The sequence below is a fragment of the Panthera onca genome, chromosome B2 (assembly GCF_046562875.1).
Source record: "Panthera onca isolate mPanOnc1 chromosome B2, mPanOnc1 haplotype 2, whole genome shotgun sequence".
Classification (NCBI taxonomy): Eukaryota; Metazoa; Chordata; class Mammalia; order Carnivora; family Felidae; genus Panthera; species Panthera onca.
In genome coordinates, this window is record NC_138343.1 from 21767160 (window position 1) to 21911338 (window position 144179).

Here is a 144179-nt window from a genome sequence, read left to right on the forward strand (position 1 = left end):
TCCAGCCTCCCCACTCAGCCCCACCTCCCATCACTGCCCCAGCCAAATTCAACTTGCCTCCTTTCCCACTTACAAGATTAAGGCCATCTGTCTGTGCTGTGCTCCCCTCCTTCCACCCTCAGGCTCCACATTTCCTATTCTTTCTTTTCTCTTCTCTCTCACCTCTTAGGGAAGAGACACCTTCCTGTGGCTGATTTCTCCTTCTGAGTCTGGATGCCTCCTTGTCTGTGTCCTCTGGGACATGGCCCTTCATCACCCCCTTTCCAGTACATTCAGCTTGGCCCTTGCCAAAGGAAAGTTTTGGTTGTTTCGAATGGGACTTTTGTCTTCTCCTTAAAACACAAAACATCTCCTGGTATTAGTAACTTCACTTATTCTTCAAGCTCATCCCCCGGTTTCCTCCCACTGCTGGTGCTCAGCTCCCATGTGACAGTTCCCTCATCTCTTTCCTCTCTGGCCTCACCGGGCACCTGCATAGGGTGGGCAGGACCTTCATGGTACACTGGACTTAAAGCCGGAGTAGTGGCCCACTGCACCTTGGAAGGTGGAGGTTATGGTTAAAAAGCCCAGCACTCTTGGGGTGCCTGGGTGGTTCAGTTGGTTGAGCATTCAACTCTTGGTTTTGGCTCAGGTCATGATCTCAGGGTTTGTGATGTCAAGTCCTGCCTTGGGCTGTGTGCCGACAGCATGGCACCTGCTTGGGATTCTCTCTCTCCCTCTCTCTGCCCCTCCCCTGCTCTCTGTCTCTCTAAATAAATAAATAAATAAACTAAAAAAAAAGATTAGGAAAAAAAAAAAAAAAGAAAAGAAAACCAAGGATCCCTGGCTTGCCTTTAGACTGAATAGCCACATGGATTTATGATAATGCATCCTCTGATCATGAAATGCATTATCTTGAATTTTACAGTATGGGGGGGGGGGGTCCAAAGGAACAAATCTGCAGTTTTAAAATGAATAAGTCATGGGGATGTAATGTACAGCATGGTGACTATAGATAATCATACGGTATTACATATTGGAAAGTAGCAAGAAAGTAGATTTTGAAAATTGTCATCACAAGTAAGACAATTTTTGTAACTCCGTATGGTGAAAAAGTATATATATTCAAAAATAAAAAATAAAAAAAGTGAATTTTACAGTAAAAGGGTATAACACAGCTTCCAACCATGTCTTCTCTGACCTCTTTGTATTATCATCCTACATTCTTAGAGTGTGTTCTCTTTCTATGTTGATTCCATCCCTGCCTTACACATACCTCCACCAATGGAGAGGGTAGACCAGGGGCTCTGGGTGTAGTAACCAGAGGGTCCCATTCATCAAGGAATGTCCATCCCTCCTCCAGCACAGCTCGAGCCCCTAGAGAGCATGATGTCATCATATTGACTGGAATCAAGAGTGGGCCTGGATTGGAAGGGCCCATTGGCAAGGCAGAGTGTTAGCTAGAAAGCCCTGAGAGGCATTTTCAGAGCTGTGTTGGGGGGGGCGGGGAGGGGACTGCCTGACATGAACATGGGGGAGGGAAAGCCGTTGTGTGGGCCACCAGTGCTACACCAGCCAAGGGTTTGTGATACATGGGTGTTTGCCCAGAGCACTGAACTCATCTTATATCTGATGTGACTGAGAATCATCCAAAATCAGCATCTGAGAACTACCCTGATGGGTTAATCTCATGCAATCCAGAAGAAATACCATGGAGGCCAGCTGGAGCCATCGACTCAGGCAATTCCCCTCCTGTAACTGGGGCCTGAGATGGGGGTGCCTGGGACAACCCCCAAAACACAAGCCTAAGAGGTCTTCAGAACATCTGCTCTAACCCAGGCACAGGCTGGGGGTTGGGGAACATTTCTGAGAGGGAGGTGGAGACTGACATACATACAGATCTCATTCAGGCCCAGGAACCTCATCAGAGTGGTGCCCTCAGCCTGGCTAGTTCCAGGCACCAGATGGGGGCTTGGAAAGTTTGGGGAAGGCTCTCCAAAGCACAAGGCTCCTGAGGAATAGGGCCCGGGGCCCAGGACCCTGCTTGCTTAGATGTAAGGAGCATTGGGGGTGACCCAGGTTCTCCATGAAGCAGATATCAAGATGAGATTAGATGTAGGAGAAACACATGCCTGTGGGGGAAATGGGAAGTATGTAGGCTGAATAATGCCACAAAGATGTCTGTGCCCTACTCCCTAGAACTTGTAACTATGTTACCACACGTGACAAAAAGGACTTTGGAGATGTGATTAGGTTAAGGATCTAGAGATGGGGAGATTATCCTGGATTGTCAGAGTGGGCCCACTAAGATTACAAAATGCTATATTATAAGAGGGAGACAGGGAGACAGGAGGGCAGGGTCAGAAGAATCGTGATGATGGAAGCAGGGGTCTGAGTGACCTCAGAAAGGGGCCAGGAGCCATGGACTGTGAGCAGCTTCTAGAAGCTACAAAAGGCAAGGGGTAGATTCCGTCTCACAGCATTCAGAATGAATGCAGCCCTGAGGGGCTATTTCAGACTTCTGACCTCCAGGGCTGTAAGATAATACATTTGTGTTGTTTTGAACCCCTAGGCTAGTGGTGATTTGGTACAGCAGCCACAGGAAGCTAAGATCAGGAGGAAGCCACAGGGGGCTGGGGAGTTATAGGGATGTGGGTCTGGCCCTTCTGAGGAGAGAAGGAAGTCTGGAGGGCTAGGAGGAAACAGCTGAGTGTAGCAGAGTTTTAAGGAAGCTTTGGCAGGATGATGGCAGGTCCTTGAGCCCAAGTTGCCTGAAAGAGGAGCCCCAACTGCTGTCACTGCCATGCTGTCCCTGGCTGGGAGGGGTGGATTTCAGAGTGCCAGGCTTGGCCCATGGCGGTCTGTTTACTCTGTGCAGGTTCTGGGGACAGTGCCTCAGTATATCCCATGGCCTCTTCTCCAGAGGGGACACTTAGAGGAGGGAAGCTAGTGGCAGAGGGGCCACAACTCCTATTCATTCTTTCCTTCCTCCACTCTCCATATGATTGCCCCTCATTATTTCTCATCTTGGTACACAGTGGTGGCTTACCTGGTGTAAGACCCAGACCTCACTCCTGGAGGTACCTGATCCTTTTCTCAGTGTGGGGTTGCTAGGAGTGTCTATTCACAGTTACTATGAGGGAGAGGGTGCCAAGAGACACCTAAGGGGATTCCACACAAATTTCTCCTGCCCCATTGTGTAAAAAGAGCCCTTCCTCTTCCTGCTGGTCAGGGTCACTAGCTCCTGCCAAGATGGCAGGGCCCTGAAACCTCATAGAGACCTTCTTTACTTCCCATCTTCCCTAGTGCATGTATCTTACCAAGTTCTCCAGTGAAGTGTCCACCTATTATTTCTTCTCTCCAATAACCATGATGTCATTATGTTCTGTAGGATGTTCAGATGGTCCACTTATCTTCAGACAATTTATGACAGAAGGCAGGAAAATTCATATAGCTCTGAGGCAAAGCTCTAATGGAATATTGTTTGCCACCTCACATCAATACAGACTGTTTCTAATCCTCTTTCTTGATTGGAATTGAAAAGAAGTCACCTGCCAAGTCAATGACTGCATGCCATGGACCATGTCCAGCACAGCACCTATGATCAGGGTTACTATTTGTCTAATTTGTTGTAGATTATCTCATTCCCTGAGATCTATTTCATTTATGCAGGGGCCAGACTGAATTAAATGGACATATGGTTCATACCACCACTTTATATACTTAAGGTCTTTAATGGTGATACAAATTTCTACCATATTTTTCAGAATACAATATTGTTTTTGATTTATTACCTTGGCTGATGGAAGTATTTTCAGATGTGGTGTTTTGCATTGTGATAGGTTTTATCCCAAGAGCCAGTTTTGAAGCTAATCCAACTACCAAGCTTTCCAATTACAATTTGCACTTAGGAAACAAGAAAATGACCACAGGCATGTCAGTGGAGCCAGCAGGGCCACTGTGAGCTGGACATTAGCCAGGACTCCACTTACTATTTGACCTTGTAGGTCTCCACTCTAACAGGGGGCCATGATGACACTTTGGGTATCCAAGTGTCACTTGGTCAGACCCCATGTCCAGTAGTCCTTGAACAGTTCATGTCTTCCCTTTTCCCCAGTGATTAGTCACCTAGTACATGACCTTTGGGGGAGGACTGTTGTTATGAATTGAGTTGTGTTCCCCAAAAGAAGATATGTTGAAGTCCTATCCCTCATATCTGTGAATGGGAGCTTACTTGGAAATAGGATCTTTGCAGATCTAACCATGTCAGGATGAGTTTAGTTCATTAGGGTGGGCCTTAATCCAACATGACTGAAGTCTTTATAAAAAGGGGAAATTTGAACATAGAGACAGACAGGCACAGAAGAAAGATGATATGAAGACACTGGGAGAAGACAGTCATGTGAAGCCAACATTGGAGTGATGTATCTACAAGCCAAGAAATATCAAAGATGGCAACGACCACCAGACTCTAGGAAGAGGCAAGGGAGGATTACCTTCCAGGTTTTAGAGAGAACATGGCTCTCCCAACACATTGATTTCAGACTTTTGGATTCCAGAACTAAGAGAGATGAAAGTTCTGTTGTTGTAAGCCACCTACTTGTTACACTTTGTTACAGCAGCCCCAAGAAGCTAATACAACCATCTTCACAGTACAGCCTGACACAGCATTGCAGGATTCTGCCTCCTTAGTGAATGGATTCAAAATCTGAAAATTGGCTCAGATCTAGAAGCTAAATAAGGGATCAGCCTCCCCCTCTATTCGTGCCTTTGTTGTTGAAGGTATTAAGCAGAGCCCTTTTTAGCTGCCTGTTTATTTTGCCCTTGAGACACCACATTGTGCTAACCACTCCTTGATGGACATGCCTCTTTGGCTGCCTCTCTGACCTTACCAGTCAATAGAGTGGGTTGTGGCCTCATGGCTTCTGGTGGTTAAGCATAGACTCTTGGTTGTTAGTGCTTCTAGATCCTCCCTCATTCTAACCATAGATGTTCAAAAACCCAGTTCTGCACCTACCCCATCAGTGGCCAGCCCTTGCCAGCAGAGCAGAGCCACCATTGAACATCTTGGTGATGCTGGTGCCCCTCACCAGCACATCTCTGATGGCCTTGTGAAAGGTGTGTCATCTGGGCTTTCTGTGGAGCATCATCCTCTGGTGGGTCTTCTGCCTTCACCTAACATACCCTTTCAACATGCCCACTGCTTCTTCATCCCTTCCTTGTTCACCTGTAGGGCAGCTTAGGCATTTCTACTTCACCCAGAATTGCCCGTTAGTTTCTCCAGCAGAAAACTTGTCCATCCTCTGAGGTCCTTGCCAGGATATTAAATCCTGACTCTGGAGAAATAGCCTTTGAAGTCAATGAATGCTGCTTTATCCAGGCTTACACTCTGATCCCTGTGATGGAGGCCCAGGGGTGTGCCCCTAGCTCCTGCCAGTAAATGCAGCTAATTCTCGCAGCAACTTTGGTGTGTAATTTCTTTTTTTCCTTATCAGGCCTAGCAGATCCCCAACCAGGTTATGCTGACTTAACTGTAGTTATCACCTAGGAGGGAAGGGGAGAGGTGGGGAGTTCCTAAAGGGGCACCAGATACCTGCAAGGCAGAGGAGGAGAACCTTTGGATGATATGCAGGTATAACCCCAGTGAAAGGCAGAAGGAAGGAAAGTACTTGTGGTTCAGGTCTAATAAAGTTCCATCTGGGCCAATGTGAAGTCTCAAGGTCAAAGTCATTCATTGGAGATTAGAGGAATCCATGTCTCCCAGAAACAAGGCATCCTCCCCCCTTCTGAGTGTGAGCCACTCAGATGCCTTGTTTATGAAATGACATCGACATTTATGGTACAGGAAGCTGTGAGGGTTGAGTCAAACAATGCCTGACATGATGGTAAATATGTGCCACTCCCCTTTCCACACCCAATGCAGATGTCACAAATTCATGTTAGCACTTTTCCCCAGGGCAGCCTGATTCAGCCCCTGAATCATTCCTAATATGATGTAGCAAGTGGTCTCTGAAATGAAATCTTGTTCCCAAGCTAGATGTAGGCACTGGCCTGATTCTCTGTCCCCAGAGAACTCTTTGTTGGGAGTCCCAAGACTCTTCTAGGGCTTATTAATTGGTAGCTCTGTTTAAAGAGTATACTCTGTAACTTCCAGGTATTCTGTTAGAATACTATTATCCAAACAGTGCATCGCAAAACTCTGGCTCATTGGGAGGACATTCATTTCCTTGAGTTCTTTGCCAATTTTCGATTTAGGGAAGTTGAGGGCGGAGACTCCTGTAACCATGGTGAAGAGAGCAGGGAGGACAGCTGGATGTGTGTGTATGCGGAAATACAGTGGGTGGGGGTTGGGGGCGGGTTGTGAAGGGCCTACTTCTCTATGGGGTGAGGGTGAAGGTGTGTGCTTCTCCAAGAGCCCCCACAGGGTCACAGGTCTGTGTCAACTGAATGACAGCTAAGAAATATTGCAATTGGTGTTCAACTCCAAAGTTGCCTGTATTCAGGAGCAGAGGGAAGAAAGACAACGGGTCTACTCCTTTCTCTTTCTCTCTCACAACTAATCAGACTTGCCTTGGGCAGCTCTGGGTGGAATGGAAATGGATTCTCCTCAAAGCAGCCTGTGTTGGGTTCTGTGAGCAAAAGCTCACACACACGCACACCACCAATGCTTTCAGTGGTGTGGTGTTCATTCAAGAGGCTACAAGGAGGTGGTACATATTTCCATGGTCAGCAAAGCTCCAGGCCGTGCAGTGTGCTAGTAGCTTACCAGCCAACACGCATGCGCAACATCGTGTAATGACACCATCTTCTCAGTGTTCTATTCTATTTTTTTATCTTTGACTGAGGCAGGAAATGAGCCAGGTTTTCTTCACTTCTTCCTTTCCTCTAGATTGCTATCTACATGTACATGTTTTCTCTTTAACTCGTTGGTGTCAAGGAAAGAGAATTTTCATGTTTTTAAAGCATATATACTTCTGTCTCTAGGCCTGTTGACCTTGAAAAAGAACCCTACTTGCCTTTGGCTAGCCTCAGGAAAGTCTTTTGCTGGCCCTGATTCATCCTTCTGGGAATAAATTTTTATGGATGTCTCTGTTACTGCAGACTATAAGAGGTCAGGATGGTTACTGGTTAAACTTCGAGATTTCTGTATTTTCCTTGTGCTTCTTTTTTTCCCCCTTGCTCCTTGTACAACATTTGCATTGTCCTTGATTTTTGATGATTATTTCAGTTAAGGGTCCTCCTGTATTTAAAGAGCTAATTCTTTTGCATGTGTGTGTAGTGCATGTGTGCGTATGTGTGTTGGGGAGGGAAAGGAAGGAAGAAGGGAGGAAGAGGAGAGCAAATATAGAGGAAGAAATATGGGACAATCCCTGCTGGGCTGGCAACTTCTGCTACTATTATCAATGAAGAAATCTGGGAACTGCAATAATGCAATGCTTTGTCAGAATAGGTGGGTATGACTGTTTGGCTATGTGAAGACTAGAGTTTTCCAGTCAGTCGACTCCGAATATCCAATAGAGGAGTCTGAATGGCAGGATGAGAGGCCTCCATTTAATGGATAGTGAAGAGCAATGAAAGCTTTGCGTGCCAGAGAGTGTGCCATGTGCAGGCTGGACGAGAGCAGAGGGAGCACGGGAGTGGGAGGTGCATGGGCGGCTGTTGGAATTCCTCACTCAAAGGAAGACAGGCTTGCACTGTGGTGGAGGCAGCAGGAATGCAGCAGAGCAGATAGACAGGAAAGCACAGCCACTGAGTGAATCAGGAGTCAAGGAAGAGGGAAGAGACAGAGATGGTCCCTCTAGAGTCAAGAGGGTGAGCTCTGGAAGGTGGCAGGGCCTTGCGGAAGCAGGAAGGTCATGGGAAGAAGAGATTTTATGCAAATGGGGATGAGTTTTGTTTTGGACATGCACAGCCTGCGGAATGCCTGGGAGGAAATGTCTAGTCTGTCATGGCGAATGTGGGTCAGACCTTCAGCAGGCAGATGTAGATGCACATACATGCATCATCCACTTAGAGGTGAAAACTGCAATTGTAAGAGGAAACAAGACACTTAAGGGATCATGATTAATTACAAAATTTATATGTCTGAAATCCATGTTGACATTTTCATTTTGTGGGACATATGTCTGTATCCCAGGCTATAGATTTCATGTGTAGGATATCTATCATCTATCTATCTATCTATCATCTATCTACCATCTATTGCCTATCTGCATCTGTTATGGGTTGTATTGTGTCCCCCACCAAATTCACATGTTGAACTTCTAACCCCCACCACCTCAGAATGTGACTATATTTAGAGATAGGGTCCTACAGACGTGCTTAAATTAACAGGAAGCTGTTATAATGTCCCTGCTCCCAATCCAGATTACTTATGTCTTTACAAGAAAGGGAACTTTGGATGCACAAACGGACACCAGGGGCATATGTTCACAGAAGGAAGACTGTGTGTGGACACAGGAAGAAGGTGGTATCCATAAGCCAAGGAGAGAGGACTCAGGAGATACCACCCCTAGATCCCCCTAGATACCACCTTGATCTTGGACTCCCAGCCTCCAGCACAGTGAGGAAATAAGTGTCTATTGTTTAGGTCACTCAGTCTTGGTGTTTGTTATGATTACCTGAGAAGATGAATACAATATCTGTATCCATATATATCCATATACAAATGTGTACGTACGTACATAGACAGAAAATCTTTATGCCTATAGCAAAATAAAAACCATCTAGTAGTATAGTTGGGGAGGACACTAAAAAGCACATGCTGAAGGGACAGCCTGGAAGCAAGTGATCTAAAAAGGACACATCATATTAGCACTGATGATTTTCTGAATATGAAGTAAATTTAGATGACTCATTGATAGTTTTCATGCCCAAGGAGTTCCCTAAGGCTCAATGAACAAATTAGAAAGCATAGTAGATCTATCTTCTCCAGCAACAATTCACTCCCTGAATGTGCTCTCATGAAATTAGATAAACAGGGAAGGATACGAATTACACCAACCTAATGTTCACATTAGAAAACCCGGATGCTTGCATCTGATGTGATGATGAAGAAGCAGTGGTTGACCCAAAGATCTGCCATCTTCCCTCCTCATCCTGATGGGGATGGCTGTGTCAAGTGCCCATTTGAACTGCCCCAAGTTGTGTCTCCCATTCCTCGTAGGGCTATGCTTTGGGGGCCCGTAAGTGTAGAAAGGAAACACAGGTGCTGTGCTACAGGCCAGGCCTATCTTGACACACGAGCCCATGGCACTGGGCATGTGCAGACACTGATCTCAAAAGGGTGATATCTCCATGGTCCCCAAGGCCTCACTGATCCTCCTTCTCTTCTGAGCCATCATAGCTAATCTCAGGTTCTTGGAAATTTCCACCTGTGCTGAGGTGAGTAGGAGGCACTGTAAGAAAGGGACTGAGCACTGTGCCCAGATACAAAGAGCAGTCAGTCAATGTTAGCATTAACTATTATTGTTAGGTCCTTACCACCACTTCTTACTCAGCCGCAAGTTATGTGTAACCTTGGTATTTGGGTCCCTTACACAACTTTGTCATGGTAGGTTCAGTAACATTTGTCAATTGATGATGAGTAGGACCCATGAATTTTCTTCTTAACATCAGAGCTTTACATGTAGTCTTTGCTTTGCACAGTAGAGTGGGACTGTGGAAATGACCAAGCAAGCTGAAACTGTACTATGCAATCTCAATAATCAATGAGAATAATCCATTAGATTGTTTCACGACCTTCAAAATCTTTGTCAAAACATTAAGGACTTTCTTACTGTTGGTTATAAATGTATAAGAAAAATTTAAGCATGGCAAAACTAATATTTAGCATACTGTAACTTAAAACCTTAGAAATATTGAGATATAATGTTTGATTTCTTTATACATATTTTTTTGAGAGCTTTCAATAGTAAGAAATGGGCCAAGCACCTTTCTAAGCCTCGGTGAATTATTCTCCTTTCTAAATTTGGCTCAGCTTCCAACATTCTGTCTTTTACCTTCAATGTTATGAAATATCCCCAAGAGTTCCCTTAGATGACTTTTTTTTTTTTGCCAGCATTTTTATCTTTTTTTCTCCCCACAATTGCTTTCCTCATTTATTTCAACACATTTTCTAGGTTCCACTGGCTGAAGATCTAGAAGCTCTTGAACAAGGACCCTTCCATCCTTCCCACCTGACACCCCAAAGGTGTTTCTTCTAGAACTATGCTTATGTCTCATTAAACTTTGACTTCCAGCATCACGACTTTCTGTGTCTTTGTCACACCTTCATCTTTGTTGGCTAATTCTGTCTTAGGAGTCAGTAAAATGTCATGTGGGTTTATCACAGTGAGACCAGGAGACCACACAACTGCAAGTTTTGCTGTCTGTACGTGAACTGATAACAGGTGCACAGTGACCAGTCACTGGCAGGCTCTGAATGGAGTTATGTGGTGGTTGGTCCCCAATCAGGACGCACAACTTACGTTGTGTAACTTAGTGATCTGCAAACTGAAGCACAAGCAGCAGAGATTGTGCCAGACGTAATTACTCACCATTAATATAGTGTGGTGAGTGAAATTGGGACTGTGTTGTTGGGGGGTTTGTATTAGTTAACTTCTGTTGCAATAGGGTAACTGGCAATTGTGCATAAGGGAAATGTGCGAAGGGAGTCTTGCCTGCATAAACCAGAATGTGATGGCTGCCTGAGAATACAATGCATAATTGTCGCTGAGGGTTTTTCATCATTCTTGACCATCAATTTCAAGAAGTCCTTGTTGAAGGTATCAGGTCGCTCATGCGTGAAAGAGCATTCCTCCTCCAAGAAATGGCATTTCTAGTTTTCCTCATTGAATCCATTGCTCCACACGTATTTGGGGGAATTCGCTTGATGCTTTCTTTAGTGGCTTCCAAGCTGTGGTACTCAGAGTGTACCTGCATGGTGATTAAGCACTGGAAATAAGAGTTAGCTTTAAAGAAGTTGCAGACTTTTTCAGAGCATTTAATATGTTCATGCACATTGTGACTCTCTAGATATATCATGTTTGGATTTGGAGCTGCTGCTATTTAAAAAGTATCATCGGGTTAATAACAGCTTTATAGAAAGTGTCTTGGGGAGCCTGGGTGGCTCAGTTGGTTAAGCGTCTGACTCTTGATTTAGGTTCAGGTCATGATCTCACATTTTGTGAGATTGAGTCCTAAGTTAGGCTCTGCACTGTCAGAGTGGAGCCTACTTGGTATCCTATCTCACTCTCTCTCTCTCAAAATAAATAAATTAAAAAAAAAACAAAACAAAACAGTGTCTTGGCCTGCCAAGGCTGTCATAGCAAAGTTCCATGGACTGGGCAAGTTAAACAGCAGAAGTTTATTTTTGACCATACTGGAGGCTGAAAGTCCAAGATCTGGGTGTCAATAAGATTGGTTCCTACCAAGGCTTCTGACCTTGGCTTGAAGATGGTGACTTCTTCCTGTGTGCTCTCATGGTCTTCCCTTCATGCAAGCACATTTCTTTGTGTGTTCAAATGTCTTATTCTTATAAGGACATGAAGCTGATTGTATTAGACCCACACAAACAGACTAATTTTAACTTAATCAGTTCTTTAAAGGTCCCATGTCCAAACTGAGCCACATTCTGATACACTGAGAATTAGGGCTTCAACATATGAATTTCACTGAATGAAACTGAGTGTGAGAATCCAGAAAATGCGGTAGTATACAGTATCTGTCTAGTTTATCTGACACCAGCACACTTCTTTCATACATCATCTCACTGAGGTGGTATTCTACAGATCACACTTAATACAAAATGTTGAAGTTGGCTGGTAAAGAGACAGTAGGAAATAATGCATGGATTTTGTACAATGCAGAGAAATATATCTGCTAAAAGATTTTGTTTGGGATTGTCCTGTCTAAATATATTTATAGAAAATTTACTATAATCATCAGAGATTTAAACTCTCTGCCTCCAAGTACAAGTTTAAGAGATGTTGTCAACTGCAAAATGGTCCTTTCTGATGGGGTGAGCCCTTCCTTTTGTGATGTTCCTTAGTCTGCAGAGCTTCTTGGTGCTAAATCTATACTCCATCAGTCAGGATTCTTCAGTTGCACATGTGCCTCATCTCAACTTTGGATGCTTCTAGCTTCCTGTCACTGTTCTAAACCCTAGTAAGGGACGTCTGTGGGAACTTGCTCAACACTCTCATATGCTCAACCTGGAAAGAGGGGCCAATGGAGCTGGGGGCAGAGGCCAACAGATGAATGCTCTTGTCTCTCATCCCTTAGGCAGAGAATCTTGAGATGTACTATATAGGTTTCTCCAAAAGCCCTAGCAAGATCTTTCTCCAGGCATCCATCTTGGGGGTTAACTTGATAATACATCCTTGCATTGACATTTCCTCTTTCCTTAATTCCTGGTCCCTAGACCTTCTTCCCAAATAAACTATTGCATGTAATGCTCTGCTTTCTGGAAAATCCAAGCTAAGGCAGATGGGGTCATATAATTAGCCAGACCTGAGTCCTGGGTCTTTGCCTGGGGCCCCAAATAGCTGTGGGATGGGCTGGGATGTGGTATTCAGGTGGAGAAAGTGCAGATACTCAATGGAAAGGAGTGTTGTTTCCAGAATCAGGGAGGAAATAAATTGCAAAGACCAAAAACAGGTAAAATAGAGAATGAGAGAGAGGATTATCCACTACCTACACAATAGCCTTGAGTAGTAGTAGAAACTAGACTTTTAGAAGTATGGTTTACTAAATGGTCAGGCTGGAAGTTTACTCACAAGTGTCTCATAGTAGTAGTTAGCATTCCTTCTATGTTTTCCCCATTAGAAGATACGAAACAGCCACGTTTCCCAAATTCTTAGTTATCAGAACATACTTGTAGAGGAGATAAGACTATTATTACACAGATGGGAAACCAAGGCAAAGTGATTAATTATCACCCAAAGCCATAAAAGAAAGTCACTGCTGAGTTTGGGATTATGTTTTGGGTTTCCTGCCCTTTGCAGTTGAGCCCCACCTTTTACTGGAACCAACCCCAGGGAAGAAGGTTTGCCGGGTTTCCTGGAAGGCAGAGGTTTGCAGTTGCATGCCCTGTGCTGAGGCTTTTGACTGGGCACAGCCAGGAGAATGTTGCAGTTGGTGTGCCTAAGGAAAGGGAGTGGAGAAAAAGGATTCTGAGCAAGCCAACCTTGGGATTGGGCTATGTCATCACTAACAATCTGCTCAAGACTGGACTTGCCAGAGCCGGAGAAGAGTCTCTCTGACTCCATCCATGGTCACCAAAGGACAGAACAGAACTCATTTCTCTACAGACTTGACTCATGCCAACAGGTATTCTTTGAAAGATCACCATTTTTAGTTGAATGCAAAAAAAAAAAAATGCCTCCAATGTTTAGTTATTTTTATGCACCAGTGAAAATCTGTGATTTTCAGGAGAAGTTCTCTCTACTGTATTTCTCAGTTGAAATACAGACAAAAACATATTTCAACTTCATTTAAAAATTTCTTTAAAAAAAGTTTACTTGTTTATTTTGGGGGTGGGGTGGTGAAAGGCAGAGAGAGAGAGGAAGAGAGAGAATCCCAAGCAGGCTCCAAGCTGTCAGCACAGAGCCCTACTATGGGGCTCTATCTGACAAACCGTGAGATTATGACCTGAGCTGAAATCAAGAGTCAGACGCTTAACCAACTGAGCCACCCAGGTGCCTCTCAACTTTGTTTTTTTAAATGGTGGTTCTGATTTATTTTCAGCTTTTGGGGTGATTCCTGGATCTGTTTATTAGGGAAGGGATACATGAGGGGGAGCAAAACATATTTGGCATTTATTAATGACATTCACTTAAGTTACTCTATTTATTTCTTATGACAGCCCTGCAAGAAATATACTATTATTATCCTTTTTTTTTTTACAGATGAGTAACCTGGAATTTAGAGGGGCCCCATGCCATGAGCATCACTGGGCAGGTTTAGTGAGAAAACTGACATCCAAGCCCAGCTGTGCCTGACCCCAAAGCCTGTGCTATGTGTACCTTACACAGCCTAGCTTCCTGCACTGTGGATTCGCACTGTGGATGAGCTGGAGGCATTCTGGGGAGTCCACTGCCATGACCCAAACCATGGGTTTGCCATGTTTTTCTCAACTGTGGTTTTTTTCTGCTCTTTATTATGGATGTCACATCTTCCTCCTTCCCTAAAAGTTATCTTTACACACACACACACACACACACACACACACACACACACACCCTGTATCTGGGTGGGGGGGGGTCGATGGGAGACAGCAAAAGTACACATTAACTTTGAGTGAGTATGTCTTAGTCAGTTAGGGCTTCCACAACAAAGTACCACAAACTGGGTGGCTTATAAACATCAGATATTTCTTTCTCGCAGTTCTGGAAACTGGTCAAGGGATCAAGGCACCAGCAGATTTGGTGTCTGGTGAGAGTCCACTTCCTGACCAGGCTTATCCAGCCATCTTATTGCTGAGTCCTCAGCTAGTGAGAGGGGTGAGGGTACTTTCTGGGGTCCTTATTATAAGGGCACTGATCCGATTCATAGGGCTCTGCCCTCGTAACCTAGTTACCTCCCAAAGGCCCACCTCCTAATACCATCCCCTTGGAGATTAGATTTCACATATGAATTGTGGGGGGAACATAGCCACCCCATTTCATTGATTTTAAGAGGAGCACCTTCGCCTGCTTCAGCCACTCTGAAAGCTCCGTGCCTAGTAGTCACTGTCGGGGAGGCAGTGTGTGGCATACTTGTCATCACCACCATCTGACCATCAAAGCTCAGACAGCAGGTGTCAGAGTCTTGGAGGAAAATCCTGGACAATCATGGGGCACTTTTAGAAGAAATACAGCCTTACCAGACCTCTCCTGAAAGCTCTGGATGGCTCATAAGACAACCATGTATGGGAAAACAGGGATATCAAAGGACCTGCATCAAAACGTGATTCCAAAGAGGTAGATTCTGCTTGTCACAAAGTTTTAGGCATAACTTAACCAGTTTATTGAGCTTATATTTCCCTTTTTGCATTTGCAGGAGAGTGATACATGATTTAAAAAATTCTATGTTCAAAGAGGTCTAAAAATGTTTTTAAAAATTCGTTTGAAATAAAAACTGAGCGCTAAGAAAGCACTGTGACACGTTATAGTTAGATATGAGCATTTCTTCTTTAGTGCTTCATTTAATAAGTGTGTCTTATACCAATGGAGTTTTAGATTCCATATTATACAGTATTTATGTTTTATATTTCAATACTCATCAATCTGTTTCTAATGTATCTGTGGAGAAATATGTGAGCCATATTGCCATTAAACTATTTTCGAAATCTTGTGGAAACCTGCCAATGTTTTTTTAACTTAGCTAAGAAACTCTTTTGCTTTTGGAAGGGAAAGGGCCAATAGTGTAGGGCTATGTTTCTAGGTATATTTTTGGTTAGGTTTTTTGTCAATCCTGGCATTTTTCTTTCTTTTTTAAAAAAATGTTTATTTATTTATTTTGAGAGAGAGAAAGCCCACAAGCAGGAGAGGGGCAGAGAGAGGGGGAGAGAGAATCCAAGCAAGACTCCACACTGTCAATGTAGAGCCTGACATGGGGTTTGATCCCACGAACCATGAGATCATTACCTGAGCCAAAATCAAGAGTCACACATTTAACTGACTGAGCCACCCAGACGCCCCAATCCTGACATTTTTCTAAAGAATAAAAAACAACCCCCCCAAAAAACAACAGTAATAATAAATGAATATGAGCAAAAATAAAAATGCTTTCGTTAGGAAAAATGTGCCATCTGGAGAACACAAAGTCAGTCATGCAAAGTTGCTGCAGATTGTATAAACATTTCAGTCTGAAAGTCTTGCTTATTTGCTCCTGCCTTGGTTCACTATGATTAGGGATATGTGTGTCCTTGAGCTTTCTTGGTTGTGGCCCATGAATTTATTTATTGGTGTATTTAAATAGAAAAAATTCACCTTATCATTGGTGTTGCAGGTGTATTTATTTATATTATCTTGCTTTTAGAAAAACGCTATTATATAGTAAAATATTTTAACCTTAAATTACTTCCCACCTGTCTCAGGTTTCATGCGGTTCCTATCAGGGCATGAAAAGAAATCAATACACTCTGGCCCAAAGGGCAGTGGACTTTGGTACTTGTCACACTTTCAGATAAAAAATGCTTCACATAAAGTAGGCCCAGTCTTCCCAATTTGTACCATTCTTTCAGTTCTGGTGCTGCCGTGCAGTCATGTCTGGGCTAATAGCAGTTTCCATGCTCGGAGGAAATTGCATTTCCAAGAAAGTAGAACACAGACATCCTGTGGTTTATGTACATCTGCATTAAACAGAGCCCCCACCTAAAATGAGGCCCCTGGTTTGGGATTTGGTGCCCTGTTGGCCTTTCAAATAAACGGTCCTTCTCCATCTCCCAGTCCCTCAACACTGAAGCCAAGCTCTTCAGTGTCCCCCTGCTTACCCCCCGATGTGAGGGCCCAAGTTGTTCCTTCCACATATGCTCTCCTCCCTGTGGTCCCGGAGCCTCTGCAGCTCCAGCTCTGGGGTCAGAGTTTGCTCCCACGTTCCCAATATCCTGAGGGGGAAATGGGTTTCATCTGTTCTGATCAGGTGGATCCCCACTTAACAACATTTGATGGTGCCCCATTGCCTTCAGGATAAAATCTAAACTCCTAAAGTGGCTTCCCAAATCCTTGATCATCTCCTGGGCTTCAGGGCACCTTTCACTGTGTTGCTTTCCATTCCTGGCCCTCCAACCCAAACTCCCCAGCTTGCCATACTTTTGCTCCCCATACAGTTTTCTCCCCAACTCCGACCTTCGTCTAGCCCCCACCCTCCCAGCTTGCCATACTTTCCCTGGCTCCCTGGTCTCTTCACAAGGCCTACAGTGGGTTTGGCTGGTTTTAGGGAGTCCTGTAAATGCACTGCCATGAACCTCCCTGTTTTAGTGGGAAAACATATTTCAAACCAACTTTCAAACCCAGGGCTGCACAGGTTTTGTTAACCAATCATATTACACTGCAAGAGTGAGGTCTGGGGGGCTAACTCCTTCATCCAGTAAGAAGCCCTTTTAAGAGCTTTGGAAGCTTCTACTCAGAAGGCTGACCCATTCCATGCCTGCCCTGTGTGGCACGTAAGGGCATTTGGAATACAACTGGCTAGGACAGAATGCTGACCACCAAGGCAGCCCTGGTAAATACTCCAGGTTCTCAGGGGACTGCTGGGCTAGTACATCCAACATCCATTGGCCTCACCACAACGGGAAGTGGCATTCCTAGTGGCAAACATACTTGCAAAAACTACCTACGCTGTTGCAAGCTCATTCTCAGGGGTTAATAGGTGCGAAATCGGTATTTATTGCAGTGGTGTTTTACTGTGTGGCTTCTGTGAGTACTCATCTTCTTTCTAACCTCAGAAGGGATGCTTTTCCTTCCCTATAGTTCAAATATGTGTTAGAGCTTTGTCTTGGTGTCAAGGTTTCTGACGCCACATAAGCAAACATTTCTGTTACTCTTATCAAAATCAGCAGGTGACTTTTCTCTGGAGACATTGGAAACAGAGGGCTGCTCAGGTAAGCCCTGTACAGTGGGCCAGAGCCAGGGCCACTGCAGGGATGCAGAATCTGTGGGGGCTGAGCTGCAGAAAGGACCCTCTGGAAACATTTTCATGCAGCTGGAGGAAGGAAAACCTTCCTTCAAGATGTGGGATCTTGGCTGAAGAAAGCAATGACTCTAAGCAGGCCTGGTGTGTGTGTGCATGTGCGCGTGCATGTGTGCAAGGATCCTAATAGATTGTGGGGTATGGTGAACCTCAGACCTTGCTGGCATCTGCTGGTCAGCAGGCTTGCTCTATTTGATGACCATGCCCCAGGTCAAGTCTGTCCATGATGACTACTGTTTATCGAGAATTTACTACAGCTCAAGCCCTGTCCTAAGGATTTGCATATATGATCTTATTCAATCCTCATAATGATACTGGCAGTATCATTATCCCTATGTGACACATGAGGAAACAAGCTGGAGACCCTACAACCATTCTTCCGAATCCTGAAGCTGGGTCCCTCTGATGCCACGGCTGATGAGATATTCTGCCATCTTTTGTCTCCTTGGGGACTGAATATATGGAAATGGGGACTGCTTGGCCCCCAAGGATGCAGCAGAGATAGGACAGTATGAGCACATTGCCAGACTTTTCCTCAACATTCTTCAAAATATATCATCAGAAATACAATAAAAATGGCTGGATGCTGAGATTCAAGGGCAGAAAACCTCTTTACCTTGAGACCTTCATACTGGCTTCTTTTCATTGCTACTTCTAAATTCAGTTAGCCACCTTACTGCCCTGCTTAAGAACTTTGAAAGGCACCTGGTTTCCCTCGGGGTCAGATCTCAAGCCCTTAAGTGGCTTCCCAAATCCCCTGGAACCCATCATCGTCTGAGCAGGCATACTATGGTCTGTATCTTACAAGGTAGCAATAAGGCCATTTCAATTAAACATCTCTCAGGAAAACTATGAGATCCAGGTTTGCACAAGGAAGACACTTGGATATTGTTGGTGGGAAAACCCTCTGTGTGAGTGACTCAGAACTTGGGAATGGCACTCTTACCTCAACAGAATAGTTATTTAGCTTCTGGTTATTTCCTGCAGAATCTTTCAGCATGCTCAGCCTTCCTGGAGCTGGGATAAGTCTGGCTGCTTGGCTGGGTCCTCCTCTTTATACACCTTCCCACCACCCTGAGGGACCGATCTGGTAAGGGCTGGGGCTTCAGTGCTACCAGCCTCCCATCCTGCTTCCTAAAATGCACAGCTAACTTTTGCTGCTGGGAAAATATTTATTGAGGATCTGGCTGTAGCTGAGAGAGTTTGACAACTTATAAGGCACAAACATTCTTTATCTGCAGGATGAGGTTAGTTTCTTTTGGGCCTGGTGTTTTGTAAGAAGGAAATCGCTTTCAAAAGCATCAGATTAGATCCAGGAAGCATCCACGGGACAATGAAAAGCTGACAGAGGGCCAGCGTCAAGATTTTCTCATTGGCCACTACTGCCACCTTCTGGTTGATCTTGTAAACGACACAGTAGGCTCTTAGGGAAACAGTATTAGGAAAGCTTACTTAACTATCCCCATTTTTATAATCTCTTTGTGGTGCAAAAAGGAAATAGAAGAATTATTCTTTAAATAGAGTATTTATTGGTATATTTCACATTAGCAACAATGCTAAAGCAGAGAGATTAATTATATAAAAATAAAAATATAGTGGACAGTTTGCATTTGAGGCAATAGGGAAAAGATTCCCTAGTGACTCAGCATTCATTAGCTTTGCCCAAAATAGGTGTTTGTTCATTATCTGAGTTTCTAAGACCTCCTTCCCACTCTTTAAAGCTGATTTCTTAGCAAATTTAGGTTAATCTATCAATCATTTTGGAAAATCAGTACAAAATTAGAGACTTAAGTGAAAACTGTTACCTAAAAAAAATTATTGGGTGTAAGACACGTCTTTAAATTATGCAATAACAAACATAAAATTTTTTAAAAATTTATTTTTATTTATTATTTTTTTAATATTTATTTATTTTTTGAGAAAGAGACAGAGACAGAGACAGAGAGCAGAGGAGGTGCAGACAGAGAGGGAGACACAGAATCCGAAGCAGGCTCCAGGCTCTGAGCTGTCAGCACAGAGCCCAACGCGGGGCTTGAACTCACCGACCACGAGATCATGATCTGAGCCAAAGTCAGATGCTTAACTGACTGAGCCACCCCTAAAAATTTTTTATTTTAATTACCCAGTGCTCATCATGACAAGTGCACTCCTTAATCCCCATCACCTATTTAACCTATCCCCTACCCACCTTCTTTCTGTTAACTATCAGTTTGTTCTCTCTAGTTAAGAATCTGTTTCTTGGTTTGTCTCTCCGTGCACCTCCCTCCACCCCCCCCCCCCCCCCCCCGCCGCCTTGGTTATTTGTTTTGTTTCTTGAATCCACATCTGAGTGAAATCATATGGCATTTGTCTTTCTCTGACTTACTTCATTTAGCGTTTACTCTCTAGCTCCATCCATGTTATTGCAAATGTCAAGATATCATTCTTTTTTGTGGCTGAGTAATATTTTATTGAATATATATACCACCTCTTCTCTCTTCATTCATCAGGCGATGGGCACTTGGACTGCTTCCACAATTTGGCTATTGTAAATAAAGCTGCTATAAACATAGCAGTGCATGTATCCCTTTGAATTAGTGTTTATGTATTCTTTGGGTAAATACTCAGCAATGCAATTGCTGGTTCACAGGGAGGCTCTATTTTTAGCTTTTTGAAGCACCTCTGTACTGTTTTCCAGAGTGGCTGCATCAGTTTTCATTCCCACCAACAGTGCAAGAGGGCTCATTTTACTCCACATCCTCTCCAGCACCTGTTGTTTCTTGTGTTTTTGATCTTAGCTATCTTGACAGGTGTGAGATAATATCTTATTGTAGTTTTGATTTGCATTTCCCTGATGATCAGTGATGTTGAACATCTTTTGCATGTGTCTGTTAGCCATTTGTATGTCTTTAGAGAAATGTTTGTTCATTTCTTCCACCCATTTTAAAATTGGATTATTTGTTTTATGGGTGTTGATTTGTATAGGTTCTTTATCTATTTTGGATACTAACCCTTTAACAGATGTATTATTTGCAAATACCTTTTCCCATTCAGTTGTTGTCTTTTAGTTTTGTTGATTGTTTCCTTCACGGTGAAGAAGCTTTTGATGTAGTCCCAATAGTTTATTTTTGCTTTTGTTTCCCTTGCCTCAGGGGACCTATCTAGAAAGTTGCTATGGCCCATGTCAGAGAAATTACTGCCTGTGCTCTTTTTAAAAATTTTTCTGGATTCAGGTCTCGTATTTAGGTCTTTAACCCATTTTGAATTTATTTTTGTGTATGGCATTAAAAAGTGATTCAGTTTCATTATTTTGCATGTTCCTGTCCAGTTTTCCCAACACTGTTTGTTGAAGAGACTGCCTTTTTTCCCATTGGATATTCTTTCCTACCTTGTAAAAGATTAATTTACCATATAATTATGAGTGTATTTCTGGGTTTTCCATTCTGTTATATTGATATATGTGTCTTTTTTTTTTTTTTTTTTTTTTTTTTTTTTTGGTGCCAGTTCCATACTGTTTTGATTACTACAGCTTTGTAATATAACTTGAAGTCTGGAATTGTGATACCTTCAGCTTTACTTATCTTTTTCAGGATTTCTTTGGCTATTCGGGGTCTTTTTGGTTCCATACAAATTTTAGGATTGTTTGTTCTAGTTCTGTGAGAAGTGCTGTTGCTATTTTGATAGTAATTGCATTAAATGTGTAGATTGCTTTGGGTAGTATAGATATTTTAACAGTATTTGTTCTTCCAATCCATGAGCATGGAACATCTTTCCACTTCTTTGTGTCATCTTCAATATCTTTCATCTGTGTTTTATAGTTTTGAGAACAGAGGTCTTTCACCTCTTCGAGTTCATTCCAAGGTATATTATTATTATTATTATTATTTAGTGCAATTGTAAATGAGATTGTTTTCTTAATTTCTCTTTCTACTGCTTCATTATTGGCATATAGAAATGCAACATATTTCTGTACATTGATTTTATATCCTGTGACTTCACTGATTTGTTTATCAGTTCTAGCAGTTTTTGGTGGAGTCTTTTGGGTTCTCCCTATATAAAATCATGTCATCTTCAAATAATGAAAGTTTTACTTCTTTACCAGTTTGGATGCCTTTTATTTCTTTCTGTTGCCTGATTGCTGTGGCTAGGACTTCCAGTACTATGTTGAATAAAAGTGGTGAGAGTGGACATCCTTGTCTTGTTCTTGACATTGGGGGAAAGACTTTCAGGTTTTTTTTCCAATTGAAGATGATATTAGATATGAGTTTTTCATATATGGGCTTTATTATGTTGAAGTATGTTCCCTCTAAACCTACTTTGTTAAGGTGTTTTTTTTTTAAATCATGAATAGATGTTGTACTTTGTGAAATGCTTTTTTTGTGTCTATTGAAATGATCATATGGTTCTTATCCTATTTTTATTGATGTGATATATCACATTGATTGATTTATAAATATTGAACTACCTTTGAAACCCAGGAATAATTCCCACTTGAGTGTGGTGAATGATTTTTAAAAAATGTATTGTTGTGGTTTTGATATCAGGATAATGCTGGCTTCATTGAATGAATCTGGAAGTTTTCCTTCCTCTTCTATTTTTTTGGAATAGTTTGAGAAGAATAGATATTAACTCTTCTTCAAATGTTTGGTAGAATTTGCCTATGAAACCATCTTGTCCTGGACTTTTGTTTCTTGGGAGTTTTTTGATTGCTGATTCAATTTCTTTGCTGGTAATCAGCTGCCCAAATTTCATATTTCTTTCTATTTTACTTTTGTAGTTTAAATGTTTCTGGGGATTTATCCACTTCTTTCAGGTTGTCCAATTTGTTGTCATATAGTTTTCATAATATTCTCTTACAATTGTTTGTATTTCTGTGGTGTTGGTTGTTAGTTTTACTCTCTAATTTTTTATTTTATTTATTTGGGTCCTTTCTCTTTTCGTTTTGATAAATCTGGCTAGGAGTTTATCAATTTTGTTAATTTTTTCAAATACCTAGCTTCTGGTTTCATTGATATGTTCTTTTTGTTGTTGTTGTTGTTTGTTTCTATATCATTTATTTCTGCTCTAATCTTTATTATTCCTTCCTTCTTCTGGTTTTAGGATTTGTTTGTTTTCTTTTTCTAGTGTAAAGTTAAGTTGTTTATTTGAGATTTTTCTTGCTTCTTGAGGCAGAACTGTATTGCTATAAACTTCCCTGTTAGAACTGCTTTTGCTGCATCCCAAAGGTTTTGAATCATTGTGTTTTAATTTGCATTTGTTTCCATGTACTTTTTAATTTCTTCTTTTATTTCTTGGTTGACCCATTTATTGTTTAGTAGCATGTTTTTAAACCTCCATTTATTTGTGGTCTTTTCATATTTTGTTCTTGTAGCTGATTTCTAGTTTCACAGCATTGTGATAAAAAAAGAAGCATGATATGATTTTGATCTTTTTTTTTATTTTCTGAGGCTTGTTTTGTGGCCTAAAATGTGATCTATTCTGGAGAATGTTCCATGTGCACTTGAAAAGAATGTGCATTCTGCTGTTTTAGGGTAGAATGTTCTTAATATATCTGTTCAGTCCATCTGGTCCAGTGTGTCATTCACAGCCTTTGTTTCCTTGTTGATTTTATGTTTAGAAGATCTGTCCATTGCTATAAGTGGGATGTTAAAGTCCCCTACTATTATTGTATTATTATCAATTTGTTCCTTTATGTTTGTTATTAACTGTTTTATGTATTTGGGTGCTTCATGTTGGATAAATAAATATTTACAACTGTTATATCTTCTTGTTGGATTGATGTCTTTACTATTATATTTGTCTTTTGTTATAGTCTTTGTTTTAAAATGTATTCTGTCCAATATAAGTATTGCTACTCCAGCTTTCTTTTGACATTGATTTGTATGATACTTGTTTCTCCATGCCCTCATTTTCAATCTGCAGGTGATTTTAGGTCTAAAATGAATCTCTTGTAGGCAGCATCTAGATGGGTCTTGTTTTTTTATCCAGCCTGTCACCCTATGTCTTTTGAAAGGAGTATTTAGTCCATTTACATTCAAAGTAATTATCAATAGATATGTATTTACTGCCATTTCATGACCTGTTTTGTGGATGTCTCTGAGCTTTTCTTGTCATCCTCTCTTTCATGGTTTGCTGTTTTTTTAGTGATCTATTTGGAATTATTTCTCTTTTTTCTTTGCATATTTATTAGTGGTTTTTTGATTTGTGGTTATCATTAGGTTTGTATATAACCTCTTGTGCATATAACAGCTATATTAAGTTGATGGTCATTTAAGTTTGAACCCATTCTTAACTCCTCTCCTCTCCACATTTATGTATATGGTGTCATATTTTATTTACATCCCTTTTTGTGTGTGTGAGTTTCTTGACTGTTTTTTTTTACAGAAATATTCATTTTTCCTGATTTTGTGTTTCCTACTTCATACTGTCATTTTTAGTCTTCTGTTCCACTTAAAGAGTCCCCTTTAATATTTCTTGTAGGGCTGATGAATGGTCATGAAGTCGTTTAGTTTTTGTTTGTCTGGGAAACTCTTTATCTCTTCTTCTATTCTGAATGATAGCCTTGCTGTGTACAGTATTCTTGGCTACAGATATTTCCCATTTAACACTTTGAATATAACATGCCCCTCTTTTCTGGAATGGAAAGTTTCTGCTGAAAAATTCCCTGATAGCCTTATGGTTTTTCCTTTGTATGTTACTGTCTTCTTTTATTGCTTTTAATATTTTTCTTTATTACTATATTTTGCCATTTTAATTACAGTATACCTTGGTGTTGATCTCCTTTTGTTGATTTTATTGGGGGTTCTCTGTGCCTCCTGGATCTGGGTATCTGTTTCCTTCCCCTGATTAGGGAAATTTTCAGCTATTATTTCCTCAAAAAATTCTCTGCCCTTGTTTCTCTCTCTTCTCTTCTCTTCTGGGCTCCTATGATCTAAATATTATTACATTTGATGGAGTCACTGAGTTCCTTAAATCTATTCTTATTTTACATAGTTCTTTTTTCTCTCTTTTGTTAGTTTGATTACTTTCCATTACTCTGTTTTCTAGGTCATTCATTTGTTCCTCTGCTTCTTCCAGTCTGCTGTTCATTACATCAAGTGTCTTTCTCATTTTGTTTACTGAGTCTTTTATCTCTGCTATGTTATTCCTAATCTCTGTGTTAATGGTCTCATTGACATCTTCCACTCTTTTTTCAAATCCAGTGAGTATCCTTATGATCATTGCTTTAAATTCTTCATCAGACATGTTACTTAGATCTTTTTTGCTTAGGTTTCTGGCCATGGTCTTGCCCTGTTCGTCCTTTTGGGACAAATCCTCTGTCTTCTTATTTTGTCTAATTATCTGTGCCTGTTTCTCTGTGTTAGAAAAGTCAGCTACATCTCCTGTTCTCAAGGGTAACGGCTTTATGAAGAAGAGGTCCTGTAGTATCTTACTGTGTAGAGTCCCCTGTTCCCCAGGGACTGGTGACTCTGGGAGTGTATCCAATATCTGCTGTTGTGTACTGGATACTTTGTCCTTTAGGCCAGTCTTCTGTAGAGGCTCTCTTTGCCTGTTGTGGGTAGTATTTGGTCTCTGGCCCGAATGTGGCATGTTTTAACTAGATATGGTCTGATCTGCTTGTGAAATGAGATCTTGTGTCTGATTTGCTTGTGAAATGCTGCACACTGAAACTGAGGCTGGTTTGGGAGACACAGTGTTGGCAGGGGTTTGGGCAGGTCCTCTGGAGGAAGGGGCCCACCACAATGGGACTGAGGCAAACATGACTGAGAAGAGTGGTTCCACTGGAGTGTGGGAGTGCAAGGCTTCATGTTGTCAAGTTAGGTAGTGAGTGTTGGTGTTGTGCTGGTTCCCACAGGTGGCCCAGTTCTTATACTGAAGGCTGGGGGAGGGAAATGGCACCTCCCACTTCTTTTTTTGCCAGAGGGGTCTCTCTGTGAATGCTGCCTCTTTGAGCCATGCTCTGAGATGAACAACTATCTTCTCCACTGTGTGCCCCACATGCTCTTCACGTTGCTGTTTCCACATTTTATGTCTCAGGGGTGTCTCCCTGCTTTTTCTCCAAGAGCAGCTCCAATGTCCTCCAAGTTCTCCCAGAGCCAAGCATGCTGACCTTTTAAACTCTAGGCTTAAACTCTGCTAGTTGCAAGAACTCATGAAATTTAGGCATTCTCTTTTTCCAAGCCAATTGCCATGGAGATTCATTTTCTCTGTGTGCTCCCAGGTGGTAGTCTGTCTCTGACCCTTCTACACAACTGCAGCTCCCTCACTGCTATAGCAGCCATCATCCATTTCTCTCCAAGCCCTCTCTCTGCACTTCCTACCTTCTTCAGTGTGTCCTCTTCTCTACCTTTAGTTGTGGAGTTTGTTCTGCCAGTCTTCAGATTGATTTCTGGGGTCTTTAGGATAATTTGATAGTTATCTACTTATGTTCATGGGAAAGGCAAGCCTAGGGTTCTCCTACTCTGCTACCATCTTCCCCTCTCGCTATGCAATAACAAATACCAAATCTGATATCAGTCTTTATCATTATTTCATAGTGGTTTTATTATTAGGATCTTACTCTTTAGAAATTTAAGTTCTGTGTTAGGTAAAGGCTTATCATAGCACACACAATACATATATATTGTCAAAGGTAGAAATAAATTTTTCCGGTTATTTAAATTTTATTTCGGGGAGGGGGGAGGTTGTATTTTACCTTTAACATAGTATGTGCTGAGGTCCACAGGTCCATAAATACATTAAGTATGCTGGAAAAGACTTCTCATAATCTTTTCTCCCCTTCTTCCTCAACAACAGGAACAGCAGAATCCTATCTGGCTCATGGCCACTTTGTTATTCTGGGTGTTTTGAGAAGCAGATGCCAAGAGGGGATTTATTAAGGGGAATATCTGTTAAAGAAGATGGGAAGGGAGCTAGAGGAAGTCTGGAAGGACCACCGGACTGCAATGCAGGTCTGACCCGAAGTGCAGGAGAGATGGAAAGGAGGAAGGGGAAGGAAGGAAGCAGGCTGGATGGAAGCATATTAGACTACAGCGCAATTCTAAGGAAAGTTAGGCAAAGCTGTAGGGGATCCTTGTGATAGGCAGATTCCAGAAATGATTCCAGAACCCCAATGACCTCTGTCTCCTGGTACATATGCCCTTGTGAAATCCTTTCCCTTTGAGGGTGGACTGGACCTAGTGACTAGTTTCTAATGAAGAAAATATGGCAAAGTGATGGGATGTCACTTCCATGATGCTGTTACAAAAGACTTTGATTTCCATCCTACTGGACTCTCTTGCTGATTTTGATGAAGCAAACTGCCATGTTGGAAAGTCCCATGTAACAAGTAACAGCTAGGAAAGAGCTGAGGCCCTCAGTCCAACAACCGATGAGATGCTGAATTCTGACCACAACTGCTAAGTGAGTTTGGGAGCAGATCTTCTTCAGCCAGGCCTCAGATGAGACCACAGCCCTGGCTGACACTTGGACTTCATTCTTGTGAGACTTCTTGAAGCAGAGTGTCTAGCTGAACTACATTTGAATTCCTGGCTCACAGAAGCTGTGAGATAAATAGGTGTTGTTTGGATCCACTATGTTTTGGAGTAATTTGTTGTGCAGCAACAGATAATCAATACAGTTCTCAAGCCACTGTTGCCAATAGAGAATCTTAACGACTCCTACACATAAGCCTGCCTTGGTATCTCTGATGCACTCAGTCATTGGCTTGGAGCAACCTGTGGGAAGCACGGCCTCACTGCAAATGTGGTGATGGATTTCAGAGCACAGGAGCTGGGGCCCTCAGAAAATTATGCTTCCTGCCATTACAGATCCAAGAGGCACATTCTCATTGCTGATGCGGACACCCAGAGCAAAGATTACACTTCTTGTCCTCTCTTGAAATTTGGATGGTCTTGTGTTGAATTCTGGTTCATATGGTATATGTATAAGATGCATAAACAACTTTCAGAAATGGCTCTTAAATGAAGGGGACTGTGCACTCTTTCTCTGCCCTTTCTCCTCTCTTGCTGGCTGGATTATGATGAGATGACTGGCCCTAAACAGCCATTTTGGACCATGAGTCAGAAGCCCTTTGTGGAGGATATGAAGCCACACAATAAAACAAACCCAAGCACCACTGATTTTAGACAGCCTAGGTTCATGGGAGAGAAAAATAAACTTCCAACTTGTGTAACTCACTGCTTGATTTTCTGTTCTTCAAAACAGAACTTAATCCTGATTGAAAAAGATATACATTTTGTATATAAATCCTGAAGGTTAAAGAAGTAAATAATTCCCATGTAATGAATGATGGCAAAAAGAAAAGCTTAATCACCCAGGACAATTACTGGGAGATGATATTTATTCCATAGGCTGAGAGTACTAGTAGATCTCACATTCCTGTTTCTAGGACAGCGTCCCTCTTAGTTAGCAAGGGCAAGAGAAGGAAACCACTGATGTTCATCATGGAGAGGTCTTTGAAAACAGCATGTGAGAAAGCAGCTTAAACCACCCCACTGTGTACCAGGCTAAAAACATTGGCCCCAGAGGCTAACAGTTTGTTGCATGAGGGGACCAAGAAGAAAACCAGCTTGATTTTAATTGTCTGTCAAATCTGTTGAAAATTAACTTTTTCTAAACTAATTCCTTTTGAAGCTTTCAAAGCTTTAGAACATAATAAACACTACCTTTCACTGGACTTGTCATTGATTCAACTATTCTTTGACCAGGCACATGAGCTATTTTCTAGAAGTATATGACTGTTGTCTCTGATGACTTTCAAAACATGAATTTACCCATCTAAACTTTCTGGCTATGCTATCCATAGAATTTTTAACCCTTATGTGTATTTTCAATGAATGGCATCTGAGGGTTAGCAAATTCCATGTTTATTAAGTGCCCCACAGGTTAGAAGGCAGTAGAAGAGGAGTAAGTACATGAGCCTGGAGATACTCCAGTCTGGTTCTAGCTTTGGCTCTGTCACTGAACCACTTGTGTCAAGAGCTTAATTTCTGAGATCGTTCCTCATTTGTGACAGTCCCTAGCTTGTGGGATTGCTGTGGGAATTAAATTTGATAATGCATAAAAAAAGTCTTAGAGGCTCAGTATGGAGTGCTGGTCATGTTGTAAGTACACATTCTTGTGGGTAAGTAACATTAGCTATTGCTAACAATTTAATACCCAGTCTCCAGTCACAGGTTGTTCAATATAGCATCCATTGGTCACATGTAGCCTTTGAACACTTGAAATGAGGCTAGCCCAAATTGAGAAGTGTGTGAATATAAAATACAAACCGGATTTTGAAGTCTTGGTATGAACACAGGAATGTCAAATATTTCTTGGATAATTTTTAAAATATTATTTTGTTGAAATGATACATTTTGGATGTATTGTGTTAAATAAAATATATTATTAAAGGTAATTTCACCTGTTTCTTTTTCTTGCTTTAAAAATGTGACTACTAGAAAATTTTAAATTATACCTATGGCTTGCACATCGGATTTCTTTTGTACTCTGCAGGTCTAGGCAGGCAGATGGGGTGGGATGGTAAAGTGAACCCCCAAATCATATTCCATGTGATTACTATCTGGTGGTTACCAGGGGCTTGGACAAAGGTCTGGGGGAGGAAATCTTCTTCCTAGGGCATGGTGAATACTTACTTATATTATTCAATTCTACAGATAGTGACTGAGGTCAAGGGGTGGACATCTGAGGGAGCAGCACTCAGTCACCTGAGTCTAAAGATGGGACCAAAAATCTGGGGGTTCTGACAATGGAAGTTTGGAGAGGTGCAGACCAGGATCTGGGGTGGAGTCTAAGATCCAGGGTAGGGCATATTGTTGACATAGAACCAAATGGCAAGGGAGGCAGCAGCTCAAGGGTGGAAAATCAATTTCTCGGGGGCACTGTTGATATGGATACAATTCAATTCCACAGGTATTGATTAGAACATACTATTCTCCAGATCCTTTATTAGAAACTCATGAAAGCACTGTGCCTGCCTTCAAGGTGCTCACACTCTAGCACAGAGTGATGAAGTGCTATGATAAACTACAATGGGAGCTCATTATAGGGAAAACTAATCCATTTTGTAGGTAAGGAACATTTTTCTAGAGAAAGCAATTCTCAACTAAGATCTCTGAGGAAGTAGCCAAGAAAGAAAGGGTAAGCACATTCTAGGTAAGGGAGCAGCATGGGCAAAAGCTTAGGTGGTCAGGAGAGTACTGTGTACTCCAGGAGCTTCAAGTGCTCAGTGTTGCTTCAGTGTAGATTGAAAGGTGGGAGTCGCTGGAAGCTGGAGAGAGGAGGAAAACCCAGATTATAGAGTGGATGGTACCACAGATGGAGGGCTTTGAGGGAACTTTACAGAACATTCAGCACAGGAGTGACCTGGGCATATTTGTGCTTTAGAAAGATTTCTCTGACTACATTGTGATGGTTCCAGTTCTAGATAAGATGAATTAAACATAGCTCATCCAGTTTCTCCCCTTAAATCATTATAAAACTTGGACAGCTATTTAAGGACTCTGGAGGTAAATAGTAGCAAGTGAATCAGGGAAGAAGACTAGCATTTGAATTGCCACTAAGCCAGTTGTGAGTTTTTTTCCCTTCCAATGTTTCCTGGACTCAGCACAACCTGCAACCTGGAAAGTGGCACCAGCACAGAGAAAGATCTAGGAGAAGCTTTCTGGGTCTGACTTGAGGAGTGGATAAGGGATCTCCTAATGCTAATAGAAAGTGGGAAATTCCCCATATTTTCCCCCATTTCTCCATTCTCTTGCATCTCAGCCCCTAAGCAATTCTTTGGTGGCAGCAGGAATAGTGGCAGCAATGGGGGCCCCAAAACTCTGAGGGAGGAAGAACCCCAGTCAGAAGAGCTGTGGTCCAAGAAGGTGCACTGAACACTTGTTAATGTTTTTTAAACTTTTTTTCATTGCTTGGTCCCAAGCATGGACTCAGTTGCACCAAGTGTGTGTCATAGTGAGTAAATAAGCTCCAACATTCTGGCTGGAGACTGAAAAGACCAGAAAGTATTGGGGAGATCACAGAGAAAAAGGAACTCAGAAAAGCAATCTTGTAAAATTGTTTATGAATTGTTGGTCTCACCACTGGGCTGCAAATGCATGGATCTGACCCTAAACAGAACGGACTTTGAGACTTTGAGACACAGACTTTGAGCACTGACCCATTAGATAGACCACAGCCCAGCACCCAGACTGCCCACTGGGTGACACACATGGGAGACACATCTGAATAACTCTGCAAAAGCTTTGAAAATGGTATTGATATTTAAACCACACGGACAGAAGGCTGTTCACAACTTGCAGCTGAACCCAACAGAGTCTGTTAAACAAAGCAGTTTCCTTGCCTAAACAAAACCATCAGCATTCCCCATAGGTTTGAAATAAGACCTGGAGTATTATAGCATAATATCCAAAATATCCTGGAAATAATCCAAAATTACTTAGCATTCTAAGAACCAGGAAAATTTTAATTTGCATGGAAGAATAACCAACAGATGCCAAAGTCATGATGTCACAGATGTTGGAATTATCTGGCAGACTTTAAAGCAGTAATATAACAATGCTTCAAGAAGTAATGGCAAACCCTCTTGAAAACAGTGGGAGGATAGAAAGTCTCAGTGAACAAACAAAAGATACTAAATGGTGAAAAGGTGAGATGATGAGAGAAAAAAATAGTGAAAAAGAGGTAGGAGAGGTTGGTTGAAAGTGTGTTGCAATTTTCTGTTTTTATGCTGAGGAGGATTGAGAGTGTCTGAGTATCAGAAGTGTGTTGGACCTGGCTTGTACAAACTCTTAAAATTTGACATGGTGGGGATATTTGCACCATGATAATTGCAAACATTTCAAACTCTTGGAGAGTCTATTGCTAAATTATCAGCACAGTACTGGTGACAGATGGATCAAAGGGAACATGGGGAACAGAGGGTGGGATATGCTTCCCCTCTTTACCATTCGGCACCCTGAAGGACAATGCTATGCAGGGACCACACTAGCATGGTGTGATCCAGCATGGTGGTATGACATAGTTGGACAGAGAGCAAATTTGGTTAACATTCTCAACCTTACCTAGTTTCTCACATAGTGTAAATGTTGGGCTGAAAGCTATGGTCTGCTGTGGTAAGGTGGGGAACCCCATGACAGAGCCTGGTCAGGGAACTCAGACTCAGCTGTCAACCAGTAAGAGTTGAAAGAAGGCTAAGTCAGTGGGAGGATCCACCGGAAAGGAACAGGCCTCAGGGTCATGAGGCACAAATGTCATCAGCAGACTGGCAGATCCAACAGACAAAATCAGGCCATCTTAGTGCCAGATTGACCAGGACAAAATGGGGCTGAGGATAGTTCCTGGATCCCCAGACCCCTTTATTCCACCACCATGAGGTCATAGGAAGCCTCTACCCCCATATACCCAGTACATCTTGGAAGGGATGGACATGGAAGTGAGGGCACTGAGATATAATTTTTCCAAGAATGAGTATCAAAGGGATTGTTTAAGTTACTGCATCTAACTAAGGTCAGAAATCAGTCTATAATTAATTATCTTTCCTCTGCTACCTGATAGGTGGGAGATCAAGAGGAAAACAGAATCAGGTACAGGTCCAAACAAAACAGACCACATTCTTTCTTCCTATCTGGCTGGTAGTGTAAATTTGTCACCCAGCAACACTTGTAAAGTAAATGAAGAGCATAACTTGTGTTTATTTAAATGTACAATTCATAATTCATGAGTTTTTAATTTTTTTTATTTTTATTTTTAAATATAGGTTATTTTATTTTATTTTATTATTTATTTATTATTATTATATTTTAATATATTGAGACTTTATTTCAGAATACACTGTATTTCCAAAGTAATTTTCTAGGTAGTCTTTTCTTTGGTTACATTTTATTTATTTATTTATTTATTTATTTATTTATTTATTTTACATCCAAATTAGTTAGCATATAGTGCAACAATGATTTCAGGAGTAGATTCCTTAATGCCCCTTACACATTTAGCCCATCCCCCCTCCCACGAATCCTCCAGTAACCCTCAGTTCGTTCTCCATATTTAAGAGTCTCTTATGTTTTGTCCCCCACCCTGTTTTTATATTATTTTTGTTTCCCTTCCCTTATGTTCATCTGTTTTGTCTCCCAAAGTCCTCATATGAGTGAAGTCACATGATATTTGTCTTTCTCTGACTGACTAATTTTGCTTAGCATAATACCCTCCAGTTCCAGCCATGTAGTTGCAAATGGCAAGATTTCATTCTTTTTGATTGCTGAGTAATACTCCTTTGAATATATATACCACATCTTCTTTATCCATTCATCCATCGATGGACATTTGGGCTCTTTCCATACTTTGGCTATTGTTGATAGTGCTGCTATAAAAATTGGGGTGAATGTGCCCCTTTGAAACAGCACACTTGTATCCCTTGGATAAATACCTAGTAGTGCAATTGCTAGTACAATTCCTAACTAATCTTAGGGTAGTTCTATTTTTAATTTTTTGAGGAACCTCCATACTGTTTTCCAGAGTGGCTGCACCAGCTTGCATTCCTTAGAGTTTTTTTTTTTTTTTTTTAAAGCTCAATCATACTTTGCAAATCAAGGTTTGACCTCACCTTTATTTTGCAGATGGAAAAGAAGCTGGGGCTATTGCAGTGGAAGACAGAAAGACTACATCTTGGGTGCCTCTCCATGATTAAGGCTTTGCTGTCAGACTGGTAATTCCAGAAACTAAATTTTTATCATTTATCCCTGTAATAACCAGGATCAGAGGAAGTGGTTCATTTTGAACTCAGAAGAGGTGACTTGATAAAGAATACTGAGTTTATTTAGTTGCTATGACAAATATAATTGCCAGTGGACTAGAATGCTCAAAGATGTAGGATGTTAGGGCCAAAAAGATAGCTGAGATAATTTAGCCCATTGACTGAGACCTGAGGAGGCAAAAACACATACTCAAATTTAGGCAACTCATTGTACATGGCAGGATTGGAACTCAAACTCTGGGTCCACTCCCATTTTAGTGAGAACTCTAGGATTCTACCCCACTGCTACATTTGCAGAAGAGTCTATGTGAGGAACCATGTCACAGTTGGAAGGCAGCTTAACAATCATGCAGTTAGAATAAGAACTTCATTCCACTTGCCAAACACATGGGAATCTCCCATGGGCCCATTTTTCAGATACACAGTTGCTGATTCTCTGCTTCTTTTTTCTTTTTTTTCTAAATTCCATGAAGAAAGACCACTGGGTCTCTCCTGAGGCCATAAATGCTTAGGGCATATTATCTCTGAGTGACATGATAAGCCCAACACAGTTTTGATTGGATCAAAATGTGTCCCAAGTCGTGTAGTAATAGCTAGTAGTGATAGGTCCCCATATTGGGCATTTGCTGTATATATGTCAGGTATTAGTGTTGAGCATTTTACATGTATTACTTTTTTATTGACAGACTTACAAAATATCCCTAAGGGTCTACTAGTTTCTACCTCAGAATGTGTTTTTTTTCTCCACACCTGTGGGCCTCCATGGCCTGTGTGGAATAGCGTGTCTTATGGGTCACATCAGCAGCCACGTTTCGTGTAGCTTTCTCAATATGCCAACTCTTCTCTCTCACCCCACAGGGATCCCACATGCCTGTGTCTTGGAGGGCTCTGAGAGCCCTGGGAATTCTTGGGGCCAACCCAGGCTCTGTCAGGCACACACTTTCTTACATGGGTTCAAAACTCCGTGTTGGCTTATGTGCAAGGCTGGTGAGTTTCTTGAGACAGACTTGTGTTATGTTTTCAACAAGAAAGGAAGAATAAAGGTACTGAATGAAAATTGGAAACATTTAAGAGAAACGTAATCTCCCAGAGAAACAAACATAATACAGAGAAGTGCACATAAATAGTTGAGATTTATGGTCTACACCTCAAGATTTGGAGCTCTGTGGGTCCCTTTGCAAGGACAAATGGTAGGCAAATCCCCTCGTGTTCCCCTGGACTTTGAGGCAGGCAGGTGGGTGGTGTGGAAAAGCTATTACTTCTCAGGTACTTGTGGAATAGCTGACTGTCAAAGAGTTCCTGAAAAAACGGACTGAAATGGGGGATGTGGGGTGGGGGTGTGGCAAAATAAAAAAGAAGGACATCTTAGGTTGGACTCCAAGGCAGAGAACAGCATTCTGGGGACAGCCTGGCCCCTTGCCCGTCTCTACCTGGTCTGACCCTTTAGATCAATGTAAACTTTGGGAGTAGAAGGTCTGAAAAATACAAAGAATTGAGCAAAAGGCTGTATGTACACTTCATCAAAGCTCCTCTGCCTCATATTTCTTTCTTTCTCTCTCTCTTTTCTTAAGTAGGCTTCACACCCAGTGTGGAGTTGAATGCAGGGCTTGAACTCACCACCCTGAGATCAAGACCTGGGCTGAGATAAAAAGTTGGATGCTTAACTGACTGAGCCACCCAGGTTCCCCTCTGTTTGGTATTTCTATTTCATTTTTTAATGATCAAAACTCTATTAAAAATCCACAAAGACCTTTGTTTTATATTGTGGTAAAATATACATAACATAAAATTTATCATCTTAACCACTTGTTCAATGGCCTTAAGTACCTTTATACTGTTGTGCAACCATCACCACAATCTGTCCCCAAAACTTTTTCATCTTCCCAAACTGAAACTGTCCCCATTAGACACTAACTCCCCATTTCACCCACTACCAGCCCATGGCAACCCCCACTCCACTTTCTTTCTCTATGAATTTGATGACTCTAAGTACTGGATAGAAGTGGAATCATACAGTATTCATCCCTTTTATGACTGGCTTATTTCAATTAGCACACCTTCAAGGTTCATCAGTGTTGTAACTCGTGTCAGAATTTCCTTCTTTTTAAGGCTGAATAATATTCCATTGTATGTACAGACCACATTTTAAATCCATTCATCCATCAATGGACACTTAAGTTTTTTCCACCTTTTGGCTATTGTGAATACTGCTGCTATGAACATGACCATACAAGTATCTGTTCTAGTCCCTTCTTTCAATTTTTTTCCAGTTATTTAGGAAGGAAATTGCTTGATCATGTGGTAATTCTGTTTTTAATTTTTTGAGAAACTGCTCTACCATGCACAGTTTTACATTGATTCCGGCAGTTCAGACAAAACCATTATCTCTCCATAACTATGAATGATTCAAGATTATCAGGGTTTTGCTGTTACTTGGTAGCACTGGGATTGAATATAATTTAACAAGGGGTTTATTTCATTTGTTAAAAAAATGGAAAGGGTCTTTCTGAAATCATCCTCTCCTTTGGGAGCCTAGGTGTGTCCCTCAGTCTGGTTTGTTGAGGAAGACAGAATATGAGCCCCCAAAGGTGTCTCTGTCTTTTTTTTTTTAAAGTTTATTTATTTATTTTTGAATGAGAGACACAGAGAGAGAGAGCAGGGGAGGGGCAGAGAGGGAGAGAGAGAGTGAGAGAATCCCAAGCAGGCTTTGCACTGTAAGCACAGAGCCAGATGCAGGGCTCGAGCTCACAAACTGTGAGATCATGACCTGAGCCAAAAGCAAGAATCGGATGCTCAACCTACTGAGCCACCCAGGCTCTCCAAGACATCTCTGTCTCAATCCCTAGAACCTGTTATGTTATATGGAAAAAATAAAAACTTTGCAGGTGTGATTAGGGACCTTGAGATGTAGAAAGCCTCCTGGATTATCCAGGTGGGTCCAATGTAATCACAAGGGTCTCTAAGGTGGTCAGGGGAAGACACTCCAGGAAGGTGTGACTCTGGAAGAAAGACACAGAGGCAACATTTTGAAGACAGGGAAAGAGATCAGGAGTCAGGAAATGTGGGTGGCTGAAAAGCAAGGGAAAAGATTTTTCCCCAGGACCTGAAGAAGGAACACAGTCTTGTCTTCACCTTGGTATTAGACCTAGAGGCCTATTTCAGGCCTCAGACCTCCAGGCTGAAAGATAATACACTTGTGCAAACCAAGTTAGTGGTGATTTAACACAGCAATGGCAGGAGATTCACACAGGTGGGGACCGTAGGGTCCTGTGTTCACAGTTTGTACTTCCCCTGTTGCTATTGCCCATCAAATCAGAAGTGCCCTAAGAGCAAGTGCTGTGTCCACCTCGTTCACATGGTGATCTGGCCTCTATCCCAGGGCCTGGTGGGATAGACACGATGAACACTCTGTGAAGAGACATGGGTGACTAGGTTGCAAGTATGTCAGCAAAATGATGAGGAAGGGCAAGCCAGCACCAGGTAGGGCTCCGTGCTGCCCTAAAGCAGGAGGCTCTACCCTCGCATAGCTTCAAGAGTTTGGACAACAGTCCTGGTTGGGGGCTGATACTCTGCACAACTCCGTATGCTTGGTTTCCATACTTTATCAAAAATGTAGTTCTGTAAGAATAGTTCTACTTTAATTACTGACCGTACTAGTTTCAGTCATGATAATTGGATAATTGATTTTAACCTCTTTGAACCTCATTAAAAAATCTTTTAAATGGGGATATTGGTTTACAGGATAGTGGTGACTTTTAAACTACCTCACTTGCGAGAAAGTATCTAGCACAGTGCTCTTCAAAGCAAGCCCATAATAAGGACTGAAAAAAAACATTGCAGGTAAATCCAAGGTCAAAGTGCTCAAGGCAACTGATTCTGAATGAAGTTTTCTCCCTTTTTCACTCTTTCTGGGATATTTAAACAGAACTGTTTGTTTGCATCAGAGAACTTCCTTTCTTTTCTTTCCTTTGGAAAAAGGGGGGGGGGGAGCATGGGGGCGGGGGAGAAGCTTCTTGGGAATATGGAACTCAATAGGGCCAAGATCTTCCCTCTCTGCACTTCCCTGATAAGAGATATTTTCCTGTTCCATTAAGAGAGTTTGAATCTGTTCCCAGCTTCAGTTGAAGGGATTACTACCCTTACAAAGAACAAAGCATTTTAAGAAAAATCTAAACAATGCCTTTGAACACGTTTTTATTATAGCGTTAATGTCTGCCAAAATTTCAGGATCAAAGAAATCTGAAAAGATTTATACAATAGTCAACACTTTGTGAAAAATGTTAGATTAATGGGGAGGCCATGTCAAGTATTAAACACTTATGGTTCCATTTTCTTTTTCTGGCCCAGTAAGGAATAGACTCAGAATGAACTCATTTTAATTTTTTCCAAATTAAAAAAAAATTTTGGTAAACTATACATAATGTGCACTTTTAGCCATTTTTTAAGTTTGCAGTGGCATTAAGTACATTCACTTGGTTGTTTAACCATCACTGCTATCTTCAAATTTTTTCACCAAACTAACCTTTGTATTTTAAGATACAAGTTGCATCAGTAGATTTAGAGTCTATATTATCTTCCAGTCAGTATTTAGAATTGTTCTGATGTTCTATATAAATATCATGCGTTTGCATATGAGCAATTATAGATGGCTCAAAGGAGGAAGGAAAGAGAAGAGAAAATATATATTGAGTGCCCACTAAGCCCTACATATTACATTTTCCACACAAGGATCTGTGAAGCAGAAACTGTTATCCCATTTTACAGAAACCGAGGCATAGAAAAATTAAGTAGCTTGCCCAGGGTCACATAACCCGGAAGTGATGTAGCTCATGCTCACCCCTGATCTGTTTTCAATGGCACCACGCTCTCAAGTTTAGACCACATTAAGCGCAAAGAAAAGAAGGAAAGGAATTTGGGTGAGATGAAGACATTAGGACTGTTAAGCTGCTGGTTAATGAAAAAACCTTTTAGAAAAGTATAGGTTTTGCTTTGTTGGAGATTTTTAAGGACTCAGGACTCAGGACTCAGGTCTTCTCCTGCCTCCTGTATCCTTTGACTGAAAGATTCTCTGGAGGATCCCCGTGGTTGCATTAAAGTACCCCATTGTTACAAGTCATTGTGAAGTGGTGACAGTAGGGACAAAGATAAGCAAGGAGCAGATTAGAAGGCTAGTGGCACAGCAAGCTGTGTCAGAGGGGAGGATGTCTGGGCTGGGCTGCTGTTCCTGGACATTCCTGTTTTGCTCAGAATACCATATCTGAGCTGGAGGAGGAGGTGCTGGAAAGGAAACAGATGGCTTCTCCATGAATACAGGATGGGTGGACTTTGCTAGAAAAGTCTCACCCTTCACAGATGAACCGGAGACTCATGCTTCATTTCTAACTGAAATCTGGTGCTGTCTCTGAGGCTGCTTTTCCGGAAGATGCAGTTAGAGTGACATCATGATACAATATTAGCTAATTTTTTTGTCAATTTCTGTGCTAGACAATATATGGTGATTGTTTTACTTGCCCCGCATCTCCAAATGACACAAACACTTTGGTTCTATGAGTGCCTCTATTTAACAAGTGAGGACATGGAGGCCACATGGCCCAGAGGTCCAGGGGCAGAATTTCTGCTAAGGACCATCTGTACCCCAAGTCCATGCTCGTCTTCACCATGACATTCTGTCCAGTGTTAAGGCCACATACACATGGGCACAAAACCTGGCTGCACTAATTACTACCCTGTGCTCTCCCATGGAGTCTCAGTTTGCAATATTATGAATAGCGGGAATTATACTACCTACTACAGGGGATTGCTATGAGTATTAAGCAAAATTACCCACATGTTAAAGTTGGCCAAATAATAGGCACATGTTACAGATTGAATTGTATCCTCCCAAATGATATGTTGAAATCCTAACCACAGAAGCTTAGGATAACCTTATTTGGAAATAAGGTGTTTACATGGACAACCAAATTAAAATGAGATCATTAGAGGGGGCCCAAATCCAATATGATTTGTGTCCTTATAAGAAGGGGAATTTGGACATAGAGACAGACATGTATGGAGGGAAGGTGATGGAAAGATACACAGGGAGAGGGCCATGTGAAGATAGGATTGAGGAGGTGTTAATAAGCCAAAGAATGCCTGGGGCTACCAGACTACCAGAAGCTAGGAGAAGCACGGAATGGTTCTTCCTTAGCACCTTCAGAGGGAGTATGGCCCTGCTGATACCTTGATTTCAGACTTCTGGCCTCCAGAACTGTGAGACAATAAATTTCTGTTGCTCTAAGTCACTCAATTTGTGGTACTTTTGTTACAGCAAGCCTGGCAAACTAATACAGTGTGCAATCCAGATTATTTTTCTTCCTTAGACCATTCATTGATCAGACATTTTAAGCCAAGTGAGAGAGATTTGTTCAAAGGTGAATAAGTCCTTGTTTCTACTCTCAGGTTGCTTATGCCTCAGTATGGCAGACAGAAAGTAAACACGTAATTACAGGAGAATGTGGTTAGTGCAACCCCATGGTCAAGGCAAGGGGAGGGCACTACAGGAGCCCCTGTAACCCAGCCTGGGTATCAGAGATGGAAAGCTTCTTGGAGGGAGTGATACTCTAAAAATGGTGAAGTAGCAGTATTTTCGATAAGGACAAGGCTGTCATGGAACAAGGATGTTAACAACTTTTTTGTTGTTATAATAGAACAATCTCAGTTCTGAGTTGGAATGAAAAATGACAGGAACAAGCAAGATTAGAGGGAAGCCTATGTATTTGTTTCATTTAGCAGTTTTACCTCCAGAATAACTTTTTAGCTAGGGTGGCTCATTATTAAGGTTGGTTATTAGTAGTGGTGAGTGGGGACTGGGGTAGGGTAGAGTAATTGATGATATCAGGGACCTTTAATCAATAGGCACAAAATGATGTCTCTTTGAGTCAGAATATTCCCTTTATTTGGCTCTTTTTCTTGAACATGTGCTATGTGGTGGGAGACAATTCCAAAGCTAGATATGGACAACTAGGTTAGGTTGTATAGGTTGTGGACTACACAAACAGAGACAGAGGACTGAAATCCAGTGTGTGCCCACTTACAAAGCCATGTATCTGGGCATAGGCCCATGTCTGTCTACAAGACAAGTACTCTTCTGCTTGGCACAAAAGTGTCATCTTCTTGCCAAGTCATATGACACTGATTCTGGCTTCACCAGGGGTACCTTTTTATAATCACATATAATGTTTTATAATCACATATAATTGATGTTATCTATCCCAGTGGTAGTCCTAAGCATGGAATTTGATCTTGCCGCATGACAAGGCAGCTGCTCCTTTGAAACAAAGCCTATTTTACATGGTGGAAGTCTGCCCAAGGAGTCCTTGTGACACAGTTAGAGACTGGATCCACGACAACTAACTGTATTCCCTTCTCATTAGCTAAAGTAGCTGAAGTCTGAACCTTTATTATATGGATTCTGGCTCATGTTCCTGACTTTGAGACCATATCTGGTTTTTGTGGAGTCTAGAGGGGAAGGGACATAATAAAGCCCTAAGCCGTTCGCTAATAAATGTTCATTATAAATATTATCTGTGCAATTAGGACAATGTTCTCCACAAATTCCATTCTTGTCATGCACATATCTGTCTAGCACTTTGCAAATTTCCCTGACTTCGGAGTTTATTCTCCTGCAGACCCTACCACGTATTTTCTTTAGAAGTAAAGTAAATGAGTGCTGTGGGGGTTGAGGGGTGTGCTCCAGGCCAGAATATAAACAGACTATAGGTTCTGATGCTATTGTCAGGAGGATGGTGAAGAAGGAACTCTACTCACAATAGAAACAATACACCTGTCTTTCTTCCAGCAGAGGGAAAAACAATAGTATGGGGATGGTGCAAAAGTTATAAGTAGGTCCACATGCAGTTCCAGATGTAAGTGGGGAAACAGAAGGAGCTGGGGTGGGATCACACGATAAGGTAATGGGATTCCCTATTCCCATGTGGCTCTGGGGAAGGGAAATCCTGCCCACTAGTAAAATTGGAATTTCTGTGTTAGTCTGTGGATTCATATGAAGATGCTCTAACAATCACAACTTAAATAAATATCACTGACTTATCATTCCACATGCATGTTACAGAATCTTTCCAGACTCTCTTCTTATCTGAGGCTGGTTACTTCTGGGCACCTCGTGTCAGCTCAAGAGCAGCTCTTTCCTGTTTCATTCTTCACCACCCTCCCCTGGTGCTGTTGTCCAAGCTCTTAAAGCTACTGTTGTGTGTTTTGGAGAAGCATGGAGCCTGTGCCAGGCCTGATTCTCTCCTCCCCCACTTTGTGCTGGGTTCTTCCAAGTTTGTGGAACAAGCCATGCTGTGTTCTACCCACTTGCCCAGGTGCCACATGGTTATTGGACCCTACAAAATGCCACGGGATCCCTGACATTATAAAGTCAGCTTCTGGCTCAGCTTCTCTCTCCTTGAGGCTTTGCCACAAATCCAAGGGGCTGAGTGGGGAGATGGGATGCCTTTTGACTGTACCTTTGCGCTCCTGAGCTCAGCTACAACATGATGCCAACCTCATGGTTTCCACCCTGAAGATATCCAGCAGAGATGACATGGTGTCCTTTGCTAAGGTGAGAATTTATTTCTTTCCAAAGTTGTGTTGATTTTTAATTACTTTAAAAAATTTTAAATGTTTATTTATTTTTGAGAGACGGGGGGTGAGGGGCAGAGAAAGAGAGAGAGAGACCCAGAATCTGAAGTAGGCTCCAGGCTCTGAGCTGTCAGCACAGAGCCCAATGAAGGGCCCAAGCATACGAACTGCGAGATCATGACCTGAGCCGAAGCTGGACCTTTAAACAACTGAGCCACCCCGGGGCCCCACTATTATTTTATTTTATTTTATTTTATTTTATTTTATTTTATTATTTTATTTTATTTTTTTTAGAGCTGCTTCCCCAGCCTTGAAAGTCCTCTGGGAACAACTCCTCGAGGGCGAGAACAGGTGTGATGCAGCTCTCAGTGGATGACTTTAGTGGCTTGTTTCTGATTCTAAGACTCTGAGTGCACTGAACATGGCTATGAGATTATGATTATGGTGGAAGTTAAGAAGGAAGTCATCGAGAAGTATGAACAAGGTATGTGTGTGGTGGAAATTGCAAGATTTTATAAGAAGTCTACATCTGCATCTCATCTGCAGAGGAGGAGGAGGAAAAAAGCAGAGGAATCCCTCACTTTAAATGAGATTAGGAAGATATGTCAAATATGGGAAACAGTGCAAAATTTTGTAGAAAAGCACCACCCAAATAAGGCTATAGCAGTGCGAGCGATGAATATGTTTAAAGAGAATGCAGTGTTGTATTTCCATGAAATCCTCAGGAGGCAAAAGCAAGTGTCAATGGATAGGTTCCTTGTTAAAGTTGCTCAAAAAGAAAAAGATTCCATTAAGCCAATAGATAACAGTGATTCCGTTAGTGATGGTGAAAGTTGTCCTACACAATAACCCTTCCTTTCTTGACTCCTTCACACCAGCCATGAAGTTTTTCAAAAGGTAAGTGCAATTTAATTTGTCTTTCTTTATTTTTTGTATTTTCTTTGTGACTTTGTATTATATTACAGTATTATAATTATTTTTATATATATATTTTTGGGTTGTGGAACAAATCATCTAAGTTTCCATTATTTCTTATGGGAAAATTCGCTTTGATAGACAAGTGCTTTGGATTAGAAGCATGTTTCCGGAACGATTTATGCTCGCAAACCAAGGTTTTACTGTATTTCCGTTTTGTTACCAAAAATGAGATGAGGAAAGGAAAGAAGTGCTGTGGTCTGAGTGTCTGTGCCCCGCCCCCCCCCAATTCATATGTTGAAATCTACCTCCCAGGATGATGATATTTGGAGGTGGGCACTTGGGAGATAATTAGGTCATGAAGGTGTAAGTCTCAGGAGTGGGATTAGTGCCCTTAAAAAAGAGACCCCAGAGAATGCCCTCACCCGCCCCCGCCACCTCAGTGAGGATACACTGAGAAGACAGCTACCAACGATCCAGGAAGCAGGTTCTCAGCAGACACTGAATATGCCGGCACCTTGATCTTGGAATTTCCAGCCTCCAGAACTATGAGCGATACATTTCTGTTGTTTATACGCTCCTTATTCTATGGTATTTTTGTTACAGCAGTCCAAAGGGATGGGACCCAGGGGAGAACTTACAAAGACCATGATCTTGGCTCCAGTGAATATCGTGGTACATGAGTATGACTACGTGGGCTCTGGAAAACAAATGTGGGAAGAAGGTTGACGGGCACAGGGCCAGGTGCTATGGGTCTGCCCATCCAGGCCTCCTGGCTTCTGTGGGTACTATGTCTGCCCTGAATTTCCTCACACCTGCCGCTTATTACCCTCAAAACAGCTGCTCTCTGCTCCCTGCCCCCCTGCATCTCCAGTCTCTGGTCCCCTCTCACTGCATTTGTTCAGGTTACCATGCTGTTTTCCAGGTGCTTCTCAGGCTGGCATCCCCTCTCTCTCCTTCATCCATCCCATCCTCAGGGAACCTACACAGGACCCTCACTTACTGGGTCAGACCCACACCTCTCAACACTCAGGGATGAAGACAACATGAGTTAAACATGACAGGGGTGAGGGTACACTTGGTGAAGAGAATACCTTCTCACCAGGGAGGGATGGAAAGGAGTTCCTCGAGAGGGAGGCAAGGGCACCCTTTGATGGGGAGATGGGCTCAGACTGAGATGTGGGTTCACAATAAGCTTCAAGAAACGCTTGCTGATTCTTTTAGTTCTGGGGATTGTAACTAAGCATTAACAGAAAAGCCTGTGCTTGGGTGAGAGTGTTTTATTATATACTTCATTTCATCTAAAATCAAATTCATTGCCTAATGATAGCAGAAATACAGTATGTGCCAGTCACTGGGAATGAAATACCAGATTGATAGCCAGGAAGCGAGAGCTGGGACTGCTTCCATCATGGGCACCAGGCTCTCTAATGTCATCCATCCTTCAAGGGCCAGCATTAAGCCAACCCTGTACACCCTCCCCATGAAGCCAGAGTGTTCTGTTCCTCTTTCTTGCTACCTACCATGGACTACCCATCCTATAAGATTTTTGATACTTTGCTTCTTTCCTTTGCCTAAAATATAAGACAGGAATTATATATTATTCATTTCTATATTCTATGTACTATCTTTAATACAGTGGTCAGCAAGTAGGTGGTGCTGGATAAAAAATTTACTGAAGAAAAGAAGGGAAGAAAGAAAACAAGAAGGAAGGAAGGGAAGGGAGGCAGGAAGGGAGGGATGGAGGGAGGAAGGGAGAAAGTGAAAAAGCAAGGCTCTCCTGGACTATTCATCCAATTCATCCAGGCAGGTTTGACATGAATGACCAAGAGATTTTTGTTTTGTTTTGTGTGTTGGTTGTTGTTGAAGAGTGTAGCTCTTTCAAATCATGAAACTCAGTAGTTCAGTATATTCCTTAAACATTCATGGTCTTTTTTTTTTTCTTTTTTTTCTTTTCTGCTCTCATCAATGGGTTAATAGAACTCTTTATTAGCCCACCTTTGTTTATAGCCTGGTTGCTTCTTGACTTAAATTCTGCAAGCCCACAGCTAAACCCATAAAGTGCTCCCTACTATATGACCTCCAACCAAGCAACCAGGGGCAGCATCAGCCAGCAAGAGCCTGAGTTTGCAGTCAGACCAATTTAAATCCCAGCCTGCTGGGCTCATGGGAAGCGGGAGGGGGGGAGGGGGGCGGGTGGTTACCTCCCTTCTGTAACACCAGCTTTCTCTTCTACAACTTGAATTACCTTATCACCTGCGCACCGGCTGTTATTGAGATAGGAAAAATATGTGTATATGTATCAATGTCTGGCACATAGCAAATGCTCAAATAATGGTTAGCTTTCAAGCCATGGTATTATTATTTTTATTATTGTTGTTGTTCTGACTTCTCAGATGCTATCTTTCTAAGCCCACTCATTTAAAATCCTTTTAATTTCTCTTTATGCTGAAGCCTGGTCGTATCCCTTTGATCATTTCTGTAATATTCTCTGGCCCCTTCTCAAATTCTCTTCCATTTCTGAATAGAAGAAGGGAAAGCCACAATAAAATGGTACAGCCTTCTGCGGCATGGATGTTTTCTTTTTTTCTAGACCTTGCTTGGGTTTCAGGGAATCCATAAAAATATCAGCTAAGGGAAGAAATCATTGTTTTCAGCTGAAATAACATCCATGCATAAATTCTTTTCCACAGGAGTGAGGAGACCAAGATACTGGGGGAAAGAATTTGGTTTTGTCACACATTTTAAAGGAAAGCTGGGTGAGAGGAGAGCAGAAGGGGGGGTGGGAAGAAAGTTCAGTCTGGTGCATCCGAAGGTAGCTGAAGCCTTCAGTTCCAAATGGAGCCACTGAAGTTATTTACAAACTGGATGTAAACTAGCTCTTTCCCAATTCTCCTGGAGCCCCTGCCTGCCAGAGAAAATGATCAGGAAATTAGAGGAACTTGTTTTGCTGACTGACAAAAAATGCAGCTGATTCAAATCTGAACTTGAACTGCTGAGACCCTATGAACTGCCTCCCTCACAATTCGGGTTAAAATCAGGATGTGGCCCTTTCCCTTCTCTTGCTAGCTATTTTGGGTTATTTTCGCTGAAGGCAGATGTAATTGTTAAATGTGCAGATGTTACATTTAGTTCCTCCTTTTTGCATGTGTATCCTTTCTTTGCTTTTTTCCTTTTACAAGAAACAAATTTAATTAAGAATTATGCACATTTTCTTTCCTGGGCCTGTTTGGCCTGGTTAGAATGTTTCTGTTTAGGGAAGGGGCGCCTGGGTGGCTCAGTCCTTTAAGCTTCCGATTTAGATTCAGGTCACCATCTCACAATTTGTGGGTTCAAGCCCCACGTCAGGCTCTGTGCTGACAGCTTGGAGCCTGGAACCTGCTTCAGATTCTGGATTCTGTGTCTCCCTCTCTCTCTGCCCCTCCCCCACTTATGCTCTGTCTCTCTCTGTCTCTCAAAAGTAAATAAATGTAAAAAAGGAAAAAAAAAGAATGTTTTTGTTTTGGGGGAAATTTGGACCTGGATATTTCTCTTCGATCCTCTTTGGAGTTCATGGTTCCAGGATGAGGCTCAGTGGACATGCCCCATGCCAGGTCTGATAAAACTAGCTGCACTTAGAAGAAAGATATCTAGATGCCAAGGAATCATCTGAATACTTAAAAAGGAATGTGGGCTTATGGGCAAGGGCAGGGCTGGAAGACTGCCTCAATCACGTAGGAGGGACAGGAGAAGTAAATTAGGGAAAGGGGCTTTAGCTCCTTCCTACCTCTTATTAACAAATGGTTTGTGTCCTTCCTAAGTCACATGTTGAAATCCTAACTCCCAAGGAGATGGTATCTGGAGGTGGGGCCTTTGGGAGGAGATTAGGTGATGAGGGTCTAGCCCTCATGAATAGGCTTAGTGCCCTTAAGAAAGAAGTTCCAGAGAGCTGCCTTGCACTTCCTCCATGTTCAAGAACACAGCTCCTATAAACCGGGAAACAGCATCTCATCACACACTGAATCTGCCAGCACCTTGATCTTGGGCTTCCCAATCTCTAAAATTCTGTAAGAAATAAATGTCTATTGTTTACAAAACATTCGGGTTAGGGGACTCTTGTCACAGCAGCCCAAAGGGACTAGGCACCACCTTGGCATAATAATAACTCCCTTTTATTGAGTCACCTGCCAAGCTCTGTTCTAAGTGTCTGCCATGCATTCTTTCTTAAGTCTCAGTACTTCTATAAGGCAGGTGTCACCGCTGACACTTGCAGGTGAGCAAGCCAAGGTTAGAGAATTAAGTCACTCGGTTAGCAGCTAGGGGAGGGTTAGGACTGCAGTGCTGATCTAATTCCAGACATGCTAGGGCCTCCTGGCATCTTTCCCCCCTTTCTCCTTTTACCCCTGTCCAACTCCCCCAGTTTACACTTAGGGACAAGTGTGGTTCCAGCCGGGTTGAGGCTGATCCCGCACAGTACCGGGTCACATGACCTAGGTTAAGCCAATCAGTGCAGGGCCAAAGCAAAGGGCCCGGAGAGGTCATGTGACCCAAGCCTTTGCACGTAGAAGGAATGCAGGGCTTTGGGAGAAGGGTGTCTCTTTCCTTTTGTACACTGGACAAAATAGTGTGAAACTATTTGCTGTTATAGGAAAGACTGAGAGTGAAAGCAGTATTCAGAGGGCCAGAGGTGCAAGAACCATGGAGAAATAGAGGTGAAGCACCATGAGAAGTGTTAGTGTCTGCGGCAAATCAAAGCTGGTGCCAGAAACACGTGGGGGCTCAGCAATCAAGGGGCCAAGGAGGCCCCTGTATGTCTAAGACTGAGTTGAGTCTCTGTTCCTTATGCTCAAACATTCTAAGTGACCTGGTCACACTGCCCAAATGGATCTTCAGCTTTGTGCTTGAGTGCTGGCCTTGGCCCTTCCCACCAAATATATAGATACACACCCTGGAACAGCATGCATATGTGTAATTGAAAATGGAACATGGGTTTGAACTGCCAGTGCCCATGTCTTTGCTGATTTTTTTTCAATAGAGTGCAGTATTGTAAGTGTATTTTTTTTCCTTATGTTTTCTTAACATTTTCTTTTCTCTAGCTTACTCTGTTGTATGAATACAACATTTAATACATACAACATACAAAATATGTATTAACTTATTGTGTGGTAAGGCTTCTGATCAACAGTAGGCTCTTCGTAGTTGAGTTTTTGGAGAGTCAAAAGTTATATGTGGGTTTTTACTTGCATGAGGGGTTGGTGCCTCTAATCCCCATGTTGTTCAAGGGTTAACTGTATATGTAAACACAGAGATTTAAAATATAAGGAGAGGCCTGTGGGCACCAAAATGCCTAGAACTGTCTTGTTTCCACAAGAGTTCTTTGGAAACATAGCATCATCTTGAATCAAACTGATTTTTTTTTTTCAGGGAATTTTATTGAGAAGTTTATTTAGGATGTTTTATAGTGATTTTGAAACAGCAGCAAACTCTGTGAGAAGATGAGACACAACTTAAGTTCTTTGTCAGTGTACCCCCCTCCCCACACGTGGGGGGGTTACCCCAAGAGAGCTTGCCTTGGTATTGCCCAGCCCCCTCCCTGAATAACTCTTGCTTCCTGCAGGGGCAGTTCCAAACTTCATCTTAGTTATTAATTCTCTGCCAGAGTGTTTAATAGTGATAATTATTCTGGCATTTCTCTGACCAAGATGGTTTGTATTTTATTTTACTATTTTTTTAAATGTTCATTTACTTATTTATTTTTGAGAGAGAGAGGGCGGGGAGGGGCGGAGAGAGAAGGAAAGACAGAGAATCCCAAGCAGGTTCCACTCTGTCAGCACAGAGCCCGACGTGGGGCTCAAATTCACAAACTGCGAGATCATGACCTGAGCCGAAGTTGGATGCTTAACTGATTTGAGCCACCCAGGCGGCCCCAGTTTGTGTTTTAATAGGAGACGCGGAACCAGTGAAAAACTTTCTCAGCTTGCAGGAATGAAACTCATGGTGAAATTTAAGGCCCGTGACAGGACACAGAAACATTTTGGTTTCCTCTCAAGTCAATCCTTTAGTGCAGCCTCTGTGTATTCATGTGTACTCAGTCATGGCTAGGGCCAGCCCCGTACACGGAAACCCCTGTTTAACCCAAACCCAGAGATCTGAACCTCTCTCTCTTTCTCTCTCTGTCTCATGCTCACGCGCACGTGTGCGCGTGCACGTACACACGCATTGTCAATGAATTTTAAGAGGACAAAAGAATAGGAAGGGAAATTGCAGAAAAATAAGAAGTGAGATTGTTTCTACTTGTCCCTGCCTCTGGAAGGCTGTGACCACTGTCCTGAGCTGTTGGAACGTGTGAGTGCCCAGAATCTCCACACGACTTTTACTGCATGTTATGGGAAAGGAAACAGGGGCATGTCTCTCTTGAGGGAATGCCATCTGTGTACATAACAGGATCACCCCCGTGTGTGGATTCAGAGGTTTGCTCCCCAGCGGGGCATAACCACAGTATGTCTTTTCTCCCGAGCATTTATGGGTGTAGGTGAGGACACTGCTATAATTTTGTTTCTCCATAGCCAAAAAAACCTCAGATGCTGGTTTTAAAGTTTTAATTCCCCAGGCATTTACAGCCTGCTATCCTGGGTAGTTTAATTATGTGCGGATGGTAATTAATAGCAATGAACATTTTTAAACTCTGTAGTTTTCCTGTCTTAATCTCTAACATAGTGGCATTTGTGTGGATATCAAAGACCTACAAAGTCACCCAGTCACCCTATGCCAGTTCCCCAGTAGGAGCAAGAGGGCCAGATGCTGGGCTGAGGGACACTGGAAGGATTGGGGTAGGGGAGGAGGGCACAGGATGGTGTCAGGGATGTGGAGCCCACCGTGCGATTCTGCACATCCTGGGACAGAAAAACACAGGGCTGCCAAAACGGCTCTAACAGCAGACAGCAACCGGCTCCTTTGCAGAGGGCATTGAAGGAGAGGTTTCTGTGCGTGAATGGATGTGTCCACACCGATCAACATGACTTTTTAATATTTCAAGGGACCGCACACTTGACGAGGCAGGGACAGTGTCTGTTTTGCTCCCTGGAGAATCCTAAGTGCTGAGCACAGGGCCTGGTACTTAAGTGTTCAGTAGTTACACATGGAGAATGAATGAATGCATTACTGAGAGCCATGGTGTGCTGAGGCCAGGGGTAGCCAAGGCTTTTGGGGTGAAGATGTAATGAGGTTTGGTAGGTGGGACTTTGATGTCACTCTGTAGGGTTTCATCGGCTCCTCGGCCCTCGCGGCCAAAGGGCCTGGGACTTGCCTGGGAGAAGGAGGAGGAGAAGGGCATATTTTCCCAATATCCTCAGGACGTCAGCTTCCTGAATCTCAGAACTACTTACGCTGCGCCAGCACCTGGCACCCTGTCTGGAGGAAATTACATTGTAACTCAAGTAAGGCACTAAGATCCTTTGAACAGACCATCAGGAGCGACTGTGGGCCAGATTTCTTTATTCTGGGTAACTGAAGAAGTGCTCCCGAGGAGCTGAGAAGCAGGAGAGCCTGGCCGTTTGGAGGAGGGTGGACCCACGGGCTGGTGACCATCAGGAGGCTCGTTTAGAGGCACGTACACCTGTGGAGTCTGGGGACGTCTGACCCCCGGGGCTAAAATCTGCACCTGCACCTCTGGTGAGCCTCTCTGTCGTCGACTGGTGTTTCTTCCAGAGCAGGTTCAGTGTGGGCAGCCTGCAGTTCCCACGAGACAGAGCGTGCTCCGCGTCTTAGCTTCTCAGGAGCAAATGACGGTAGCATTGGCGCAGGCCACGGTGGAGCGCTTCTCATTATACAGTTCCAGCAAGACCTGGTATTCTCCCTGGAAGGGACACAGGGAAAGCATGACGTGTGTGACTCCCAGAGCAATCAGTCAATCATTCGACAGGTAGTCACTGAGCACCTTCTATGTGCAGGCAGTGTGTTAGACGCTGGGGATGAAGTAGAACCAAGGAAACCGAACTCACGTTGTAGAGCTTATGGGCCTCACCAGGACAGGCAGACAATGCATGAGATACTTCACTGTGCATGCATTGTGTGTGCTGATGCCACAGAGAGAATGCAGGCGGGGAAGGGGATGAACAGCAGGGCCGGGCCGGGTGGGGCTGGGCTTGTGCCGGTTGGCAGTTTTAAGTAGGGTAGTCAAGGCAGGCCTTGCTGCAAAGGTGACCTTTGGGCAAAGACCTGAAGTAGATGGAGAGCTACTTTGAGGGCTGGGCCCCACATTCCAGAAACTGCGAGGAAGCCCAAGGGGCTGTAGGGAGACAGAACCACAGGAAGTGGGGGAAGGACATGAATCGGGGATGGCCTCACAGGCCATGGTAGGGAGACACTGGCTTTCACTTGGAAAGGGTCGCAGGTCATGAGAGCCTCCTCCCCAGAGGAGTGGCCTGATCATGTGTACATGTTAAGAAGATCCTTCTGGCCGCCCTCTGAAAAAAGACTGTAGGGACAGAGAGTATAAGCAGTTAAGACCAGGTAGGAGACCACTCGGGCCTGTAGTGGATGGGGGAGGTGAGAAGAGAGATTGGATTCTGCATAGATTTTGAAAGAAGAGCTCATATGATTTACTGAGGAAACCCATGTGGGTGGCAGAGAAAGAGAGGAGCTGTGGGTGATTCTGAAGACTCTGGCCTGAGCAGTTGGAAGATCCAGGGAAGACAGAGAAGACCTCTAGACACAAGATTCACCCGCACGAAACCACAGTGCTCTATCAGAAAAAGTACTACCACCTTTTAGGGTTCCTTTCTGGCAACCACACTCCACAGAGGACTCCCTTCGTCTGTGGTTAGCAGCTGGGCTATATATGGAATCGCAGAAAAACCCATGTGTTTGCTCAGTGGCTAAGCCCCGCCCCAAGCCCCCAGAGGCCACACGGTGGTGGCAGGTCTGCAGACTCACCCGTCTGGAGAAGAGGCACTCTGGGTGGCACGACTTAGTGGGAAGCAGGGCAAAGGGCCCAAGAGGGAAGGATCTCAAGAGATTCCTGGCACATCTTTGAAGTGCCTGTCATCCAGAGAAGGAAAGGGGTTTAATCTGTAGAAGCCAGAGGGAAGGAAGAAATCAGAACACTGGATGGAGTTTGCATGAGAGGTAGTTTTTGTTAGAAAAGAACAACTTTTGGGGCGCCTGGGTGGCTCATTCAGTTAAACGTCTGACTTCGGCTCAGTTCATGATATCAGGGTTCGTGAGTTCCAGCTCCAAGTTAGGCTGTCAGAGCACAGCCCGCTTCAGATGCTCTTGTCTCCTTCTCTCTCTGCCCCTCCCCCACTCATTCTCTCTCTCTCTCTCTCTCTCTCTCTCTCTCTCTCTCTCAAAAATAAATAAACATTAAAAAAAAAATAAAAAGAAAAGAAAAGAAAAGAACAACTATCTAGCAATGAGCAAAGGTCCAGGAGCGAGTGGATTCCCCAACAATGAAAATTGCGTTGGGCAGAGCCAGGCTGTGCACTGGATGGTGGCTGAGGGGGGAAGGCTGCTTACAGCCCTCCCGCAGGGCACCATTCAGCTGGAGGATCCTGCGACAGCGACAGCGGGGCTCCCTGAGGCTGATCACCCAAACAGGAGCAGCTGTGATTTCAGAAGCAGTTTAGGAATTTCACCAAAGCAGTGTAAAAGTTAGAGAATTAATTCTGAGTAAAGAGCAATGGGAACCTGCATCTGTTTGTGCCACCATCATTGCCATCATTCCTGTCCACTTTTCTTTTAGAGTCCCTGTGCCTTCAGGTACACACCCTACATAATTATTGAAAACCAAATGAATTTTTCATTATTGCTTTATAAGCCTAAGAAAAGATGTAGTGTTTGCAGGAAGGTTCTAGATGATGAATTACTGCTTACATTACATACGTGCATACCTACCTCCAAGATATGCATAGTCTGGTTTAGGAGGTAAGGGTATTTAGGCAACTGTGCTCATCCTCAGGCAGGTGGAGAGACATGCTAGGAGGACAGGAGGGGCAGAGTAGGGAGGGACAAGGGACAGAGAGCAGCAGCCTCTGTGCTGTTGAGAGCACTAAATTTGCGAGTCAGGAATTTATAGTTATATCCTTAGCACTTACGCAAATTAGACCATCCCTGTAAGCTGTCCACGTACTTTGGAACCCCAAAAGGCCTCTAAATTCTAATTCAGAAAACAGCAGTCCTGGAGATGCAGGGTTCCAGGCAGGACCTCAGTCTGGGCCAAAGGACTGGCTGTGTTGAAAAGCAAATAATACCAAGACACTGCAGATTGACTGCTGAGTGGAAAAGTTTTCAGCCGAACAGGGATAGAATTAGCACAGAGGCCCATCTCTGGGGGATTTGGTGGGAGGAGGGGATCCGGGGCAGGTCTTTTAAAACCAGAAGGCTTCACACTGTCTCTGTCCCATATTAGGAAGCAAAGTCTCTGAGCCTTGCTGGCTGGCTGGCTGCCAAGGAAGCCTGGGCTGGCTGCAGCTGGTCCCCCGCCAGCGTGGGAGCTCATGTTGAGATTAAGGCCTCCAGCTGCCTCTGCTGCATACGTGACAGGTTGCATGTGTCCCACTTGGGTGATGTCCCCTGTTGATTCTGGCCAGGTGTCAGCAGGCTGGGGCACAGTCAGGGCTGGCCAGGCTTCTGCTTCCTAGGCCCCAAAGATGAGGAAGAGGTGGGAGGACCAGCCAAAGGGGACCAGTAGATGCTTAAGCAGCCATGCCCATGGCCAGGACACCTGAGCCTGGCTTTGTCCTCACACCAGGTGACATGCCTGAGCACCCCTTATTGGTTGAGGAATGCAGATCCTGAGCTCACCCAAGCGTCCTAGGGGAATGCAGTAAAGCTTTTTTACATCTCTGCCAGATTTTTCTTTCAAAAGGATTCTGTGCCTCTAGGAAGTTATTTTCCCCTCCTCCAGGTCATAGCAACTCCCAAGGGGAGCTGCTTTTTTTTTTTTTTTTTAAAGTCAATAATGCAGGTGCACCTGGGTGGCTCAGTCGATTACGTGTCCCAGTCTTGATTTCGGCTCACGTTTCGTGAGTTCAAGCCCCGCATCGGGTTTTGTGCTGACAATGCAGAGCCTGCTTGGGATTCTGTCTCTCCCTCTCTCTCTGCCCCTCCCCTGCTCATGCTCTTTCTCTCAAAATAAATAAATAAATTGAAATAATATAAAATTAAAAAGCCAGGAATGCCAGATGAAAATCAATTGTTTGCAAATTTTAAGCCAATTGCCAGGGGAAGGGGGAAGGGAGGGGTTCAGGAGGAAATCGGGGAAGAAAAAAGAATTCAAGTAGCAAAGACTTAAAGAAAAAACTAACTGGGAGAATTTTGGTTCCACATCCTAGAAGTGAAGAGAGTTTGCAAGACTCTAATATTTCAATGAAATGCCAGCAGAGAAGACTCTGGAGAACCCCAGAGGGGAAGGTGAAGCCGCAGACTTCCCATCTGTGGGAGCAACAGCTAGAGAATGTTCTAGAGACAGTACGGCTTGCACCTTAGGAACCCAGAGCCTGGGACAGAAAGGAAGCACACACAAGATAAATGAAAAGTTAAACAGATTCTTTACGCAGAAGGAAACCCTTTCCCAGAGCCATAGATGGGTTTTGGCATCTGGAAAGCAGAGAGGTTAAAGTTGAAACAAACAAACAAACAAAAAAAGAAAGTTATTACAACCTTGTGATTCCTTTTATGATGTCCCGTAAGATTCTCTCAGGAGTAGCATATTGAAAATGTATTGCTCATGTCAGAGCTGCTTGAGTTCAGCCATTTAAGAAGGTCACATTATTTTGCGGAAAGGAATTTGTGGAAATCTGGACCCTTAGCTGTGAGCCCTGCCGGTGAATGCTAAGGGCGGGGGCATTTTATTCACCTGGTGACAGCCCACTAATAATAGTGTAAGGCTGGTACCTGTGGGCCTTTACCCTTCACGCTTGTGTGTGTGTGTGTGTGTGTGTGTGTGTGTGTGTGTGTGTGTCTTCCTCTCTCTGAACAGCCAGCCTCACAGACAGCTCACGCCCCAGCAGCTCTAGCCCATGCAGTACCCTCAGATACCAACCATCCTGCAGGACAGGATGAGGGCCTCCCTCTCCGTGGGAGCTGTCTGCCCAGGGGATCCCAGAGGGTCCAACAGACATAAAATGTTATAACCAAAAAGGTAAAACCAGTGTGTTAAGCGTTTGTGAGTACCCATCATGAGGTATCAGCTTTACTGAAGAACGGTTTTCTTGGTAGGGGTCAGTGGAAAATGTTTGAACTATTGAAATTTAAACTCAAGAAACTGCTCGATACAATAATTAAGTAACAGAACAGAGCAGAAAACCAAAACCTTACCTCGAGAATTTCAAATCCAGGATTATTGATGGGGCCAGCATAATAAATCTGCTCTGAAACATATACAAAACAGACAAATGTTACTCAGTCATATTAAACAAAAATGATTTGCTCCTATTATCTGTGCTTGCTATTCAATAGGGATCTAAGATTGGGAAAGAAGGTCTCTGTTCACACAGTTGCTCATATTCTAGGAAGAACATCGACAACATGTAAATAACTAAACAAGGCAGTGTCTGGATTGTTGAAAGTGCTAGAAGGAGACATGTAGGTGGTGTAAGAGATGCAGATGGTGAGATGGTTAGGAGGCCAGGCTGGAGCTGGGCTGCCTGGAGTTAAATCCTGAGACCACCTGTGATAACTGTTTCATCTTGGACAGTCATTATCTCTGTGGGCTCAGTTTCCTTGTTTTCAGAATGGGTATAATAATGATAATAACAGTGTCCACTTCCCTGAGCTCTGAGGAACCAAAGGATTAATCAATGTAAAGCTCTAATACCGGTGTCTGGAAAGCACTCAATAAGTAATTTGCTAAAATAACAAACTAGGAGACGCCAAGTTTGGTTGGATGGCTGGTTATCTCTAAGGAGATGATATTTGAGCTAAGCCCTGGGGGAAGGGAATGAGACAACATTCAGTAGCTCTGATGCAATAATGGAGAGGGTAGATGGTTGGGTAGTTTTACCGAGCAAGAATGGTAAGGAGAGAAAGTCAAGACTGTTGGGAATAGATTGGGGAAAGCTTATAATAACAGACCATGGAATCTAAGGAAGGTAAGGAAGAAAATGGAGGTGGGGGTGGGGGTTGATAGTAGAAACAGTGGTAGAGTTCATTGAATGGAGTTTCCATCATGGCTGTCAAGGTCCTAGAATGGGTGAGCTGGAAGGACATGGTGAAGGCAGATGGCAGAAGGCTTCACAATGAGATTTCAGAAGTGGTGCATTTTCTGATGATGACAACACACAGCATTGACGTGGGAGTCAGGGGTTGAGGTGGAATGATGGAAACGGTAGTTGGAAAATGGTAGTGGAGGTGAATCAGCTGAGACATTATGGTGGTGATGGGCTGTGACTGCCTCCTCTGTGACTCCCCAGCCCCATGCACTTAACACATTATAAGCGGTGCGTAAGAGCACAGGCTCTGGGGTCAGATTGTCTGTGCTGGGTTTGAATTTCGTCTTTTCTTATTACTAATTGGCCAAGTCACCTAATCTTTCTGGGCCTCAGTGTCCTCATCAGGAAACATGGGCAGGTTATAATAATATTCACCTCAGAGTTGTTGTGAGAATCAAATGAGTTAATACAAGTAAAACTCTTTTAATAGATCTGGCGCATGGGGAGCAGTCAGTAAGTATTTGCCATTAATATACTCACTCACCAATCCACTCTACAGGGCATCGGCCCAATACAGGCCAGGCACTGTGCCAGGTGCTAGATACAACAGGAGACAAGAATATTATGTGAAACATTTGAATCATTGGCCACCCAGAATTGTAATCGTTTGTTTACAGGCTGTTTCCTGCAGTAGCCCGTGCCTTCTTGTTTGCATAGCTCCCGGTACATTGCAGAATCTAACACACAGCAGGGTGCAATATAGGGTTGTTGTAGAGGTTGTTGAATGAGCAGATACAGAGCCAGGACATGGGTTTGTCAAGCAACTTCATTCTTGCTCCTGCTATTGTAATCCTCTCCCTGCCGGAGGGCTCTGGACCTGGGCTGTTTACATGAGAGACCGGATTAGGGAATGAGCCAGCAGAGCAGCCAATATGGTGGTGAGGGTGGAGGGATGGTAGAGGAGAATGGAGGAGAAAAAAATGCTTATTAGTTTATTGATGGCACTATGTGTTTTTTAAATATATTCTTTAAAAGTTTACTTATTTATTTTGAGAGAGAGAGAGAATGTGTGGGGGACGGGAGAGAGAAAGGGGGACAGAGGATCTGAAACTGGCTCAGTGCTGACAGCAGAGAGCCCCATGCAGGGTTTGAACTCATGAACCATGAGATCATGATAGAAGTCACAGTCAAACGCTTAACTGACTGAGCCACCCAGGTGACCCTTATTGGTGGCATTAGGTATTCAGCTCTTTTAATGGCACAGTGACTTCTGTCTCATATATCCCCTGGTGCCTAACCACTGCTCAGTAAATATTTGGAGACAGAACAAAATCTCCATGAAATGAGGTTTTGGGCCAAGGGCAGCATGGTTGGTGTGTGAACAGCTGCCCACACAGAATACTATCAGGGGCATGAGGGTAATCCTTTTTTGAAAAAGGCCTCTCCAGGCAATCTGAACCTCAACTTCTACCAGGAGACCCATTCTTTGCATAGACTTTGGCTTCTGTTAAATGCTCGTGCCCCCAACACATCCATCCTTCCTTCCCTTGGTCAATTTCTTGTACCTCACAAGGAGAACGCACAAACATGGTGGATGCCAGATGGACAGCCTTCCTATTTCATTGCACTAAACGAAGTGATCCATTTACTTTTGAAAGGAAACTGATACTTGGTTGTGGATATAAGCAAAACTTTAATTGGAAACTACTTTTCCATACAAGATGATTTTGGAAATAGAGATATTGAACTTCTGGATCTTATCCTTGAGAATCTTCCGGTGCAACTGAGAAAGATACAATGACTAGCTACACTGAATGTTAACTGTGTGAGGAGTGAGTTAACTGTGTGAGGAGAGCTGAATACCTATGTGGGTGGTGTATCTCACAAGTGCAGAGAGCTCAGGCTGCCTAGGATTGGATTGTAGTGCTGGCATACTGTACAACCTGAGGGCGTACCATTCACATTATAATTTATATGAGTGGTGCCCCCTGGAGTTGTGCAATGCAGTGGCCCAACTACCAGTACACTGTTCCTTTTTAGGAAATTCTTTCTTCCCCAGGGGATGTTATTTTACCCAAGCCAGAATAATCTGAGCAAGAAGACAATGAGACCCAGGACCCATCTATTCTGTCAAAAGATGGTTGATTTCGACTCACTGGTATCTAGAGCTGTTCACTGTCTGCCTGGGGTTGCAGCCTTCTTACTGTGTCTGTGGCTCCTAGATAGCCTTTCAGAAAATCCCTTTGCTTTTGTTGTCTGCTTTTGTTTCTGCTACCCACAATTCAAGGACTGTGAATGCTGTGGGCATGAACCAGTCAAAATCATTCATGCTGGCCATCAAGGTATGGGAATGCAGTGCAGCCCAGGAGCAGAGCCCAAGAATGGAGAGAGGGAGTGTGCCTGTCTGTGTCTGGTCTGGTTGGGTTCCCCTGGAAACATTTTACCCCTGCTTTGTGCTTCTACTGATTGTTCTAAGGTGGCATAGTGCAAATTACTTGACCTTGGAAGCAGACAGACCTGGGTTTAGGACCCAGCTCTCCCATTCCTCAGCTGAACATCCATTCTGGAACTCAATTTCTGCACTTGCAAGATAGAAATGGGACTGACTCTCCTGCAGGGCATTGAGAGGACCAGAGAACTTGTGTATAAACTTGATGAGAAGAGTGGGGTCCCCAGTAAGGGCAGAATCACTAGTTATTGTTACTGTTATTAGTTGTATTATTATTCACTGGATGTGAAGAAGGGTGACGTAATGAAAACTCACTTGGATGCTGAGGAACACACCAGGCCTAGGTTTTGGAACCTTTTGGCAGAGCTAACAACCAGTAAATTCTGTGGGTGCCTTTGTTTTAAAGAAATGCATGAGGACAACTCTTTGAAGGATAACATTAGAATGACATCTAACATTCTATTATGCTTATTTAATGCTCCAAGATTTGCGCATTTATGTTTCAAATAAAGGGGTTCTTTACTGGGCCAAGGGGGTTTTCATTAAATCTGTCTCTTACACTTTACGGTTTCAGTTAGAGCTTTTTGGGGGATCCATGAAGTTCCGGAGCATGGCTGCAGGTAGCTCATGAAACTGTCTTCTTTTTTTAACCTAATGAAACAACACCTAAAATTAAATTCTCGCCCCTTCCATTCTCAGATCCTCCCTGATTCTGAGATTCCTTTAATTAACATTCTCACACTCCCGTTCTATAAAAAGAGCCCCAGTATATCTGTACCCACTCCTTCCTTTCCTCCATTTGAAATCTTTATCAGTTTTTAGTGTGCTGCGGATTAAAGAAATCCACCTCCCCGGTTCTGAGCCCATGAAGTCATTTCTGCGAATTGGCTTTGTTTTTGACCCAAATCTTTGTGTGGTTGGCACAGAGTGTCTTTTTCAGAAAGGAAATTGATTTTTAAATTGTGGAAATAAAAGTTCCCAAAGGGTTTTGGATCAGATGGATGAGGGGCTCAGGGCTGCCTCCCACTCTATAGCCTTTTGTCCTCAGCCACCAGTGCGGGTGCTGGCCTGGAAGTGCTCCCTGCAGGCGTGGGTTCTGTGGGAGAAGTCCTCCCCGTTTCCTGGCCCTTGCTAGTGCCTTCTTGCAATTGCCTCCAGTCTTCCAAATTTATTACAAAAATGTCATCAATATTTCAGCATTATTAGGGTGCTCGACAGTGTAAAACTGCTTAGAGTTATAATTTATGATAAGTCGGCCCATTAGTATATTCTGACAAAGACTTAAAAAAATGATCATTTATTTATTTGCTCAGCTTTGAGCCTTTTCTCACCTGCCAGGCCCAGTCGGGGGAATCTTTGGGGGGTTGTGTTGAACTAGGAGGGCACAGCCCTCACCCTGTCCTCCAGGAGTGGGAGCACCTCAGGACCTGGGAAGGCCCCATACAAAGGCTCCTGTGGGCAGTGGTCCCACAGTGAAGAGAACATTCCAAACAGACCAAAAGCCTCGTCTCAGGAATGAGAGGGAGCGAGTATATTACTTCATTTTGGTGAGCTCTAAATATATTGTTCTTTCCTCTCTCTGCCTCTGGGCATTTCTTTAAAGAGGCCCAAGTCTGTAGGTGGCACAGGCCCAGGCACCAGTCCTCATCTCTTCCCTGGTTTTAGCTCTGCTTTTTTCAGTCTCTGACCTTGCAGGGTGTGGAACGTGTTTCTTGGTCCCACAGGGCACTAGCTGCTGGTTAGGGCACTCATTTAAATCGATAATGAGCCTGCCTGCGTGGGGATCTGGAACAGGGTCCCCTGCCTCCAGGTTGAGTGTGGCTGCAGATAGACTCCCTGGGGGCCTGAAAGCCTGGAGGTTTCATCCAGGTTTCAAGGGATGGATTCCAGATAGTTTGGGCAGATAGCCCCAGGCTAGGCTCAGGCCCAGGCCCAATTTTTATTTACTATCATCATCATCATTATTATTATTATTAATTAATTTATTTATTTAGTGTGTGTGTGTGTGTGTGTGTGTGTGTGTGTGGTGTGGTACTTTGTCAGCTTCTCCATCTCCTGGGCCATTTCACCTATTAGTCTCTAGAGCCTCTGCAGTTCTTATGTCCCTCCTGAGGGCTTGCCACCAGGTAAGCATGCCTGTATCACCTCACAAGTGATCTCAGTCTCTGAGTATAGTTGCACAGGCAGCCCTGGCCGAGGGGGTGGGTGATTGGAAGCAGAAACACAGCTCCTACCCCACGGGGCCAGACTCTGCAGGCTGGGGCTGGGCTGGGCCCCACCTGCAGATACTTCTGGTGTCCCGGCCACATCCCCTAGCCAGTTTTGAAATCATGGCAGCCTTGGTGGCATCAGCCATGCCTCTGACATTATCCCAAGTCAAGAGCTCACACCTCTCTACACTTTCCCACTGCACAGCAGCCCATGTAGGACAACCAGGAAGTGCAGGGACGTTATCCTCTGCAGGCCTTCAACCCACAAGGACTGGAATCTGGGGATGTATTCCGCAGCCTCCTGACTTTCAGAGGGGCAATTCTGAGATGCACACCGCGGTTCCCGAAGGATCCCAGTGGGACTGAGCCCCAGTTCTCACACTGGAAATCAGCTTCCCATTTATCCCTTCCCGGCTTTTCCTCCTCTCTGGCATAACTACTCACCCCCAAGTCCTTGTCTCTGACTTTGCGGGGGGACCCCAAACTAGGAACGCTTCCTGGCAGAAGGTGAACCTTTTATTGAGGCCCCATAAAAGCTAGTCCTAGAAAGCTGGCTGCTGATATATTTGGGTCTGAGTCTAATGTTGGAGCCACCCAGCCTAGGAACAATGTGAACACCCTGAAAGCTGCTTTCTGACTGGCTTCTACGCCAAAGAGCAGGAAGAAGAATGAATGCCTTGGTTGTCCCTGAGACGGCTCGGAGCCTCGTGCTTTGGAGAGGATGGGAGTTGGGAGAAAGGGACAAGGAGGTGAAGACCTCCTTGGGTGTGTGGAGGTGAGGGAGCCGACAAGCTCAGGGAAGAGGGAGCAGAGAAGGAGAGGGAGAGGTGCACAGCTAGCCTCTTAGTTTCTGGTTTCTTCATTCAGTCACATGGACACTTCCTGTCGCTGAGCAGTGGAGCATTGTAATAAACAAAGTGTCTTCCATTCACTGATTCGAACTTTTGGGATTCCCTGGCATATCACATGACCCTTTTATTGGGAGAATTTTTTCTGTTGCTACTAGGAGCTCAGTAGTTCGAACATGTTCAATTTTATTTCCAAACGTATCTTGAGATGTCCAGCATGTCATTTGGCCCCTTTGGCCCATTATTGTCACTCTGTCTGAGACCCTATAAAGCTCTGGGCATCATAGCTGTGGTTTTTTTCAGAATTAACAGCTGTACTTTGGAGCTCATAAGTATCTGATTAGAGTTTGGATTACTACATCTTAGCTTTGCTTATGCTACTTTGATATCTTTACCTGTTCCTTCAAATGGGCTTATGAGAACTTCCGTTTGGCCTTTTCCACTAGAGAAACTTATTATTATTTACAACTTGAAAACATTCACTGTGTACTTGCAATGGATCACTTATAAAACTATGAAGTGAGAAGCCTTCCAAGGTTTACTCGTTCATGGTCCTGTGATTTACGCTTCTCTGGTGATTCAGAGATGTGCCTGTTGTTATCCCTATTCTTTTTTTTTTTTTTTTCCTAATAGCACACTGGCTTCCTCTTAATAATACATTTTTATAAATGTCTCATTGCCATCTTATCTTCTTCCTCTGCCAGAATGATTCCAGCAAATGGGTCATGGAATTGACTTCTAGCCAAATAGCTTCTGTTGTGAGTAGGGTCCTATGACAGGTGGGGGCTTTATGGGGTCTTGGATAGGGTGACAATAATGGCCCAATGAGGCAAACCTTTTCTTAGCAATGATATGGTCCCCTAACAGAAAAACTCGTTATCTCTCCTCAGGTAAATCAGTGACTGTATCATCTGTGAAGTCTCCAAACTGTTTGACTTCTGTGAGGGTATTTTCATTGAAAACATATAGAGTTTGAGTTTTCCTTGGATTATACACAATTATTTGGCTTTTTTTAAAAAATAAAAAGTAAGGTTTTTTAAAATGTTTATTTTTGAGAGAGAGAGAGAGAGAATGAGCAGGGGAGGGGCAGAGAGAGAGAGGGAGGCAGAGGATCCAAAGTAGGCTCTGTGCTGACAGCAGTGAGCCCAGTGCGGGGCTCCAACTCACAAACCGTGAGATCATAACCTGAGCCAAGCCGGACACTCAACCACCTGAGCCTCCCAGGCACCCCAATTATTTGACCTTTTCACATGGTATGCAGAGGTCAGACAGGATGGATTGGTTTTCCACTTGGAGTTGTGCAGGCTAGGAGTGCCGACTCTCAAGATGTCCCTATCCTAATCCCCAGAATATGTATGTTACCTTCCATGGCAAAAGGGACTTTCTAGATGCAATTACATTAAGGATTTTGAAATGGGGAGATTAACCTGGATTACCTGGATGAGTTCAGTGAGATCACAAAGATGGATAAATACCAAGGAATGCCAGCATCCTCTAGAAACTGAAAAAGTCAAGGAAATGGATTCTCCCCTAAAGCCTCCAGAAGAAACATGGCCCTAGTGACACTTTGAGTTTAGACTTCTGACATCCAGTAGTGTAAGAGAATAAATTTGTGTTGTAAATTACTAAATTTGTGGTCATTTGTTACAGTAGTAGGAAACTTACACAGTGGTCTTGGATAAAGAAAAGAGGCTCCAGGTGATCAACTTGAGAAGGGGTCAAGAGTGATGGCTTGTTTGGATTTGGGTCCCCGACAAAGGGCCCTTCAGAACCATGGCACCAGCATAACCCAGGATTTCAGCAAAAGAGAAGGTACTTGGTTGGGCTTATGTCTTGGGCTAGAGAGTGAAATTTCCAACACAAATTCACACACTTGAATTCAGGATAGACTGTTAAAAAAAATTAAAGCAATGTAGAAACTACTAGATCAGTGATGTCTAATGATGTTCTGCAAAGATGGGAATGTTCTACATATGCATCATCAAATATGGTGGCCTCTAGCTAAATGTGGCTAGTGTGACTGATGACCTGAATTTTTAATTTAATTTAAATGTAAATGATTTAAATACAGACATGTGACAAGTGGTGATCATATTGGATAGCTTTAGGTCAGCACCGTCTAATAGAAATATAACGTGAGCCACATACATAATTCAAAATTTTCTAGTAGCCGCATTTGACAAAAAGCAAAAAGAAGCAAATGAAACTAATTTAGTAATGTATATATATTTTAACCCACACCTTAAACATGTAATTTCAATATGTAACCAATATAAAAAGTATTAATGAGATATTTAGAATTCCTTTTTTCATACTTTTTTTTTTTTTTTACAAAGTCTTCAAATTTAGTGTGTATTCCACACATAAAACACATCTCATTCCAGGGGTGCTTTGGTGGTTCAGTTGATTAAGTGTCCGACTTTGGCTCAGGTCATGACCTCATGGTTCGTGGGTTCAAGCCCCACATTGGGCTCTGTGCTGACAGCTCAGAGCCTGAAGCCTCCTTCAGATTCTGTGTCTCCCTCTCTGTCTGCCACTCCCCTGCTCATTCTCTGTCTCTTTGTCTCTCAAAAATAAACAAAAGTTAAAAACAAAGCCCACATCTCACTCTGGACTGGCCACATTTCTGGTGTTCAATAGCCACATGTGGCTAGTGGCTACTGCAGCAAACAATGCCAATATTAAGTCACTGATGAGGAATTGGGGCCCAAAAGGTGAAATGATTTGCTTCCAAGTTTATTTCTCCTGTAAGACCTTTTGGTCTTGGCTGCTCAGCTTCCCTCCAAGAGATACATAACTTCTGACAATCAGAAAGGAAAGAAAGTTTAAGTTTTTGTCCCTACCAACTTATTTCTGAATTCCTGCAGATAAATACTTAATGTAACTCTCAAAATATAGCCTGTGAATTGGCGGGCTGATTGGATTTCCAGAAATGGAAATGAAGAAGACGGTGCTGGGGAGAAAGAGAAGAAATTGAATTGATCTCCAGGAACCTGGGGCAGACTCAGGAAACAGCAGTGTGATGGGAAATAATGAAATAGACATTACAGAGGGTGGCCTCTCTCAGACTGGGGGTCTCCGGGGTCCACACAGATTGGAGCTCTCAGGATGTTTGCTAATATGCAAATGTCAGCCACCCGTGGGATCAGAGTTTTGGAGCAGTCCGGGGAGCTGGGAGAAGGCCTTCTTAATTGGGTTCTTAAATGATTATTACATGAAAGTGTGGGAGTCATTGAGCCAGGTTTATGCAAAATCTACAACAGGCTGAGAATTTGTAAAGGAGCTTGTATTGCCTTAGAAAATTAAAAATGCTTTGGTCCTGGGTCATCATTAGTCTAAATATGCTGGGCTCAACTGAAGGGAAAATGTGATGTCATAGGAGAGTTTCAAAACATTCTTGGCTCTTACAAATGGGCTTGAATTTGTGGATAGAGGGAAATCTCCCAGGCCTATGGGATTCCTTAATAGGCCGTAGGTTTCCTTTCTTTTCTTTTTTCTTTTTTCCTTTCTTTTCTTTTTTCTTTTCTTTTCTTTTCTTTTCTTTTCTTTTCTTTTCTTTTTTTCTTTCTCTTTCTTCTTCTTCTTCTTCTTCTTCTTCTTCTTCTTCTTCTTCTTCTCCTCCTCCTTCATGAAAAAGTCCTCTTTTGCTTGGTTTTTGCTGGTGCCCTCTCCAGGGTGATCATTGTTTCCACTTTGGTTTTTGCGGTGTTAAGAGGGGGGTTTTTTGCTATCACAGTAGCACACTCCAGCTTCTGCAGACTCCCCACCAGTCTGCAGCAGTGGTGGCTGCCCAGCAAATCCACAGCTGCTTGAAGGGTGCAGATGAGGAATACAACATGAAGAGAAGAAAGGCCGAAGGCTGAGGAGATGATGCTCCAAATGTCCAGTTCCATGAGAAATGCAAATGGGTCTGTCTCCCCAGGGGCACACAGGGGCCACGGAGACTCGGCTCTGTCAGCCACCAGAGAATACACAGCTCAGTCATGTTCTTGCCACCTCAGAGAGAAAGGGTCTTAAACTTCCAACCCTCGAAAGCTCTACTGCCTCTGCCTGCCTTGCTAAAACGCAGACTTCCATTCTGAGATGGATGACCTCAGGGGCCCAGAGCCCTGGCTTGAGAAACCCCTTATCAGCTGCATGAAGTAACTTCTATTTATCACTCCAAACTCCGTTCTAAGGGCTTTGTGTGGATCACCCCATCTTATCCTTGTAAGAATCCCATGAGGTGTCTCGTATTTTCCTTATTGTACACATGAGCAGAGTGAGGATCTGAGAGGTTGTGTAATTTGCCTGAAGTTGTATACAGGCAAGTGGCAGTGGTGGTCCAACTCCGTGCAGGTTTAGCTTCAAACTCTGGGCTTATCCCTATCTAGGCTAGTGGTTCTCAAAGTGTAGTCCCTTGACCAGCATCAGCAGCCTCCCCCGGGGACTTGTAAGAAATGCAAATGTTAAACCTCCTCTCTAGATGTACTGAATCGAAAATGGGGTGGACATGTCCAATAATCTGTGGTTGAAAAGTCCTCCAGGTGATGTGATGTATGTGTTAGCTTGAGGACCACTGTCCTGGGCTATGCCCCCCTGCCCCCCTCCAAGCTGGCTCTGCAGTGAGATAAGGTAGGCAGCAGTAAATTCCTGGAGAATAATATCAGGTTTGGTAGTGTGCTCCTGCAGCGAAAGAATGACAGTAGGGACGGCAATGACAGGCTCCCCACCTGGTACTGTCCCTAGTGGCCAAGAAGTATCACCCCTCCATGGGTCTATTGATTTATCCAAGTGAAGTGGAACCAAGACACATGAGTTCCCATCTAAGCCACTTTGTCATCGAGGGAAAGAGGACAAAAACCTGGGATCATGAGAGTTTGAGAAGGAGGTACAGGGACAGCAGAGCAGAAAGCCTGAAGCAGGTGGCCTAAAATGACCCACATATCAGGGGTAAGCAAATAGGTGGGACAGATGACCTAGAGAAGACATATCTTAAAAGTGAAGCCTCAGATAAAATTGCTTGTTCCCCTTCTCTTATAGCAGAAATCAATGACCGTGCTCCTGGGGCTCACATTCATTAATCCATGTGCAGAGAACCCCAAATGCTTGAGAAGTGAGGCTCATGGTAGGGGGGCCTGGTTGGGAGCATGCTTTATAGAGATTGTCGAGACCATTGGTGTAGATTAACCATGGAAGCACTTGCCTGGAAGGTGCTTTTGCGTCTTCTGCTACAGCAATGCAAGACATAAGGCATTTTGCAGAAAGCATTTGTGGGACTTTTTCCAAATCTAGTTAATTTCCGAATTTCCTCCATTTCATAGACCTGTGAAAAGGCACACATAGAGGGCTAGGGCAATAGAAATCTGATGGATGGAATCAGAATTGCTGATCTAGATAGAATGTTCAGACCGAGTTTTGCATTGTTACAGACAGTGAGATTGAGAAGATTCTGTAATTAATATTAATGATGCTCAGAGGATGGCCAAGTGCACTCATTTGGCATAAACCAGGACAGATGAAAGACACCCCAACTAACCAAAAGGAAGGAGGGCAGGTAGCCAACTTAAGCATCCCCTATGCTTCTGGCTTTGTCTTATTCGTACAAGTAAAATCAGGGACTATTATAACAGAATCCCTTAGCTGCTGTCAGAGATAATATCTACCTTGTGGGAAATGTCATGTCAGACTTTATATACAGTACTCAGGGGACCTACTCTGTGTTTATTGAAATTCATCTAATTACAATGCATTCCTCACTTTGGACAAATACTTAAAGCAGGAACCTTCAGATTTACATAAAAGATAAACCAGGGAGCAATTATTTCCTTGACTAAAGGGTTCTTCAGCTTATAAAAGGTGTCCCTGTAATATTTGTTTTAATTACAAGCTTTCCAAATGCATTTGAAATTAATCCCACAACTACTTTTTTTTATCTGTCTGTCACATATTGCATGAAGTATATCAATATCTGTTGTGTGTATTTCTTTTTTTTAAATACAACTTATTGTCAAATTGGTTAACATACAGTGTGTAAAGTGTGCTCTTGGTTTTTGGGGTAGATTCCTTGTTGTGTGTATTTATTTAATAGATTTGCTCTTCCTGGAAGGTGCTAGCCTCCACATAGAGAGACGAGTGCACTGTGCAGATCTTCTGAAGACTGTTGAGTTCTGCCCCTCTCTGGGATTCTGACATGCATGTGACATCAAGTCCTCTCAGCTTTTCATTGTGTTTCAGCCATGTCAATCACAGCTGCCAAGGTCTCCTTCCCCTTGACCTAAGGTGTCCTACTTTATAATCATATATACCCGGTATACACACATGAGTGTGTGCACACACACATGTTGTTATTTAACTTCTTCAAGCTTTTATTTATTTATTTATTTATTTATTTATTTATCTATCTATCTACTTATCTATCTATCTTGAGAGAGAGGGAGAGAGAGAGCAAGGGAGAGGCAGAGTGAGAGAGGTAGAGAGAGAATCCTAAGCAGACTCCTCCCTGTCAGAGCAGAGCCTGACATAGGGCCCAATCTCACGAACCGTGAGATCATGACCTGAGCCAAAACTGACTGGGCCACCCAGGTGCCCCAAACCTCTATCTTAATTTCAGTTGGTTTTGGCAAGAGCTTGGGTGCAAATGATATTCACAAGTTAATCCATGAAACAATAAACAAATTAGTTTTGAAGGCCAGTTAGTACTTAGCGCTGTGAAACCAATACCCTTTACCTGGGTTGACCCACCCTGACCAGAACTCATAGAAGTTTGGCCAGAGTCAAGTCTGACAGTTGATGTGTCTTTGTCATCAAGAATGAAAATCCTGTGTTGACTCTATTTACTTTATGGTCTTAATATAAGTTTTTGCCAAAGCTCCAGGTTCATTATCAGTTGAGAATCTTGTTTCTACATAGCCCTGCACACTATATTCTGGACAGCCAAAGCACAAGCCACTCTGTTCCTTTGAGTATCCCCACCTCACATTCTGTTTGGGTGGAGTGTGTCCGGCAGGGGATCCTTCCTACTTCCCAGATTGGTATTTCAGTTTCATGTTCAACAGTAAGTCCTACAATAAGTTTTATTCTCTTCTTTTCATTTTATGCTCATCTTCCTGAGACAGGATATTACAGGAAAGTTGCTGAACAAAGTGAACCCCAGTTTGTTGAGAATGGATATCAAAGTATGTTGACCTCATGATAAATCAGAAGGGGATGAAAGGGACTGAGATGAGCTCAATTCATTTCCAAGCTAGACAAAGCTGTGGGGTCTTGTTCATTGTGGAGATCAGTGCTGACAAATCCAAATTTTGGAAAAATTTTATATGTGAGACCATTGTGGGATAGTCTTGTTGGGGCCTTGGGGACAAACCATACCTCTGTGGGTAGATGTCATGTTTCCAGGAAGGAAGCAGACATTTCCACCACCACTCATTCTGGAAAGAAGTCAAGTCAGGGGCATAAAATGAGAACTTTAGAGACTGACTTTAGACTGACACAAGAAAAAACAAAACAAGACAAAACAAAACAAAACAGAGACACAAGAAGAGACTTCTTCATTTACTCCACAGGAAGTCCTGGGATCCTGAGCAGGTGGCAGAGTGTTAGGTCAATTGCTCCCAGCTTCTGGTGAGCTGATTTGAGTCAGGATCCTTACTAGGTTCATTCCTGTGGGAAACCCTAGCCTGGGTAAACCAGCCATGGGTCCCTCAAGCTGCTCCACCCCTGCCTCGAGGTCCCTCAGGTAGAGGAGGAGGCAGAGAGACATGTCATTGCCATGTTTATTGCTTTCCAATGTGCCAGACATGTTCTTTTTTTTTAATATGCACTATTACCTGAAAAAGAATTATGGTTACTCCCATTGCATAGATGAAGTAACTGAGAACTAGAGAGATCAAATGATTCTCCAGAAAGAAGTGGCTTCTATCCCCAGCCTATAAATGGCAGCTGTGGAGAGAGGAGGAGACTATCAGTCCTACTCTATGACTTTTCTTTCCTCCTTTCCTTCCTTCCATTCTTCTTTCCTTCTTTCCTCTCTTTTTTTGTTTTAAAGATTTTATTTTTAAGTAATCTCTATACCCAATGTGGGGCTTGAGGTCACAACCCCAAGATAAAGAGTTACATGCTCCATTGACTGAGCCAGCCAGGTGCTCCTTTGGCTTTTTAAACAGTTCTCTTTCTTCTCTGCAATTGGCCTCTCTCATTTGTCTTCCTGTTATGCCCCTTTCTTTGCCCCAAATCTAATTTGTTGGCACTGGAAAAGCATAGTTTAAAGCAAAGTTGTTACATTTTCGAAAGTAACCTAATCTTAATTTATCCTGAACCTTAGGTGAGTGTTCACCACAGTGAAAGCTAGAGAATACCTGTGCTCGGCAATTCTGGCTAAGAGCCTTGAATCCTTATTTTCCTTACAGCTGTCATTCTCAAGACTTAGCATGCAACAGAACCATCTAGAGCAGGACTGGCAAGCTATAGTCTGTGGGCCAAATACCCCTAATGGCCTGTTTTTCAGCAGACATGAGCTAGGATTGTTTTTATATTTTTAAATGATAGAAAAAAAATCAAAAGAAGAATAATATTTAACAACACAGGAAAGTTACATGAAATTTACATTTCAGTGTCCATAAATAAAGTTTTATTGGCACACAGCCATGTCCACTCATTTCCATATTGTCAATACTTTTATCCTGCAGAAGCCAGACGAACATATAGCCTGCAAAACCTAAAATATTACCCTTTACAGAAAGGGTAATTACTACCTCACCCTTGACAGAAAAACTTTGCTGACCTGTGACCCAAAGGGATTTTTAAAATACAGAGTGCTAAGCCCCGACCCTGGAGTTTCTAATTCAATAAGTCTGGGTGAGGCCAAAAATGTGTGTTTCTGATAATTTCCTACCTGATGCTGATGTTTCTGGTCTAGGGACCACACTTTGGGAACCACCACTGTATATAATGACTGGTTATGCCCAAAATGATTATTTGATTCCTATAATTTTGTTGTGCCTTTTAAATCTTGTTTCCAATTCTAGTGGAGGGCTGAAATGAGTCATACTTCTCTAGCAGAGTTTTCTTGATGTTCAAAAAGACTATGTAGCAGACAGGTTTAGAGCGAGTCCCTGGAGCCCAGCTTCTTGGAGAGAAGCCCAGCTCTACCACTTTCTGGCTTTGTGACCTTGGGTAAGTTTCTTAACCTCTCTGGGACTCAGTTTCCTTTTCTCTTAATATGAAGATAATAACAATAATAGCTTCTATACCTCACAAGGTTGATACAAACAGTAAATTGGTTAATATACATAACACATCTGCAAAGGTCCCTGGCATGTATTAAATGCTGTGATAATGCCAGATGTTATGGAGTCATCCCTGCCTGGGGCTAAGGTAGTACTCCTCAACCTTGGCAGGGTGTTGAAACCACCTGCTTTGGGTTGTACCTCTAGAGATTCTGATTTAACTAGTCTGTGGTGTGGGGTGTTGGGATCTTCAAAATTGTAAAGGTAAATTAAAATGGAGCACTGCCCAATAAAAATATAATGGCAGTTGCATGTGTAATTTTACATTTTTTAGTAGTCATGTTTAAGAAGGTGAAATTAATTTTAATAATGTCAATAACAATGTTTTATTGTTGATAAATAATAAATAAAATAGTAATTATATATTTTATTTAACGTAGTATGTCTCAAATATTATTATTTCAACACATAACCAATATCACAATGATTGAGATATTTCACTTTCTTTGTTTTCGTATTATGTCTTTGAAATTAAGTGTGTACTTTACATTTATAGCACATCTCAATTAGCCTGGCTACATTTCCGTGGCTGGGTAGCCACGGCTTGTGGCTTGTGGCCACTGCATAGAACAGCGTGGGTGTAGCTAATGTACAACCAAGATTGAGATCCACTGGGGTAAGGGCCCTTGCGGACCAGCCCAAAGCCATGGAGCTTCTTCTGACATTACTGTTCTTAACTTGAGTATAAAGTTTACTGCAGCTTCTCTCTCTATGGTTAGTAATCAGGTGTGGCCATTAGGACATTCAATTTAATCCAAGTTTAGTCTTAAAAACTGATGTCAATTTGAAAGCAGCAAGATCAAGTAAAGCAAATGAATCTATATGACCTGATGCCACCAGAGGCGAGAAAGACACTATGGGAACATTAACAGAGGACAAAGTAAAACAGTGATCTGTTTTGGTTCCTTCTCAATGAACCCATAGCTGGGTAAAGGGGGAAGGGGTGTTGAGTATCCCAGAAAAAAAAATACGAAGCAGATATTAAGCAATCCCTTGACATTCTATGCCACATTTTGACTCAGAACTTTCTGACTCCAAATATCACTGAATATTAAGTAGGTCAAGATGCTTTTGAAAAGAGGAAGAGGAAGAAGAAGAGAATTCACCCTCTCCGTTCTTTCCTACAGTGCTCAACTAAACTTCAAAAAGAATAACCTTGTAAATTTATTGTAAAAGCAAAAGAGATTTCCAAAAAGATAAGAACAAAGATCTGTAGTTCTACCACTTAGAGATAACCACTATTAGCACCCAAGTGTGTACTATTTCAGAGCTTTTTGGTGCATCCACTTACACATATTTTAATAAAAACAGTGTCCAAGAGTTAGCACTCTTTTATAGCAAGATTCTTTGTCACTTAACAACATTTTTATATTTTCAAGTAATTTAATAATCTCCTGCAACAGCATATTGAACCTGTGTTTGGCTGAACAACGATCTACTTAATCAATCCCCTATAACTGTATATATAGGCTGTTTCCCTCAAACTGCTAATCACACCACAAATGCTAATGCCAAAAGAAGAACATCCCTTGGTATTTATTTATTTATTTATTTATTTATTGTAAATGTTTATTTATTTATATTTGAGAGAAAAAGCATGCACAAGCAGGGGAGGGACAGAGAGAGAGAGAGACAGAATCAGAAGCACACTCCAGGCTCCGAGCTGTTTCCAGGTGCATAGCCTGTTGTGGGGCTCGAACCCATGAACTGTGAGATCATGACCTGAGCTGAAGTCTGATACCACCCGAAGACTGAGCCACCCAGGCACCCATCCCTTGGTCTTTAAATCTGACATCCTCTTGCCTTAGAGCTAGCTGGGCAGATGCAGAAGAAAAGGACACACTGTTTTATCCACACTGTCTCACTAAGCCTAACACATTAAGAAACACTTTTTTTCAGTTTATTTATTTTTTGCAAGAAAGGAAGGGTGTGGGGAGGGCAGAGAGAGAGAGAGAGGGAGAGAGAGAATCCTAAGCAGGCTCTAGCATTGTCAGTGCAGAGCCCGATGTGGGTCTCAAACTCACCAACTGAGCCAACATCAAGAGTTGTACACTTAACTGACTGAGCCACCCAAGTGCCCCAAAATCCCAAGCAGGCTCTGCACTATTAGCATGGAGCCTGATGCCGGGCTCGAACTCAGGAACTGCAAGATCGTGACCTGAGCTAAAGTCAGACACTTAACCAACTGAGCCACCCAGGCGCCCCTCCCCCATTTTGTAGTTTTTCTGGCTCAGAGAACAGCCAGCAGGGTGCAGGGTGCAGAGGAATGCATAGTAATGCCGTGGAAATAAATGACATCAAATGATACTGAACACCATTGTGCCACCTTCAGCAGACACCAAGTTTTCTCACTGCTCTGCTCAGAAGGACCTGCAAACCCCAGAGGGACTCTGCTGCCTCTTAATATGTCAACAGCAGCTTGTGCTTGGATTTGAATTGGCTTCTCTCTGGTCTTAGAATTAATCACTTCTTTCAATAGAATCATTCCTGCAATAGGTTTGTGGGCGGGTTGAAAAAAAAAGTAATAACCCAAGAAGCCTCAAAATTTAAGGTGTTAGTTTTTCTGGCTTATATAATTTACATAATTATTTGTTCATGCCGCATTTGTATATCACTTCTCTGATTGCTTTATATGATGTGAAATTTCCTGGCAATTCCCCAAATGCCAGCTTCTCAGACTGAGTATGCAGGTTTCAGCCCATGGCAATAAAGCAAATAAATGACTGCAGGACTGCCCGGCATTCAGATAAGGTAAACACCAGCCTTTTGAGCTCTTATACTGAATTGGACACCTCAGTTTGGGAGAACAATATCTTTTCTATTTTATTAATTCTATTAAAACTATTCATAGGAGGAAAAACCAGGTTTTATTAAACTTGGAGGATCAAGATAATTCACCCTTAGCTAGGATATGGTGCACCTGTATCTTTGTGGCACATATAAGCATTATTAGAGAGTCACTTTTAAGGGGAGCTGGTAAACTTACATTCAATCTGTCATATAAAAATTCAATAAAACAAGTATTTATCGCATCTTTATTCTGTGCCAGGCTCTCTTTGCCAAATCTCCAGAGAGAGGAGCAAGAAATATTCCTGCCTTCAAGGAGTTCATGGTTTAAGGAGGGAGATACACACACACATGCTATGGGATACGATTCTAGCTGAGGTAAGTAGAGTGTGATGCTCCAGGAACATCCAGAGGGAGTAATTCATCCGGCTGGTTCTAGCCTGCCTCTCAAGCCCCATCAGACCTTCTATTTGAGAAAAGACTGCCCTGGCTGCAGTAGGGACGAGGGAAACCAGGTAGGACACCATTTCCATCATTCAGGAGGGAGTGAGGGAGTCTTGGTTCAGGGAATAGAAAGAAGTACGAGTGAAGGTTGGCCCAGTATGTGCTCTTTCTTACTAAGCTCATAGTGCTTCCGAGTGTACTTGTTTCCACATGTGAGTTCAAGAACACTTATTTTGGGGAAAAATTGGGAAAATAAGCAAAATACAGGCAATAAAATTGTAGATGCTGCCTATGGAAAAGGTTAAATAGGTATCAGCTAGTGAAGAAGAAGTACACGAATGCATCCGATCAATCAGAAATATTTCCAGCAAGTTCAGAGAGGAAAGCTGACTGGCCAGTCTATGGTAAGTTAGCCAGGAGGGAAAAAAAAATGTCCCCATTTAAAACAAAGTCAGATCACTGGCCAGAATGAGTTCTTAAATGATGATTTTAAATAAACTCCTGGCCAAAAGGCACAATTCCTTGTTTCTTCTTTTGTTTATTCACTAAGATTATGGGTCTCAGAGCCAGCTCACCTGGATTTGAGCCATGGCTCTCACACCGGCTCTGTGACTTGGCACAAGTTGCTGAAACTCTCTGTGCATTGGCGTATTAATAGTACTAAGGTTGTGCTCAAAAGGTTGGGGTAGTAAGTACATGTCTTACTGGATGTGAAGCTCCTAGAACAGTGCCCAGCACAGAATGCTTAACTGATGTGGGTTCCTTCTATCTGCACGCACGCTGTACTGAGCACTCCCATTGTAGCAGGTGCATTTGAAGTCCTGGCTTTAGAGACTAAGACGCTCCTACTCCAACCTCAAGAAGCCCATAGTCTATTGGGGATGATAAGTGGGAATAAATGATTGTAGGCCAATATGGCAAGTGCTACAATAGGAGTAAGCACCCCATACTTTGGAGAACAGAGAGGAGGATGATGAGGGAAGGCTGAGCTGAGGCCTGCCACCTACTCGTCACAGCAAAGCCCACTGGGCTTCAGTGGGCCTACACTCCCTTTAATCCCCTGTTTCCTTTTCCTGCACAAACTTCCTCTGTCAGCACCCTTTACTGTGGGAAGGGGACCCCAGTTTCTCCTAGATCCTTTGTTTAGAAAGCATAATTGGGTGATCTCACCCTGCCCTATCTGAATGAGGAAATAAATAAATAAGCGGATGCTTCTGGCATAAGGAGTTAGGTGTGCGCTCCCCCTTGGGACTGGGAAGGAGGAGGAGAGTGGTTCTGGAGAGGACACTCACAGATCAGACCTAAGTTTTAGTTAAATAAACAGAGGCATCTCAAGGCCTTGGTGAAGATGCTGGGTGAGGACAAGACTCAGAGCGAGGTGAGGACAGGCTGGAGTAGAGTTTTTGTGTTCCTTAGGTACATATGGCACGGGGGTAGGCAGCTAGTGAATTGAAAATGGAAGGAGGGGATGATGTAATGGTTTTACGCTTTGTACTTTAAGCCTAGCTACCGAATAGCCCTATCAGTCAATGACTCGAGTGGGCAAGACCACAATAAAATAGTGACATTTAGAAAGCTTCGTTTTTTTTTCTTTTTCTCGGAGTCCATTGACCTATTGAGTAGACCCTGTTTACTGGGAGATCACTGAGCAGAAACCTGGAGATACTTTGAATCTCAGTGGATTTGGCAAAGCTATTGGCTCTTTCTGTTGCCAGCCCTTTTTTGATAAGGTGCCACCACTAACAGCAACGCTTTTCTGTTTGTAAAGTGCCTCAGAAGCATGTTGCATTTGATTTTCACATACACTGTATATGGTAGGTCCTGTGAAATGGGCTTTAGGGCTGTTTTCATATAACACATGCTGTTAAGCAAGGTTAAGCTGGTCCAAAAGTGAGGGGTGGAACCAGGGCCCCAGCCTCAACTGGAAGCCATTGTTCATCCCTCTCTAGACCCCAAGCAAGCAGTCAGCAAGACACACAGCTTACCCCCTTTCCTTCTCCCACAGAAGGAAAACTTGGGTAGGTCCTCTTCACAGATGGGATAGGAGAAATTCAAAATGGACGATCCTTTAGTGAAGAGAGCTATGTCAAGAAACAGCTCTTTGATGTCCTCTCCTTAAAGGTAAGAGAAGACCAGCTTTATTGTTAGTGTGGGTTTCACTGTGTATCAAAGCATTCAACGTTTATAGAAGCATGAGCCTTTATTTCCAGAATGAGCAGAGGGCCTTTATTTCCAGAAGTCTGCTCTGTATGGGGAAAGTTTTCTTCCCTCCTTCCATTTTTCCTTCCTTCCTTCCTAACTTCCTTTTTCTTGCTTTCTTTGCCTTTCTTTCTTTCTTTCTTTCTTTCTTTCTTTCTTCTTTCCTTCCTTCCTCCCTTTCTTTCTATTTCTTTCTTTTCTTTCTTTCTTTCTCTTTCTTTCTTTCTTTCTTTTTTCCTTCCTTCTTTCCTTCCCCCCTTTCTTTCTTTTTCTTTTCTTTTCTTTCTTTCTTTCTTTCTTTCTTTCTTTCTTCTCTCCTTCCTTCTTTCCTTCCTTCCTTCTTTCCTTCCTTCTTTCTCTCCTTCCATTTATTTATTTATTTATTTATTCATTTATTTGTAAAACAACACTTAGGCAAAGCTACGGGGGATAATGGCAGAAGCCCTCGGTATGAACTGTGACCCTTTTATGAACGTTCTCTTTTTGGAGCAAGGTAGTCACTCTCTGTGCTCCCCAGCCCTGATGCTCTGGCTTCTACAACTTCTCAGCTGCATAGTATTGTGTGCCTCCCCTGAGGGTGGTGGGGTTTGGTCACCCCCCACAGTTGCTAGGTAAATACTATATCACAGTTATATAGGAAGCTTTAGGGTGCTTCTCAGTGCTGGCTTCTAATTCTCTGTGCCTTTTCCTCCATTTTCCCCTTCTATGTTGCACCTACTTCTCATTCCATTTCTCTTTTACTCAGCTGCTGCTATAGAATCCAGATATTGTGCAAGTTTCCAGAAATGCAAAATGCATGAGAGTTCTTGGTCCCTAGCAATGTTCCCTCCATTTCTCTGGAATGGTTCCACACATGAAGTTTATTGAATCCTTCTGTTCTGGCTTTGATAAAACCACTTTAGAAAGGAGATACTCTAGTAGCTATAGCAATATAATGATTAACTGTTAAAGGCATAGCTAAATAAAAACAAACAATCAGACAGCTACCTAGCTCATTGATTGGGGTGGAGGGAGAAGGTATTTACCTTTGTCACAAGTTTCAGGAATCACATTAACTCTTTGGGAAATGAAATAAAGCAAATTATAAGCTATGCTGCTGGAGGTTGACTTGTTTGCTGCTGGGATAACAAAGCAAAAGCTCTTTCCTGCATAGACATCAATATTTAGGCTTGACATGTTATCTTTTGTTGCTGTTGGATATACTGATTCCAGGTGCTTATATCATCCAAATGAATGCTTAGAGTCTTTTCAGTACAAAATCACAGCATTCAGTGAGAGTTCTACTGTGTCTGGATATCACTCAGGAAGAGAAGTGAAAATGGAGATGGAAATAGAGTTAATCCCACAGAATGGTGGGCAACAGTGGCTTAGCTAGCCACTAGAGTTAATGTAAGAAATGGGGGTGTGTGGAGCAGGAAGAGATGGTGCAATATTTCATTTCATGTCAATAATCTTCACTTACTCAGAACGATTCCAAGCCTAATGTTGAGATTTGACTTCAAGTGTTTAGAACACTGGTCAACAGAAAAGCCAAAATCTTGTAGTGGATCTGCCAAGAAGAACACAACAGATTAGGTGTGAGTACATTGTATACTCTGCAAACTCACATTAAGAATTCACACGAATGATATTTTTTTTTCTCCTACGTGAATCACTAAAATGGATTCAACACCATGTTGCCCAGCACTTTTTTTTTTTTTTGCATAAATTCACAATGTCTTCAATAATCCCTCCAAGTCTCTCCAAAGCCAATATTGGTCAACACGATGTTCACCAATGGAAGGCTGTCAATCTGAAATGAGCAAGGTGTCTTGATGGGTGGGTGACAATCCGACTTGACATTTTTATCGTTACTTGAATTCTTTTAGTTCCTGAACCTTTGGCCTTAAAATTGCTTATTGGTTATTCTAAACATTTCACAAAGCATTATTATAATTAAAACAGAGGGAAATCTATACAAATTTTCAAAGTTAAGACCTGCCTTTGTAATTTCATGCCATCTCATATCATTCAATGTAATATTTTTTTCCCAAATATTCCATTATATGTGAGGTATTGTGCTAGATATGATAGGGACTGCAAAGATAATATCTTTTGCACTTCTGCTCATCAGAAATCTCCAGAAGTTCATTTATGCCTCAGAATAAAGTCAGGAAATGTCCTACTGGCCCCACCTTCCATACTCCATATCGTTAGTTCATCCTCCATGTTTTGAGATCAGGTAATCACCCAGCAAATTCCTGCCAAGTTACCTGCTAAGGTGCTTTCTCTAACATGTAATGGTCTCACCCTTTTGGCTGTTGTCTAATACTGAGGACTTGCTCATTCCCATCTTTTTTGTGAGCGTTTCCCTGACTATCCCCCAAATATTTTTTGGCTTCTCCAAATTCTTAAAACAGTTGTCTGAAATATTATTTCAAAATGTACCAACACATATTACTTTGTAATCTGCTCTTGGATTCATCCTACAACACTCAATCTAAACTTAGAAGCTCCTGAAAGAAAGGAGCTGGGTTTTTGTTTTGTTTTGGTTTCTATGTCCTTTCTTTTTGTTTCCCACTGGGCCTGAGAGAGAGAACTGATTTTAACTGAGAGTCTAAGTTGTAATGGTCAATGAGTTGTGCACTTTATAAGAGTTTTCTGTTTCATCCTCCTGACTCCCTAGTGTGTAGAGCAGAGCCCTGCAGTCGGCTGTATGGAAAACACCCTGTACCTATAAGGAACAAATGGATTGAATGGGCCATGAGTTAAGCTGTTCTTCCTCAGCTCCAGATCCAGTCTTCCAAACTGTGCTGTGTAAACCAGGGCTCTCCGCAATTATGCTTTTCCTTTGCCACCCACCAGCAGAAGTGCCAGAGGAAGACTGAGGCTGAGTGAGGGAAGGAATCTGCTCCTTCTTGCATACTTGTTAGTTCCTAAGAGTGTCACCTGGAAATGGCCTGTCACCCTGGCAGTGGCAATAGGTTCCAGTGTCCAGCTCTCTTCTACACCTTCCCAGAATGAGCTGAGGCTCATCTCTGTGGGCTCCTAAGCTTCTGCTACAATAGTTTCTGCTGCAGAAACTGTCTCCCTTTCCCCAGCAATCTGTGCCTCAACTTCACAGCGTCCTTCTTTGAAGCTTCCAGGTTCTGGTAACTCCAACTTCTGCCCCCTGCTCTCCCAACCCTCCCGGTGGTTGCTGCTTCCTCGCTGTCCCAGTGAAAATTACTGACATGATCTGTATTTTCCTGATAGGACTTAGACCAATTGAATAAACAACAATCTTGAGAGAGAACTATGATTTTCCTCATTTCACAGATGGGAAAATATAGACTCAGAGAGGTTCTATGAACTTATCCAGGTCCCACTCTATCATGTGGGTAGAGTCAAGATTCAAGCCCAGACTTAACAACAAACAAAAAATTACAGCCCAGTATTGTGCAGAAGTATTCATGAAGTAGAGCCTCAAAGATGTATGTTAATGATTTAATTTGTAAGATGGCCTGGAATATTTTGTGCGCAGGCATATGGCATGTGATAATTCTGTTTCATAACTGGTTTTAATTTCAGCTTAGCTATGAGCTCACATTTGTCAATGATGGTGTTCCAGACAGTTTTATCATCCACACTGCTGACCTGGAAGATATGTGATTGTCTGTGGTATCTGCTGTGGAAATGATCACTAGGCTATTTTGCCTTGCAAATCTAATCTAAGGTGCACTTCTGTTTGATCAAACCCTCTTTGATCTGGCCACTCATTTTCCTGAGGAAAGGCCATTCTGTCTTGCTCATTTTACTCCTTCATAAGCACCTTTGTGTGGTCCTGGGATTCTTTCAGCTTGGGAAATGGGAGAAGGAGGTATGGAGACAATCGTCCCTGCTCAGTATTTGGCACTCAGTATTGACAAAAAGTGGCCAATGAACAGACATTTAGGAAAGTGCACCTGAATGTTTACTGATGTTTTAAAAGTTTAGATAGAAAAAATAAACAAAGGGCAGGAGAAGGAAATAAAACATCTTGATACTGGAAAAATATTGTTAGAAAAATAATCTTAAAAAATTGTATTTCTTTGGGGGGTGAGGGGCAGAGAGAGAGAGAGAGAGAGAGAGAGGCCCAAGCAGATTCAGCACTGTAACCACAGAGCCTGATGCCAGGCTCAAACCCACGAACTGTGAGATCATGACCTGAGTCAAAACCAAGATCATGACGCTTAACCAACTAAGGCACCCAGGCACCCTCGCTTTAAGCTTTACACTTCCTTCTGGTGCCAGTTTCTCAGATGCCCTAGGGGCCAGGGCCATGGGGATCCATCCCACGAACTGTGAGATCATGATCTAAGCTGAAATCAAGAGTTGAACAACTTCACTGACTTAGCTATCTAGACATGCCCAGGAGAATAATCTTAATAGGGAACAAAGTCACAAAGAAAGCAGTAGATTGCTTCTCTCTGAGGCTGGATACACAAAAACATTAAAATAGATTGCTTTAGGGGCACCTGGATGGCTCAGTTGGTTAAGCTTTTGACTCTTTCAGCTCAGGTCATGTTCTCCTGATTTATGGGTTCAAGCCCTACATCCGGCTATGTGCTGATGGTGCAGAGCCTGCTTGGGATTCTCTCTCCTTCACTCTCTGCCCCTTCAGCTCTCTCTCTCTCTTTCAAAATAAATAAACTTAAAAAAAAAAGACAGATTGCTTCAAAATCTCTTAAGGGTTTGGTGATCTTTCCTAGTGGTTATTTTTATCCTATATTTGTGATCAAATTTTATATTTGAGCGTGAACATGCAGTTTGTAGTTGTCTTGGGAAAAGTGACATCAATTCCTCCTGTCCCCCAGTCTCATCCTCAGAGGCTAGCCTTCCCTCTGCAGATTTGTGTTTTCACTCAGGCTCTATATTGCCTTGTATTTTCTTTATACCTTTGCCATCCCTCTACTAGATGCTGTAAGGCAGGCTTCCAGCCTCAGGGTCTAGCACAATGCTTTAAGATTATGCTAAGTTCCAAGTGATTGTTTGATGAATTGAATGATAAATGTTGTATATAGTAAACTTGTAGAGAACTCTAAGACAGGTCTTCTCAACCTTGGCACTACTGACTTTTTGGGTCAGGTAACCCTTTTTTGTGGGAGTTGTCCCGTGCATTGTAGGATGTTAGCCACATCTTTGGCCTTGACCCCCCAGATACCAGCAGCACCCCCTACCCCTAAATCCAATTGTGACATCCAAAGATGTCTCCAGACATTGCCAAAATGTGTCCTGGAGGACAAATCCGCCTGTGGTGGAGAACCTCTATTTTCAAGAACTTCTTTGTCGCTTACCAGGCAAGTGGCTCGGAATCGCCTACCAAAATAAAAGATGGCGGATTGCATTTTTTAAGTAGTTCTTCTTATGTAATTTGAAAACTGCTGGGAGCGGGGTGGTGGTGGTGAGAGGAGAGAGTCCCTTGGACACTTGCCTCAAATAATTTTTAATACATATAAATTGGATTATCTGAACTTGGATCTTCTGAAAGAATGAAATTGGAAAGTTAATGAGAGTTGGTGTTCCCGGGCTATGAGGGCAGAGATAAATGTTTCTTCTAGACACTTCATTGTAGAATGGCAAATGAGCTGAGGAAAAAGCCAAAGCTTCATCGTGAAATATACAATCTTTTCATTTTGAATATTTTTTTCCTTAGCCTCTGTGTTATAACCCCCTTCTGTCTGTTCTGTTGACATCTATGGGTTCTGCCCAAGTTGCAGGGAGTGAGCCCGGGATGCCCCAAACTGCCTCTGCTGTCCCTGGCCTCTGGGACATGTGTGCATATGGAAGGCAGGCTCCTCTAAACAGCTGAAAGCAAATGGTGCTGGGGGTGAGGAAGAGGCTTTGGGAAAGCAGCTGGCTGCATCTGCCTTGCATATTAAGGGCAGTGGTCCTGGAGCTGTTTTCCTGCTCATCCATAGAGTAGAATAGAATTAGATAAACAGGTGGGACTAAGTGTGAGCAGGGTCTTAACAAATCTCAGCTCCAGAACAATTTTTGTGCCTTAATCTCTGTTGGTGGCCTGCGTTCACCTGGTCTGGGCCAGAATTGGATGGTCCAGGAGAGGACAAGCTCGCCTTGGTAGTTTCTCGTCAGTGCCAAGCCTCAGCTAGAATCAGGATAGAACACTAAACCCAACAGCACAGGCTCTGGAAATGTAGTTCCTTACTGGAGGGTGGTGGGGATGCAAGCTTGATGGGTCTGGGGGCGGGTAGTGCCCTCTGCTGGGTTCCTTGCTGCTTTGTTCTCAGGCATCGGTTGCTGAGTCCTGGAGTCCATGGGTGTCACCTGGCAGGCAGCAGCCGTATTGCTGGGTGCTTTGAGGGTTACCAGAGGGGCCAAATCTCATGCTACTATTTTTTTAAATATCTCATAGCTCTGCTTGAGGGTTACTTTTTACTTAATATTTTGAATAATTATATTCTCACAAGATGTTGCAAAAAGATACTGAGAAGTTTCACTCACCCTTCATTCTGCTTTCCCCCATCACAACATCTTACATATAATAGAGTACAACATCAGAACCAGGACTCTGACACTGGTACCATGAACAGAGTTTATTCAGACTGTACCAGTTTTATACACATTTATGTGCGTGTGTTTGTGTGTGTGTGTGTGTGTGTGTGTGTGTGCATGTGTGTATGTGTATGCACACGTGCACATGGATGCCTTTACATTTTGATTGCTTAGGTTTTACAAACTGTTGCAAGATGGGTGAAGCACTGGGGCGTCTGGGTGGCTCAGTCGGCTGAGCATCAAACTTGGGCTCAGGTCATGATCTTGTGGTTTGTGAGTTCAAGCCCCATGTCAGGCTCTGGGCTGACAGCTCAGAGAGGCTGGAGCCTGCTTCAGATTCTGTGTCTGTCTCTCTGTCCCTTCCCCACTACTGCTCTCTCTCAAAAAGAATGAATAAACATTTTTAAAAAACTGGGTGAAGCACTGGCTCTTCTGCTCTTATGGCAGTGCCAGCTCAAGCCTCACCTCCACTGGCCTTCCCATGTCTCTGCCAAGTCGATCTCTAGGCTTATCCATGTTCTTCCTGCTGCACGAAGGTAATCTCTCTCTCTGTCTCTCTCTGTCTCTCTCTGTCTCTCTCTTCCTTGTGTGACTATGAGTGGATGTGGGCTAACAAGTCTGAAATCTGCAGGGCAGGACAGCAGGCTAGAAACTCAGGTTGCATTTCTGTGGTGGCAGCCTTGCAACTGAATTGCTGCTTCTTCTGGAAACTTCAGAATTTTCTCTTAAGGCCATCAAAGGATTGGATGAGTCTCACCCACATTAGCGAGGATAACCAGCGTTACTCAAAGCTTATTGATTATAAATGTTAATCACATCCATAAATACCTTCAAGGGAGCATCTTTTATTTTTTAAGTTTATTTTTTTATTTAGAGAGAGAGCACTTGCACACACACATGAACAAACAGAGGGAGGGGCAGAGGGAGAGGGAGAGAGAATCCCAAGCAGGCTCCATGCTCAGTGCAGAGCCTGATGTGGGGCTCGATCTCACAACCATGAGATCACGGCCTGAGCCGATATCAAGATTCGGATGCTTAACCGACTGAGCCACCCAGGTGCCCCGATCTTCACTGCAACACCTTGACCAAACAAATGGGCACCAGAGCCTAGCCAAGTGGATGCATAGAATTCATCATCATGGGGGGCCTTTTGTGTTGTATTGCTGGAACCCTCAATAGCTCTTCAAATTGTGCCTTCACAATCCTTCTTGTTCTTATATGGTCCAAAGTAACTTGGGATTCAAATATCTCTGACTGGCTCCATATGTTTCTGGGGTGGATATATTGAACTCCCTACCAGTGGCAGGCACTGTGCTTAATGCTTGGGATATAGAGATTCAAAGAAGCCATCTTAGTTTTCAGGAGTATATGAGTAGGGATGTCCTGGCCCATGGAAGCCCAAAGAGTGAGCCAGTAACTATGTTTGGGGAGCCATTGATGATTGTAGAAGGAGAGGGTGACATGATATGATCCGTGCTTTCCTTACCTGCAATGGTTTCTCTCCCTTCTATCCAAACCCTGACCTCTTTGGGAAATATATTACCTCATTCCACCAGCTTCTTTCTTTTTATTCCTATGAATTTATGATCTATGCTGATTATTTAGCATGTAACATGGGCTACATTGCATAGTTACTCAATGCTTTATATGATAATGTCTTGCTTCCTCAACCAATGTCAGATCTTCGAGGGCAGGACCTTTCTATTGTATATTATTGTATCATATTCGCCTCCCTTGTATTTTGATTACTCCTCCCCTTCCCGTCATATCTGATATGCACCTCCAATGGCAGGTGCTAAGTCAGTTTTTGCTGATAAATCAGTCTTACTTTTATTCTCTGGTTTCCGAAAGCATGTTTCCCTCTATCTGCAGTGTAAAAATCAATTTGGCCAATTTCCAGTAAATGTCTTGTGAGAAGTTTAGACCCCACATAGGAAAACTTTGATTGCCTCCCCTACTTTTTGTTTTGTTTTGTTTTGTTTTCTACACCTTCACAGTCCGGCTCAACTACCCCCTCCCCAGGATTCCAACTGGGGTTTTCTCACCTGTCCTTCCCCTGGTCTCTCATGGTACACTGTGTATATTTTTATCATCGTGAGTGTGGGAATTATTACTAGTTTGCACTCTAGTAGATTGCACTAGGGTATAAGCTGTGAGTGGTCAGGAGCTAGGCTTTGTTTACTCATCACCACATAACCAGAATCTAGTCTAGTAGGCATATCTCAGAATATCAGTTGGTTGGATAAATAGATGGGAAGGACAGAAAGTCAGTTAGTCTGATGATAACAGAAGGGAAGTTGAGCATTTATTTCCAGGCTTGGTGGGTGCCAGCAATTACCGGGGAAGACTGAGTTGGAAGGCCAGTGATATCAAACCTCTCCCCATACCTGGAAGTTTCTCTTGGATGGTGTTAGTACATTAACTTTATCATCATCATAATAAGAATTTTGCTTTGGCACTTAGGATGGAGTTTCAGAGTGTGGTCAAAAATCTAATCCCAGGCCAAATAGTAGAAGATACTCATTCCTCTGCCATCTTTCAGAATTCTTTTCCCCCCCAAAACTCCAAACAACAAATAGGCCTTGCTTTTGACTTCTTCCTTTAAGTTACATGATTACCAATTCTGCAAATTTGTATTCTGTATCTTATACAGGCCTAATTGTGCATGGATCTGGAAGTCTGCCTTTTTTGATTGGGGTATTTTAATTTGTTTGTGTGATTCGCAGGACAACTGTCAAGGGTCACTGTGGATCCCTAAAAAGAGGATGGTGTGTAAGGTTTCATGTGTAAGTGAGATGTCTTTGCTGGAAATTCATTACCATGGCAACATAAAATTAACTTTCCTCTTTTCGTCCTTGATGCCATTGTGGTACGTTCCTTCTACTCCTTCCCTCAGACTCCCTCTCTGCCTTTGAAGATAGAGAAGTGACTTATAATGTGGCAAACGTATTTTACCTATGTTGCTCTGTTATTTCCTGATATCTTTTTATTTCTGCCTTTCAAATCTTGTTACTCTAGGACAGTGCAGGGATGCCCCCCAATGGGCCATTAATTCAAATAATAGCAGTCCCACCATGTTCCAGTCTCTTTGGAGGTATTTCCTTGGGAATTGACTCACACAGCCAAAGTCAGATGTATGGTCTGACTTCTCGTTTTATCTTGGATAGGCAGATGGTGTATTCAAACTGTGTTTGACTAGGACAGTTTACCCAGAGCCCTACTGTTGATGTTGATTGAGTAGGCTCCCCCAAGTCTAGAAGCATCCAAGGAACTTGCCTATTCTGTTTAGTATTTAAAATTATTTAACTTTCTGTTGCTAATCTGTAGTTAATCCATACGGGATAGAAAAATGGAGAAAAGCTAAAATGTCTTTTTTTCCTTTTAATGGAAAATTAGACTTCAGAGCATGAGTCTCCACTACACTTTGAGGGTGGGGATTTACATTTCGCCAGCAGGTAAACTTCTTTCCCAGGAAGGAGCACACATGTGGTTTCATACTCTTTGGCTTAGGTATGTCAGAAACCATGGCAGTGTTTGGTGACACTGAGACACAATCAGGATATACCTGTCATATTTCACTTCTGCATTTCCTGCAAATCTTTCTATTTTCTGACAGGGCACAAGGACTGGGTTATGATGTACAGGTGGTGTACTTGATGGTGTGTGTGGCTTTGAAGATAAACTCTGGGACTATTCTTCAAATGCTGGGCACGCTGAAAAGGAATTCCCTCCTGCTTCTGGAAATCATGAACTGGGAAAAAGCTAAGGACTTTGTCCTTGGCATCTGATGCTGTGGAATATGAAGCATAAGTGAGTAGGGGCCAGTAAACTGGGTGAGAGGGAACATCTGACATCATCCCTGTCTGCTTATTTATAGAACTGGACTTGCACCCAAAGTACCAGGAGGTTCTAAGATATATATGAATCATTGACTCTGGCCCCTGTCTTGTGGGTGGCCAGGACATCAGGTATTAATATCTCCATTTTGTGATGAAGAGGCTGAGATCTAGGGCAGCAAAGTGATGGACTCCAGTCTCCAGACTCAGCCTGCTGTGGCTCTGCTCTCACACAGCTGTGTGTGATAGACAAACAGCAAGAGAGGTCAACTGACTCCGAGAAGGAAACAGAGCTCTGGACAGAAGTGGAATGAACCCAGATACATGCACCAAGACTGTTCCTCTTGTGTCTCAGGTTGATCATGAGGAGGGACAAGGCAAGGCAGACCTGAGTCCTCAGTTTTGCTAGGCTTGCTGGCTAGACTTCCTTGCAAGGATTGTTTGCTAGGATTGCCTAGCTCACTGTTACTCTGCAAAGCTGGGTGGCTGTTTCCCAACCCAAAGGACTCTGGGAAAGCACAGATGAAAAAACAGAGGTGTTAGACGGTTTTTGTAGGAATTAAGCAATCCAAGGGGTGCCTTGATGGCTCAGTTGGTTGAAGGTCCACCTTCACCTCAGGTCATAATCTCATGGTTCATGGGTTCAAGCCCCAAGTCAGGCTCTGTGTTGACAGCATAGAGTCTGCTTGGGATTCTGTCTCCCTCTCTCTCTGCCCTTCTCCTGATCTCTCTCTCTCTCTCTCAAAATAAATAAATAAACATTTAGAAAACTAAAAATAATTCATGTAAAGCATCTAGGCCAGTGGTAACTACATAGTAGATTTTCGATCATTGGGCAAAAAAGGATGGATTCTGTTAGGGCAACATTGACTATACTTCTTGTGACCATTCAAAATGAAACTAACTTCTTTTTAAAATTTTCTTTGTCACATTAAGAGCACTCTAGGGTTTAAAATAATTTAGTAAAGTTCAATAGATATTTCTGAAACAAAACCTAGATGTCAGCTAGAGCCTCTCAGCCGTTGAGATATAAATAGGATCACACTGAACACGGTTAGAGGTTGGAGATGTTCTTTGTCCCTTGTTCTTAAATGTGGCTGCACATTGGAGTCACCTGGGGAGCTCTGTAAAATTACTGATGCCTGGGTCCTGCTTCAGATGTTCTGGATACTGTCTGGGCCTCAAGATTCGTATATACTCCGCAGGTGATTCTATTGTTCAGCGACTTGTGAAAACCATGGTCATAAGCCACACTAAGTTGTGTGCTCATTCCCTGAGCTTGGGTTGGCATGGGTGGGCTTCTAGATCTATTGTACTATTATTCCAGGCTGAAAATTTAATCACTTCACAGATTTCCTAAGAAATCTCCTCACAAAACTTTTCACAAATTTATAGATTGTATGAAGAAACGGGGGGGAGGGGGAGGGTGTTTCACCATATTCCTGGCCCCCCCCCACCTGTCTTCCTCTCTCTAACTTCTTTCTCTAGACAAAATATTTCCCATTGTCTCCATGCTGAGGTTCTGGAAGCACACCAGGCGCTCCAGGGCTTCAGTAGCCACCCCAGTGGCTTGTAAAGGAATTCGTTCAAGAAAGGCTTAGTTAGAATTCTTGGAACAGCCCCTTAAGAGAATTTTTTTCTGCTTCATTTCAGGAACATGGACTCAATGCCAAACACTAACCCAGGCATGAAAAGGTTTGAGATGGGGTCCAGGGACCAAGAGGATAGAGGTAAAAAGGTGGACATTGAGGGCTGTTGGGAGAGAGTGGGCATAGGGTGGGGGGCATGTGAGGGGAAGAGAAAGTGTGGGCTCAGAGAAGCTGGCCATCCAGGACCAGTGGGCTGCCTACAGGGCTCACTCAGACCTCTGTGCTGAGGGGGGAGCAATCACTTTTGTGTAGGGATCCAAGCAATCCCTGAAATTAAAAAATACTAAAAACTTGGGGTGTCTGGATGGCTCAGTCGTTTAAGAGTCCAACTCTTCATTTCTGCTCAGGTCATGATCTCATGGTTTGTGGGTTTGAGCCCTACATCAAGCTCTGCACTGACAGCTCAGAGCCTGCTTGGGATCCTCTCTTTGTCTCTCTCTCTGCTCTTCCCATAAGCACCCCACACCCTCTCAAAATAAATAAGTAAATAAACTTAAAAATACTAAAACTTTGTGATTGAAAATAAAAGACATTCTGGCCTTAATTAAGTATATAATTAAACGATTAGTTGTGTCTTTTGTGGCCTAATTGGCTTTACTTTCCTATACCCTTTGTGTCCACAAAGGTGACCAAGGTCCACCATGGTGGGGCTCAGAACCTTTGGGTGTCATTGTCGGCAGAATGTGTCATGTTGTATGTGTTTGGTATCTCTCCATAAACCTCCATGACCTTTGGGGATGGAATGTCAACATGTCCATCTACTTTTTTTTTAAGTTTATTTATCTATTTTGAGAGAGAAAGAGAGAGGGAGAGGGAGAGAGAGAGAGAGAGAGAGAGAGCAGGGTGAGTATGAGTGGGGGAGGGGCAGAGTGAGAGAGAGAGAATCCCAAACAGGCTCTGCTCTGCCAGTGCAGAGCCCAATGCAGGGCTCGAACCCGCTAACCATGAGATCCATGACCTGAGCTGAAGTCAAGAGTCAGACACTTAACTGACTGAGCCACCAAAGTTCCTGGGTCCATCTACTTTTTATTGAATTTTTTTTCTTTTTAAGAGGCTGCCTCTGTTCCTGAACACAGGCACAAGTACAGGCTACCAAGAAATAAAAACTTTTTCATTTTCAGAAGAGAGGTAAGGTTTAAGCTATAAACTCTCCAGAAAATATTTCCATAAGAATTTGAGAATGAAAAACAACAACAACAACAACAACAACATACAGTCCCTTTACTATTTCTGAATTCCACACTCCGACAATATCTTGTTTGTCTGATTTGCACTATGTAATAGGTACTGGATAATTGTTGAGTGAATAAAGGAACGTTGAAAAACAATCAGACAGGGGTAAGTAAGGGATTGAAGTGATTTTGGAAATGGTCTGCCTGCTCCTTTATCTCCTCAGATGTTTTGCTAAAACATTTCTGTTTTAATAAGTCTCAATTTTAATTTGTCTTCTCCTAATACAAGTGGACATAAAGATCACTTCCCCCTATAGTTCTCAGTACTCAGACTGGGGAGGGAGGGGGGCGGTCAACGTTCTTCTAGTGAGATTGTGTTTGGGACACACACTTGAAGTCAGACCAACCAATCAGAGCCTGCCAACATTTGGACTCTTCCTATTTTTTGTGGGTGACCAGAAAATAGAGTAGGAGATGCTACATCAACAGGGGAGACAAGAACTCTAATACCAGTCTATTGATCAAATCCCGAACATGTTTGAAGCTCCTACCATGGGCTGAACACTGTGCAAGATACAAAGATGAGTTAGTTTTAGGCATAACCCGTGACTTTCTGGAACACAGAGTGTAGAAGGAGAAAGGAAAGGTGAATAGACAATCTCCACACAGCATAGCTACAAGGTGCAACAAAGAACAAGGGGGGTGTGCGTGATCCAGCGTGAGTGGTCAGAGATGGCCACCAAATGGAGATGATGCCAGCGCTCAGACTTGCCAGCTGCAGGGGACGCAGGAGAATGAAATCAATGGTCACTTTTGTAGCTCTGACCACAGAAAGGTGCTATTCGAAGCACTATGTGTGTATTAGCTTGAATACTTTCAAAAGTCTTAAGAGAGAAATAGTATTATTATCTGCATTTTAGAGTCTAGGAAACTGAGGCAAGGAGGGCTTAAGGAAAGTGTCTAGGGTCACACACCTGAAAGGGGCTGCAGTATGAACCCAGAGAGACTGTCTATACACAGGTACTCTTTTCCAAGAAACTTGGGCAGAGAGAACAACACATACAAAAACTCTGAAGGCCTCAAGAGCATGTAATTTCTGGGAGCTTCACATTTGCCAACAAAGCCCTTTGTGAAATCAGGGAAGTTCTTCATTTGTGGCGTTCACCTTGAATGTTATATATGCAGTCAGTTCAGATTCTTCGAAGACTTGAGGTCAGAGGTGGGTGGTGTTTGTAGGAACATACACAGATCTTAAAGATCCTAGAGTCACCTCAGGAAGGATCCTGAAAAGGCCAGAATACTTAACTTTCTTTCTTCTCTTGTTTAGAAAGGCACTGGAAAGGTAGATTTCTGCTTTCTTCCTATGTATTTCCCAAGAAGGTGCCAACCTTAGTGAAGCACACATTTCTGTTTTTTTGTTTTTTGTTTTTTTTAATTTTGGGAGAGAGAGAGCATGAGCCAGGGAGGGGCAGAGAGAGAAGGAGAGAGAGAATCCCAAGCAGGCTCTACACTGTCAGCACAAGACCATGAGATCATGACCTGAGACAAAATCAAGAGTTAGACACTTAACTAACTGAGCCACTCAAGCGCCCCAGTGAAGCACATGCTTCTGTGGTTGTTGGGGTTAAGAAGACTGCACCGTCATCACTGGCCTGCATCTTGCATGTAAGCTCTGAGTTCTCACCCTTTCTCAGACTTTGCCAAACATCTTCCCATCATGTGGAATTGAATAACTGTACTGCTGATGTTCAGTTTGACCCAAAACCAGTTTGTCTTTTGCAGTCCTTAAATACTCTCCTCCCACCATCCCACACTCCACAAGAACAAAAACCACAACTGTGTGTCACTGTGGTCTTCTAGGCTAACCATTTTAGGGGGCTCTTTCTAGAAGTAATAGGAATAGCTACTTCTACTTAACTCAGAATTTAAGTCAAGGCGACAGCCAGCCATCACCCTACCTTACTGAGCCTCTCTTTCCTCATCTGTAGAAGGAAAAACTTGGCACCACTTAAAGCTTTCTTTTCAAAACATTTTTAAGTTTATTTATTTATTTTGAGAGGGAGAGAGAGAGAGAGAACGCCAGTGGGGGAGGAGCAGAGAGAGAAGGAGAGACAGAGAGACAGAGAATCCCAAGCAGGCTCAGCGTTGTCAGCACTGAGCCTGATGCGGGGCTGAAACCCATGAGCTATGAGATCATGACCTGAGCTGAAACCAAGAATCGGACACTTAACGGACTGAGCCACCCAGGTGCCCATGCTTTAAGCTTTACACTTCCTTCTGGTGCCAATTTCTCAGATGCCCTAGAGGCCAAGGCCGTGGAGCCTGCATGTGGGGCTCAGAGCCTGTGCTGTCGACAGAACTGCTGAAAGTGAGATGCAGGGACTTAGGCTCAAACCTAGAGCTGGGCCTTTTTTTTTTTTTTTTTTTGACTTTTTATTTTGCAATAATGATAGATTTACAGGAAGTTGCAAGAAGAGTACAGGGAGGTCCTGTGTATCCTTCACCTGGCTCCCTCCATGCTAACATTTTACATAATTGAATTTAACCAGTTTTTACATGCACTCGTGCATACACATGTGAACACATGTGCATGTGCAGTTTTACGTAATTTTATCGCGTGTAACCACCACCCCAATCAAGACATAGATACAAAGGATATTCCTCAGGCTCCCTTTGATAATTATCCCCTTCCTTACCCTTAGCAACCACCAATCTGCTCTCCATCAATATAATTTTGTCATCTTGAGAATGTCATACAAATGGATGCATATGGTGTGTAACCTTTTGAGATTGGTTGTTTTCACTTGGCATAGCATCCTTGAGATCCATCTAGGTTGTGGTGTGTACCAACAGCTAATTCGTGTTTATTGCTGAGCTCTATTCTACAGTATGGATGCACTATGGTTTGTTAACCATTTACCTACTGAAGGACATTTGGCCAATTTGAGGCTATGACAGATAAAGCTATTATGATCTGTCACATACAGGTTTATATGGACATAGTTTTCATTTCTCTGGGATATGTACCAGGAACTGAGATGGCTGAGTAATACGGTAAATGTATATTTAGTTTCCTAAGAAACAGCTTTGCTGTTTTCCGTACGGGCTGTACATTTTACATTCTCTCCAGCAATGTAAGCAGGTCTTGTTAAAGGAAAATTCTTGCTAGAGAAGCTTGTTCCCCAGGGAGAAATCAGAGAAGGAGCTTTTGGTCCAATATGGGGTTGATAGCTTCTATACCTGCTCAGCCTTGGAGATTGTGACAAGGCTCCCTCTGTGACGTGAGAAGAATTTCTCAGAAATGATTCAAATACAGTAAAACCTTGGTTTGCAAGCATAATTCGTTCCAGAAACATGCTTGTAATCCAAAGCACCTGTATATTGATATTTCCCCATGAGAAATAATGGAAACTCAGATGGTTCATCCTACAACACCAAAATATTCATATAAAAATTATTACAATACTGTAATATAATGCAAAAAATACAAAATATAAAGAAAAATAAATTAACCTGCACTTAGCTTTGAAAACTTTCATGGCTGGTGTGAGGGACACAAGAGAGAGGAGGGTGATTGTGTAGGACAACTTTCACTATCACTAACAGAATCACTGCTGTCTATTGGCTCAATGGAATCTTTTTCTGCATGGGGCCATTGTATACACTCGCACAGATGTTGACTACAGTACAGTATGAATAAACTCTTGTCATCTACTGTATTTAATGTAACTGGCAATAAGGCAGCAGAGGAAAGCATCTCTATCTGCAGGCAGCCTGACCTAGAATGAAGCAAAGCATTCCTAAGCTTCCTCTTGTATGAAAAAGCAAAGGACTGTCCATAGGTGCTTTGAAGTGACAAAAAATACACTAGTGCCAGTTGTGGGCACCTTCCAACATTCTGAAAAATCACTGATTTCTGCCAAACACCGCAGCCTGAGACTGAGCATCAGAGCATGGGAGACAATCACCCACAATTCCATAGCAAGAGGGGGGTTGGGGAAGAAGAGCAATTTTCTCTGTTGTGACCATGTGATGTTTGGCGTCTCATACTACTCGTATTGCAAGACATCACACGCACTTGTTTATCAAGTTAAAATTTGTTAGAAAAATGTGCTTATGTTGCAGAACACTCACAGAACAAGTTACTCGCAATCCAAGGTTTTACGGTACTAGGAGCCATGAAGTGCAGGGGGTAGCCGTGGTAATTGTTGGTAATAACGTGTGGGTTGGGAGGCTTAGATACTTGTGGCAGGGAGCTTCCTTACTTTGCCACCCGCCTTCCTTCCCGATGCTGCCCTCGGGGCCCCTGAAGCAATTTTGGCCACACTCCGTCCTATAGAGGCCTGCAGGGCAAGTGTTCATTCCTGAGATCTGTTTCCCTAATGCTGTCTGGTATGAGATCAACTTGATATATTTTTTGTCCCCCTTGGGTACTGCTCTCCCCACATGTGGTAATGAATTGTCCATGCTGCCTCCAATCAGTCCCACAAGAGGAAAAAATCAATTTACACTTTTTCAAGGAAGCAATCCTATTGACAGAGCTGACGAGTTGTCTTAGTTTGCCAGGCTGCCATAACAAAATCCCACAGCTCGGGTGGCTTAAACAGCAGACATTTGTTTCTCACAGCTCTGGAGGCTGGAAGTCCAAGATCTAGGTGCTGGCTGATGTGGTTTGTGGTGAGGGCCCTCTTCCTGGATTACGGATGGCCACCTTCTCAATGTATGCTTGCATGGCAGAGAGGGAGACAGCAAGCTCTCTTTGGTCTCTTCCTCTTATAAGGACACTAGTCCTATCATGGAAACCCCTTCACATAATCTCATCCAACCTTCCCACAGGCTCCACCTCCTACTACCTTCACATTGTGGTTTAGGGCTTCAACATAAGAATTTTGTGGTGGACACAAACATTCAGTATATAATATGTGTAAAGACCCTCCTCTTCACTGTTAGCGGGTTGGTAAAGGGGTCACTCAGTGACACTGTCTCCAAATGTGACCACCTTGATTGAGAATGAAGAGAAGGGCTCACTCACAGGAAGGCATTTGAAGGAAGAAGACATGTTCAAGGAGGATCACTGGCTCCTTCTTCAGAGAATAAGAGGCACAGTATCTCTAGGGCATGGAATCAACATTTCCTCAAGATGCCTTGGAGATTTCCTGAGAAGATGAAGTGGGTACCCAACCAGAGTTTCTTCCAGAGGGTCTTGTAGTGAAATCAAGGAAGTAGGATTCCTCATTCCCCAAACCAGTTCACCATTCCTTCCTGTGTCCCCCACATTGGGAGACAGAGCCAGAATAGGTCTGCTGGATGTCCCAGCTCTGCAATTGAGCTCTCCCTGATGGGAAGGATGGAGATGTTTCTGTGGGAAAATCCACACTTCTCCAGCACTTTGTCACTTGTGTTACACAGACCACCCTAGGAATAAGATCCCATGGCATGAATGATATAGGACTACGATCACTCACAGGTCGATGCTGGAGGAGAAAAGAACCAGCTGCCTTTGGCTTGACCCTTCTGCCAACAAAATTAACTCCAAAGCAAACAAAGGGCTTATCTCTCTGCTTCCCAAATCAACACAATCCTACGACTTCCCTCCTGGTTAAAGGATTAAAAATACATTTGCTAAAAATAAAATAAAAGAATTATATTGGAAGATAGCAAACTAACAGGAAAAATAAGATGGGAAACCTCACTTCAGATTAATCAATGAGGATAGAGTACCTGCTGTATACCCACAGCCTTCCTGCCCCCCACCCACACTCAAGTTAAATGCAGCACGTTGATCACAGCGAAGTTTTTGTTGTTGTTGTTTTTAATGTTTATTTTTGAAAGAGAGAGAGAGAGAAAGAGAGAGAGAGAGAGAGAGAGAGAGAGAAAGAGAGAGAGAGAGAAAGAGAGCAGGGGAGAGGCAGAGACAGAGGGAGTCACAGAATCCAAAGCAGGCTCCAGGCTCCAAGCTGTCAGCACAGAGCCCAACGCAGGGCTTGAACTCACAAACTGGTGAGATCATGATCTGAGCCAAAGTCAGGGGCTTAACTCACTGAGTCACCCAGGTTTCCCTGATGGTTTTAAGTTTTAAGTAGACCCCTGACTCAACACTTCACCTTTCTCTTTCACATCATTGCTGTAACCACTTAGATATTATTCAGCCTTTTCTTGCATCTGTTCATATGTTTTCAGAACATAACATTTGAAAGATGTTATTGTGGGGAAACATTTATAGATAAGAACCCTAGAGCAATTCTAAATACCTTTGCCTGGCCTTAAACCTGAGAGGTAGGAAAAAAAAAGTCCTGGGCTGGGAAACCTTTTCTGATACAAGGAGACATAAATCATAGATGCTGCCAACAGTTTATAATTATAAAAAATTGGAAGCCACCAAAAGATTAATCAAAAGGAGAGTGGATACAATTGCAGTCTACACAAATAATTATATACTCTACAGCTGTGAAAATGAATTAACCAAAGCTATGCATGCTAGCTATCTCCTGGAATAAATGTCATGCATAGGTCCCCAAAGAAATTGTTCAAGCAATGCTCTTATTAATTCCAATGATTTTTAGATTAGGTTTTTCTGCTTGGACAGTCCTATTGTATGCATATAATAACATCTTTGTTTCTTCTTTTCAAATGCTTAAATGTTTTATTTTTCTTGTCTCACTGCCTTCAGTGCAATGTGGAATAGAAATAATGATGGTAGGCATGCTTGCCTCATTTTTATATTTAAAGGAAATGCTTCCAATGTTTCACCATTAAATGTGATGTTCACTGTAGGTCTGTGTTTTAGGTGTGCTTTAGGATTGTAGTGTAGGTGTAAAATTCAGATAGCTGATTCTTAAAGTTCAAGCTAGTGTTCTTTTTTGTAAAACAAATCCGCTTACCTTAGTCAATTTATATATATTAGGACCTCTGATATATTTGTAATTATTTCTCATTTACATGTGGATTTTCTTAATGCCCTGATCCTTCCATGCTACTTTGTCTCCTTCATTCTGACATTCTTTTGGATTGATTGGAGTGTTTTTTTTTCTTTTACGAGTTTGAAAGTAATATACTATATGGCTAGTTTTTAAATAGTTGCCCTTGAATTTCTAACATGAACATTTCACTTAATAAAGCTTAAAATTAAATATTAGCTTTTTTTCCTTTTTACTTTTACTCTTGGCATTATTTATTTATTTTATTGTGGTGAAAACCACATATTAGATTTATCATTTATCATTTAGATTTATTACATTTAATCATCTTCAAGCACACAGTTCAGTAGTGTTAAGTATATTCACATTGTTGTACTACCATAGGACAACAGAACTTTTTCATTTTGCAAAAGTAAACGTGGTCTTTACTCTCTGCCTGATAAATACAAGGATAAGGACATCAGAATGCTTTATGGCATCACCAGCCCCCTCCTCCATGTGCTATTATTTGTGCTGAATTATGGCTTTGTTGTAGGCAGCCTCTAATACCGCCCCCCAGTGGACCCTGCTCCTAATTCAAGCCCTTGTGTGAAGCTCTCCCCTGAGAGACCCAGTGACTTGCTTCTAAGCAGTAGAGCATCGCGAATGTGTTGGGAAGTTGCTTCTGAAATTAGGCTACAAAAAAATCTGCCTCTCTTGCCCTCTCTTACTCTCTTGCTTGGAGCCCTTGCTCTGTGGGAGCACAGCGCCATGTTGTGAGATGCCCACGTGGCAAGCAACTGATGCCTCTGGCCAACAGCCACTGAGGACCTGAATCCAGCTAACAGCCATGTGAGTGAGCTTGGAGTGACCTTCTGGGGCCTGACTCTAGCCACACTCATATGAGTTTGGGAACAGATCTTCTCTCAGTCAAGCCTTGAGACGGCTGCAGTCCAGACCAACACCTTGATCAGCCTTTTAAGACACCCTGTGTCAGAGACACCCAGTGAAACCATGCCTAAACTCCTGCAGAGAAAACCTGAGACAGTAATGTCTGTTGTTCAAAGCTGCTAAGTTTTAGACTAATTTGTGATGCAACAATGGAAAACAAATATATTCCCTTTTCAAACTAGACATAATTATCATCCTTATATACTCATCACTTATTTGAATTTGCCAACTCTTTTCTTGATAGTCCATCTTGCATATCTGAACTTACTTCTTTTTTTAAAAGTATTTTTAGTATTTCTTTTTTTTTTAAGTTTGTTTATTTATTTTGAGAGAGACAGAGACAGTGTGAGCGGAGGAGGGGCAGAGAGAGAGAGGGAGAGAAAGAATCCCAAGCAGGCTCTGTGCCACCAGCAGAGATCCCAATGTGGGGCTCATACCCACGAACTGAGATGACCTGAGCTGAAACCAAATGTTACACACTTAACTGACTGAGCCACCTAGGTGCCCCTCCAAACTTACTTCTGAGAGATCATTGTGTTTCTTTCTGAAGTATCCCTTGGAAAGTTCCTTTACTGAGTCTTTTGGGGGAAATTCTAGATTTTGTTTGTTCAAAAAACATCTGAAATTTAATTTCTAGACTTGGGGTTTCCTGGATCATGAAGGTAATATACATTTGGACCCAGGCCTATAGGCTCTCTGGTCTGTAGCTACTAATTCTAAGGGAACACTTATTATTCCAGAGGCCAGGTAAGTTAGATAAGTTTCCTTGTCTTCCATATTTGCCAAATCATTTTTTTTCTTACCCACTTTTAAGATTGTGGATGTAATTTTTTGAAAGACTGAGCTTCATGGAGGGGTCAATTTTCCATCTTGTACAGCATAGGACTGTGTTGCCAGACTCCCACACAGCTACTGAAGCCTGAGTTCTAGTTCCTGGAGACAAATTTTCTGAGGGCGGATATGGCTTCAGTGTTGGCTTTCCTCTGCTTTTAGGCTTTCTCTTTGTTTTAGTTCCTAAAGACCTCCTCTATTTTCTTGTAAGATCAGTTATGCATTAAAAATCAGGACACTTGATACTTGCTTGTAATCCTGTGCTTTGTTCAACCACTGGCTCAAATAAACCAAGAGCCACTGGCGATTTTTCTTCAGGTCTTTTTTTGTTTGTTTTTTAATGAATATATTCACATGAGAATTGCTCTTCAATTTAGCAAAAACCAAAGCCAAATGTGAGGTAGAAGGCTATTGTTCACCGTGGAAAAATTATATTCCTGCCCACTCTCCACACTACTTGTATCCCAAACAACTCAGTGTAAGTCAGGCTAGAAATTAGAGTGTCTGGGGAAACTGAGGCTCCTCGTACTTCCCTTTTGGAATAACCTCCACCTCAGATTCGGACCCAAGCCAGTCAACCCCAGTGGAGTGGGGGCAGAAGGATTTAGGCATTTGGGAATTTGCCTAATGGCTGAAGTTGGCTGCACTGAGGAAGCTTTTCTACATGTGGAGAAAAGAACAGAAGAAGCAGGCAGCTTGGCATGAAGCATTAGGGCTTTAGGGTCCCAAGTGACCTGTCATATTTTCATCAGGTGTCCCCTGTCCTGGTTATTTGTTTACTAACTGTGATTAGATTACCTAACAAGGTTCACATCACAGTGCAAGGCATCTCTATTAGAAACATGTTCTTGCTTTTACTGCTTTATGAAACCATGTCATTTCTAGGTAAGGTCTGCAATCAGAGTACATTTATGGAGCCGTTGGTCTTCTCGATATTATAAATGAGCCCCCATAGGTTTTCTGTACATACAAAGGCTCTTGTTTTATAGGAGCTTGGACAAGAAAAGATATGGACAAATTGCATTAAGAGAAGGGCTGCATAGGAAGAGGATGTTTTGCACTTTGAGGTTATTGGTATAAAAGAGAGGTTCTGATCTTGCTGCGTGTGGTATCTTTTTTTTTTTTTATAAGTTTATTTATTTATTTTGAGAGAAAGAGACAGAGGGTATGAGCAGGGGAGGGGCAGAGACAGAGGGAGAGAGACAGAATCCCAAGCTGTCTCTGCACTGGCAGCCTAGAGCCCAGTGCAGGGCTCAAACCCACGAACTGTGAGATCATGACCTGAGCTGAAATCCAGGGTGGGACGCTTAACTGACTGAGCCACCCAGGCACCCCTGTATGTGGTATCTTTGACCTGAAGTTGGATGAGCTCACCCATCATGGTTTTCAGGCTAAAAGAGGAAGCAGAGCTGACCTGGGAGGTCCCGTTGGGTTCAACTGTCATGCAGTTTTGTGGCTGTGGTTAGGACACATTGCCTCTCTGGCTCAAGTTGCTCTGAACAAGGAGGCACTTGGTATTGAAGCCCTGAGGTTCTTTCTGGCCAGAATATTTACAATTCTGTGTGAGGTTCCAGTCTACCCTGAGCCTGTGGAAAGGGGTGGTAGAATTCTGACTCCTCTCTATGTGTCGTTCTCTCCATTCTTGTGGAGAAATAGATGGTCATGTGACATCCATGACCATAACAGGTGCCATGAGGCAATATGTCAGAAACTGATCCTTGGCCCCACAGAGCAGTAGAGCTGCACCAGGAACCTTACCCTATGCATCTTTCTCCTCAATTTGTTGCTATCCTACCACTGTGAACTACAATGGCTACATTGGCCACAGAACTATAAACAGATGGCAAGGAAGTGCTAGTGTGGCCTGTCCTTCTCATCCCTGACTGAGAGGCATTAGGGTGGGAGGACACCACTGGGAACTTCCTCCCTGCTGGTTGGGGAACCACAATCAGCAATTCCAGACAGTAGCTGGAAAGAGGCAGCAAAGACAGTGACTATCGTTTTGAGCTCTTGAAGACCTCATCTCTCATGACTCTATCTTTGAGAATGACTTAACAAGCATGTCTGGGAGCTGCAGCCCTAACAATAGCAGGAAGGAAGTCAGGTCACATCCCAAGGACTAGATGCGCACGTAGCCTCATTCTTAGTTATTTGGAGGTGCAGAATGTTTCTACCCCTATGGACAGACCACAGAGAACAAAACACTTTTCTCTCCCTTTGGAAGTAGGTAAGAGTAAGGACCAAGAGTTATGACTGAGCCAGAAAAAAAATGGGACAGTAGGATTGATGAACTTGAGGGGTCTCATATAAAATTTGGATAGAGAGCCAGACAACAACAGCAATCAAATTGGCACCAGCATTCACACAGAAGATAGAAGTAGAAAGACAATTCAGTGTATGTTCTGAGATGATGTGTCAGCTAACTGCTGTGCAGATTAGTCTCACCTGTACAGACAGAACCCATCATTTCTTCTATACAACCCTTCTAATTGTACATTTGACATTACCACGAAGTTTCCTGCAATGCTGACAGCCCAGGTTAATGTATAATAATGCTAGGACAGTAACAGCACAATGACCCTGCGAAACACGAACCATTTGAGGAAAAAGCACTAGGATACAGGGAACTTTGTGCAAAGAAAGGCCTTAGGGTCTTCAGGACACAATAGGTCAAGTTTAAGTAAAGAGAGCTTGCTGACCAGCCATCAAACCCAGAATCAATTGACTGGTAACTCAGAACCTGTGTCCTTGGCTAGTCTGAGGTCATAGTCTTTATCTTTGGTCTGGGACATCCCAGACACCTAGGAAGATACTGAACTAAGTATGGCTATAACCCCAGGAAGGTGTAAGAATACAGGTACGAATAAATATCAGTGTAACCATATTAGAGACATAAATGTAAACCCATGTTACCAATATTTGAAAAATACTGTAGTTTAAGAAAAAAGGGTAGTAAGTGGAAACATCATTGTGGTAATTTGTATCTGCTTTGCCTGTTTTTAAAGATTTTAAAGCATTTAAGGAAATCTGTTGTATTAGGTTAAATGTTCAAGATAATTCTATTAATAAATGGGTGACCAATGTATGCATGTCTGCAATAAAATTAGTGTTTAACTTACAAAATTCTGACTTAATTGTCCAAGTAGTATTTAATTGCTTAAGGGATTTTATTATATGGTGTAGGAAGATTGAATTGAGCATGGAAACATACGGAGGACCCTTGAATAGGAAAGATCCCAGCTATGGGAAAAGATTCTAATAGCTAACAGGCAGAGGGAACCCTGATCATTCTGTTGTGGATTTCTCCACAGCAGGATCTGGCACAGTTCCCACCTGGCCATAAGGGGATACACCAGGCTTCAAATAGTGGTGCCCATTGGCAGCTCTTCTTCGACTGTTAATTGTGCTTGGAAGCAGCATTTTCCAGGCTGAGGATATTTTCTTCCTCCTCCTAGCCATTGGGTTGGTCACCACTCACTTCTGTCCTGAAGGCAGAGAGGCATGGAGGGAACTGGTACAGAATTTCAAGAAGGGACACACAATGATACCTTCTTGGATCCCACAAGGAGGCTGGCAGATGTGACTTGCACACTGCCTGCTGTGCATGAATCATCCCTTGACTGCACCCAGATGGATGGTCAAATAATTGTTTCTGGTGGACCCCAGAGAACCCCTTCCAATGCTTGGTTGGCTCCTCTAGGGTCCCAGAACAGAGCTACTGTACAGGGGCCTGGTATATCACTTTACAAGGTATCCCAGAAAGATACCAAACACCAACTCACATGACACAGAGTTCCTGGGTGGATCATCTTTCCCTTTCCATTAAAATACCAGCCCTGTTGTTTGGGTTTTAGAAGGAAGCATCTGCCCCCGCATATGTGTGACCAACATTGCTCCTGCATTGCGCCTTCCAGCTTGTTCTTATCAGCATTGCAGAGGACTCTGCTGGGCTCGGTACTCCTTCATCATTGGGAGCCTGGTGCCTGTCAGCCTCTGCCAGGTTCTGCAGCTGCATAATTTGGGGCTGGAAAGGGGCTCTTTCACCTTCACCTTCTTTGGCCTGGAGCAAGCAAGCTGCTTTGGTCCCCTGTGCTCCCTCTACCCGTAGTCCTGAGTTTGAAGCCTTGCCCGGGACCTTGCACTGGGGGCAGCTTGGGGGAATATATGGTTTATGTTGTTGTTTGCACAAAAATAGCCACAGGGCTCAACAACATCCTTCCCCCCATCTCTGCCCCTTCAAAGATTCTCCTCCAAAACATGAACAAGGCTGCTTATCACTATTTTGCTTGAGAATGGGAAGAGCAGTGAACAGCACCCTAGAAGACATTTCCTGCCTGTGCAGAAGAGCCTCTTAGACTCACAGGCTCTTGGCCTTTTCCCCTCTTTAAGTCCTCATTCACTAATGGACTCAGGATCTCTTTTGAAAAGTGCTTGGGAGAATTAATGCTGCCTTGGAAGTCTGGCTCTAACAACCTCACAGAAATGGGGAGGAGCTCAGTGGCTTGGTAGCCGGAACCCACCTACACAGTTTGCTCTGGTCCAGCTCCTGTTCACAGTAAACTTTTTCTTGTTCCCATGTTTAATAATATATATTAATATATATAACATAATATATAACATATATATTTTATTTTAACTTAATATGCATATTCTAGTACATATATTTATTTACATAATATATATTATATATATTTATAAATTTATATATTCATTTTAATTTATGATATATTATGTATTATTTATATATATTATTTTAATATATATAATATATTACAAATATATACATTTTAAAAAAAATTGCATATTTAAAAAATTTTTTTAAGTTTATTTATTTTTGACAGAGAGTGTGAGCATGAGCTGGGGAGGGGTAGAGAGAGAGAGGGAGACACAGAATTTGAAGCAGGCTCCAGGCTCCGAGCTGTCAGCACAGAGCCTGACGCATGGCTCAAACTCACAAACTGCAAGATCATGACCAGGGCTGAAGTCAGACGCTTAACCGACTGAGCCACCCAGGCACCCCAAATAATTGTATATTTTAAAATCAGCTTTCTGCCTTTAAATTTGAGCAGTAAGGCCTTGCTATGCTCCCAGAAGCTAGCTGTTTAATCTTGCATGCCCACTTATCCCTTTAAAATGGCATCATTGTCTCCCTGGCTGTTTGTCTACTTTTCTCTAATTGTACAATATTTATATCCCTATTAATCTAGGAACATAAACTAAGGGAGAAATGGCTTTCTGTGTGCAATATTTTAAAGTACTGTTAAGTGACTATGAGCCTGTGATATTTTCCAATATTATTATTCTTTTAATTGTGTTCCTTCTTTTGTGTTGTTTTATGCTTCATTTATTTCAGAATTATTAGGCTTTGAGGAAAGCAGATTTTTCCCCCCACTCCCTTTCCTTCCAGGGCAGTTTTAAAATAATTTTTCTACAAACACTTTACCAACATGCCCTCCTCTGCAGCCAGGTCATTTGGAGTTTACCCTTTATCTTGGAGAAGATGTCGCCAGCATTGCTTCGCATTTTTAAAATCTGATTAATTGTCCTCTTTGACTATCTTGATGGATTATTCAGATGCACGTGACCTGATTTTGACTTTGAAATTAAAGATTTTTTTGGAGGTCAGATAAAGTGCCTGCCCTACTGTAAACTCCAGCAGCATGCAAAACCTATTTAGGCAGAAATGGACAAAGCTGATTGCCTTCAAGGAGAGAAGAGTATGTGTTGATTAAGTGTGAAGCATGGTGACCAGTCACCCTAGAACCTCCCAGGTGACTGGCCCAGATCCCCTAGGGGCCACCCACACCGTTAACTTACTGCTGTAGATGAGGTTCCCCCTGCCCTGCTCTCCCCACTCACCAACTTCTCCACACTGAAAACTGCTGTCAGGTGCAGAGGAAATAGGGTTTCCCTATAAAATAAGCAAGCCAACTGCAAAGGAGGGCTATGATCAAAAAATTTGCTATTCTTACTGACAAGAGAATGGCCTTCCATTTGCTTGTCTTAAAAATTTGGTAGATGTTATTTCCAAACACCTTGCAACAAAAAAGAACTTGATACACGTGGCTGAAAAATGTAGATGTGAGTGTTCCTTCTCTTCTACGACTCTTACGGGTCTCTGATGGATACTTGGGAAGAGCCAAACTAGTCCAGCTCTGAATGCATGCAGAGAGGGGGAGGCTGGTGTAGGTAGAGATGGAACAATCCTTGAATCAGAAGACAAGTCTTTCTCCTCTTCCTCTTCCTCCTTCCTTTCTCGTTCACTTCCTCCTCCCTTCCTCCTCATACTCTTCCTCCTTCTTTTGCTAGTGTAAGGTTTTAACCTCCTCACCCAAAGACTTGGTCTTTGAGCTGCCTCTTCTCCCTGTCCCTATCCTACATCTTTGGGATCAGATGGCATAGGTTGTGCCATATTGGAATTCCATGATAAGGCTTTGAATCACTGGGCATGGAGTCAGACACTTAGGGTTGTATCATGACTCAGTATGTTACTAGATAAGATAGTTAATATGTAGGTGCTTCAATTTCTCTACCTGGAAAATGGAGACAAACATCTTATATACCTCATAGGACTCTTCATAAGGATTGAATGAGACCTTATAAATGGAGGGACTTTATAGATTATAAAACACTACGGAAAATCAGATTATTATGGAAATGATGATTCTCTCAAAGGTATCATGACTTCCTGCATTCATGGTGGTTTTGTGTCAAGATTACTTGGCCACATAGCCTCTCTATGGCTAAAATTATCCAGAAGATGCAGAACTTGAGGCTCTGAACTGGTGAAGAGTTTGAAAGATTCTTTCCTAACCTTGACCAGGGAACAGGAACGTTTTTCTATAAAGAGCCAAACAGTTAATATTTCAGGATCTGTGCCCATACAGTCACTATCACACTACTTATGGGAGAAGCCATAGACAAGGCGTAAACACATGAGCATGACTGTGTTCTAATAAAACTTTATGGAGACAGAAATTTGAATTTCATATAATTTTCACATGTCACAAATATTATTATTCTTTTGAATCTTCTAGCCATCTGAAAATGTAAAAACAATTCTTCGTTCACAGGCCATATAAAACCAGGCAGCATGTAGGGGTGCCTGGGTGGCTTCAGTGGGTTGAGCATCCCACTTCAGCTCAGGTCATGATCTTAAAGTTTGTGAGTGTGAGCCCCACATCAGGCTCTGTGCTGACAGCTCAGAGCCTGGAGCCTGCTTTGCATTCTGTGTGCGTCTCTCTCTCTCTGCTCCTTCCCTGCTCACACGCTCTCTCTCTCTCTCAAAAATAAATAAAGATTAAAAAAATTAAAAAAACAAAAACAAAAAACCAGGCAGCATGTAGGATTTAGTGTGTAGACTTCACTTGCCAACTGCTGCCCTAGACTCATCCCAGGAGCCACTTGCATGGCCAGGTTGACTGTGAGTATCAAACATATCAAAAGGGAGACATGAAGTCATTTAGGCAATGTATCATAGGTCTCTTACTTTTTATGATCCTCTTCTCTGCCTGTTTGATGTCAAAGCATCTTACAGCATGTTAAAGTCTGTTAAAGGACAACCCCGAGGTTCACACTCAAGGCCCTTGCCAAAAGATACAACCTAGACCTCTGCTTGCCAACCCTTATCAAAAAACCCAAAATAGCAGCAACAACAATGGCAACACTATTTATGGGTGGCTGCCTGGAGCACATGTGGCTCATCCATTCCTCTAGGTAGTCTAACTTTCCCTTGAGCAATTCAGACCTGCAAGTGCTTACATTTATGGAAGTTTCTACTGCAGCCCTTTGCAAAATTAACCCTGATTTGCATTTTTGTGATGAGCCCTTGTTTCCCACTGAAGCGCACCATGAGAAACAGTGGATGGGAGTCACATCTGTCCAGGGAGAGATTCCTCTCAGAGCTCATCCCAGTATCAGGAAAATGTAGACAGCTCCTTAAAAACTGGTTTTATTTTGCAAACAATGTAATCTCCTCATTTGATTTGGCTTCAAGGAAGCTCATAGTCAAATATACCTATACTGACTGTAAAATATCTTACAAGCCATCAGCAGCAAAGATTTATTGAAGCGCATAGTATGTACTAAGCACTTTGTATGTGGTGCTTTTTACTTAATCCTCACATAGCCTTTGAGAGGTAGGTAAAATTATTATCCCTATTGTCATGGGCTGAATGATGGCTCCCAAAGATACCCATGTCCTAATCCCCAGAACATGCAAATGCTGCCTAATGTGGCAAAAGGGAATTTACAGGTGTGATTAAATCTCCTTGAGACAGGAAGATAATGCTAATCCCAGTGTCCTAAAAAGGAGGCAGAGGGAAATCTTGCATAGATGAAAGCAATGTGACAACAAGATGTTACAGCAAGATGCGACACTGTTGGCTTTGAAGATGGAGGAAGGGGCTATGATTCAAGGAATGCAGCTGTAGAAGCTGGAAAAGACAAAGAAAGAGATCTCCCCTGGAGTTTCCAAAGGAGCGTGGCCCTTGACTAAGTGAAGTTGGCTTTGGACTTCTAACCTCTGGAACACTAAAAGAATATATGTATGTCATTTTGAGCCAGAAAGTGGTAACCATTAGTGCATCCATAGGAAACTCGTACTCCACTTTGCAATCAAGGACAGGAGGCAGAGAGTATTGCCCAAGGGGTGGAATGAGGTTTCCTGATCCCAGACCCCCATATTTTATCTTGGACATTGCCTCGTCTGTTGTATGTGTCCTGACCTCTCCTGGATTTATTATTCCCCTCCTGCCCCCCTCCTGATTCTCCCACTACCTCCATCCTCCAATCCTGTGGACTTTTGCAATCCACCTGATGCCATGGTGTGATAGAAGCAGCATATAAATAAATACATCAGTGGACATTTGTGGCATGTGAATGGAGTGAAGTCCCTGGGCTTTTGCTAGCTGTGGAGATTGTCTTATGATTTAACAAAAGAAAGGTCCCCAGCTGCTTCTCTTCCTCCTTCTGCTTTTGTAAAGACTGCCACTCTTTTCTTTACTATAGCATAAACAGTTGGACAGAGCAGGACTTCTGCTTTTTCAGAAAATCGTGCTCACTTCCTAATCAGTATTCAGAGCCCAGTAACTGCTTGGGAGCTTCTTTCTTTCTCCCAAAGGATTTTTGTCTTATTTAGAACAGTGTCCAGCCTAAAAGCTCTCCCTCCCACTAAAATTATAAAACAAAAACAAGGAAAATAATGAAGCACTAAACTCAGAAAACAGTAGATCCTTTATTTTTGTAGGATGACATCCCCACATCTGTGTGAATGTAGGGATTCTAGAAGCCCTGATATGCACTGAGGATGTCTGGATACCAGGGTTGGATACAGGGTCACAACACGTGGCCTTTGCTCTATGTTAACAATGTGAACGTCTTGGGGGTGAGGGGGCTGCCCTGTTATGAATCTAGCAGCTAAAGGGAGGAATATTTCCATCTGGGAGGGGTATGTGACCATTCAGTGCCTGAGAGCTCAATGGCTCTCAAGAGATGAGGCAGGACCCACCTTTGGAGAAGCCCCCAGGGCATTGCTTTCTTTTCTGCTGATCCTAAAGTATACCAAGAATCTTTCTGAAGTCGAGGCTGTTGATATGATACTAGTTTAGACTTTTATCATTTCTTTCCTGGGTTATTGATTCTATAGCCTACATATCCTGGCTGTGGCCTCAAACAGCTTTCAATCTAACATCCATGCTCCAACCCATTCCCCAAGGAAATCTTTCCAAAATGCAATCTCCTCATTGCCGAAGGGATGCAGCTCCACCATGTCTCTTGTATTAGGGTTCTCCTGTTTCTCTGGAGAAATATCTATATCTATCTATATCATCTATATCATCTATATCTATATCTATATCTATATCTATATCTATATCATCTATATCTATATCTATAAAATAGAAAAAGAATTATCATAAGGTGTTGACTCACATGATTATGGAGGCTGAGAAGCCCCATGATCTGCCATTTGCAAACCAGAGACCCAGGAAGGCTGGTGGTGTCTGAAGGCCTGAGAGAGAGGCAGAAAGCCAGAAGAGCTACATGCAGGAGGTCCAAGTCCCAGCTGACAGTCAGGCTGAGAGAGTGAGTCCTTCCTTCCTCCACCTTTTGTTTCTGTTCAGGCCTTCAACAGACTGGACAGTGCCCACTCATGCTGGGGAGGGTGATCTGCTTTTCTCAGGCCACTGATTCTGGTGCTAATCTCCCCTAGACATACTCTCACAGTCATACCCTGAAAGTGTTTAATCAGTTCCCTGGGTGTCCTATGGCCCAGGCAAGGTGACACATGAAATTCACCATCACTCTTGGGCTCTGCCCACATTCCCTACCTCATTTCTCATCCTCTCTTGTGTTCCAGTCCTTCTGCAGTCCCCTGAACTCTGCCTGCTGGCATCTCCCTGCTGTCACACACGTGCCAGAGTTATCCTTCCTACCCCTTACCTCTACCCCGCCTGCCTTCAGGTAGCAGGAGATTAAAGCATACCAGAGTCAGCCAGGCCTGGGATCAACTCATTTTAATTCCACAGATATTGACTTCATGCCTTCTCTGTGCCCCCAAGATGTAATTCTGCCACTATTACCTGTGTGTCCTTGGAAGAGTCACCTGGCATTTCTAACTCTCACTTACACATCTGTAAAATATTAATGTGTAGGAAAAACTTAGCATGGTGCCTGGCACGTGTAAACCTTCCAAGGACATAAGGTGTTATAATTGCCATTTTTATCATGCTTTGAGGCTGAGGTCAAGCTTGATGACCCTTTCCCTGGTAGGTTAAGATCCTCAACCTCACCCTCTCCAACTACCATGACCCCGGTGCATGACGCACGCCTCTATTCTGGCGCTTCCCATAGAGCATTTCCCCTATTGTTTAGTTGTCTGATCTTCTCACTACCCTTTTATGAGAACTGTGTCTCTTTCATTCTTTTTCCCTGAGTGACCAGAGCAAGACTTGTGCCGACATTTGTTGACTCCATTGAGTAGCTACCCATAGGGAGGAGTTATCCCCAGAGGCGGGTGATATGCTTTTTTTTCTTTTCCTGGTGCATCCACTTCTCTTGCCTTTCTTGGCAATGACTTGAAAGGCTGTGCCAGGCTTGGCTGCCGGCTGCAGGCTGGTCTGGGGGAGGGATCAGCCATGGCAACCTTTTATGGGAGGATGAATTAGAAAAACAAATTCCGAGCAGCCCATTCATCTCAAGGCTCTCTTCTTATCCTGCACCTACAATGCATACATGCCAGCAGAAAGCATCTCATTCCCATGGGAAGAGCAAGAGTAATGAGATCAAGTCCTATAGCACTGAGCCATTCATTGTCTTTTACACTAGAAAAAAAAATGTTTTTGTGTATTTCAATGTTCAATGTTCCTTCTTTTTAAAAGAGTGAAGTCAAGTTGGACAAATGGTCCTGGAGGCCAGCCTGACCATCCCAACCTCTCCAAGGAAACTCCTGAGGTGGCAATTGTAGGATCAGCTATCTGCTCAAATGCAACATCTCCACTACTCCCCAGCTTATCATGGGGCCAATTTAAATACTTAAAGGGCATCTTTTTTCTAACTCCTCCAATCAGAACTGCCTTTTGCTTCCTGTCTACCTCCAAAGTGTCATATTTCATACTGGCATACTTTTCCATGAACCTGTCCCTCTAATGTTCATTCAAGGTGTGATCCTGAGGCTGAGTTCATTTTTCCCACTCAGGCCCCCTTTGTGGACTGAATTGTTCCCTGCTCCCCACCTGCCAATTCATATGTTGAAATCCTAACTCTTGGTACCTTAGAATGCGATTTTATTTGAAGATGGGGTCTTTAAAGAGGTGATTAAGGTTAAATGAAGTCCTGTGGGTGGGCCCCAATCCAATAGGATTGGTGTCTTTATAAGACAAGAAGGTACAGAGGAAAGACCACGTGAGGACATTGGGAGAAGATGACCATCTGCCAGCCAAAGAGAGAAGCCTCAGGAGAAACTGACCATGTTGACACCTTGACCTGGGACTTCCAGCCAAAGAGCTGTGAGAAAATAAATATCTGTTGTTTAAGACCCAGTCTGTGGTACTCTGCTCCAAAGTGTTGGTTCTGACTCTGACTGCAGCAGCTCCCTGCATTCTATTGATTAGATTGTGTTTTTTGTTAGCAAAGACATATGTCCCACTGGGGTAATAACCATGGCTCATTCTCATTGGTTATGTCTGGCTCTGGACAAAACCCTGGCATTGAGAGATCAGGTAAGTGTTGAATTCATGAGCAACACTGCTCTGGAGTGTCATACAAAGGGCAGGAATCTACTCTTTGGGCATATGCGATCTTTTCACTCAATTTGCAAACTAAATAAAATGGAAAGATAGCCCAGGTATACAGTTTGGGGTGGTGGTGACTATTGTAAGGACTTTTTATTTTTTTATATTAAAAAAAAATCTTTAATGTGTATTTATTTTTGAGAGAGGGAGGGAGGGAGAGAGAGAGAGAGAGAGAGAGAGAGAGAAAGAGAAAGGGAGCACAAGTTGGGGAGGGGCAGAGAGAGAGAGAGACACACACACAGAATCCGAAGCAGGCTCCAGGCTCTGAGCTAACAGCACAAAGCCCAATGTGGGGCTTGAACCCACCAACTGTGAGATTATGACCTGAACCAAAGTGGCACACTTAACCAACTGAGCCACCCAGGTGCCCTGAAAACATCTTTTCTTAATTTTGAGCTGATGGGGTGTCAGGATTTGGTAGACTCCTTAGTCATTTTCGTTGTTTTCTGGCTCTGCAGTATTAATGAACTGCTCCATTTAGACTCAAGGCCTTTTTCATGTCCTTTTCGTGGCTCTCTTTGGGCTGTTTCCTACTCACACCTCCCACCCCTCCTTCCCCCAAGGGCTCTCGAATCACCTTGCAGACCCACTTCAAGTGGAGAAAGTGTTTAGCCCCTGGGCCCCTCATCCTTTCCCCACCTCAACTAAGCACTTCAGTGGCCCCCTCCATGGGCCTTCATTTTCCCATAAACACAAACAATGATGTTTTGAAAGACCTTACCACAACTCTGGTAGAACACTTCCAAGTTTCCATCCCGGCAGACCGTGTGTGGGGGCCAGGCTTTGCCGTTGCTGCTGGGAGATATCAGAGTCCAGATAAGGAGGAGGACCACCGTGACACCCTCCATGAGAGACCTTGCGTGTGACCCACAGAAAACTAGCAGTCCCAACGCAAAGGGTCTTCCGGGTCCTCTCTGTCCTTTCACTACAGGAGTGAATGTTCAGTTTCACTTCTCATATTTTATTCTCCCAAGGAACCACTGTGAGATGCATTTGAATACTGTTCCCCCAGGACCTTTGACACTTGAATGAGCACGGTGAGGATAGCTTGTGTCTAAGGTAGCCTGGATGTTGATGTTCCACTTTCACGGGAAGGAGCCAGCAAGTGATGCATGACCTTATGCCATGGTCCCCCTCCAAACAGCCCCCTTAGAGTCCTGCACCCCTAGGTGGAGTGGTGAACTCAGGAAAGCAACACCACAGTACCCCCATGTCTCCATAGGCTCCTATGTGGGCTGTGGACCAGGGGCCTGGCGGGGGTGCCAGCAGGCAGCATTTGGCTTTTGGAGGGCTACAGAATAACATTTGGAATCTGGAATGAGGTTTTTGCCCTGTTGGCATTTTCTCCCATTTGGCTCCAGCCCACTCTCAGGATTAGGGTTTCAGCAGTGAATTGTGCAGCTGTGAGAGCAGAGTTTGTTCTGGGAGCAGCAGATGTGGCCTCTGGAGGTGTGGTGGAGGGAATGGCCCTGAGAGCTGAGCTGTGTTCTATTTCTAGGTTTGGCTTCGCGAAAGGGGTGGCGAAGGAGGGGGAAGTGAGGGCCTCCTTTTTAAGATGGTGTGGAGGAAGGTTAATTTCTTTGGTCATTGGAGGGATGATTAATGTCACATCCCACTTTCTCTTCAAAGCCAAGAGTCTGCCCCCCTCTTCCACTACCTCTGTTGTTCTGCATCACAACAGCAAAATTTATCAACCCTGGTTCCCCGCCTCCCACCTCAACTTAGTTTAAGAGAACCAGAGTAAGGCCAAGGCAAGCAGATTGGAGAAGTAACAGAGTACACTATTTCCCCTGGGAGGAAAAGCATTTCTCTGAGCTCACTAGATAAATTGACTGTTTCTGCTGATAGGTAACTTTAGTTACCTCAAACTTCTTTTTTTTTTTTTTTTTTTTTTTTTTAAATTTTTTTTTTTCAACGTTTTTTATTTATTTTGGGACAGAGAGAGACAGAGCATGAACAGGGGAGGGGCAGAGAGAGAGGGAGACACAGAATCGGAAACAGGCTCCAGGCTCCAAGCCATCAGCCCAGAGCCCGACGCGGGGCTCGAACTCACGGACCGCGAGATCGTGACCTGGCCGAAGTCGGACGCTTAACCGACTGCGCCACCCAGGCGCCCCACCTCAAACTTCTTTTGAAGTAAGTGGAACTTAATTACCAGTGAAAACAAATACACTGACTTAATTGATGGGTATTTAGGATTTCATGGGAGACATCACAAAGTAGCCATTTGGGGAAGGGGGAGGTCTGGGTTGATTTTTTTGTTTTGTTTTGTTTTGTTTTTTAGGTACTCATCTGTAAATAAGTTTAGAGATGTTGGGTTTCAACAGTGATTACCAAAATGTGGTCCCCAGACAACAGCATCAACTTCAACTGGGAACTTGTTAGAAATGAAAATTCTTTGGGCTATATGCAAGACCAGGTGAATCAGAAACTCTGCAATGGGGGTGGGCACTGTGTTTTAATAAGCCCGCTGGTAGTTCTAGGATGGGAACATGGAGGCTGTCCCTAGGGACTTTTGAGTGCTCTAGAAGGTGTTGAGAGAACTCTGACCAGTGAATGAGGAGAGCAATTGAGGCTAAGCCCTTCCACTCATGCATAGCACTGCATAGCCAACACACCAGTGGAAGGTTCCGGGATGGCAGAGCAGGGAGCAGGTATCCCGACAGAGAGCTATAAGTGGCTGCCAACATGCCATCTGAGGATCCAGCTATAGATTGTGAAGCAAAGGACCTAGTGATGAAAAGAAGCATAACTCAGGAATTGTTCTGACATTTGGAAATGGCAGTGGGGGTTGGACTTGAGTGGGCATCAGCTTCAGGTGTAGGGTTTGTTAATACATAGATTGCCAGGCCCTAAACCCAGAGTTTCTAGGTTGTAGATTCAGGAAACCTGGGGTGGGCCCTGAGAGCCTGCATTTCTAACAAGTTCCCAGGTGATTCCATTGCTGCTGGTCTGGGGCCACAGTCCGAGAACCTCTGCTACTCTATAAGATTTGGTCCGTGGCATTCAGTTTTGTTTTGTTTTTAAATCATCTTAGTTTTTCCCAAACATTCTTGTGCTAAATGATAGACATTTTATATAACACACAGTAGACCCACATAGGAATACAGAGTGAGCCACTTGTTCTACAGAGTTCTGCTTACTGAGGATGAGGATTTGCTTGAAATCATCAGCTATGGCTCAAGTTCAAGCAATCCAAAATGTCTTGAGGAGTTCTTTAACTAGAAGCTTTATAAAGACAACAAAAGAATTCATTAACAATGTCCTATTTCTGAACTATAAAATAGAATTAGAATCCATTTATTATAGTTATGTAAAATATGCTTTTATAGATGTAAATGGTAACTAAATATACCATCAGGCTCTCATATTGACTTCCAACACCTTACCAATCTTAGCCAAAGAAGCTGTACTTTTTATTTTGCTTTTTTTTTTTTTTTTGTAATCCCCTTCTTCTGCGTTTCAAGCTGCTTTCTTTTCATAGGGGTTTGCTTATGGATGGTGCCTTTATTTTCTTGCAGGGTAAGATGTTATTATCAGGATGGCCATCACTGAAAGTGTCCTTTTTTAAATGTTTATTTATTTGTTTTTGAAACAGAGAGAGAGGAAGAGAGAGAGTCCCAAGCAGGCTCCACTCTGTCAGCGCAGAACCTGATGCAAACCATGAGATCATGACCTGAGCCAAAATCAACAGATGGATGCTTTCCTGACTGAACCACCCAGGTGGCCCTGGAAGTGTTCTTAAGAAGAAAACTCTTGATGCTTAAGCAGAGATTTTCAGAATAAAAGGTGAGACTCTGAGGACATGGGAATACAATTCCCTTGGGAAAGTGATTCAATCTTGGTGTGGGCACTGCACTTCTGCGTACATGGAAAGGGCTTCAGGCCAATTTTACCTACATCTCATGTGCCAGCAGGTGGCAGATAGCCCTAACTCTCCTTTATCACTGAGGGCTGATGATGTGGCACTGTCTCCAATGGCAAATGTGTCTTCATCAACCCTTGTCTTCAACTATGGCCACTCTTCCTTCAATGACCCTCAGATATTTATTCTATTAGCAACAATTTCCTGTTGTATTGCACTGCCACTTTGGTCTGTGTCTGTGTTTCTGCCACACTACAGCTGGATGAGTGAGGTTTGATCTCTTCATGCTTTTGGCTTCCAGATTGAGTGCAAACTAAAAATGACACCCCAGTGTGTAGCAGTCAGGAAGTCATGCCACTTCCTGTGTTACATCATTCAGCAGCCCCCTGAGCTGCCTGCTGAGGTTTCACTATTTAACTATTTTCATGCCACTGTTATATGGGCTACATGTGCCAACTACTGAGTTTTTCCATAGTATCTCCCAGACTTTTGGAAGACTCATCCCAGGGAAAATGTGAGATCCAAGAAACCCCTTGGATTTTTATTACCATTACATTATGTGTATGTACCTGATAGAAAAGTATAGAAACAGCCTGCTTTCTACAGAAAACAAGGAAAAATCCAACTATTTGTCTACTTGCTTCAGATTCATTCACTTATTTATTCAGCAAGTATTTATTAAGCACTCTAGCACACCAGATATGGTCTCAAGCACTGGGAATGCAGCAAAGTCCCTATTATCAGTGAGCTTGCTTTCTAGTGGAAGGAGATGACGATCAACAAATTTGTTTAGTACTATCGTTTAATAAAAGAGACTTTGCTCCTTGAAAAATTGCTTGGGTTTCACGTAGAAAATGGGATTGAGTTTTCTGAAATATTTTCAACTGACTATTACATATGTATACTAAACTTTGTTTTACTCGCCCCAGACAAATGAGGCAGCTCATCAGGGCTTTCCAATAACTGTTTGTTTCAACAGATAAACTGTAGCAGGACTATCTGAAAAAAACCCTAACACTCTTACCCCCCATTTCCTTATTATTGCCTCATGTAGTATCATATTAATATTCATTATCATTATTCTGGGGGGCTTAATATGCAAAGTACTTGGTTTCTAAATGGGTCTGGGGGCGCCTGGGTGGCTCAGTCGGTTGGGCGGCCGACTTCGGCTCAGGTCATGATCTTGCGGTCCGTGAGTTCTAGCCCCGCGTCGGGCTCTGTGCTGACAGCTCAGAGCCTGGAGCCTGCTTCATATTCTGTGTCTCCCTCTCTCTGACCCTCCCCTGTTCATGCTCTGTCTCTCCCTGTCTCAAAAATAAATAAACGTTAAAAAAAAAAAGCCTTCTTAAAAAAAAAATGAAAAAAATAAATGGGTCTGTAAGTTCTATGACAAAGTACAAACAGAAATGGTTTTTATTTGTCTGAGGAATCTGTACCTTGGCCTGGGAAGACGTGGGTTCTCCAGGTCAATCTGATCAATTTCCAATAATGAAAGGGCAACAAATGGCATTTTCTGATTAAGGCAGAATATCGTGGTCCAAGATGCAGGTCTAGTCTGAAATCACTGATGCACATCGCCGCAAAATTCTCTATAGCATGGTATCAATGACCAACTTGTAGCTATAACTCTCCTCAAATTGAGAATGCTCTCAAGACTTCATCTGACTAAGATTGAAGTGATTTTTAAGAATTTTTTAAATGTTTATTTATTTTTGAGACAATGCGAGAGACAGAGTGCAGGCAGTGGAGGGGCAGACAGAGGGAGACAAAGAATCTGAAGCAGGCTCCAGGCTCTGAGCTGTCAGCCCAGAGCCCAACGCGGGGCTCGAGCTCACAAACCATGACATCATGACCTGAGCCGAAGTCAGACGCTTAACCAACTGAGCCACTCAGGCGCCCCTAAGATTGAAGTGATTTTAATAGACTGAAGGAAAAGCATTAGATAGGAAACCAGAAGTGGGGTGAAGAATGAAGAGAGTTCTTTTACCTGATTTGCTCCTATCATGAGCAAAGCCCTAGGCTCAGGCTTCCATAGGTACATCCAACTGTGGTTGGTTCCTGAACTTTCTGCTGGCCATTATGGGATTTGCACTCATCACATTCAGGCCAAATTCTTTGAGAGCCCATTTTGATGGACTGGCAGGTGGCAGCTGGAATAAAAAAAAAATGTGTCTGTCTTTGCATCAGATCCCTGGAGATTTTCTTGACTTCTTTCTCCTGGCAGTGGTTGCTGAATACACCTATAATTCTTCTGGAGAGGTTATCATGGAGAGCTTTCTAGTCCCTGATGTAGTAAGCTTCCTCAGCAGTAACCTCAACATATAAATAAATAATCACAAATAATGATCTTTGAGATCTTTTTTCTCCTCTGCAATAAAAAAAATAGCCAAGTGGACACCTACTATGTGCCAGATACTCTTCTAAGCACCTCGATATATATTCCCTCACTTATTTCATCCTTATAACAGCTTTATGGGGTAGCTGTATCTCCATGATCCCCCATCTACAATGTGGAAATACCAAAGTCTTGAAAAAGGAAGACTTTTTTTTGAAACTCTTTTAGTAAAAAAAAGTCTGATCTAAACTGAGAGTTCATAGTCTACTCAGTTTAATAGTCTGTTTAGTCTATTATATAGTCTTAATTTAACCCACCTAGGTTTCATTGCAGAAATATTAATGCGATTGATTAGTGGGTAATGGGTCTTGCACCAGACCCCACTGAAAGTGGTTATAAAATATAAAACTTATTATTTTTCTAAAGTCAAGAAATTTGAACAATTTATTTATTTTATTATTAATTTTTGTTGTTGTTGTTTGAGAGACAGAGAACCAGTGGGGGAGAGGGGCAGAGGGAGAGAGAGGGAGAATCTTCAACAGGTTCCATGCTCAGTGCAGAGCCTGACACAGGGCTTGATCCCATGACCCTGGGATCATGACCTGCCCTGAAATCAAGAGTTGGACACTCAACCAACTGAGCCACCCAGGCACCCCAAGAAATTCTGAATTTTAAAATACATCTGTACTGGGACGCCTGGGTGGCTCAGTTGGTTGAGCATCTAACTCTTGGTTTTGGATCAGGTCATGATCTCATGATTCATGAGTTCGAGCCCTACATCAGGCTCTGCGGTGACAGTATGGAGACTGCTTGGGATTCTCTCTCTCCCTCTCTTTCTGCCCTTCCCCTGCTCACTCTGTCTCTCTCTCTCTCTCTCTCTCTCTCTCTCTCAAAATAAATAAACTTAAAAATTTTTAAATACATCTGTACTCAAAGATTTTAGTTTAGAGATTCTGGGCTTGTTCTATGATGGTCCTCGTTCTCTAAAGAAGAAACTGAGGCATAGTTAGTAACAAGTTCAAAATCACAGGTGGTAGGGCCAAGTTGAAAAGCAGACAGTTAGGCTTCAGACCCAAGTTCTTGACTCCTGAGAAAAAGGTGTCTTTATTACGGTGCCTTTATGCTTCCTTATCTTCCCCTCAGTGATGTCAAAGCAAATGACCCCACTACTTGGAAATTGCTTGTAGACTTTGCTCTTCAGCCAAAGCCAGGCCTATACCACAAGGCCAGTGACAAAATGGATGGACCTATGTGGGACATAAATATCTTATTAGAAGAATATCTTCCCGTTAGAAATGTGAAGTGACAATAGAAGAACAGGACCTTCAAAGTCCAGAAGAGAGAGGCCATGGAAGGCAGCCAGTAAAATGGCGAGCCCCTACAGGAGTCTAATGAATGGCACGTCTCCTATCTCCACTGGACACTGTTGAAACAAAGGGTCAGACAATTTCATGGCAAGCTGCTTAATATTCAGAAATTGAGGTCTTTTCTATTTCTTTGAAGCCTGGATATGTCAGCTCCAATTGTAAGTTTATTGATGAATAAAGCAAGGGAAAAGGCACTTTGTACTTTTCAGGCAAAACAGTGCTTTCCATGGCTGTGGCCTCTGCTCACCTGGAATTTAATTGTGTTAAAAAGTCATGGCCCTGAGTTGTCACTTTTTGTTCAAAAAGCTGATCTTTCCTTTGCTCAAGCTTTTGAACTATAAGATTGGAGACTCCCCATCAGGGAGTCAAAGATGAAGTCACTTAAAAATAGTCTGTCCGTCACCAAGGGCTTTCCATTTGATTGCATGAGAGTCTTTCATCCCATCTGTGTCTGTCTGTCCCTACTGCTGCCACCCTAGACAGGTTCCTCATGGTCTCCCAGGATCCACCCCAGGCCTCTCTGAAATCCACGCTCCAATTGGCACCCAGTCTTCCTGCTGAGATGCAAATCTGTGAAGGACCCTCCCCACCCTGACCAAGGACTTTCAGTGGTGCCCCTTGTGTGTGTCCACAAGACCTTGTCTGATTTGGTTTTCCCTACTCCAATCCCTGCCAGCCCTCAGTTCCTATAGCAACCCGGCTCTTTCCTGCCCAGCATCTCCAGCACACACTATTACTTTGCCCTGGAATTCTGTTATCCCCTTCCTTGTCTTAATGCCTATGTTTCCTTCAGAGCTTAGCTTAATGTTGGCTTCCTGGAGAAAGCTGCTCTGACCCTGGCAAGTCCCCTAAGTAGGCTTATGCAGCCGGTGGACCTCACCTCTTCACAGCACTGCTCATAAGCCATCATTCGATTGAGATCAGATTCCCTCATAATGTATCAGGAAAGCTTTCTTCCTTCTTCCCTCCTTCCCATCCTTCCTTCTATTTTTTTTCTCTGTGTCCCCCTGACTCTAATATGCCCAGTGCCTAGCACATAATTGGTACTCAGTAAAATATTTTAGACTTAATGGATGACACAGAGAATGAAGATGACCCAGAAAGCTTGTCTTTTTGGCCTTGGTGACTGGGCTTCTGTATTTCATGGGCCCTTACAAGTAAAACAAAGGAGATTTGTCCCTCCTCTGAGAGTCTATGATGCTCAAAGAAGTTAGCAAAGTGTGATGTCATCTTTTTCCAAAAGTATATCACAATTTCCTTTTCTCTCTTTTTGCTTCTCATTCTTAAAGGAATATATTCTAATTGAAGGATTTGGAGATATTTAGAATAACCCTCTGTTGTAGGGAGGTAGGGCAGGGAAGCTAGGGAGAAAGGAAAAATAATCATCCATAATCTCAATACCCAGAGATAACCCCTCCTGAAATTTTGTGAAATCTTCTTTGAGTCCACAAACACACACACACACACACACACACATGCACACATACATGGTCATATTGTACAAACCATACATACTGTAACATACTACAGTATTTACACTGGTCATTTAGAATTCTTCTAAGACAGAATCCTTAATAACTGTATCATATTCTAATCCATGGTCATATGGATTGACCATGATTTATTTAGTCAATTTAAGCTTTAGACATTTAGACTATTCATCACTAAATAATAGGAGATAATGCTATTTCCTTAGTGAATTTCCTTATTGTTATATTTTTGTGCATCCATAATTATTTCCCTAACATAAATTCCTAAAAGTGAAATGCTTGGTGAAAAGAATTACCAAATTTTTAAGGCTTTTGGTACATGCTACCATATTGTTTTCCAGATACTTTGAACAATATAACAGCAGCTAGGCATTATTATTTCAAAATTGTTTCCGTCAACTGAGTAGATAAATATTGGTTTCTCCTTGTCTTTATTTATATTTCTTTCTTATAGTTCATACAGTTGAGCTATTTTTTTGGTCATTTATATTTCACATTATTATTATTGGTCATTTGTATTTTATTTTATTATTTATTTTATTTTATTATGTATTTGTATTTCATTATGTATTATTTTATTATGTATTTCATTTATTATGTATTTTATTATTATTGGTAATTTGTATTTCTTCTTTTGTTAATGCCTGCAAATGACTATTGCCTATTTTTCTATCATGATTTCAAATTTAAATAGAAGAAATTGAAAGTGAGCGATGGCCGAATTTAGACCTTCATGAAAATCCAATCAACAAACATTTATCGTCACCTTTTTGCATGGTGCTCTTTATTCTTGGATAAACTGTGTCAGGAGATGGTACCAGTAAAGAAGATCCTGCCATGAGATTTGTTTGAGACTTAAATTTACTCAGAGGATGGGGCAGATTATTAATAAAATATACAGTGCTTATAATACAGAAATACAAATAAAGAGGAGTTTTGATATGACATTATATTAGCTCAGATAATTTCTTTATATTTGTAGATGATTAACTTAGAAGTCGTGTGGGAAAAGGGGAATTCTCAGCTACCTTGCTTGGCTGCCACTCTTGACAGTGAACGTGTGACTCCAGGTCGGCACTCCTGCTTGAAGTATATGGTCTCTCTGGAGAGCCTCTGAATGTTGTGTGAAAATGGAAGAGGTGTGACCAATTCCTTACACTATGAACAGATTGGAAATACCGTTGCTTAGCAATTGCTCTCTCCTAAGTACCCACCGGAAGAGGAAACTATATAAGGGAGGGTTTGCATGATGTGGGTGGAGTCAGATTGATCTTCTGCATTCTGGCCTCAGCACTGACCACTATATGACCCTGGCAGATCACAGACTCTCATCTGTCAAAAGAAGCTTTCTGATGCCATGTTTCAGGCTTGGACACAAAACTAGATTAAATATGTATGGAAAGTGCTTGTTATACATTTGGCATTAAAAAACCTGGTAGTCCTCATTAGAGAATAACTCTCTGTGAATTAGGGGTTGGGTTGGGTTATATATGCCAACAAACACAATACTTTTGCAAAAAGAAGCTAATGGAGAAGACTATCAATAAAATACTAATTGGTTCCTAACAGTACTAAGATTAAAAAGATTCAAACTTTTTGGTGAACAAATAGAAACTCTTCTTTTAACTTAAACGTGAATAATTTATTTTCCATTCACTAGTAGAATAGATCTTGCTAATTTTTGGAAAGAATGATTGGAACAGAGCTATACTCATGATACTCATGGTTTTTCCAGGCTCCTTGGTTACTGAGTTTTGTCAAGGAAAACAGATTACACATCCTCCTGTGAACACTGACATAGTAACGTTTATATATTTACTCTACTGCTTCTCTCTACCTCTTACTTCCACCTAATGATGGCCATGTAAGTAGACAGTCAGATATTATGTGTCACACTTCTGTATCGAATAAAAGAATTTTGCCATTCACCCTTGAGTCTTTGCTGCCTTGAATGGTGTCTAGCCCATCGTTCATGGTCCTTAGAGTTAGATGGCTGGATAATGATAATAATAAACAAGTAATATTTTTGAGGGTTTCCAAGATGGCAGGCACTTTTGACACGGATTTAAGGTAGTTATAATATCAGTTATGCAGATAAAGAAACTGAAGCTTGGAGCAATGAGGGAATTTGTCCAAGGTTCACGTAATGGCAGAGCCAAAACTCAAATCTAGGGCTAATATCCAAATCCATCTTCTTAACTACAGCACTCTACTGCTCCAGCAAACAGATAAACAAGCTCTATAATAAAGGAATAAATTCACAGAGCTTTTTATGGGTGGGTTTGGGACTAAATATGTTAGGACTACTTGAGCTTTCTTGCCTACCTTTCCTGTGCTCTATTCTGTCTGGTGGTGAGGACAGACTGAACTGCCATACCTAGAAATCATTTTTGTTTTACCTATTCTTTGACTTTTTTTTTTATTTTATGCCTTTTTCTGGTTTAAAACAGTATTTCTTTGGTATTCCATTTTATCTCCTCTGTTGGCTTTTCAGCTATCCCTTCTTTTTTATGTTGTTAGTGGTTGCTCTAGAGGTGTGTCATCCAACAGGCTAGCCATTAGCTCCATTAGCACCTGAAATGTGGCTACAATAACTGAGATGTGCTCATTGTTTAAAATATACACTATGGGGTGCCTGCATGGTTCAGTCAGTTGAATGTCCAATTCTTGATTTTGGCTCAGGTCATGATCTTGTGGTATGTGGGCTTGAGTTCCACATAAGGCTCTGAGCTGACAGCCATGGAGCCTGCTTGTGATTCTCTTTCCTTTTCTCTCTGCCCCTTCCTCTCTCTCTGTCTCTCTGTCTCTCTCAAAAATAAATAAACATTAAAAAATAAAATACACACTAACTTCTCAAAAATTAGTATAAGCAAAGGATGTAAAATATCTCACTAATAATTTTTATGTGACTACATGTTGAAATGATAGTATTTTGAAGATATTGACTTAAATAAAATATCAAAATAAACATTCTATTTATCATATGGTTTTAATGTGGCTTCCTGAAAATTTAAAATGACATAGGTGTCTTGTGCTTGTTTGTATTCTGTTTCTATTAGACAGTATGCTGCTCTAGGGATTATAGCATGCATCTGTAAGAAGCTTGCACTAGTACATGTCCATTTAATCCCTTCCATTCTTTATTCTACAATATGCATTTAAAATCTACATATGTTATAAACCTCATAATACATTGTCATAATTTTTTGCTTAAACATATATTAAGACCTGTGAAGTTTCAGAGATATCACCCTCCTTGCAAGCTAATAAATTAACCTGTTATTATTTCATGAAAGCTGGCAGAAGACATGAAACTTCTGGGTCAGAGATACAGGGCTTTATTACTCACAGTATAATGAGCAGTATGAAAATCAGCATATTTACATTGATTCCTCCCACTCCCAAGTCTCACATGGGCAGTGTGGTGGGCCGAGATGGATGCAATACATATAAAGGGTTTGTGATGCAGCCAGGGAACCCATGGTCAAGGGCCTGGAACTTTTGGGACAAGAGGTAAACATTCTAAAAAACGTAAAAAACAGAAAACAAAAGCCAGTCTTCCTACTGCTGGTAAATGAGCAGTTCTCCAGTATCCATGGCTATAGCCGTGACCTACTTACTGGCTGTTTTGCTTAGCAACATTAGTTATTCCTTATTAGATATTAGATATTAGGTATTATTAGATATTATTAGACAGATAAGCCTTGAAATCTGGTATATGCAGCAGGAACTTTCACAGACTCTCACAGCCTACCACAGATTGCCTCTTCCAATAACAGTCAATTGTCTTTGAAAGAAATGAAGAAATGAGAAAACAAATCTTTCCTATTTATCCACATATTTGACATTTTAGTTGTTCTTTCTTTTGTGAAAATCCTACATTCCATCTATTATTATTTCCTTTCAAACTGAAGAACTTTTAGTATTTCCTGAAATGCAGATCTTTTCTGGTAATGAATTCTCTCAGCTTTTATTTATCTGTAAATGTCTTTATTTCATCCTTTTTCTTTTAAGATTTTATTTTTAAGTAATCTCTGCATACAACATGGGGCTCAAACCCACAACCCCGAGACCAAGAGTTGTATTCTCTACCAACTGAGCCATCCAGATGCCCCTGTAATGTTTCTTTTACTCTGAATGCACTTAAGGTTTCCTATCTTTGATTCTCACCAATTTGACTTGTTATGGTTTTATCTATGTTTATCCTGGTTGGAGTTCTTTGAGCCTCTTGGAGCTTCAAGTTAGATTACTTAAAATTTGGAAAAAGTTAGGGCATTAGTTCTTTAAATTTGTTTTTTTCTCTGCTGTCTTTTTGGGACTTTGATCACTTACATGTTAGACCGTTTGGTATTATCACACAGATCAGTGAGGCTCTATTCATTTTTTCCATCTTATTTATCTCTGTTTCAGTTAAGAAAGTTTCTACTTGAAGTTCAAAATCTACTATTTTTTATTTTCAGTAATATATTTTCCAGTTCTAAAATTTCCATGTGGCTTCTCAGTTCCATTTCTCAGCTGAGACTACCTTGTTACTCTCATTATGTTAATCTTCTCCTTAAAGTCCTTAATTATATTTATAATAGCTGTTTTTAAGTCCTTCTGAGCTACTTTTAGTATAGGAGTCATTTCTAAGTGTTTCTGTTAACTGATAATGAGTTACATTTTCCTGCTCCTTTACAGTTTTAAGTTACTTTCCAATCTATGCTGGACATTGTAGATACTATATGTTGAGAGTTTGAATTACATTGACTTCCTTCAAATAATATTGAAGCTGCTAACAAAAAATTATTGAACAAGTAACCCACTGAAGCTCAGCTTGATCAAGTCAAAATCTGATTTTAGACTTTTTTAGGGTGGGCTTGGGTGGCTAGAGAGGTTCTATCTCTGGTACGTGTCTTCTTTTAGGATTTCAGTTGGATTCCAATAGTATCTCCATGCTGGCAGGTGAAACTCTATTATTTCCCAACACACTGAGACCTCCAGAATCTCTATCAGTTCTCAAACTCTTCTTAGTTTTTCTTTGTCAGGCTTTGTAAAATTTTGCCCTGTATGTGTACAATAGCATTCGGGCAAAAAGTTAAGAGGACCCCATGAAAATCTAGTTACCTCAGCATCCCCTGATTTCTGCTGTTCTGAGTACTGCTGTCTTGTGCCACAGTTTAGAAAGTACTCTGCTTCCTCCCCAACAGAAAACTAAGGCAATGGGATCATATCTGCGTTTCCCTTGTTTCAAGCACCATAGCCTCATGGTGCCTACTGTCCTATTCCTGAAGATAATTGTTTCATATATTTTATCTAGCTTTACAGTTGTTTAGGGAAGTGGGTAAATTTTATGCTTATTATTCCCTCCATGCAAAAAGTCCCTAGAAACTTTGGAAGGTTGGTTTATTTATATCTGAGTCTACCTGACATCCAAGCTGTTGCACTTTCCCCTATATAGTAGCTCCAGGATGGTAGGTTCCATATCTTAGTAAATTTTTAAAAACCAGGGGCCAATATATGAAAATTCCACAGGTAACATCATACTCAGAGGTGGAAGACAGCTTTTTACTGAAGATGAGGAACAAGACATGGATTCCCACTTTTAAACACTTCTATTCAACCAAGTACCAGAACTTCTAGCTATAGTAATTAGGCTAAATGATAAAAGTCATTTAAATTCAAAAGGTTGGAGTAAAATTATCTCTGTTCACAGGTGATATTCTTATATCTATAAAACTCTAAAAATTCCACACAAAAATATCCCCTTCAAATTGATACAGCTAATAAATGAATTCAGCAAAGTTACAGGATACAAATCAACACACAAATATCAGTTGCATTTCTAGACACTAACAGTAAATGATCTGAAAAGTAAATTAAAAATTAATTGCATTTACAGCAGTATAAAAAGAATGAAATACTTAGGAATAAATTTGACCAAGGAAATGAAAGACTTGTACGCGGAAAACTTCATAACATTTTCAAAAGAAATTAAAGAAAATGGAAAGAAATTAAATAAATGGAAAGACATCTTATGTTCATGTATTAAAAGACTTAATATTGCTAAAATGCCAATACAACCCAAAGGGAGTTACAGATTTCATGCAATCCCTATAAAAATCCCAATGACACGTTTGGCAGAAATAGAAGGCCCATCCTAAAATTCATATGGAATCTCAAGAGATCTAAATAGCCCAAACAATCTTGAAAAGGAAGAACAAAGCTAAAGGAGTCATATTTTCTGGTTTTAAAATTTACTTTGAAGCTACAGTAATCAAAGCAATGTGATACTAGCATAAAGACAGACATATAGACCAATGGAATAGGATAGAGAGCACAGAAATAACACCTCATACATAGTGAATTTTGACAGGAGTGCCCAGATTGGTCATAGGGAAATGGCAGGGTTTTCAACCTGTGGTGCTGGAAAAAAACAGATATCTACATGCAAAAGAATGAAGGTGGACCCTTACCTTACAACCTATAGAAAAATCAAGTAAAAGTGGATCAAAGACTTAAATGTAAGAACAGAAACTATAAAGCTCTTAGAAGAAAACATGAGGAGAATCTTCATGACATAGGATTTGGCAATGGTTTATTGGATATGCCACCAAAAACATGGGTAAGAAAATTAACGTTAGAAAAATAGAATTCATCAAAATTAAAAACATTGTGTATCAAAGTACAATAACAATAGAATGAAAAGACAACACAGAATGGGAGAAAATATTTTCAAATCATATATCTGGTAAGGGATTAATATCTAAAATATATAAAGAACTCCAAAAACTCAACACAAAACAAACACACCAATTTAAACAAGGACAAAGGACTTGAATTGGTGTTTCTCCAAAGAAGATCTATGCTACATGAGAAGATGCTCGTCATCGTTAGTCATCAGGAAAATTTAGGTCAAAACTACAGTGAGATACCACTTCACACATGTTAGGATGACTATTATATATATATAAAAAAAGTGATACAATGGAAAATAACAAGTGTTGGTGAAGATATTCAGAAATTTGGACCCTTATGCATGCTGGTGGGAATGTAACACAATGCAGCTGCTGTGGAAAACAGTTTGGTAGTTCTTCAAAAAGTTAAACGTAGAGTTACCATATGATTCAGTGAAGCCACTCATAGGTATACAGCAAAGTTAATTGAAGGCAGGGATTGAAACAAATACTTGTACATCAATGTTTATAGCAGCATTATTCATAATAGCGGAAAGGTGGAAGCAACCCACATGTCTATTAACAAAAGAATAGCTAGACAAACAGGCATATACATGGAATAGAATGTGATTCAGCCTTAAAAATAAAGGAAATTCTGACACAAGCTACAACATGGATGAACCTTGAAAACATGCTGAGTGAAATAAGCCAGACACAAAAGGACAAATATATGATTTAACTTATATGGATCTCCTGGATAGGTAAATTCATAGAGACTGAACATAGAACAGAGGTTCCCAGTGGTCTGGGGAGGGAGAAATGGGAACCTACTGTTTAATGGGTACAGAATGTCTGTTTGGAGGGCTGAAAAATTCTGGAATAGTGGTTATTGTTGCATAACATTGTAAATGTACTTGATGCCACTTAATTGTACACTTAAAGATGTAAATGGTTTTAAAAAACTAGTGTTGATAGGTTTTTATTTTGTGATAAATGACATTAGGAAAAAACCCCAGGCACCTGGGTGGCTCAGTCTGTTAAGCATCCGACTTTGGCTCAGGTCATGACCTCATAGTTTGTGGGTTCAAGCCCTGCATTGGGCTCTGTACTGATAGCTCAGAGCCTAGAACCTGCTTCAGATTCTGTTTCTCCCTCTCTCTCTGCCCCTCCCCCATTTGCACTCTGTCTCTCTCTCTCAAAAATAAATATTTAAAAATTTTTTTTAAAAAGAAAAAAACCTCAAATTATCCATTCTTGCTATAAATTATTTTTACAGAAAGGACATTTTAATACCAAAAAGAAAGAAAGAAAGAAAGAAAGAAAGAAAGGCACATTCTCAGATTAAAACAAGAGTTCTTTACAATCAAGACAGTTGGTGACCTCACACTGACTTGATATTCTTATTCTGCTTGGGCCTAGAAAAAAAATGTTTCTTGTACTTCCTCATGCCTGTGGGTAGGTATATCAGCATCATTGCCCATCACCTCCAAAAGGGTTTTGAGCTGAGTTGACAACACCAGGGTGATTTTATAGTGGCATAGAGCCAGAGTGATCCTGTACAACACCTGAATTCTTTACATTATTCCTGGAATATATACTATACACATTTTATGCTTAAATGTTTATATGTGATTTTCACAATACTGTAATCAGCTGTGATAGGCAGTGAAGGAAGGATATTCAAGAGGTATATTTCTATACCATTTGTGTGTTTTACGGTGAGCCCCATAGCACTGGTGCAATTTAAAAAGAACATTTGAAAAACAGTGTTCAACTAGTCAGTGCAAGTTGAGATTGTTAACTTTCACTTTTAATATCATTTCCTCAACCTGTAAGAATATCTACAGGGGCTTCAAAGTCTGCTTCCTGTTGTAGGAGCGCCAGTTTTGGGTTTCTCTGATTTTGACACTTTCAGTAGCGAGAGGAACTTCTAAAGTGATCATCTCTTTTGATTTTTGTTAAGAGGGGGATGTTTTGCCTCTATAGTGAGTTGTCTTTGGAAGATGAACATAAGATGTTAAAACTGACCTGTCAGGAAATGAATAAGTCAACATGTCTTTGTTAAAATGTAAATTGTGGAAATACATAAATATCTACTCCTCTGTTGAACAGAAGAAATACAACTCTCATGAGCATACCTTAGCATTTGAATTTTCCTCAAGGACAGAGCTTCAGACAGAGAAAAGGAAGAACTCATACATGGAAGCAACATTCAAACTTTATTAGCTTAACCTCAAGTGTGACCATGGCATGGCCCTTTAGGAAGAAAAGCACAGATACGGAACTACTGAAATTTGGTTGGCTCTGGATCTTACCTCCTAGACTTTCCCTCCCTGGAGACAGAGAGGCCTGTTTGTATTGTGTATTTTTATTTAGAGGGTCAGTTGGAACAAGGAAGAGAAGCTCAAACAAACTGCTCTCTACTGCCTTTTTTTGCACTAGTTTTTATATCTGAGACTAAAGACTCCATTTAATTCAAAGTGGGAACAGATTTTCAAATGTCAGGGACAGCTGTGGAGTGATTCTCTCAAAGTCCCAGGGCTCAAAATACTTGTCAGGCCTGGAGAACAAGGAGAAAGAAACTGTCCTCCAGCTGTTCAAATAGAAATCATAAAAATTGTTGCCTACAAAAGATTCCCTTTAAAGCCAGCCATTCCTCTCCTCCCCACCAACCTTACCAACTCTCCGGTGGAGAGCTTCTTTATGCCTCTTTATTTCCACTCATCCCAGTTTTCATGCTGCACCCTTAGAACCTGTGCTTGACTCTTATCTCTCTCTTTCCTCCTTTGGCTGTGTGGTATGGGGAAAGAGCATGAGCTTGGAAAGGACATGTCGTGGCATACACAGCCTGATCTGCCTGCCTTGTGGTATCTTCACCTCACTGAGCCTCAGTGTCCTCACATGTGTCATGGGGATGATGGCTTTTATTTCCTGTAGTGTTGGTGATTAAATGAAGTAGTCCATGAAAAAGCTTCTGCTGTAAATTGGACATTGAGTAAGTGTGAACAAAAAAACCCCAAATCAGAAACCCAAGCCTCCCCTCACCCTTTTCGCATCATTTCTCAGCCTCATCCCTCCTTTACTATGCTCACTCCTTAACCAGGGGCCTGTGTCCCCTCCCACCTGAGATAGTGGGATAGCTTCCCACCTGGTGTCCCTGCCTACAGTCTCTTTTTCCAAGCCCTCTTCTGTGTCATGGAGACAAGGAGTTCTGAACCCCACTAGACATTTGTCTTCTTATGCACAGAAACTTTTGTGTGTCCTTTTCTATCCTCAGGATGGTACCAAGTTTATTGGTCTAATATTATTGGCTCTTATAGTTAATTTTCCCAAAGTAGCTCCAACTTTTCCTTTCTCCACTTTCCTGTCTAACCTCCCTATTCATGCCAACCATTTGTCTTCTGTCCCTTCCATGTAGACCACGTAGGTTCCCACCTCCACCCCTTGTCCTTCCCAGTCTTTGACTTCATCTCCTTTTCTCTATTTCAAAGATACTTCTCCATGAACTTGTCTCAACTACCTGGGTGTTGGGTGATGTCTCTCCTCTGATGTCTGTTGCGCTATCTCACCATCCCAATGACATTTACTGAAGAGTGTGCTCTATTTTACATAGGGTCTGTCTCCTCATCTGGACTTAGAGCTCCTTGAGGAACTGTCAAATATAACATTAGACCTTTGAAATCTAGAAGAATGCTCTTCACAAGACCAATAAATCTGAATTTCTGAAGAACATCAAAATAGGATGTACAGAAAGAAGTTTCCCCTGATCCCCCTGCCCTTAGCCCCCTTTCCATTCATGTATTTCTGTCTTGAATAATTGCTCACATTATTTGAGCATGAGCTTTAATATTCATTTATTCTTTAAAATTTTTATTTTATTAAGCATCTACTAAGTGTTAGGCACCATGGTAAGCACTGGAGGTACAATTGTGAAGAAAGCTTTTCCTAAGTCCGTTTGCTTATAGAAGCTTGATTTCAACTCACTTCTTAAGCATTTGGGGAAGGGCAGGGGTAAATTCAAGTTTTGTAGAGCCAAAAGCCCTTACCATCTTTGGATCCTCTTGAAGAAGAAGTAATAAAAAATTGCAAATACAAATGCATGTTTAAATTAAAGATTTAAAATGATAAAAGAAATAATATATTATTAAATTTAAAATCATTAAATTAAAATGTTGACAAGTATCACAAACATGGCAAAAATAAAAATAACATTTTAATTAATTAGCTCTCTGACTCTCCTTTAAGTACTTGTTTCTCCTAGAGTTTTTTGGTTTCAGTCTCCTCAGATGGCACTTTTGTAATATTTTCCTATAAAGAGATGAGGAGGATGATTCAGTCTTTCCTTTAGCGTTGTTGGTTTTTTTTTTTTTTTTTTTTAATTATTGATAGTTTACCAAAGAAAAGATTAGTTTCCAAGTTTGTTTTTTGGCTGATTTTTAGAATTAGTGTCATATTTGGAAAAGCATCTACTGAGTTTTTTTCATATAATACTGTAAGATTCAAGGACTTTTCAATGTTTTTAATATACTGATTAATCTCTAAAAATATCTGTGACTTAGCAACACTCATAAACTATTTTGTCACCACGGTTCTCATTCAGTGACTTCTTATAAGTTTTAGGTTATAGTTGGTCATATCCATGATTTGTGCCAAATCAGTAAGAGTTCATTCTTTTTCAATTTTTCTATGGGACTTATTCCTCTTCCTTGACTGGAATATCAAACAACCCAAAGAGCCCATTCCTTACTTTCACTCACAGTGTATTTCTTTCTCTTAATGAATTACTACTTTGGGTTTAATATAAAGAAATTTTTTTTTTTTGCTACAGCTTGCTTCTCAATATTATAAGAAACCTTACTAAATACATTGCTCATTTTTATAACTTTTATATTTCATTCATTTTTGGTTGGATTTTTCTCTTAACATTTTAATATATAAATTTAATAATGACCAAAATAAATACCCCTTTTCTATATCCAAATTTGGACTTTGGTTTTTCACTTGTTTCATTGATATATTTTAAAACCTCTTGCCACTTTGCAAGTAAAACAGTGTCTTCAAGCTTTATCAAAACATTGTTTTCTTTTCAAAAAGAAAACAAAAGAGACTGATTTGTTTATAATTGTATTTGTCTAATCCTCCAGTATATATCTGTCCAAGAGAGCTTCCATTTTGACTAGGTGCCTATAAGAATTGAACCCTTCACTCACAGTTTTAAATGTCTGATGATTGGAAACATTTTCCACAGATTCCATTTCAAACCTTGTTTCTCTCCCATGACTCACATACTTCTATTTGGTGCTGGGGAGACTGCATAAGGCACCATCCTGTAGGCCTGAACCTTCTACTCAGTGCCAGCAGGTCAATAGAGTGGGTGGTGAGAGCATTCTTGATGCAGTTCCTACTCCAGGGCCATCCATAGTAACTCCATACATGCACATGACTGGAAACCACAAAAATATCCTGCTCGTGGCCAAAAAAAAAAAAAACAAAACAAAAAACAAAATAGATGCTCAATTTAATCTCCCCTTAGCACCATTCCCCAAATGCCTTTGACCCCTTCACATGACCCATCAGGAAAGTAAGTGTAATGGAGAGTTGGTCAGAGTGGTTTTAACCAATCCCAGTCTGATAAATTTTACAAATTATTACCTGCAACACACACTGTGGAAGCCCCTCTTAGGTGTTGGAAGGGACCATGAAAGTGAGGGTCCTAGAGCCCATTTCATTGACTTCATGATAAGTCTATTTGGCAAAGGATAGATGTTGCCCTCTGCTGACTTCCAGGAACTTGAGTCCTTTACAACAGTGCTTCTCAGATTGAGATCCATGGACCAGAAATATCAGAGTCACTTGGGCCTCTAGGAATGCAAATTCTTGCACTCCACCCTAGGCCTACCGAATTAGAATTGACGTCTTTGGGTGGTTCTGCTGCAGGCTAAAAGCTTGAGAACCATTGCTTTAGAATTATGCTATCTAATATGGTAGCCATATTACCATGGTAGATATGGTAGCTATATCTAATATGGTAGGTATGTGGCTATTAAAATCGGTAAAAACTAAATAAAACTAAAAATTTATAGCACTATTGGACAGTGCTGAAATCAAACATTTCCATCATCACAGAAGCTTCTATTGAACAGTGCTGCTTTAAATTTTACGTCATGTAGGTTTGCTCATATCCTGACTCCCACCCACATAGGGCACAATTGTTTATCTCAACTGTAGCATTTATACACTGTATCAGCATTATTTATTTATGTGTGTACTTCTCCATCTGTAAAGTGAGTGAGTTCCAGGCCTCTGCATTATTCATCTTTATGTCCACAGAGCCTGGCCTGGAGTCTAGTACATACTGATTGCGAAACAAATGTTTGTATAATAAACAAATAAGTGAAATATACCAAGATAAACTATTCTTCTGGAAGGATGGAGACATTTTTCTATGTTTCTTCTGTAATTCTAATTTGTGTGTCTATCTTATTTTACATGAGAAAGCTCTAAATTTATTATGAGTGCTTTGATTTGGAGAGGACTAAATCTACTTTCATTTGAGAAAGGGCACTGGCCTTAAGTTTACACTTTTACTCGAAGGGTAAATGGGAATGTCCTTTATTTGCTGAGTCTGACTAATTTGGAGACACACTCTTCAGTGAAATAATCTTCTTTTTTTCCCCCCAGAAATCCCAGGCTGTTCTTGAAATAAATAACACAGGATGGGAAAAACATTGATAATACTGCCATTCAGTCAATAACACTAAGATAAGAGCCAAATTATTCCACCTACTTAAATCATTTTTATCTAGCTCATGAAAGGAAGATAATTTAATTTCAGGAGATTGGAAACATTGATTGAGCTGTGAGTCCCTAAGGCATTTATTAAACAAATGAGACCAGTGAAAAAGAAATGTGTTTTTCATCTTTAATTTCCATAAGAGATTTATAGTCAAACTCGGGAGAGTTGATTTTTAAAACATAACATTTCCCCCCACAATTGACATCCACAGGACATTGTAGATGAAGATGTAGCAGAGGAGCTGATGGAAGGTGGCTCTTGGGTTTTATGCTGTATCATCTCCTCTCAAACCTGCAGTCTTTGTTCTGAAGCCGAAGGCTACAAAACCAAAGAGCAGCTATCACTCCCATCTATTGCTTTTTGAATTGCACAGACCTTCAACAGATTAATTATAACTATTATTACAGGGCACACCAGCTACACATGATTATTTCTATCTAGGATGAAACAGATGCAAAATTTTTAAAAATTCAGTTCTAATACCCATCTCAATTTGGGCTTAGTGGAGATGAGAACAGAGAAGAATTTGTTTCAGTGCACTCAGCCTTTTTCAGATCCTAACTGTAATAAATAAAACAAATGATCCTATAGAATCAGTCACCTCCTTCCTCCCCACGAGGTTGTATTCATGCCAATCTAGCCATTTCTTCACAGAAACCCCAGCCCATCCAGCATTTTGCCAATTCTAGCTGTGGTTGTCTATATTTGCTTGCACCAAAGGTGAGGCATCCTCATAAGGGTAAGGAAGATTGGCAGTGGGGGAGGGAAGAGAATTCCATGCAATTCCAGACTGGACCCAGCATGTGCTCTAAAGAGAGGAGGATGCATTGGCTGAGAGGGGGGGACCCTTGGCCATTACTGCTCAGGTGGGTCACTTCAACCCTGCTCTTTAAAGGAAAGTTTAGGATTTTCTTCTTTTTTTATATGAATGTTTTTCTTATTTTAATACATTTTTACTTATAGTATATAAGAAAATTAAGAAAATTGGAAAATATCTAAAGTATTCAGAATTGGTTTTCTTGTGCTTGGAGTCCTTGGTCAACACCTTCCCTGGTTTTCACTCAGATGTTTCACTGCTGCCAAGTGTGAACAGGGACAGAATAATGAAGTAAGAACCAAGTGTCATGTAGCTCCATTTCTAGGAAGTGAATTCTGACCCCAAAGACAGAGGTCTAGACCCATTCATAGGAGGTGGGAAGGTGTATTGGAAGAATACACATTTTAGGGACAGGTGGACCTGGCTTCAAAGCCCAGCTCTGCCTCTTTAGAAGGTATTAACTGACCTCTCTGAGCCTTTGTTTCACTAGTTATAGATGTTGAAGTAGTGTAATAATAGCTTTTAAAGTTTCTAACTCAAAATATCATGCCCCTACTATCTCATTAAACTAAGTTTCCCCCACTGTTCTCTTTATGCACAAATATATCCCAGTAACCCATAGGTCGTGCTATTTGGCTATTGGTTCACATCTAATTTGTCTTTCTACCCAATCAGATTTTTTCCAAGTGTGGACATGATTTTGTACACAAACACAATTATAATGACTCTTCTGACCAACAGGCCCTCAATCTGGTCTCTGGGCATTCCTGCTTAGCCCTTCTTAGGTTTCTAAGGGGGGTGTCAAAGATGGTTGAATCCCTTTTATCTGCTCCTCCTCATTGAAGCACAATTACAAGCTCTGGAAATAATGCAAGAGATATCCAAAGAAAAACTTTGAATGAGAGAAAAAGATGAATTTGTTAGGGATCCCAGGACTGGAGGAACAACATAGAGGCAGGGTATCTTAAGTTCCCCAGCCAACAAAAGAAAGCCATCCAGACTTGGCATTTTCCATCTCCCATCCTACCAATGGAAAGCAGCCCCAGGAAGCTGATTCCTCTCCCACATTAAAGAGGAGTCCCTCTGACTACATTCAGTGTGCTCAATACCACTAGCCATTGGGTATCCCACAAACAATAAGCAGACAGGCAAAATATTCTTCCTTGACAGAGAATAGAATCTATGAACTTGGAGACAGAACAATAGAATTCACTCAATATGAACAACAGAGAGAAAAATAGCCTGGCATAAATGAACGGAGCACCAGGGAGTATGAGACTCTAAAAAAGATTCAACACTTGTACCATCAGAGTCTGAGAAGTCTGAGACAGTAGGCTGGAAGAGGATTTGAAGAAAAAATGGCTGAAAACTTCCCAAACTTGGCAAAGGGCACAAAGGAACGGATCCATGAAGATGAGAAAACCCCAAACAGGATAAGCCAAAAGAAAGCCATGTCAACATGCCATAATTAAACCTTTGAAAACTAAAGACAAAGAAAATATCTTGAAAGCACATCAAGCAACACATTATCTGTATGTGAACACCAATTCAAATGAGAGTGGACTTCTCTTCAGAGACCTTGGAGGCCAGAAGGAAGTGGCATAATATTTTTAAAGTGCTGAAATGAAAAGATGTCAATCACAAATTCTTTATCTGGTAAAAGTATCCTTCAGGAATAAAGAAGAAATAAAGACATTCTGAGACAAAAGAGGACTGAAGGAATGTGTTGTTACTGGACCCACCCCTAAAGACTGGTTGAAGGAAATTCTTCATGTAGAAATGATTTAAAAAAAATTATGGATCACCAGAAGAGGAAACAAAGGAAAAAGTAGAAATATAGGTACAAGAAATAGATTATTCTTCTCTTCAGGAGTTTTGCAAATTGTGTAGTAAAGATTTTACCTTACCTAAAGAGAAGTCTGGCCTTTGTACTTGGCCCCTGGAGGTAATCTCTAAGTCTTTGGAATGTCCTACCTGACAAGAGTGCTTTTGTTTACCTGGGACCTTGGGTCACATCAGACAGCCTATGCTAAAGGTGATTTATGGCAGGGGGCCTTGGGAACTTGGTATCAGCTCAACTTCTGCAGGAGCTGGAGACTAAGGTCAGCCATCCAGCTTACATAACCAAGTCTCAATAAAATCTCTGGGCCCTAAAACTCAGATGAGCCTTCCTGATTGACAATACTCTGTGAATATTGACATACATCATTACTAGGAGAAGTTAGAGTTCTCCATGACTTCACTGGGAGATAACAACTGGATCCCACACTCACCTGGACACACCTGGACTCCACCCCAAGTACCTCTTTTCTTGGTTGAATTTAATTTGTATCATTTTGCTTCAATAAACACTAACTGTGAGTATAATAGTCTTTAGTATGTTCTGTGAGTCTTTCTAGCAAAATATCAGGTCTCCCACAGTCTTGGAAGTGCCCAAACTAGCAGTTAGTGTAATAAGGAAATGTGGTCTCAGGAACCGGCAAATCTGGAGTCAGTGTCAGAAGTTGGGGACTCCTGGCTGCACAAATCATAGTAGAGGATTGACACAAAAATTATAACAACATCTTATACTCAAGATAATAATATTTAAAAATGAGGAAGGCAGAGAGGCATAAATAGTGCTCAGCTTTCTAAATCTCACTCAAAGTGTCTATATTGCTAGCAATCGACTGCTATAAGCCACATATGTATGACACTCAGAGAAACACCACTATAAAAACAAGATAAAGAGATACACTCAAAGACATCAGAAATAAAGATGTAACCCTAACAAGTGTCCATGTAGCCCACAGGAAGAAGGTAAAAGAGAAATAGGAAAACAAGCAAAACAAAAAAGAGAAACAAAGAAAATAAGCAAATAATTAAATGGCAAACTTAAACACTAACATATAAGCATTTACTTTAAGTATATTTTTTTGATAGAGACAGAACATGAGCAGGGGAGGGACAGAGAGAGAGGGAGACACAGCGTCCAAAGCAGGCTCCAGGCTCTGAGCCATCAGCACAGAGCTTGACACAGGGCTCAAACTCACAAACCATAAGATCATGACCTGAGCTGAAGTCGGACGCCCAACCGACTGAGCCACCCAGGTGTCCCTGCATTTACTTTAAGTACAAACGGTCTAAATATATCAGTTAAAAGACAGAGATTGGCAGAGTAGATTAAAGAAAAAAAAAATAATGACCAATTTATATGTTGATTCCAAGAAACTCACTTCAAATTCAATGACATAAGTTGAAAATAAAAGGATCAGAAAAATATATTTCATTAAAACATTAATATAGAAATCAGGAGTGGCTACATTACTGTTTGATAAAGTGGACTTCAGAGCAAAAAAAATTACCAGAGAAGAAGACATTACAAAATAATCTACCAAGAAGGCATAATGATAGTAAATATATATGCACCAAAATCAAAGTCTCAAAATACATGAATCAAAACTGATAAAACTGACAAGAGACATAGAAAATTCATAGTTGCAGACCTCAACATTACCTTCTCAGCAACTGACAGAACTAGTGGACAGAAAATCAGTATGGATATAAAATATCTGGACCACACTATCTAATCTAAAGAATCTAGTTGCCATATATAGAACATTCCATCCAACAAATAGAAAATACACATTTTTTTAACTCTCATAGAATATTTACTAAGATATATCATAAAACTGGGCCGTGAAATAAAACTCAGCAAATTTAAAAGAAACTATACAGTTCTCTGACCATAATGGAATGAAACTAGAAATCAATAACATAACGACAGCAGGAAAATCCTTAAAATTGGAAAATGGAAATTAAACAAAATGCTTTTAAATAATCCATAGATCAAAGAAGATGTCTCAAAGGAAAAATTTAAAGACACAAAATTGAATGGAAATGAAAATACAAAATACAAAATACAAAAAAAAATGTGAAATGCAGTTAAAGCAGTACTGTGAGGGAAATTATAGCACTAAAAGTTTTCATTAGAAATGAGGAGAGGGGTGCCTGGGTGGCTCAGTCAGTTAAGCGACTGGCTTTGGCTCAGGTCATGATCTCATGGTTTGTGAGTTAGATCCCCATGTCCAGCTCTGTGCTGACAGCTCAGAGTCTGGAGCCTGCTTCAGATTCTGTGTCTTCCTCTATCTCTGTCCCTTCCCCACTCATGCTCTGTCTCTCTCTGTCTCTCAAAAAATAGCTAAATATTAAAAAAGTTAAAAACAAAGAAAAAAGAGAAAGAAATGAGAAGAGGTCTTGAAAAAATAATCTACATCCCTACTATAAAAAAACTAGAAGAATAGCAAGATAAAGCCAAAACAAACAAAGTGTAGGAAATAATAAAAAACAGGTATCAATGAAATGAAAAATAGGAAAATAATAGAGAAAATCTATGAAATAAAAAACTGATTCTTTGGAAAAAATCAATAATATTTAAAAAATCTCTAGCAAGATTGATGAAAATAAAAAGTGTGAAGATATCAATTACCAATATCAAGAATGAAATGGGAGACATCACTACAAATCCTGCAGCCATGGTAAAGATAACAAGGGAATGCTATGAACACTTTGTGCTCATAAATTGAAAACCTTCCATAAATGTCCTTTCCTTGAAAATAACAAACTACCAAAATTCAACTAAGGTAAAACAGCTAATTTGAATATACCTCTCACTTTTAAAGAAAGCTATTAAAAGCATCCTGAAAAATAAATCCTTAGGCTCAGATGTATTTAGGGTCCTCAAGACCACACCGAGGATAACGAGTGGGACTCAGGGACCCAGCATATTGTACTCATGGTTAAGATTTATTACAGCAAAAGGATACAGAGTAAAATCAACAAAGGGACAAGTAGTTGGGGTGAATTCTAAGGAAACCAAGTATAGGCTTCCAATAGTCACTTCCCAGTGGAGTCAAACAGTTCTTAATTCTTCCAGCAAAGAGTTATGATACTACATGTGAAGTTCACCTGAGCCTAGATGGCCAGGATTTTTTTTATCAGAGTTGCTCATCTAGGTACATAGTGCCTGTGTGACTGACCATAGTCACTAAAATTCCAGATGCCCGGAAGGAAAGTAGTAGTTTAACACAAACCACACCACACTGTTTAGGGAGTGCTCTTAGCAGTTAGGGAAAGGGGTACAAAACTTTGGGAAACTATTTACCACCCAGATTTCCAGACACCAGCCAAGGGTCAACCTTGCAAGCAGGTCTTACAAGGATCACAGCCTTAGGTCTGCAATGTTAACTATTTTCTGCACACTGGAGAATTCCAAAAAACAACTAAAGGAAAATTAAAACCAACTTTACACCATCTCTTCCAGAAAATACAAGAGAAGGGAACACTTCCTGGTTCATTTTTTGAGGCCAGTATTATCTTGATACCAAAACCAGGGACATAGTACAAAAGAAAGAAAACTATATAGAACAGTATTTCTCATGAACTTAGATACAAAATCCTCAACAAAATATTAGCAAACTGAATCCAATAATGTATAAAAGTAATTGTATATCAGGACCAAGTGGGATTTATTACAGCTATGCAAAGGCTGGTTCAACATTTGAAAATCAATGAAGTAGTCTATCATACCATAATCAAAAATCATATGATCATATCAATTGATGTAGGAAAAAAATAACCCCCTTTTATGATAAAACCTTTTAGCAAGATAAAAAATGAAGGTGAATTATAGCAACTTAATAAAGAGCATCTACAAAAAACGTATGGCCTGAATCATACTTAATGGTAAAACACTGGATGCTCTCCCTCCAAGATCAGAAATAAGGCAAAGATGTCTGCTCTTACTATGCTTATTCAGCACAGTACTGGGAGTTCTAGCCTCTGGAATTAGGCAAGAAAAAAAGGGAGAGGAGTAAAGATTGAAAAAAAGAAGCTATTTGCAGATGACCTAATTGTCTCTGTAAGAAATCCCAGAGAGTCATGTATAAACTGAACTTAGAAACACAGTATCATTTACAATCGTTTGGAAGAAGATGAAATGCTTAATAATAAGTGTAAAAATTACATATACAGTCTGTAGGCTGAAAAAGATTTTTAAATGTTTTATTTATTTTTGAGAGAGAGAGAGAGAGAGAGAGAGAGAGAGAGAGACTGCAAGTGGAGGAGGGGTAGAGAGAGAGGGAGACACAGAATCCGAAGAGGCTCCAGGCTCTGAGCTGTCAGCACAGAGCCTGACACAGGGCTCGAACTCACAAACCATGAGATCATGACCTGAGCTGAAGTCTGACACTTAACTGCTGAGCCACCCAGGTGCCCCTGTAGACTGAAAAAATTTTAAATGCTGATAAAAGGAAGTGAAGAAGTTCATAAACTGGAAGACTCAACATAGCAAAGATGTTAATTCTACCTAAACTGACCTATGGTTTTAAGAGAATATCTATCAAAATCAGCAAGGCAACTCTAAAAAAATTATTTATTTATTTTGAGAGAGAGAGAGAGAGAGAGAGAGAGAGAGAGAGAGGTGGAGGGAATGCGTGCATACAGGGAGGGGCAGAGAGAGTGAGGGAGAAAGGAGAATCACAAGCAGGCTCTGCACCGACAGCCAAAATCGAGTTAGATGCTTAACCAACTGAGACACCCAGAGGTCCTGACAATGTAATTTTTTATAGAAATAAAGAAGTTTACTCTAAAATTTATATGGAAAGGCACAGACCTTAGAAAACTAGGTAAAACAATCCTGACAAAGAATAGAGAGGGGAGGCGGGAATCAATCTTTCTGATAGTAAGTCCTACTCTCTAGCTATGCTAATCAAGACTTGTGAGGAATGGGTGGGAGTTAAACATATAGATCAAAGGAAAAGAGTACAGAGCCTGGAAACAGACCCACAGAAATACTCCCGAGTGGTCTTAGAAAAGGTACAATGGCCATTCGATGGAGGAAGGATAGCTTTCCAACAAGTGGTATTGAACAAACGGACATCAATAGTCAGGAATACACACACAGACTGACCTAAATCTGATATCATAAAAAATAACCAAAATGGATCATGGATTTAAAGGTAAAAATAACCACGGGGCACCAGGTGGCTCAGTTAGTTAAGTGTCAGACTTTGGCTCAGACCAAAGTTCAAGCTCTGAGTCACTGTAAGTGCAGAGCCTGCTTCCAGTCCTCTGCCTTCCTCTCCCTCTGCCCCTCCCATGTGCGTTTGTTCACTCTCTCTCAAAATAAATAAACATTAAAAAAATAAAGGTAAAAAAAGATAAAACCTGTAGAGAAAATTGGATAACATGTTCAGGATCTAGGGCTAGGCAAATAATTTTTAGCCTTGAGGTCAAAAGCCCAAATCATGAACATATTGATAAATCATGGACATATTGATAAATTGGGCCTTATGGAGCTTAATAACCTTTTGTTATGGAAAATTTTCTATAAAGAGGATGAAAATACAAACTACAGATGGAGAGAAAATATTTGCAAACAACATATCTGGTAAATGATTAGTATCTAGAATATATACAAAGAACTCTCAAAACCTGACAGTAAGAAAAAGAACAATCCAATTAGTCCTAGGACATGAAGAGATATTTCACTGAAAAGGATATGCAGAAGATATGCATTTAAAAAGTAAGAATGTTCAATACCATTAGCTAGCATGCTCTGCTAAAAACACTAATGTTCATAGCAGTTTTACTTAACAGCCAAATCTTGGATCAGCCCAGATGCACTTCAACAGGTGAATGGTTAAGCTTCCTGGAGTACTTACAAACTCTGGCTTGGATGAATCTCCAAGGGAATTATTCTGGGTAAAAAAGAAAATCCATCCTGAAAAATCACAAACTGTATTATTCCATTCATATAATATTTTTGAAATGACAAATTTTTAGAAATAGAGGCAGATTAGTGGTTGTCAGGGGCTTGGAGAGATGTGGGTGTGGTCATAAAAGGGCAACAATAGGGAACTTCGAGGTGGTGGAAATGCTCAGTGTCTTGACTGGGGTGGTGGATGGATGAACCTACAGGTGATAAATTGCATGGAATTAAACACATGCTATCCCACTGACATGCACATTCACACACACTCACAGGAGTGCAAGTAAAATTGGAGAAATGTAAATAAAATCAGTGGGTTCTATCAATGTCAGTATACTGGTTGTTGTATTATACTACAGTTTTGAAAAATGTTGTCATGGGGGGAAACTGAGTAAAACATGCATTAAGTCTTTTAACACACATGAAGTCACAACTGCATGTGAATCTACAATCATCTCAATAAAAATTTCAATTAAAAAAAAAGAATACATACATAGCCTTCCCTACTAAAATATTGTGTTTGGGTAGCTCTAACAAGATCCCTGTGTCTTCAAAGACAGAGAATTTCCTGTACCCTACACTTCTACAATTAGAGGGCCATTCTGGTGGCTTTCTTGCTTAATACTGCTGGCCAAAGTTAAATTCAGGTTTTTTTTTCCAAAAGCAAATGAAAGTAAAACAATTGAAGTTCCTCTCCACTTGGCATCTGCACATTATTATTGCTTTCTAAATCTTAATGGAAGAAGAGAATAGCAGTTTGATAAATCATGCCTAATATACCAGAAAACTCTAAGGGACCAAGCCCTCTGGCTCTGGCAAATGCTAGTCGGGAACCCCCTAGTGGCTATCTGGCTGGTCTGCAGTTTCTCACAAGGCTCCTGGAAGCGCAGCAACTCCAATATCTGGAGGGCCACATAATGAATGATTTAGAGACTTTTTTTAATGGAGGCCCTACTTGAGTCCAAATTTAATGTAGTAGTGTGGGGCAACCAGGGTGAACCAAGAGGCATGTTTGGCTGGCTTGGCTTAGCTGATGTTGTGAGGCAGGAGCTTGCTCTGTTCTGCATCTGGGTCAGTGGGAGCTGCTGTGGCATGTCAGGGCTGGCACTTTCAGACCCTGGGCTCTAGTATAATTTTCCTCAATCAGGCAACATGTGGAAATTAGAATTGATGAAATTGTGTTGTAGCCTAGGCAAGCGGAGGTATCTAATACCTTCACCAAGCTGCAATGTGGCAATCCATTCAACCTCAGAGAGGAACATCTGAAGAGACAGAAGTTCTTGACCAATACATTTAGTGGACATTGGATAGAGTTTACTGTTACTGGAAAATAAGGAAGTGGAAAGGACATGGCGGGGGCAATAGGGAAATTTTAGGACACTGTGTCAAACAAAAGATTCTGTTCCAGGAAGTCACCCAAGTGCCTCTGAAGAGCCTTCACCATTCTGTCTATCCACCCATTTTGGTGCATTCATCCCAGGATGCTATTTTGACCATAGGAAGCCAGATGGATCTGGCACAGGATGGAGAGGTGGAGGTGTTGGAAGGCAGCGGATGAGTCACTTAACACTTCCTCAGAAATAGTTAGAAGTGCTCAAATAAAGGAACCCCCCCACCCCCCGAGATGGTGTTTTGAGCAGCTTTGGTAGTAGTGCTGTCTAGTGCTGTGTGTGTGGGCCAGTGTCTGGCATTATTATGCTGAATGAATCATAATTAGTGTACTATAAATTAAAGTTGAGACCAAATAGCCCATGAACTATAATGCAAAAGTCCTCTGGGATTACATTTTTACAAGATTTTAAACAAGCTTCCCACTCCTGCCCTCACCCTCCACACTGCTTAAACAAGGATAAAGTTGCCTTTCTAACCCAGAATTTCATAAAAAGGGAAACACTCAGTAGGAACCAAGTTCTACTAAGTGCAAAGTTCAAAAAAAAAGTCTAAAAAAAATCCAAAAAGTGGAAGTCCAAAAATATCCTGAAGAAACGATGGGTAAGACATAATCTCTGTCATCAAAATGTTATAATGCAGTTGGGAAGATGCATCACATACACAAGAAAAGTTAACTAGAAATACAGGGAAGTGGAAATGCTCCACATATGCCATAACCAGCAAACAGGTACACAGGGAGATGAGGTAGGGATCATTCCTTCACAGAAGGCCAGGGAGGGAGGTGGGTTTGTGGAGGGATATAAAGGAGTCATCAGTTAGGAAGAAGAAATAGAGCAGTACAGAGAGTAACCGCTTGAGCAAAGAGGCAAAGGCAGTGATCAGTTAGGAACTGTGGTGTTGGCCGTGTGTGGCAGAAACCCAGCACGTGGCTTAATCTGATTGGAGTATTAATTTTCTTATATAATTAGTCTCAAGGTGGGCAACTCCAGCTCAGCTTGGGTACCTACATTCAGTGCAAGAAAGGGTGCAGTGCAGAGGCGCGTCCCAGTGGAGTCTGCCCCCTTTCATGAAGCTGCTAAGGAAACATTACCCAGAGACCTCTGCATCCTCCCAGAAATGTGTTCATGTGGTCTTACCCACCCACACAAGCTGGAAGCACTAGCTGTGCACACTATCACCCAGAAGCTCTATTGGTAAAGAAGATGCAGAGACTGGATGGTGGGCAGACACAGGTAGAAAAGGGCAAGGCATGTTGCGATGTTAACACTGGAGTGGAGTAAAAGTCTGTACAATGGTTTCTGTGTGGTGCAGTCCATTGTTTTCCAATTCTTCA

At 41.9% G+C, this 144179-nt stretch overlaps 1 protein-coding gene across 3 annotated transcripts; it reads right to left on the minus strand.

Moving 5' to 3' along the window:
• Positions 1 to 42298: 42298 nt before the first annotated feature.
• On the minus strand, positions 42299 to 111314 carry LY86 (lymphocyte antigen 86). Of its 3 annotated transcripts, XR_009604830.2 has the most exons (6): positions 111100 to 111314; positions 77703 to 77789; positions 76027 to 76155; positions 55205 to 55257; positions 51821 to 51955; positions 50651 to 50741 (listed from the first exon to the last, which is right to left on the minus strand). XR_009604830.2 is itself a non-coding variant. In XM_060614878.3 (5 exons), the coding sequence occupies exons 1-5, from the start codon at positions 111224 to 111226 to the stop codon at positions 50658 to 50660; spliced, it is 480 nt and encodes a 159-aa protein (XP_060470861.1). In that variant the 5' UTR covers positions 111227 to 111313; the 3' UTR covers positions 42299 to 50657. The 3 variants fall into 3 exon arrangements, 2 of the variants coding, with proteins under 2 accessions (XP_060470861.1, XP_060470862.1); XM_060614878.3 differs by lacking the exon at positions 51821 to 51955 and having other exon boundaries at positions 42299 to 50741; positions 111100 to 111313; XM_060614879.2 differs by lacking the exons at positions 50651 to 50741; positions 51821 to 51955 and adding an exon at positions 56582 to 56634.
• Positions 111315 to 144179: the final 32865 nt, after the last annotated feature.

What these genes read in the sequence shown, in the direction of transcription:
- LY86 (XM_060614878.3), bottom strand. Translation starts at nt 111,226, where the DNA reads ATGGAGGGTGTCACGGTGGTCCTCCTCCTTATCTGGACTCTGATATCT. An exon ending in AGTGTTCTACCAGAGTTGTG is followed by an intron (nt 77,790 to 111,099) that starts GTAAGGTCTTTC and finishes TCTTCTTGGCAG; the next exon opens with ATCCACTACAAGATTTTGGC. An exon ending in TAGGCTTGGAATCGTTCTGA is followed by an intron (nt 76,156 to 77,702) that starts GTAAGTGAAGAT and finishes CTTACCTTTAAG; the next exon opens with GAGAGGACATCAAAGAGCTG.